This window comes from Lynx rufus, unplaced genomic scaffold (assembly GCF_022079265.1).
Source record: "Lynx rufus isolate CCGP_SWC_20201006 ecotype Redwood Valley unplaced genomic scaffold, mLynRuf1.p SCAF_16, whole genome shotgun sequence".
In the NCBI taxonomy this organism is placed as follows: domain Eukaryota; kingdom Metazoa; phylum Chordata; class Mammalia; order Carnivora; family Felidae; genus Lynx; species Lynx rufus.
In genome coordinates, this window is record NW_025814830.1 from 53,695,301 (window position 1) to 53,817,196 (window position 121,896).

At 51.8% G+C, this 121,896-nt stretch overlaps 2 protein-coding genes across 3 annotated transcripts; both read left to right on the forward strand.

Moving 5' to 3' along the window:
- The first annotated feature begins 11,347 nt into the window (after positions 1-11,347).
- Positions 11,348-23,525, forward strand: KLHL36 (kelch like family member 36). Of its 2 annotated transcripts, none has more exons than XM_047078848.1 (5): positions 11,348-11,413; positions 13,699-13,777; positions 18,152-19,225; positions 20,777-20,934; positions 22,774-23,525. In XM_047078848.1, exons 2-5 carry the CDS (start codon positions 13,715-13,717, stop codon positions 23,420-23,422), a joined length of 1,944 nt encoding a protein of 647 aa, XP_046934804.1. In that variant the 5' UTR covers positions 11,348-11,413; positions 13,699-13,714; the 3' UTR covers positions 23,423-23,525. The 2 variants fall into 2 exon arrangements, with proteins under 2 accessions (XP_046934804.1, XP_046934805.1); XM_047078849.1 differs by lacking the exon at positions 11,348-11,413 and adding an exon at positions 11,535-11,611.
- A 21,953-nt stretch (positions 23,526-45,478) lies between these two features.
- Positions 45,479-115,833, forward strand: USP10 (ubiquitin specific peptidase 10). The gene is made up of 14 exons (XM_047078852.1): positions 45,479-45,670; positions 75,276-75,344; positions 82,549-82,609; positions 87,200-88,240; positions 98,913-99,004; positions 99,534-99,643; positions 100,056-100,111; positions 100,374-100,477; positions 103,088-103,187; positions 103,965-104,142; positions 106,861-107,026; positions 109,975-110,119; positions 111,244-111,309; positions 114,803-115,833. Exons 1-14 carry the CDS (start codon positions 45,479-45,481, stop codon positions 114,988-114,990), a joined length of 2,568 nt encoding a protein of 855 aa, XP_046934808.1. The 3' UTR covers positions 114,991-115,833.
- Positions 115,834-121,896: the final 6,063 nt, after the last annotated feature.

Genomic DNA, 121,896 nt, shown 5'->3' on the forward strand with positions numbered 1-121,896 from the left:
GGGGAGACAGGAAGGAGTGTTCCCGCAGCCTGGGGGGCGGGAGCCTCGGATGGGGATTGCTAAAGCCCCTCCTTCCTTGACCGGATGTTAGTCAGGCTCCTCTGAGCCCTCTCCTTGATGAGGCCTTGACCTTGGCTCCCATCCTCTTGGACCTGCCAAGCCCAGATTGGGCAAAGAATCCCACAAAGTCAGTACAAGGAGAATCCCCTGACCCTTGGTATCTGATCAAATTCCTCATCTCCCACCTTGGGCCTGTCTTCAGCAAGAACTGTGCCCCCCACCATGACTCCTCCCTGTAAGGTTCCATCCAGGGCTCGCCACCCCCCCCCATCCAGCTGTAAACCCCCAGCTGTCTCTGCTGTATTCAGAGGTGAGCTCAGAGCCTCTCTCCTATTGCCATGGTCTTAAAACAAGTCTATTTGCATCTTTAACGACTGTCAGAATAATTTCTTTTTTAATAGGATGACCTGACAGGAGCCAGGGTCATGGAAGGGAGCAGCCACTGACAGAACATCAACCCAGAGCAGGGAGTGTGCAGGAAAAGAAATGTCCCAACCTCTCCCTTCCCGCCCTCCAATCTCCTCCTCGCGCCTTCCATTGACTGAAGCCAACAGGACGTCCACAGGGAGGGGGCCCAGGTGATGTCCGTCAATGTCAAACTTCTAGGATCTGGAGAACCTGGAGAACGGATTGGGGAGAGGGGTGGGGGGCGAGCCAATGGGGAACAATCAGCCCACCCTGCTTGCCAATGGGTGGCCTCATTGACGGGATCAGAATTCCTTTTTCCTTTACAATGTCCAGAAGTCGGTGAGATGAACACAAGAAGAAGGGGCAGGGCCAGGAGGAGAACGTGGCAGCCAGGGAAGGATTGGTGCCAGCCCATCAGCGGCGTCAGGGGAAGCAGGCAGGGGACAGGGGATCGACACACAGTCCAGGCCAGCCAAGTCTTTGGAGGCCCGGGAGGTGACCAGAAAAAGGGCTTTGCATGAGATTGGAGATCAATAAGGCAGAGAAGAGGTGTGGCAGACAGACATGACTCCACAGTTATCATCCTAACCCAAAAAATCCCAGCACGGGTGGACTCTGGCCCCCAATCTGCTGGATGAGAAACGGTCACTTGGAGAGGTACACACCCTTCCCACCCCCTCTCCCTACCCAACCCACGTCACTGCACGGGCCCGTCCAATGCACAGAGCTGCTTTGTCAAAAGCAAAGTGACGGGGAGATCCAGCCAAGGCCAGGTACATCTTGCCTTTGGCCCTCAGACTTCTCAGACACCATGGCATGCAATATTGCAGAGCCCTTTGGGGACTCACACATGCACAACCCAGAATTTGGCCATGGGGTTAACCCCCACGGCCTCCCCTTGAGCAGTGGGGCCCAGGAACTCACACACAAATGTGTCCCCGTTTTGTCTCCTGGAAGGACAGTTCTGAGCTGGATTACACAGGCTCCCCAGAGGTCCCATGAGATCCACCATGCAGTCGCCCCTGCATGGGGGCAGGGCATTGGACAACTCCATGGTATATCCCTCTGATTCCCTGTTCCGCACCCCCAACCCGCATTCCTACTTCCTGGAATCACATGTGTTATGCAACTTGGAAGAGAAAAATACCAAGCTTTCCAGTTGAGCTCAGCCTTCCGGGAACAAACCACATGGGAATGGCCTGGCCTTGAGTACACAGACTCATAATCCAAGATTCTCAGTCAACAAATAGGGCTTCGTCTCCAGAATGCTGCCACTCGTGAGTCTGAGGGAGTACGAGAAGGATAGACCCCATATGAGTTCGGACTCAGTTGTTGCAAGTGAGAGAAACAGAAACCGTACTGACATAAGCCAATAGTTTGGGGAGAAAAAAAAGAGGGGGGATGTAATTCACTTCTCTTGCAGCGTAATTCACTTCCTTCCGTGCAGAGAATTTCCAGCTTACATCCTCCCTCAGCAATAAAGAAAAGAGGACTTCTCGCTCTCTCCGGACAACTGTATAAAAATGCCAGGGAACGATTCTGATTGGCCCAGCCTGGAGGACGTGTCTACCCTTTGAGCCAATCACTTGTCGCCAAGGAAGTGGGCTGCTGCGATTGGCTAAATATGGGTTATACGCCCAGGCCCGTGGGTGGGCTTCTCAGATCGGCAACTTCAAGACAAGCTCCCGGAAGGGGCTTTGGGGAGGAATCGTTTCCTAAAGGACGATGCAGCCGATGCTGTTGGTGTTCCGTCCGTATTCCTCCGGCCTCCCTTCTCCAGCTGCCAGTACCTGCAGGCCTGGATCTGAGGCCTTCGATTCTGTCCCCTGGCCAGGCCGGCTGGAAACGCAGGCCGGTTAGCCCTGCGAGCAGCTGTCAGCCAATACGCGCCAGGAGTGTTGTGTAAGTACCCGGTCCGCCCCACCCCTGGGGTGGGAAAGCTCCAAAGGGTGTGTTCTCCACGATTTCCGAGAGTTCCCTGTGCGTAAAGCTCCGGCCGCCTTCGGAAGTGGGGCTGGCTTCATTCGTGCCGCGAGGACCCCTTCCCTTTTGCTCTCTTGCTCCTTCCTCCCAGTCAGCGTTTCTGCACTTTCCAAATCAGCTACTTGAACTTGGATCTTAGCCTTAAGGCCTGCGCCTGGGGAACCCCGGCGATCGGGTAGGGGGCAGGGCTGTCCCTGCGCGACAGCCCTGCTTTCTCATTTACCTGTCCATCTACAGAGCTTTAGGTCAGGCGTCTAAGAAGCAGATCTCGAGACCTGGATTCTCTGCCCTGGTTTGCGACGGGAGAGTCCTCAGGAGAAACCTGTAAGGAACAGAGGAAGTAGGACAGGGCAGGAGAAAGCCCAGCCAAGGGGGAGTTCAACTCATTCCCAGAAAGAGCTCTGGAGCTTGACTAGAAACACAAAATTATCCCCTCCACCTTGAGGCAAGGGGGCCACGGCTTTGTACTCTGATACTGGTCAACCAGAGGCTGCAGGCTGCCCTCAAGGGGAGGAGGTTGAAAGCCTCTAGGCGGAATATTCTGGGTATTCACAACTCGGACATTCACAACTATTCACAACGGATGGAATCTGGGGGAGGCCCGGCCGCATCTTCTACTTGTGGATTGCAGCTTGTAGGAAAAGCTGCTAAAACTCGACACAACAAATATATACTGAATGTGGCAAAAAAAAAAAAAAAAAAAAAATAGGATACAGGCGCTTTGCCTTCTCCAAGTTTATGGTGCACTTGTAGAACTTAAAATAAAGCTGCCTTGGGGCACCTGGGTGACTCAATGGGTTAAGCAGCTGACTTCGGCTCAGGTCACGATCTCACGGTTGGTGGGTTCGAGCCCCGCGTCGGGCTCTTTGCTGACCGCTCGGAGCCTGGAGCCCGCTTCGGATTCTGTGTCTCCCTCTCTCTCTCTGCCCCTCCCCTGCTCACACTCTGTCTCTGTCTCTCTCAAAAATAAACATCAGAAAAAAAGTTTTTAAATAAAGGTGTTCAATCACCCAGTGCCAGACGTGCAGCTCAGTGCTGACGGGTTTCTATGTTCCTGGAGTCCGCGTTTCCCGCTGTTCCCCGCCAGCTCCCCTGGTTGAAGCCAGGTTGGGCCCTCCCTGGACTCACCTGCTGCCTCTTACCCCGGCCTTCGTACCCACTGTTCCCTCTGCCTTTCGTGCCCTTTCCTCCTTCACCTGCCTACTGATCCCCCACGTACCCCTGTGAATAGCTCAGATGTCAGTCTCCGATCGCTCTATGTCAAAAGCGGGTAAGCTTTATCCCAGGGGTGCCAGAAAACTTCAGTATTTGAAAAAAAAAAAAAAAAAAGTAGTTCATGAAATTTACCACGCCAACAGAGTAAAAAAAGAAAACGCTGACCGCGGCAGTGAACCTGTGTTGTGGACTGAGTACAGCACCCCAGGCACCCTGCTAAGCCCTCTGCAATGACTCACTAAGTTCTCCCTGTGACCCAGACGCTCCCTGTAGCCTCGGTTGTTAACCCCGTTTCACAGAGGAGAAAAGCAAGGCACAGAGAGTCTCGTTAACTTGCCTGAGGTCACACAGCTGGTAAATGGTAGACAGGAGAGCTCAACTCCCGACAACGACACCGGGTGTCGTTACTACCTGCCGTGCCGAAGGAACGATTGGAGGGACCGGCATACACGAAGTGACGCAGGATCCGGAGAGAGGACAGCCCTCCGGGTGAGTCCCCGCAGTGGAGGACATGCATCTCGTCTCTGAAGCCGACTCCCAGGGACCCGGTGTCCCGGCCTCCCTTGGGTCCCCGGGGCACGGGGCCTCCTCCGCCCATCCCTGATCTTCTCCGTGGCGCAACTGTGTGTTCACGGGGGACGCGCGCTGGGTTTCACTCAGACCTTTTTGGCCAGGACTTACTTGCCCTGCGTGGAAACAATCCACTTTTCTGGAACAAAAAAGAGGGACAGGATTCGAGACCCCAGGAGCCCTGGTGGGAACAAAGCCAGAACCCACTCCGGGAGGCAGTGACTCAAGAAGCCAGTCCCTGGCAGGTCAGAGCAGACCAGCTGCTCAGCTGACCAGGTACTGACCAGACACTTCAGTATTTGAAAAAAAATACTTTCTCCCAAGTGGGGGCAGGGCTGGGCCTGGAGTCTGACCTTCCGGAGGACCACGGGGGTCCAGCATCCAGGATTTTGGGGGGGGGGGCAGGCAGTTTGTAGAAGAATGCAGAGGTGATGTCAAACAGGGTGATGGGAGTTCCGAGGGGATTTTTGTCTGAGAGTGCTGCCTGACGCTCTATTCCTAGAATCCTTCAGGCACCACTTCTGGGCTCAGTGGAGAGTGTGCTGTGATCGATTAGCAATGTCTGCCACGGGTATAGGATGAGAAGTATGGGCAGGACGGTTACGTGTTTACCATCCCAGTTAGCGGGACGTGGGAGAAGGGAGCTGATAACTAGTAACACTAGCGGCTACCATCTACTGAGCTCTTGGAACGTGCCAGAAACCACAAAATGTGCTTTTCCTGCCCTATTTCATTTCATTCCCAAACCAGCTCCAGGAAATAAGGGCGGCCCCTCCTTTGGAAGGTCCGTTCCACGAGGGCCATGATTTTACCTCCCTGTGTTGCTTACTGCTGTATCCCCAGCCCCTCGAAGAGTACCTGGCAGGGCCTCCGCGAAGCATCTGCTGTTGACTAGATTAACTCTCATTTTGCAGATGACGACACTGAGGCCCAGAGGGGTAAGCGACTTGCTCCCAGGCCTGCAGCTAGCAGGAAGCACCGCTGTGGGACAGCGTCTCTTGTACAACTTTGTGATGATGGCATCGTCCTGTAACCTCTGCCGTCCAGGGCAACAGTCCCTAGTGCGTGTGGCTGTGAATGCTCGACATGAGGCTCAAGCGACGAATTTTGAGTCTTAGGTGGTCTTAGCTAATTGACATTGAAATGGCCACCGGGGGCCGTTGGTGACCACTTTGCACAGCATCGCTCTAGAGCCTGGGGGGCTTGACTCCCCCCCAGACCGATACCAGACTCCAGATTCAGAATGTGGTTCTGATGCACACGGGTGCCCTGAGACGTACTCGGTTGCAGTTCCGTCAGGGAGGGCAGGGGTGTAACCAAGGAGTGGACTTACCACGAACAACTGGGTTTGTGTTCTGCCGGCTGCAACAGTTCTGGGAAGGCTTTTTTCCGCGTTGTCTAACTTTACACGAGACGTCGGAACACTCTAGAGGAGGATACGGCCCACTCGGGGTTACCTGCTGGCCTTGGACCCAGACCCTGAAGTCCCTCCCAAGTGTTTCATTTTAACAGTTGACGAAAAGAGAAACACGTGGTCCGCCTGGCGTGCCACGGAGGGGGGGGTCAGGCCGCGGGCGATGCGAGCTTAGTTAGGGGCCTCGGTGTAAGCGGCACAACCCAAGACAGAGTCAGTGGCAGGTGAAACCGTGATGGGCGGGGAGCCTCTTGTACATCTTACACGTGGCACCTGCTTCCCCGGTCACCTTGTCCCTACCTCTGGCCGGGGGCGGCCGTCTTTCCTTCCTTCCAGTCACGGCATCCTCCTGAGAAAGTGCCAGAAGCTGATGGAAACGCTAAGGTATAAACGACCGGGAGGCAGCGCGTCCACTGCCCGACAATTTCTCTTTTGACAGGAAGAAGGGGCTTCAGCTGGGAACCGCTCTCTGGCTGGCCGAGCGTCAGGCGTCATCAGCAAAAGCTCACACATATTCAGCTGTCCGTGGCAGGTGCCGCCGGGAGCGCTGGTCATAGGGTAAATCCGTGATTTCTTATTATTTTTTTAATGTTTATTTATTTTTGAGACAGAGAGAGACAGAACGTGAGCGGGGTAGGGGCAGAGAGAGAGGGAGACACAGGTTCCGAAGCCGGCTCCAGGCTCCGAGCTGTCAGCACAGAGCCCGACGCGGGGCTGGAACCCACGAACCGCAAGATCGTGACTTGAGCGGAAGTCAGAGGCTCAACCGACTGAGCCGCCCAGACAGACCCCCAGTGTGGCTCTGCCCATTGGCTGGCCTGATCCTCTAGAGGCATCTGGTGCTTCCTGTCCTCGGGTCTAAACAGTTACAAACTTACAAGAGTGAGCCTGCCAAGAACTGCGCTTGGGGCCATGATCCAGGTCGGCCCCTGGGCCTGCCCCTCGGTGCCCGGCTGCAATTTTTCTAGATTACTCAGCTTTTGGGAGGGAAGCTGGGCCAAGGACAAACACTTGGTGAGAAGAACAGACTGTTTAGAGAACAGGCCCACCTCCTTCTCCCTCCCTCCTCCTCCAGGAGACAGGGGAGCCTGCAAACTCCCCACAGGGGGGGCGGAGCCAGCTCCAAGTGCAAGTTCTCAGGGCCCGCCCCTGCCAAGCCCAGCTGCTCTCCGGAAGTCTGGCTGGCCTTTCACACTCACGCTCGCGGGGACACCTTTCTCTGCCTCCCCTTCCTACCGGCTGCAACCTCCTGGGCACAGGGAGGTCAGGGCCAACTCAGTAGCCTGAAAGAAAAGCAGCTTGCAGCCCTTTCAGAGAAGCTTCTAGCGCGCTGGTTAACTTTGGGCGCTGGCGCACTGTGGCGTGGGTTCCTCATCCTGGTTCCTGTGCTCACCCATCTGTGTGGTACGGGATGCATCCTCCACTCCCAGAGCCTCTGTTTCCTCATCTGTAAAGTGGGGTGACGGTAGCATGGGGCCCGAAGGCTACCGTGAGGGCCTGTGTATTACCTGCCATTAACTAGGCCTCACTTGCCTACACCTTCCTCCTCCCCGCCCCGTGCCTTTTTCTTTCTTTTTTTTTTCCTATTTTTATTTTTTGCCATTCTGTGTATCCAGATGACGTGTTCTTTACGAGGAAGAGTCAGCTGTGCGTGTTCCTGAAGTTATCGAGCATAGAAATAACAGCCTCGCGTGTCCCTCTCTGGTGACAGTTCCACCTGCCCCATCTAGGGCCGGCAGCCTCACAGAGCTCGACACTCAGGCTTGGGATTTAACGCTCTGAGATTGTTGTCTTGGAATTCTTAATAATTCCATTCGTTGGATTTGTATGAGTGGGTTGGTGGGCGAGGCTCACAGGTTTACGTCACTGTCGCTCCGTGGGGGCTTGGGCACAGACGGGTGCAGGGAGGCTTAGGGCCAAGCCTCTGGGCACTGCCCACCAAATTCCACGGCCTGGGGTGCCATGAGGGTCTGCATGTGTCCCACAAGTATCTCCATGCTCAAGGCACACGGCACAAGACGGCACCACGACAGATCGAGAGATTGCCGAAGAAAGGAAATCACGTTCTTCTTGCTGTAGGGGCCCCACATTTTCATTTTGCCCCGGACCCTGCAAATTACGTAGCTGGCCGTGGTTCCGTCTGGTGCCCGAATCTCAGAAGTGTCAGGGCACTGAGCCACTGCCAGGGGTTCCCACCGGAACAGCCTTTGGGGGGTTATTTAGAGCCTCACAAGTATGCACTCCTCTGGGCCAGCGTTATTAATAACAGGGAAAGCGGCCCAACAATGGGGGAGGGGGTCAAGCATACAATCAAGATGGGGGGGGAGGGATCAGATGCCCCTGGAGAAGCATGTCGTAGAGGAGAACTTAGGGCGTGAGAAAAACTCATGATATTTGCAAAAGAGGAAAAAAGGCAGTCAGCAGAGGGCTTGTACCACGTGACTTCATTTGCATAGATGTGTGGGCAACATATACTGGGCTGACTTACACTTAAGTACTGACAGCTGCTCTCCTTAGGTGGGCGATTTTTTTTTCCCCTTTTGTGGGTGCGTGTTTTCAACTTCCACACACAGGGCGCACATCACTTTTGCCACTGCACAGAGGAGCGACGGTGCAGGGGGCAAGCTTAGTGCTCTGGCCAAGCTCTGTGACCTTGGGCAAGTGATTGAACTTCTCTGGGCCTCAGTCTCCCCGCCTGTGAGCCGGGCGAGTAATACCACCTCCCTCAAAGAGGCACGGAGATGAAATGAGTTCAGAGGTGCAAGGGGCTTAGACCAATGGCTAGCTCATAGCAAGCTGCGTATAGCATTGATGTTATTCTTGTAAAGAAATTATATAAGAGAAAAACCCAAAGACGCAACAATATTAGCAATCGTTATTTCTGGATGGTGCAGAAGCGAATGGTTTAGTTTTCCTTTTGGACTTCTCTGCATTTCCCTTGAAGCATGCACTCCTTTTAGAATTGGAAAGAAAATAGTAATTAAAGGGGAAATAAAAGTGAAAGTGTCGGGGAAAACAGGATGAAGTCAGGTTCCACGGGAAAACGGCATGAAGTCTGCATGCTTTTCCGGTCAAGGTCACCAGTGGATTCTTGAGCTTGTCCCAGGCCCTTATTCTAGGCCTCCTCATCCGGTTGTGGTCCGAGTTCTCCTTCATAAAGGATCCAACATCTGGTGGACAGATGCCGGTGCTGAATTAGAGGCTCTCGCGATCAAGTATCTATAGCTAAATCTTTCCAATAGGTATATAGCCATATACACATAGACTCATACATATATCATTTACTATACTATATCCATCCATCTATCTACTATATATATAATATGTATATATACAGAGAAGGAATCGTCAACTACAACTATAAAAAAGAATACTCCCACCCACAGCGCCCAAAAAGAACCCTAACAGGAGACTGACCATGATATGGTAATTGCTCACTCACTTGCTTGCCTCCCTGCCTAAAATTCCTGAAAATGTCTTCTATCCCAGGCACGTACCACAGTGCCTGGAGCATTGTAGAAACTCCCGGGGCGCCTGGGTGGCTCAGTCGGTTGGGTGTCCGACTTCAGCTCAGGTCACGATCTCGCGGTCCGTGAGTTCGAGCCCCGCGTCGGGCTCTGGGCTGATGGCTCAGAGCCTGGAGCCTGTTTCCGATTCTGTGTCTCCCTCTCTCTCAGCCCCTCCCCCGTTCATGCTCTGTCTCTGTCTCGAAAATAAATAAACGTTAAAAAAAAAAAAAGAAACTCCCTACAAGTCTGTTGAATGAACTAATGAATGAAGGCGGGCGTGAGTTCAAGGAATAGCAGACATTCACATGGCAAGATACAGAGGTAGAACAAGATGTGGGATTAGCTTTTTTGGGGGGGTTAGACATAGATCGAGGGAGGGTCAAAGATGAGCAAGGAAGGCTTCCGAGTAAAAATGATGCCTGACTGAAGGCCTGAAGGTGGTTCCAACGTTAGTTTTACCGTAAGTCCCTTTATTTTGTTTTATGTTAATTTTTTTAACGTTCATTTAATTTTGAGAGAGAGAGAGAGTGCGAGAGCAGGGGAGGGGCAGAGAGAGAGAGGGAGACGCAGAATCGGAAGCAGGCTCCAGGCTCCGAGCTGTCAGCGCAGAGCCCGACGCGGGGCTCGAACTCACAAACCCTCAGATCACGACCTGAGCCGAAGTCAGTGGCTCAACTGACTGAGCCACCCAGGCACCCCCTACCCTAAGTCCCTTTAAATTAAAAAGATACTTTCTATACTTTTGTTTCTCCACCAATTAAAGATCTTTAATACAAATCCCAATCGTCCCAAGTCATCTTTGAAAAAGGCCCATGAGTGTTGTGTCTAGCACGGAAAGGGCAAAGACCAGCCTCGAGGATTTCCCCGGCCATGCTGACTCCCCAGCCCTATTTTCTCTTCTTTTCTGGCCCATCTTCAGGGCTGCAACCAGCCCCTGCTTTACGGGGCCCTGAAAGACGCGCTGAATCCTTCCCAGAGAAGACAGGGAGTAGAAAAACAAGGAGAGAGAGGCTTTTGTTTGATTTTCTTTTTGTAACAGCTTTACTGAGAGGTAATTCGCATACCATAAATTTGCCTTTTTAAATGGTACAATTCAGTGGCTTTTGGTATATTCAGAGTTGTGCAATCATCACTATTACCCAATTCCAGAACATTTTTATCACCCCCAAGGAGAAATCCCTTGTACGGCCGCCCCCGTTTCCTCCCAGCCCCCCCAGACCCAGGCAACCACCAAGCTACTTTGTCTCCATGGGTTCCCCTGTTCGGGACACTTCATGTAACTAAAATCATACCCTATGTGTCCTTCTGGTGTCTGACTTCCTTCACTCAGCGTAATGGTGTCCAGGTTCAACCAAGCTGTAGCAGGAGGTAAACTGGACAACTGATAGACGGGTGGGGGATAGTTAAATTCACTCATCCCACAGTGTTAACCAGATTACGGAGCGCCTACTGCGTGCCAGTCCTGAAGGCCCGGCCAGGAATAAAACCGACCTTAAACTCTGTCCGGGAGGGTTTCTAGTGGGGGGAGAGAGACCCTAAACCCAATGAGTAAGAAAGGGATTTGGCACATTCAACGGCGCCAAGAGCCAGGTGAAGCGCAAAGCTACAAGCGGCGACAGAGGGGGAAGGTGACCATACCTAGAGGGGCCAACGGACGCCTCACTTCAGGGTGAGCGCAGCGGGCTGAGGACCCCTTGCAGCGCTCAGGTCGGTCCCTAGGGGCCGCGCCAGGGACTCTGGCGGACCCTAGCGGGCGCTTCGCAGGGCCAACCTGGCGGGGGCGAGTCCGGTGGCGGGGGGTGGGGCTGCGGCCGAGGGTGGGCGCTCCGGCCCCGCCCCCTCCCGCGGCCGCGCTCACCGCTCCCCCTCCTCCGGCCGCGCGCACCGCCCCCTCTTCCCCCGGCCGCGCGCACCACCGCCTCCCTCCCCGGCCGCGCGCGCCTCCCTTCACCGCCCCCTGCCTGCCGCGCGCGCCTCCCCCCCGCCTCGCGCGCCTCCCTCCCTCCCCCGGCCGCGCGCGCCCTCCTCCCTCCCCGGCGCAGGCCCCGCCTCGGCGCCGCCTGAGCCCACCTCCTCGTGGCCGCCGCCATTGGCCGCGCGCGCCGCCTCCGCCCTCGGCCTCGCACTTCCTGGCGGAGCCATGGCTGCGCAGCCGGCCGGTCCCGGGGCTCCGGCGACCCGGCCCCGCCGCCGCGCCCGTCCGGTCCCGCCGCCGCCGGGGGTCCCCGCGCCGCTGCCGTAGCGCGCCCTCCAGGTGGGCCTCCGCGCGCGCCGTCGGGGGATCCGGGGAGTGGGGAGGGACCCCACCCCGCGAGCGGCGACCCCCGGCCGCGCCGCCCCCTCCCCCTCCCGGCGTCCCGCGGTGCCGGGGGGGGGGGCGCGGCGGGAAGGGGAACACGGAGGGGCAGCGGCCGCCGCCGCAGGTGAGACAGGTGCGGCCTGCGCGGCCCAGGTGAGTGTCCCCGCGTCCCGCCGCGGGCGCCGGCCCGGCCGCGTCCCGACTCCGCCTGCTCGCCGCCCGCTCGAGCTGGCCCGGCGGCCGTTGGGCCGCCAGTTCCGCCGGCGGGGGGTGTGTGTGTGTGGGGGGGGGGTGTGGGTGCGACCCAGCGACCGCGGCGGCCCCGAGACCCTGTCCTCGAGACCCGGGGCTGGTGAGTAGCGGCGGGTGTCCGAGGCCATGTCCCGATCGCCGAGGTCCGGCAGGTTCAGGGTAGAAACCCGGAGGCAGCTCGGAGAGCAGGCTCCCTGGAGACCCTCCGTCCGGACGTGGCCTCTGGTCCCATGTTTACTAAGAGATCTTGTAACGCGGAACTGGGGATCGCCGCTGCCCGTGCGGATGGCCTTGACCCCTTAAAGCACGCGAGGCGGCTGACACCCAGCGCTCCTGTACACATTGGCCCCAAACCGCTTGCCCCGAGACAAAAGGGAGCCTCCACCAAGGGGAACTCTCTTAAGAAATCTTGGCCTAGAAAAGAACGCTTTGAGCGCTGAGAGCAAACCTGAGCTCTGGCTGGTTGCGTGGGGGGGGGGGGGGTGCGGGGGAGGGTTGTGGAGAGAGAGGGACCTGCTGCTTTCTGGGGTGTGACCTTGGACGGCCCCCTCCACCACCTGAGCGTCAGAGTCTCAGAGGGTGAAGGGAAAACATCCAGCAGGCCGGCCGAATATTGATTTCCTTCCTTTCCCTCACGAACCCCCCCAGCAGCCCAGGGGCAGTCAAAAGGGACAGGGGGGTGGGCACAGCTGGCCTTTGTCACAAAGTTGCTAGTTTGTCAGGGGAAATCTAGCTGTCCTTTCCTTCCCCAGGGAGCTGGACGGGATGGATTGTGCCCGAATGTATGTCCCCCATTATCTTGACACTGTGCTTACGCTTTGTGACATTTTTCTTTATTAGCCTAGGCTGTTGGTTCGGTAGGTAGCAACTTAGCAAGGGGAAGAAATTCCTCGTGAAGCCCAGGGTGTGACTTGCTTAAGTCCTTTCTCGGTGCCCCCATGCCCTCCAGATCCCCTAAAGCCTACCTCCGTGCTACTGTTAGTGAGTTACTTGGCTGGAAGAAACTTTAAGGTGTCTGATTCACCCGCCCATCCCGGAGACGTGATTACGACGTCTGGAGGTGAACGTGAGCGTTTGGTTTTATACTGGGTGGTCCAGGCAGGGCCTAGGCCTCAGTGGAGGTTTTCTGCCTGTGGGCAATTTTTTTTTTTTTTTTTTTTTTTTTCTGTTTTGAATGGCCAGGCAGGGTAGCTTGGGGTTGAGAGCAAGGAGGCCCTCCTGGGTGGGAGGCCCAACTCCGCAGCTCCTTCCTGGCTGTGTGATGCTGGGCAGTAGCCTTGGACTCACGGGGTTTTTCTGGGGATTAAATCCGTGAAGACACAGGAAGGCACTTAAAGGAAAAGTACCTGTGTCGAGACCGTGAACGTGTTTTATACGTGGCAGTCATCACTGGGTCACAGCCCTGCCTTCGTCATGATCTTTCAAAAGTTAAGCTGTTCTCACAGACTGGGCCACGTTCAGCAGAGCTTCGCGGTGAAGGGCCCACGTCTGGCCACTTTTGGGGGCCGGACGGACCCGGGTTTGATTCCCAGCCGTTTACGAGCGTGGTGACTGGAGCTCAACGTCCTCATCTGTAAAATGGGATGTGACATTAGCCTGGCCGAGTAGTTGCGGGGCTTACACGAGACAGCACAGGTAAATCCCTTAGCCGGGGTCTGCCGTCATTGTATCTTGATCTAGCCGAAGGCCTAGTTGAGATCAAGCATCAGAAGGCAGGTATTTGTAGGAGGTGGGCTGTAAAAGACAGGATACTGTCAGATTTTAGTTAATAAAGGAACGACGTTAAGTGCACTGTCGGATTCTAATCACCTGAGTTTTTCAGCTCAGCGTAAAAGAGTTCTCATTTCTGTACTGTCTTCTCTCCGTCTTTCCTCCGTGTGACTGGTTTCACCCTCGTCGTCCTCGATATCTGCCAGCAGCCTGCGATTACTGAGTGACCTGGGGTTTTTTTTTTACCGCACACTCAAAAATCCCTGTTCTTGTCCTAGGGCTGGGATCTCTTCTATGATGGAGGGAAGCCGGCAGACGCGAGTGTCACGGCCGTACAAGATCAGCGAATCTTCAAAGGTCTGTGAATGGCCGCTCGCCACCCTGTGCAAGTTGCCTACGAAGTGTGGTATTTTTCTGATGAGATCAGTCCTAAAGGCCAGACGGATTTTCTGTTCCTGGTGGTGGTGTTAGCCTCCTTAACAAAGAGTAGACAGGTAGCTCGGGCACGGGGTAGAAAACATCCGAAACTCAAAGCAGGAGCGTGAGGGTCGTTAGAGATACACCTTGACTCGCTTGTTCTTTGCCGCAACTCAAAGACGTGGATGGAACAGAAGGAAAAAGCCATGGGATGTGTGTCCCCACTTGGGGGCCCCAAAACTCCAAGGACACGTCCATTGACAAGCCAGCACCTGACCTAGCGGTCGGGGTCACGTGTTGCGTACCTGGATATTAAGGGCCCGGAGTGTTTCCCCCAGTCTGCCTTTCTGGGACCCTAGGAGCGAGTGAGGGTGGGTTTCCTATGGTCAGCCTACCAACCTGTGTCATGCTGGCCACATCAGGATCACCCTGGCAGGGGGGAACGTATCCAATTTGGATTGCATATGCCGGGCCCCACCCCAGACCTACAAAATTACAATCTGAGAGCAGGACCTGGGGATCTATACCTTCAGCAGACTCGAGGCTACTGTAAATAAGGATTGGGGGACCAATTTTCAGGCCAGTCTCCGTTCACACCTGTTCCTCTATAAATATCAGTAACACCTCTTTTTTTCTTAAAAAAAAAAATTTTTTTTTTTTTTTAATTTTTTTATCACCACTTTTCTTTAAAAGTGGCCCTTTTGCAGATTTAAATGTTCTGGTTACCTCAGATCGTGCATTTTCACTGGGGCCAATATTGCCCCCAAAATTGGTTCTTGGGAGAGGGGAGGGTTTAAAAAGAATTCTCTTTTTTGCGATCAGAGAGCACAGCTATACGTACGGTTCACGTACAAATACACAGGATACGTGTGGCGTTAGAATCTCATGGGCGCCGTTAGAAAAAATATGTCAAAAAAAGACTGAAAACAGACGGAGGTAACCACTTTAGATAAAGGGACCTGTGAGCAGCATGTAGATTTGAGGGCAAAACAGAGGTCCTGCAGATGTGCATAGAAGGAAAACGGGGTAGAATTTTCAGGAGAGGTGGGTTCTCCGGAGAGACGGGCTCTTATTTCCATCTGAGTTACCGAGAAGGCTCTTGCCAAGCCCGGCTTTATCTGCCGCGAAAACCCAGAAAGGTCTCGCGGCTGTCTCAAAGAGGCTTTGTTTCAGAGCCTGGCTGCAGAGACAGTACGGCTTTCTGAGCGTGGTGATAGTGCTGGAAATCTTTGTCCCCGAAAGGCGCGTTCCGGGTTCGTTTCTGTCGGAATCTATCCCGTGGTTACATGGTATCCGTGTTTCTGACTTACTGTACTTAAAGAGGGCCCGGAGGGTAAGTGTAGCCTGGATTTTCTAGACGTCAGACACACCCAGGTAGCCAGCCCCCAGATTACAGCAGAGATTACCGGACCCTCCAGTCCCAGTCGCCAGCTTCCTCGACTGGAGTGTTGTCTGCCCTTGAACTCAATGCGAGTCAGGCTCCTTTCGCCGGTTACTACGCCTCTGAGGTCTGGCCTCGTTGCTGCCTGTAAGCGGTAGGCTGTTCACCTTCCGGGCGCGATGGAGTCTTCCATTGTGTGACGGCCGCTGCTGGTTCATCTGCTCTGAAATGTGTTGATCCGTTCTGATGATGAATCCCGTTTGCATGTAAAACACTCCGGACGTGCTGCATTCTGGCTAGGGTTGGCTGCTGAGGGCCTGTGTTTCTTCTCTCACGTCGCCTTGCCGCTGGTGGAGGCACTAAAATAGGGAATAAATGAACGAGTAAGAGTTAGCACCATCGAAGAGTGTGGGGGTCGAAGCTTCTAGGTTTTAGGAAACGCTGCGACTCTGTTGCTGAGGTCCCTTTGAAACCGGGAGGTCGTGTTTGGTGTTTTTTGGTTTTGGGTTTTTTTTTTTCTTTTGAAAGTCTTCATCTCTGCCGCTGCACTAAAATATCCAGAAACGGGTTGTCACTGAGACCCAGGTGAAGAATGAGCGTGCCTACTTAGCATGGAGACCCAGTTTTAGAAACAGTGGCTGCCCTTTTCCCCGCCCTGGCTCACTGGAGCAGATGGTCCTCTCCGCAGCTGTCATCTGGGGCTGTCCCCATCCCCCACCCCCTCCAGGGGCCTGGTTTTTCTTTTTACGCCGCAGCTGGGGGTCCTGTGTGCACCCATTGAAGTGTGCTGGCCCCACATCCCCACCAGCTTACAGACAACCGGGGGCCTGGGGCGGGGGCGCACAGCCCACCTGACGCCCCTCGCTTCCGGGGGCTTTGAGCCCTCGCGGTCACGAGAGGGCCTGCCGGTGTGGTGCTTTGACGCTTCCTTCCTCGAGTCCGCGCCCGAGAGGGGCCCTGAGCTGGGGTGTGTTGCAGCCCAGACCGGGCCAGCTGGGCTCTCTCTGCCGGTAACCAGAATAGGCGGAGAGATCCACGTACGGAACCTCCGAGAAACCGTCCTGTGATGTGAGAACAACACAGTCTGGCTCTCCGCACTTGGAAGGGAAGGCAGCTTCGGGCAGTACCTGTTAGGCGTCCACGTCACAAGTCCGAGAACGTTGCCCGCTCCTGTAACCTAGAGGGAGCGGTGGGTGTTGGGAGTGGCCGGATGAGGAGGGACCGCGGGGAAACAGTTACTACCCCCGTCACGGGTGTGTTGGGAGGAAGGGAAGAAGGCGATGACACACGGCAGGACACAGGTTGCAAAGTGGCCTGCGGGGACCTGGCAGTCCCCCCCACAGCTGCTCACACCTGCTGAGCCCTCAGCCCACCTCCCCTCACCCGCACCACTTCCCCTTTGAGGCTCGGTGCCCGGCCAGCCCTGTCTGCCGACACCTTCAAATAGACCAGCTACGTCACCGATGTGCCTGGACGGCCTGTGCCTCCCTGTACTGAATTTCGTGGTGTTGCTGACGTAAACAAACCGAGCGGTGTGTGGATCCCGAACCCCCCGGAGCCTGATTGGTCTTCCAAGGATGGAGACGCTGCTGCCTGGGTCTGACGTGGCCGCGTGCCCTCCAAAGCCCGTGGCAGGCAGACAGCACTCCGCAAACGTCTCCCGACCGGGGTTGCTTGAATTGACCCATTTTCGTTGTTCACGTGAACTGATTTGTTGATTCCGGTGCCGTGTGGTGATTAAAAGTTCGGGCTCCGGAATCAGACCTAGCCGCAAATCCCAGCCCTGCCTCTCAGCCACTGTGGGACTTTGGGCAAGTTTCCTAGTCTCTGAACCTCAGTTTCTCCTCATCTGGGAAATGGGCATGATTACAGACCTTCCCTTGGAGGAGGGTCATTGTGACCCGCGAATGAGAGAGCACATACCCAGCGCACAGTGCGAGATTCGTATAAGCCCTGCCCTGGGGAAGAGGCCACGCTCCTGCACTTTTCCTGATTTCTCGCTTTTCTGAAAGTAGGACCCCCAGAGCACTTTAGTCGGGATGCATCGCGGAGTCTCTGGGACCCGCCCCATCCCTGGACCCATCAGTAGAAGTGGGAGCCCCTCGCATGGCTGGGCGCTAAGCATTTTCTAAAACACGGAGCGAGCAGTCTTCCTTGGTGGGAGGCCTCGGTGGGAACTCTGGGTCTCCCGGAACGGGGCCCCGTCCTCTTAACGTCCCATCCCGAGTGGTAAACGCCCTCGTCCGCACTTGTGAGACCAGGAAAAGGGGGCTCAGAGGCTTCTCAGGGCTTTCTCAAGATCACTCAGCTAGTAAGTAGCAGACCTGGGATTCAAACCCAGCTTCTGTCCGCGTTTACAGGCCATACCTGAGCAACTGGGCTGCCCCTACGGGACGGCCATTTTTAAACCTATCTGCTCCGGACCCACAGTAAGAAAGAAAGGGGGCAGGGAGAGAAAAAATAAAACTTTGAGGAACTGTATTTAGAAAGAAAAAAAGCAGGAAAGACGAACGAGGAAGAGAGATTACGTTTTTAGGGATTGTATTTATAAAGAAAGACGGTAGGTAGGAAGGAAAGGAGAACGGTAAGTTTTTAGAAATTGCCTTTGCTAGGCCACATTGTTTGGTAAGTGATCTCTGCCCCACTGTAGGGCTCAAAGCCACACCCCGAGGTCAAGAGTGTCCTGCTCCGGCGACTGAGCCAGCCGGGCGCCCCTTTAGGAGCTGGCATTTGAAAAGAAAGAAGGACCGCTACAGGGTGTGCACCGAATCGCCCTCGTTTCCCGCGGGCTCTGCCCGCTCTCGTTTTGTTAAGTGCCGGTCGGTGCTGAGGCCGGTGCTGAGGCCGGACCCTGCTGCAGGGGGTGGGCGGGGCCGGGGGGCGGGGCTGCCGGCCGAGCCCGAGCCCTGACGCGCGCGCGCTCTCGGCCGCAGGTGTACCACTGGGCCGACCACTCGACCACGGTGCTGCAGCGGCTGAACGAGCAGCGCCTCCGCGGCCTCTTCTGCGACATCGTCCTGGTGGCGGACGAGCAGCGCGTGCCGGCCCACCGCAACCTGCTGGCCGTGTGCAGCGACTACTTCAACTCCATGTTCACCATCGGCATGCGCGAGGCCTTCCAGAAGGAGGTGGAGCTCGTGGGCGCCTCCTACATCGGGCTCAAGGCCGTGGTGGACTTCCTGTACGGCGGGGAGCTGGCGCTGGACGGCGGCAACATCGACTACATCCTGGAGACGGCGCACCTGCTGCAGATCTGGACGGTGGTGGACTTCTGCTGCGAGTACCTGGAGCAGGAGGTGAGCGAGGACAACTACCTGTACCTGCAGGAGCTGGCCTCCATCTACAGCCTCAAGCGGCTCGACGCCTTCATCGACGGCTTCATCCTGAGCCACTTCGGCACGCTGTCCTTCACGCCCGACTTCCTGCAGAACGTCTCCATGCAGAAGCTGTGCGTCTACCTGAGCAGCAGCCAGGTGCAGCGGGAGTGCGAGCACGACCTGCTGCAGGCCGCCCTGCAGTGGCTGACGCAGCAGCCGGAGCGCGAGGCCCACGCCTACCAGGTGCTGGAGAACATCCACTTCCCGCTCATCCCCAAGAACGACCTGCTGCACCGCGTCAAGCCGGCCGTGTGCTCGCTGCTGCCCCGCGAGGCCAACTGCGAGGGCTTCATCGAGGAGGCGGTGCGCTACCACAACAGCCTGGCGGCCCAGCCGGTCGTGCAGACCAAGCGCACGGCGCTCCGCACCAACGAGGAGCGCCTCCTGTTCGTGGGCGGCGAGGTCTCCGAGCGGTGTCTGGAGCTCAGCGATGACACCTGCTACCTGGACGCCAAGAGCGAGCAGTGGGTCAAGGAGACGCCCCTGCCGGCCCGGCGGAGCCACCACTGCGTCGCCGTGCTGGGGGGGTTCATCTTCATTGCCGGCGGCAGCTTCTCCCGGGACAACGGAGGGGATGCGGCGTCCAATCTTCTTTATAGGTATGACCCCCGCTGTAAACAGTGGATCAAGGTGAGATTAAAGCCAGATTATTTCTTTACTCTTGAGGACTTTTGCTCTCTTAACCTAGCCTTGGCTGCCCCCTTGCTCTCGGGCCTCGGCCCCCGTCCCGCCTCTGTTCTGACCGAGGCGGGCGTGAGGACACAGGGGCGCGCCCGGCCGCGAGCCCGCGCCCTGCCCGGGGCGGGGGAGGGGCGAGGGAGGGCCGAGCTGCCGCCACGCAGGCGCAGGCGCAGGCGCAGTCCCGCGGCGTGGTCTGCGGGCGACACAGACGTTCTGCGCCTGTGCTGTCAGATACCCCGGCCACCAGCCACGTGTGGTGACTGAACGCTCAGAATGCGGCCAGTGGGACCCAAGGACTGAATTTGGGGTTGTATTTCACTTGAAGTAACTGACGTCTGTCCGAGCGTAAATGGCCGCACGAGGCTGGTGGCTGCCATGCTGGATGGTGCCGGCCTACAGGTTGGACCCAGGGTTCGGACGGTGTTCCCCCAGAGTCGCCCCGGAGTCCCCTTCGGGAAGGGTTTGGAGCTCGTTTAAGGAGGCCACGGAGGCTCCCGCCTGGTGGCAGCCGTGGCCCAGCAGGGGTGGCGAATTGTGGCCAAGGCTGGGTCTCGGTGTCAGGCCCGAGTTCACACCCCAAGTCGCTGCTGGGGATTTCAGACTGCTTCCTCGCCCTCCAGATTTCCAGCTTCCGCCTCCGGAAACGGGGTCGGTAGGGGGGCGCGGACATTGCGAGGTCAGGGGCTGGGGCCGGTGGGGGTTGGCAAGCCCCCGGCACAGAGAAGGCAGTCCTCTCCTCCCACAAACCCCTCCCCAGACCACGACCCTCAGAAACCGGTCTGCCTTTCTGCCCGTGCCTCTGCGCTTTTACTTGGTGATTTTATCTGAGCGCGAAACTCGGAATGGGCTCCGGTGACCTTTCTGTTTTATTCTCGAAAGTCTGCAAACCACCCTCCAGCGTGTAGGTCCTGCCCCTCGAAAGAGGCCCCCTGTTTGGAGCCCGTCCCCGAGAGCTCCGTAGCAGGGGCGGCCTGCAGGCGCGGTCTCCTTTGGGACTGTGTTCGTTTCTGCGTTCTGCTTGGATTATTTAAAAAAAAGAAAAAAAAAGTTGAGTCTTCTGCGTTTTAATTTCCCGCTGATTGCCTCTTTCTGTCTGTCAACACGGTAGCAATCAGCATTAATTCTAAAAGTGTCTGGTGTGGGAGGAGCAAGAGGAGAGATGAGTTTTTGTTCCAGGAAACCACTAAACCGGTCATTCTGAACCGTATGTTCTGCGGAATCCGAGTCCACAAGGTCAGCCACTGCCCAGGCCGGTTGGGGGACTGTGTTCTCTGTCCCCTTCCCGGGGGACAAGGTCTCAAGGGTTCTGGGAGCTCTTGAGAAGTCCTGTCCGAAGAGCCCCTCTTTCGTCAAGGGTGACTCCCTTCCCCAGACGCGCTTGGCCACTGCCTGACCTTCCTGGGCTGTGCGTCCCACAGCACGCATTTGGGAGCCGAGTGCTCGATGCTGACGTTGTCCCGAGCGTGGGGAAGGGAAGGTACAGGTGTCCCGCCTCCGCAGGTGGCCTCCATGAACCAGCGTCGTGTGGACTTCTACCTGGCCTCCATCGAAGACATGCTGGTGGCCGTCGGTGGCCGGAACGAGAACGGAGCTCTTTCTTCAGTGGAGACTTACAGCCCCAAGACCGACTCCTGGTCCTACGTGGCCGGCTTGCCGAGGTGACTGGGGGCCGGTGGCGGGGGGGGGGGGCAGGCGCAGAGTCCTCAGGCGGGCTCTACTCTGGGGCTCCGGTTGTCCACCTCGTCTTCTAGATGTCTTGGCCTCTAATTTCAGGAAAAATCTCCTGTCCCTGAGCGTGGACCTGGGTTGGTCCTCGAGGTGACAGAATAGGGCTGTTGGGAGCGAGATGTTCCCAAGGAGCCTCCCCCCCCCCCCGCTCCATGGCATCCAGCGCCCAGGGGCTCCCCGGGGTGTCCCAGGGCTCGGAGCTCCTCCTCCTCGGTTGCCCCGCGTGCCGGTGTGCACTCAGGGAGCCCCTGTCACCCTGACGGGTTTAGCAGAAGGTGCCTGCCACTTAACGTTAGCAGTTCCCCGTGGCTGAGTGTGCAGGCACGCGTTCCGAACCAGTCTTGCTGTGGAACGCGTCCGGCGGTCTTGGGTGCGTCCCCAGGAGCTAGACAGGTGAGCGGTGTGAGCATTTGGTGGTGAATCCCATCGTCCTCCAGTCCCCAGTTACTACCACCTTCGTGTGGAGGTTCTAAGAAGCCGGTGGAGCAGTGCCTTTGGCACTTGGGAGGACCGTGTGTCACCTCTGGGCCAAGTGCTTGATATGACGAGTCCCTTGACACCCAGGGACCTGGTGGGGTGGGGGTAGGCGCCCATATAATCTGTCATCCAAACCAGGATGGCAGTGAACGTTAACTGTAAATACCGACCCCGTCACAGGCAGACCGAGACCTGTGATCTCCTTAGGTTTAGGCACTTTTTTTTTTTCTTTTTAATCATCCCATTGTACAGATGGAGGAGTGAGGCTCAACGATAGTGATAAGAGCCTCTGCGGCCATCGCTGTGGGCCAGCTGGAGTGATTCACGTACCTAAACGCTAAAACGAACCTGATTTTTTTCTTTCTAAATGGGCCTTAGGGGTCCGAGGTTGGAGTAAACATAGTCCGTGATGCCGTAATCGTTAGTGCGTGTGCTGAGCTGTCAGCACAGAGCCCGACGCGGGGCTCGAACCCACCAACTGAGATCACATTCCGAGCCAAGGTTGGACGCTTAACCGACGGGTCCACCAAGGCGCCCCCACACGGCACTTTTTAGAGCAGTTTTAGGTGTACGGAAAATCGAGCAGAAGGTACAGATCGTTCCCATAGACTCTCTCCCCTGAGCTCATTCCCTCTGCGCTACATTTGTCACAACTGACGCACCCAAGTGGCTACAAGACGCTCTCACCGAGGTCCGCGCTAAGCAAAGGCTCTCTGTGTCGCCTGTGCTGTATAGGTTTGGACAAATGTCAGGGGCGCGCCTCCAGCCACGCGTGTCACGCAGTGTTTTCACTGTCCTATGAGCCTCCTGTGCTCCACACATTCATCCCACCCGAGCTCCGGGCCCCGACGGCCCAAGGGTTTTTTTCCACTGCCCCTGTAGTGTTTTCTGGAATGTCGCAGAGTTGAGGCTGTGCTTTGTTTTGTTCCCGTTTGCTGTATAATTTGAAGGGAACCCACGAGTGCCTCAGTCACACGGTCCCATTGTTTTTAGCTTTTACGCGAGGGATCTGCCGTGTCATTATCCCCGTCCTGACACTGGGAAATGGGCTGCGGGCACAGGCCGGGCGGTCCGGCTGCCGAGCCACGTGCGCACTTGCCCGCCCGGCTCCGCCGCTTTCTGTCCGGTGACAGCTGCCATCTGCAAAGCGTGCGGGGGCCGCCCGCTCCCTCCGTGGTCCCCTCGGGGCCCCGCGGCCCCCTCCCTCCCCCCCTGGCGAAGAGGGAAAGCGCGGGGCCCCGGCGCGGCCCTGAGCCCCCTCTGTGTCTCCGTCCGTCCGTCCGTCTCCGCAGGTTCACCTACGGCCACGCGGGCGCCATCTACAAGGACTTCGTGTACATCTCGGGGGGGCACGACTACCAGATCGGCCCCTACCGCAAGAACCTGCTGTGCTACGACCACCGGACGGACGTGTGGGAGGAGCGGCGGCCCATGACCACGGCCCGCGGCTGGCATAGCATGTGCAGCCTGGGCGACAGCATCTACTCCATCGGCGGCAGCGACGACAGCATCGAGTCCATGGAGCGCTTCGACGTGCTGGGCGTGGAGGCCTACAGCCCGCAGTGCAACCAGTGGACCCGCGTGGCGCCCCTGCTGCATGCCAACAGCGAGTCGGGCGTGGCCGTGTGGCAGGGCCGCATCTACGTCCTGGGCGGCTACAGCTGGGAGAGCACGGCCTTCTCCAAGACCGTGCAGGTCTACGACCGTGACAAGGACGCGTGGAGCAGGGGCACCGACCTGCCCAAGGCCATCGCCGGCGTGTCCGCCTGCGTGTGCGCCCTGAAGCCGCGGCTGGAGGACAAGAAGAAGGGCAAGGGCAAGGGCAAGAGGCACCAGGACCGGGGCCAGCGACCCCGCCCCCCGCCCCCCCCGCTGGGCCTCGAGGGGCCCCGGGCCCCGCCGCCCCCCGCTGGAGGCCGTAGACCAGCCACGACCCCGTAGCGTCCGGACCCATCACGTACCTCCTAGCAGCCTTTTTTACTTTGATGATGCTTGGTGTTTCTATGATATCACAGTAACCGATTAAATATTCTATATCATTTTACGTATGCTCTGGCTCGAGTCATTGAACCTGGGCCCAGGCAGGAGACACAACCCTCCTCTCTGTGCAGGGCCCCTTCCTCCCTCGCGACGAATCCCTGAGGGTGCCCCCCCCCCAGTCCGCACCTCCCTCCACTTGGCTGAGCTTGTGCAAAATTCAGGTTCCGGGGCCCCACTTGAGAAGTATCCGTTGTAAAAGTACCAGAAGTGAGGGCGGAGGGGGTGCCTGGAGGCGGTGTGTTTCAACCGGTTCCCGGAGTGACTGAGCACTGGCCACGTCTGGCAAATCGCAGGCAAGGCCAAGTGCATTCGTGTCGTGAGTGGGGACACAGAGACCCCGACAGGGTGAGTGGGTGACTGAGTGACGCTCAGTAGACAGGCAGGACCTGGGACTTCTCACCAGGGAGGTGTTCCCACCGGGATTTCCTGATCAGGTGACTCTTGTTTCTGAGTAATCCCATTTTCCTGACGGGTAGCTCTTCCCGAATTCTGAAAGGGTCTAGGTAATCCAAAAACTAAAAAAAAAAAAAAAAAAAAAAAAAAAAAGGCATGAAGCTCTTTTATAAACGTTTTTCTGTAATTTGTGCTTTTTGCTTTATTTTTCCTGAACCCACTGTTAACTTACATTACTGATGTGCTGAGCCCCCAAAATCTGTGTTCCTTTCTCAGGAAAGAAAGAGTGGGCATCCTAGAACTTGCCATTGTTTTCTGTGGCTCGGCACCAAGAAGCCCTCGGGAGCCCCTCCGGGAGCCGGCCGAGTACACGTTGCTCCCAAAGGAGGCTGTCAGGTACCCCCCTCTCCCCCCCCCACCCCCCCAGCTTAGCAGTCCGCTGCTCAGCCGTTTTGTGCTGCTGGGCAAGTTTTAACAGGCCCTGGGTGATCCCTCATGCAAGCGGCAGGTCAGAATCCCAGGGCCCGGCTGCTTCGGTCTGCATAAGCTAGCAATGCGTGTTCAACCCCCCCTCTTGAGATGTGTGACCGTCCTGTGCAGATTTCCTGCAGGTGTCACCAACGGTTTGTGCCCTCGAAGGCGAGCTGGGGACTCTTGCCCAAGCTGCTGTGGACACAAGGACGTTGGGAAGATAAGAGCGTGCCAAGAGCCAAGGGAAGCGTTCGTGATCTATGCCTTGACAAAGATCAGATTGCAGAGACGAGAACACCTCAAGATTTATTGTTAACCTTGACATTAGAATATGACTCTCAGTTAACTTCCTTTAAAACGAAAAATTATCTCCTTTGTACTTCTTTTCCTTTCCCAGAAAGGATTACTGTGATTTTGAGCAGCTTGGGCATTGAAAGCTTCAGTACCCGAATCGTGGCCCTCTGTTGTTAGTGGGGTGAGGGGTCTGCTGACTTAGCTAGTTCTGTGCACGTGGAAGTCCCTAGAGGCTTGTTGAGAGGTTCTGCAAGGCATGCAAACAATCAAACCAAAAACTCTATACTCTTCTTGGAGCTCCACAATACTTTGCTGTGTTAAAGGCTCTGAGAAGTCCTGCATTAACTTAGCATTCCATCAACCCCACATTTCCGAACTTCACTGAGCCTGAAACCCTTTTTGTGTGTGTCTGTGTGTGTGTGTCTTCGTCTTCTATCTCGTACAGCCCTCCACAACATTTGTTTTGCAGAACTTCTGCCCAACTTTGGGATAGCCTACCCCCTTCCTATTCCAGGAAAGATTTCATTACGTGAAGAGACCCTTTAGAAGGCATGGAACCCATGGTCTTTTCTACCCAGCTCAGCCTAACTCGTGAACAGAGAGGTGGTTGGTGGTTCAACCAGACTCCAGGGGAATTAACATAGATTCCACGTGTGCTTTGGGCAGCAGGATGGCTTTGACCTTGGGAAGAGGCGAACCGTCAGTTTTTAGCTTAAGCCAGCTCTCTTATTTTTGACCACCAGGTCATGTCCCCGGATAAGGGCGCAGCGCTGGTCACTCTTCTGATTTTCTTGCGCCTTGTGGATTACGTCCAGTGTCCCACACCTCACGCTTCGTGACGTCCCTCTTGCCGCTCTGAAGGCACTTTGTTATTTACACGGCTTAGAATCTAACATCACTAGCGTTGGGAGGGTTCTCTTAAAGGTGAGGTTGAGAAGTTCCTTCTCGTAAACTAACGTCACCTAATTGGGGGTGGTCTCCCTGTGCCACGAAAGGTTTTGGAGCCTTTCTTAGGGGTCAGTGGAAAAGAGTCTCGGGACCGAGGAGCGGCGTCTGGGCACCAGCCCGCGCAGCGATGGGACCCATGGCAGCTGTCCGAGGTGTTAGACAGAAGTCGCGGGAGGAAACGCTTCCCCGCCCCCCCCCCCATGGGCAGAGCTTGGGGAGGTACTCCTGCGGGTGGCCGGTAGAACTGCAGAATCATGGGAGTGTGGTTTCCCACCGCAGCGACAGAGACTGGGTTCCGGCGGGCGGCCCCCTGAGACACAGCGGCACCGCTTTCGGTCTCGGAGGGCACCTGGGTCATTTCTGGCGACGGTTCGAAATGAGCGTGGTGGGCTTCCGTGCAGGTTTGGGGTTGGTATTTTTTTGGCTTTTTGGGTTTTTTTTCTCACTTTGAAAGAACTAGAGTTTTAGGTTCACAGTCGTACGTCTTGAGTTTGCCTCTTCCCCGGCGTCAGAACCCTGTTTGCCGAAGACCTCAATGTAACACCAGAATTGGAAGGAACGTGGAAAGCGCTGCGACTTACCGTGTTCTTCCTGCCGTCGGAACATACGGAGGTCGTCTCAGCAACTTGTTTTGTGCGTGCGGCTCTCAGTGTTTCTCACGTTAGATGTGAAGCGTTAACGTTTTCCCATTTTAAATTTTTTTTTTTTTCAACGTTTATTTATTTTTGGGACAGAGAGAGACAGAGCATGAACGGGGGAGGGGCAGAGAGAGAGGGAGACACAGAATCGGAAACAGGCTCCAGGCTCCGAGCCATCAGCCCAGAGCCTGACGCGGGGCTCGAACTCACGGACCGCGAGATCGTGACCTGGCTGAAGTCGGACGCTTAACCGGCTGCGCCACCCAGGCGCCCCACGTTTTCCCATTTTAGAAAGGCGCCCGGGTGGGGCTTTGTAGGTCTCCATCTGGGCAGAAAACCTCGGTGCGTGTGTATCTGTATCGTGAATGCCCCTCCCCTTGCTGCTTACTGATAAGGTGACCTGTTGGCGACTTAGTAGAAACCCCAGAAGCCAGCCCTAAGGGGTCTTCAGTTCGGGGTGCAAACCCAAATGCCAAAGGGAGTGGAGTCTGTCCTCTGAGGTCCGGGGTCCCCACTCTGCTCGAGCGAGTTAACCTGCGGTCCAAAGTCCCTGGCCCCTGAGCCAGGGCGACCTTTCAGGGGCTTGCAGCACCGTGGGAAGTGAGGGACGCCCGCCCCCACCCCCCTTGTAGAGTTGTCAACCTTCCACCATTACCCTGGTCCTCGTGGCGCGTGGCTTGGCCACCACCTGCCTGAGGAGCAACTCACGGGCCTTCTGTGTCTCTGAGCTTTCGGCTAGAATCTCAGACCGATGCCCGCCCCCCCCCCCCCCCCACCGAGGGGCCCCTTCATCCTTGGCCTCTCCACGGATTCTGAGTGTCTCCGGAGGGGAGGGGAGGGGAGGGGAGGGGGCGGTGTCTTGCCTCCAGCATAAACCCCTGGAGCGCAGGGCAGCTCCAAGGGTACTGGGAGGTCCGGCCCTGCACCGCCGCCCAGCCTGGCAGCTTTTCAAGTTGTTTGAAACGTTTTGATACTTTTTTTTTTTTAATTTTTTTTTAACGTTTTTATTTATTTTTTGAGACAGAGAGAGACAGAGCATGAACGGGGGAGGGGCAGAGAGAGAGGGAGACACAGAATCGGAAGCAGGCTCCAGGCTCTGAGCCATCAGCCCAGAGCCCGACGCGGGGCTCGAACTCACGGACCGCGTGACCTGAGCCGAAGTCGGACGCTCAACCGACTGAGCCACCCAGGCGCCCCTGTTTTGATACTTTTTGATACCTATGGCTGTGACTACCTTAGCTCCCCCTCCCCCCCCCCCCCCCCCCCCCGCTGAGCTAGAGGGCACTGATGGGCCAAGAAGACGTCCTCACTCCCTTAAGATACCGTTGTATTTCTTCCGAAGCTGCTCCTACCTCAGCAGCATGCACAGAGGTGAAACCATCCCCGAGGACCGGTGCAGTCCGTCTGTCACCTGTCTCACACGGGTCACTGCTTGCCGGGGCCCTCATCCACTCCCGTCCATCCCTTCTTTTAAAGACACTTCAACGCGAAGTCTGTAACAGTGAACTGTCCTGCACTTGACAGAATTACTGCCCTCAGCTCGGAGGTCCGTTCCTCTCTTTTTTAACACGAATAGAACCCGTGGCTTCTGAGGGTGCGTCGAGGTCTCAAGAAGTCTTGGTTGCCTTGGTTAAAAGAGGTGAATGAATGTACAGGTCCGGCGGTAGAGTGGGGCCGAGGGGATAAACCTCCCGTGTCCATTTTCTTGGAGAAAAGGAACCCAGTGACCCGACGTCATCGTCACAGGTTCGCTTGGCATTGATTGGAAGGGAGACCCAAATCCTTTGGGGTCGACTGAAGTGTGCCATCGCCACCAGCCCCCCCTTGGAAAAGCAGGAGGATATTTGACCGTTAAGTAATTCCCTGGTATATTCTGGCTACTGATGTTATCAAAATCTGTAACTGTATGTGTGTGTGTGAGTGTGTGTTTTGATTCGTTGCTTTTGTATTCGTGATTTTATGACACTCGGAGGTTTTCTGTGTCTTACCTCTTTTTAACTCATTTCCTGCGCGTTGATTTTCTTCCCCCCTCTGTTTCTGATTCCGTCCAGAATATTCACGTCCCAAAACGCATTAAAATGGTTTGCCTGCTAGGGTATGGTTTATTTTATAATTATAGTCCCAGTCTTGTGTGGTTATTGTAATGATCTTCAGGCCTGTTTTCTCTGCCCGGGTGAAAAAGAACCCCTTGCACGTTGAGCCCAAATATAATTTGGAAATTAACCAGACTGCCCTTTAGGACGGTGGGGGGCTGGGACATTTTGAGGCTGCTCTCATTGTGCTTCTAATTACTGTATTTTCCCAGGAATTTCATTCAGATCCTTGATTGCACCGCGAGGTCCTGTGACCTGAAATGAAGCTCTTTGCTTAAATTTGTGTCAGCGGGGGTAATTTGATTAGAGAAGAAAAACAGAAACCAGGGGAAAGAAGCATATAGCTTATGGCAAGCAATTTATTATCTTTTTTTTTTTTAAATGTTTATTTATTTTTGAGAGACAGAGAGAGGGAGAGGGAGACCCAGAACATGAAGCGGGCTCCAGGCTCCGAGCCGTCAGCACAGAGCCCGACGCGGGGCTCGAACACACAGACCGTGAGATCGTGACCTGAGCGAACTTGGACGCTCAACCGACGGAGCCCCCCAGGCGCCCCGCAGTTTGTTGTCTTTATCAGAAAAAGAGCAGAACGTTTCTGTGAGAACCGAGTTTGCTGTATGTCCCACGGGCCTGAGAAGAAGACTGTCGCCCCTCTGCCCCGTCGGGGTTTCACGAGGCCGCCAGCAGACAAGCCCAGTCACGCTTGGGAACACCTTTTCCCTGTACCTTTAGCAGTTTGGCATCGGGAGGACGGTGGGAGGTACCCACGTGCCCATCACACCTGGAACCTGGCCTAGAATTTGCCCCTGAGCCAATGAGCTGCCCCAGGCAGGCCCCAGGCCAGCAGATGCCAAGCTCACCAGGACCCCTTCCTTCAGCCTGAGAAGAATCTTGGGTTAGAAATGACGCTCTTCCCACCTCCCGGATGAGGAACCCAAGGCTTTGCCGCATCATCTTCCCGAAGGTGAATTACCTTACCCGCCCAGCTGCTCGGTGCTTGTCTTGCCCTGGGTTCTCTGCAACCCAGAACTTGACACGAGGCAGGTGATTTATCTGGGGAGGTGGTCCACAAGAACCGGGCGTGAGACCGGGGGGCGGGGAAGAAAGGCGGATGACAAGGAGTTTTATCTGCAGCGGAGTAAGAAACCACTCCCAGGTAGTGGCTTTAAATGATAACAAGCATCGGGGAGCCTGGGGGGCTCCATCGGTTGGGCGTCCGGCTTCGGCTCAGGTCACGATCTCGCGGTCCGTGAGTTTGAGCCGCACATCGCGCTCTGTGCTGACAGCTCAGGGTCTGGAGCCCGCTTGGGATTCTGTGCCTCCCTCTCTCTCTGTCCCTCCCCTGCTCACGTTCTGTCTCTCAAAAACAAATAAACATTAAAAAAAAGTTATAAATGGTAATAAGCATTTACTTTGGGGACAAACCCAAGAGTCGACTGGGCTCCACTAGGCAGCCCTCTCCCCCCCACCCCCAGGAGTCTCACTCAGGGTCAGGTGTCCATTCCCCGAGGCTCGCGGTGAGATGGGGCTCCTCCAGCACCCCGCTCTCGATCTCTGCTCCTCCTCTTGCCTCCCTACCCCTCCAGGCCCCTTGCTCTCTCTGGTTTCTCCGCATGGTGGCCGCATCCAGATTTCTCACATGGCCACCGAAGGCTCCCAGACCCCACGTCCCAAGTTAGCAGCTGCACAGCTTGTAACACAGACCCGGCTCTTTTCAGCTGCGGGTTCAAGCCCCGCGTCCGTCTCTGCGCTGACAGCTCGGAGCCTGGAACCTGCTTCCGATTCTGTGTCTCCCTCTGTCTCGGCCCCTCCCCCGCTCATGCTCTGTCTCTGTCTCTCTCTCCCCCCCCCCTCAAAAATAAACATTAAAAAAAATTGGTTTAAATGACCACCGCCACTCAAAGCCTGCATGTGAGGTATCGTGTCTCCCAAAGGTCCCCCTAGGATGCAGGTATGTGACCTAAGGGGGTAACCAGAGAGGCTCTGAGATGCGCCCTGACTCACAGGTGGCAGGAGGCACGACACAGGTAAGTCTGTAAGGGGCTGGGCGGGAGGCAGAGTGGGGGACGCACGCCTATCACTTCAGAGCCCCGCACAGGCCTGGTCCTCACCACATGTCAGCAGAGGCCGTGCCATCGTCTCAAGGACTTGCCCTCAATCCTGGAGGTCACCTGCTCCGTGGACCCAGACAACTCTGTGCTCACGAGGGTGACACGCGTTCACCAGGCTTCTGCACTGTGCCAGCCAGGCACCGCTGGGGGGGGAGGGGGGTGGCTGGGGACACGGTGCTGGTCACACTCCCGAGGTGCCAGCCCTAGTGGGGAGTCACAGACCAGTAAATGCAGATCACAGCTAGCGACACATGAACGGATGTACTGGAACCCATCGAACTGTACCCTTCAGAGGGGTCGATTTTTACGTGCGTGGATTATGTCCCCATGTCTCCTGCATGGCGGGCGAGGAAGAGCGAAAGCTCTGAGTGAGGTGGGACGAGGTGAGGGTCGGGAGCTGGGGCTCGGACTCAGGAGGGAAGCGACTTGATCCCCCCTCTTCAGAGCAAAGCCTTGGCCACGGTGGAATGGAGGGACGGGGGGGGGTTGGGGAAGGTAGGAGGAGGGAGACGGCCGTCTGCGGGTGGACAGGGCTGGCTGCTGGCCGAGGAGGCGTCCCTGACAGACCCCCCCTCCCCCAGGGAGGCGCCACGGCTGCCCCGGTACCTAAGGCCCTGAAACAAACTACACATATTCCTGGCGTTTCACAATAACCACTTGTATCTTACAGCTCCGAGGGGAGGGGCGGGGCACCTGGGAGGTTGTACCGTTCCCCGAAGCTCCCTGGGGGGGGGGGGTCCTCTTGGTGGCCCGGCCTCACTCCACAGCCGCTCCAGAGGGGAGGCTCGCCTCAGCTGGGCCGGCCCGGCCTTTCCCGTAAGGTGGTCTCTGAGCGGAGACGCCCGAACCGTTGGGCTCAGCCCAACCCCGTTCTGAGACAGGAAGTGGAAGCCGCCGGGGTCCCTTTTCCAAAAATCAGCGGACGGTAAGATGTACCCTGTGTGCACAGTTCCATGAATTTTTACAGATGAGCAATCATTTTCTGCAGAAACTAAAGCCCAACCACGGACGAACGGACAAACTAAACGGACTCTAACTGGTCGACGAAATATTACATGGCCTTGAACGGGAGTGAAGCTGTGATCCAGGCTGCATCATGGGTAAACCTGGTGAACACCGTGGCGAGTCGCAGAGGCGGGACCCAGGGGGCTTGTGCTGCAGGATCCCACTTAACATGCCAACAGCCAGGACGCGCAAATTTACGGAGCCAGCGAGTGGATGAAGCGTTGCTTAGGGCTGGGGTGGGGATGATGGGGAGAGGGGGGCAACGTTTCTTCTTGGTGGCGATGAAAATGCCCGCAAACCGGTCGTGGTTACGGTTGCACATCCCCGTGACCGCGAAAAGTCGTCGAATACACTTCAACGGGGTGAATTGCATGTGGTGTGAGTTACATCTCAATAGAGTTGGTTGAGGCATCAGAGCAATAATGCAGCCCGCTCTCCGAGTTCCGGGTTTGGTCCCCCAGATAGCCACAGGTTGAGAGCCAGGAGACAAAGCTCCCTACCTGGGTTTTAAAACAGGGGATGGGGGCGGCTGGGTGGCTCAGTCGGTTAAGTGACTTCAGCTCAGGTCACGATCTCACGGTGTCGTGAGTTCAAGCCACGCATCGGGCTCTGCGCGGACAGTGTGGAGCCTGCTTGGGATTCTCTCTCTCCCACTCTCTCTGCCCCTCCCCCACTCACACTGTCTGTCTCTCTCTCGCTCTGAAAGTAATTACATAAATGATGAGAATAGAGGCAGCATTCATTCTAGGCCTGTGGGGCAGCACCTCTGTGTGTGGGGGGGCCCCAGGGCACTGGTCCTCAAACCATAGTCCCCTGGACCAGCGACGTCACCATCACAGGGAACTCGCCGGGCACGCGGATTCTCAGGCCCCACCCCAGGCCTGCCGGATCAGGCCTAGCCACGTGTATTGTCACAAGCCCTCCCGGCGAGTGTAGCCCGTGCTCCGTCGGGGACCGCCGCCCTCTGGAGGTGTCTGTGTCCTCTCTCCAGCCACAGACCTTTCTGGGCCGCGAGTCTCCGACAAATCGGGTGACCGTGGCCCCAACCCGAACCGCAGGGCTCCTCTCTGGCGAAGCACAGCCCAGTCCAGGGGGGGGCTGCAGCTTAGGGTCTCGGAGCAAACTCGCACGGGGCCACGCACCTGCCTGTGCCCCAGAGAAAGTGAACGTCGCCTGTGGACTTCCTGCCGACGGGGCCTGGAAGCTCCGGAAGCTCCGGCGTGGCCCAAGCCTCTGAGCCACGTCCAGCCTCCTCGGCCCAAGGGAATCATTTGAGCAGGCACGCCACGTCAGTGACTCCTCTTTCCCGGGGGCCACGGTACCACCGCCTCTGTCGTCTGAAGGCGCTAAGAATACGTAACCCCCCGCACGCGGCTCCCAACTTCCAAGTGTGCCAATGCCCTGGGCCTTTTTTGGTGCCAGGCTGAGGTTCGAAAGATCTGGATTCCCACGCAGCGTTCGTAACGAGTGAGCCTCCAGCAAGGGGGTGGCTTCGCTCAGCGGCTCCTGTTGGTAGAACGGGGGCCTAGACCACGTCTCCGTGATGTCCCCGGGCGGGAACGTGGATTCTCGCGTTGGCTGTGTCACGTGCCTCTGGGGCGAGGCACCCCATCTCGTAAGTCTCCGTTTCTTGGGCTGTGACACGAGACGGATGGAGACGATTCGGGTCGGGCGGGGCGCCCCGCAGAGAGCCCTCGTCCCCTAGGCAGCCACCTAAGGGAGTTCTGGTCAGGAGGGGCCTGGGAAATGCCCGAGGCAGGATCCGCCTCTTGGGGAGTCACAGCAGGGTACACGCGTGCGTATTACAGCCTCCAAAAGTCCCACCAAGGACACCCATCTGCCTTCGCTTAAACCAGGATCCCCCAAGCTCGTTTGCTCCTGACCCCCCTTCGCTACTCTGTTGGTAGTGACAACGACTCCAGAGGCCGTGTGCCAGCACGTCCCCCTCTGGGAAATGGGAAGTTGGACGATTTCTGTGTCCCATCCCCTCTGACAGTCTAAGATCAGGCGACCGTTTCATCAGCCACCTAGAGAGGTGCCACAGAGACATCAGGGGAGACGGTCAACTGCCTTTGTAAGATATATTCCCCACGGAGGCTAGTGGCTTGATGTGGTTACTGGGGGTTTTAAAAAATTTGTTAATGTTTATTTATTTTTGAGAGAGAGAGATTGAGCAGGGGAGGGGCAGAGAGAGAGAGGGAGACACAGAACCCGAAGCGGGCTCCAGGCTCTGAGCTGTCAGCACAGAGCGGACGCGGGGCTCGAACCCATGAACCCGTGAAATCACGACCCGAGCCAAAGTCAGAGCCACCCAGGCGCCCCGGGTGTGATTAACATTTAAATTGGTGGACAGTGAGGAAAGCAGATCGCTCTCCACTGTGTGGGTGGGCTTCATCCAATCAGGTGAAGGCCTTAAGGGAACAAAGACTAACCTTCCTAGAGCAAGAGGGAATTCTCCAGTAGACTGTCCTCAGGCTTGAAATGCAACATCAGCCCCTCCCCCAGGTCTCCAGCCCACCAGCCTGTCCTACGGATTCTGGACTGGCCAGCCTCCGTAATCACACGAACCAATTCCTTCCAATCGAGAGAGGCATGGTATTGGATGTTTTTTTTTTTTTAATTTTTTTTTTTAACGTTTATTTATTTTTGAGACAGGGAGAGACAGCATGAACGGGGGAGGGTCAGAGAGAGGGAGACACAGAATCCGAAACAGGCTCCGGGCTCTGAGCTGTCAGCACGGAGCCCGACGCGGGGCTCGAAATCGCGGACCGCGAGATCGTGACCTGAGCCGAAGTCGGACGCCCAACCGACTGAGCCACCCAGGCGCCCCGAGAAACTGGATTTTTAAAAGTAGGATTGGAGCCTCAGTCTCCTACCTCTGATTCTCCTTCCCATTTTTCTGAGGTCACAGCACTCGTGGGGCCAGCGATGGAGGGTGGTGGGGCGTCCCTCTCCCCCTCCTGGAAGACTACCATCCCCAGAATCTACCCATGAAGTTAAAGTCAGTATTATCATATAGCTGATATATCAGTAGTGCTAACAGGAGCAATATTATCTTACATGCAAATCCCTTTATTTAATCCTAGAGCAAGCACCGCATAGAAATTACCTATGAAATGGAAATTATGCCTTATTTTCTTTCAACGTCCATTAAAAAAAAAAAAAAAAAGCATCTCAAATTGGAAGGAAGTAATCCATGTCACAAGCCAGTTAGTCAAAAAATGTCTGTTTGGCGTCCCCAGAAGGATGATCAAAACCCCCACCTCTGAGGAGGCCCTTAGCACATACCAGGCACCGTGCAAAGCACTTTGCATTCGATGTCTCAGACATATTCCTCACCGCCGTGAGTAAAATTCTTGTTGGGGGGCAGGGCTAGCGTGGTTTAAGCCTGGGAGCATTTAACTCAGAAGCGAGGAGAGCTCAGCCGCCGTGCCGTTGCCAGTAGAAGTGTGTTCTTAACTTCGGCTGTGGTGTTCGCGAAAGCGTGTTGATGGAAGTGAAGAGAAAGACGAGACGTGTATACTGTGTTTGAAGAGCACTGTCGTTCCCTTGGCCGATGTTTCTCTCTCCCAGCATATTGGAAGCAATCAGAGAGGTTCTACGTGCAGATAAACACCTCCTCCTGGGCTGCCCCATATAACCAGTCCAACAAATCAAAAATATGGCGACATTGGCTACAGGAGAACATTGGCTGCCTGTCACCTGGTGCATCAGTTGCTGGATTCCATCAGCTCAATATCTTCCAATTCTGTCCCGTTACCTACCTTCTCTCCAGTATCCTTTTCGGGATGGCTTCATTGGGAAGTCTGTGAATTCTTTCCAGCTTCAGGTATGGCTGCATCCAGGAGTTCACAAAGTGGCTCCAGCTTGGGATTCAGTTACAGGCTCTAAACTAGCTACAAGTCCTCCCATCTTTTTGTGTTTCTCTAACCTCACCGCCTTCCCACCCCTACCCCTGATGGTTTACCTGTCGATGCCTGAGGTATCTTTCTAGAATGAAAATCTGGTCACCCATGTGGGCCACGGTGGTTTGCTGCTCTAGGGAAAGGTCGTCGTGTTTGACTTACTGTTTACTCTTAGGGCTTGTTGAGTATCAGTAAGTTACCGATGGCTTTTTCTTTCTTTCATGAACCTCATCGACGTCAGTCTCTCTTGTCCTTCCCGGAACCCAATTCCCATCCTGCCGCTTCCCTCACTTGTGAGCTGAGTAAACCTCTGACATGGCTCGCGGTGTATTCACATGAAGTCGTGGCTTTAACCTCCTGAAATGATAGGTGCACAACAATAGCAACAGTGTATTCATGGCGCTCCTTTGTGGCACGTGACACAGTCCCAGTCCAAAGTAGCCCAAGTCTAGGGGCGCCCGGGTGGCTCACTCAGTTGAGCGTCTGACTCTTGATTTCGGCTCAGGTCTCGATCCCGGGGTAGTGGGATCGAGCCCCGTGTTGGGCCCTGCGCTGGGTACGGTGCGTGCTTAGGATTCTCTCCCTCTCTCTCAAAAAACGAAAACGAAACAGACCTCACAAAGTAGCGAACGTTTAAAGATGGGGGGGGTCTCAGTTCACGTGGAAACGTGAGTTGTCTCTAGTGATCAGGCCTCTCTCTTCCTCTGTCTCTGTCTCCCTCGCTTCCAAAACGAGTAAATCGCTTGTTGTGGCGTCAGACCCACATCTACCTGAATCCCAAGCTTGTGTGGTTTCCAATAATGCTGGTACTGGCATGCCCACAGTGAGTCAATAGGACTTTGCTAGCCTGGAGGGACAGGGAAGGGTGTTTTAGACAGAGGGAAGGGCACTGCTAAGCTATGGAGCTGTGAGAGATCGTGTGGCCTCTAGCGGCTGGCCAGCCAGTGAGGCCATGGCCAAGGCCGGAGAGCCCACGCAGCGGGTTTCATCCCAGGCTGTGCCTGCTAGAACAGCGTGGGACGGGGGGAGTTTCATGAAACACCTGTGCCCAAGCCCATGCCTGGGGACTTTGATCGACTCGGTCTAGGATGGGATCTGGCGTCATTGTTTTAAAATTTTTTTTTTCAACGTTTATTTATTTTTTGGGGGACAGAGAGAGACAGAGCATGAACGGGGGAGGGGCAGAGAGAGAGGGAGACACAGAATCGGAAACAGGCTCCAGGCTCTGAGCCATCAGCCCACAGCCCCGACGCGGGGCTCGAACTCACGGACCGCGAGATCGTGACCTGGCTGAAGTCGGATGCTTAACCGACTGCGCCACCCAGGCACCCCTGGCATCATTGTTTTAAACACACAGGTAGGGGCGCCTGGGTGGCTCAGTCAGGTAGGGTCAGGGCGCCTGACTGATTGTGGATTTCGGCTCAGGTCATGATCTCACGGTTCGTGAGTTCAAGCTCCATGTCGGGCTCCGTGCTGACAGCTCAGGGACTGGGGCCTGCTTCTGATTTAAAAAAAAAAAAAAAAAAAAAAATGGGGCGCCTGGGTGGCGCAGTCGGTTAAGCGTCCGACTTCAGCCAGGTCACGATCTCGCGGTCCGTGAGTTCGAGCCCCGCGTCGGGCTCTGGGCTGATGGCTCAGAGCCTGGAGCCTGTTTCTGATTCTGTGTCTCCCTCTCTCTCTGCCCCTCCCCCGTTCATGCTCTGTCTCTCTCTGTCCCAAAAATAAATAAACGTTGAAAAAAAAAATTAAAAAAAAAAAAAACTAAAAATTTTAAAGTTTAAAAATTAAAAAAAAAATGTGTAATACTTAAAAAATAAAAATATAAGTAAATACAAGAGGCAAAAACACCTCAGGAGGTTTTATTTATTTATTATTATTTTTTCCCTCGGAAGTTTTTTTTTTTCCAATTTTTTTACTATTTATTTGTTTAATGTTTATTTATTTATTTTGTGTGTGTGTGAGAGAGAGAGAGAGAGAGAGAGAGAACGAGAAGGGGGGCAGAGGGAGAGGCAGACACAGACTCCGAAGCAGGTTCCAGGCTCCAAGCTGTCAGCACAGAGCCCGACATGGGGCTCGAACCCACGCACCGTGAGATCATGACCCGAGCTGAAATGAAGAGTTGGACCCTTAACCGACTGAGCTCCCCAGGCGGCCCTGGATCCGCGAGTGTCTTCATCTCGGACGTCTCAGACTCCAGAACTGCGGGAAATGCATTTCCACTGTTTACAAGCCGTCCAGTTGACGGTATTCTGTCATCGCAGCCCCAACAGACCGGGGGCATTTGATTATTTATGACTGCGTAACAGATCGCCTGAAATATAGTGGCTTAAGACAATCATCTGTCATGATATCGTGGGCTCACGGTTTCCGTGAGGAAACACTCCAAGTACTTGAGAGAAAGGCTCAGCCTTGGAATTTACAAAGCGGGGCTGGTGCCGCGCTCTGTTGGTCAAGCAAGTCACGGGGCCAGCAACTTAAGGGCAGGGACGCTGGCTCCGTGTCTCAGGGCACAGTGTCAAAGAGCTGGCAGCCGTCTGTAACCTTCCACACAGATGGCTCTGGGGGGAGTTAACGCAGGAAGAAATCCCCAGGGTGACTTGGAGTGTGGTGGCAGTAAAGGCCAGCCTGCTTTAGAGCACATTTCAAATGGGGGAAAAAAAACAACCCAACAAAACCATGTTTTGGAACCATCGGATGCGTAGTCAAAATCTTGATGTTTGGAGGTAACAGTCGTCGGAGGTAAGAGATTCTTAGAGATTTGGGGACATCCTCCCTATGTCTCCAGAGAAGTCCCCAAAGAAAGTGACTTGTCCTGGCCCTCAGGAGACCCCCATTTGCATTCATTAGCCAAGCGCCTCATTAAATCAGCACATTGATCATAAACTTGGTGTCTGAACACTTATGGGACGGGCGCTGTTCTAGGCTGTAAGGATATTAGAATGAACATACCCTAACCGTCTCTGCTCTCATGGAGCTTCCGTTTTGGGGAGAAAGACATGCGTTAAGGAAAATAAGTATATGGCATGTCAGGGATATGTTCTAAGGAGACAAAAGAAACAAAAAAGAGGATAGACGGTGTTGGGGGTAGGGTCCACTTTATCAAGGGCAACCAGGGAGGTCCTCGTGAGAGAGAACAGACAGGTGGAGAGGACATTCCAGGCGGATGGCCGAGCAAGTGCTAATGTCCTGGGGCAGGAGGAACAGCAGGGAGGCTGGTGTGCTAGAGAAGAGAGGGTGTCGGGGAAGGAGGACAGGATTTGGGGGTCAGGACCAGATCGTGGAGGGCCTCGTAGGTCACTGTGTGGACTTCTACTCAGAGCGGTGGGGGCCCGTGGCAAGTCCCGGGCAGAGGAGGGACAGGATCAAGTGTGAGTTTTGCCAGGCTCTCTGGCCGCTGCCTCGGGGTTAGACGGAAGCGGCAGGTTGGAGTGGTGGGATATTGCATTATAGGGTACTGCTATCACCCAGCCAAGGTGCGAGGGGCTAATTTTTCCGTTGCTAACTAGCTGGGTCACCTCGTCACGTCTGGGAGATCTAATCGGTCGTGGCTCGGAAGAAAGAGAATCTCTGCTCAGGAGAAAGCGTGAGCCTCGCAAGGCTCAAAGCTGTTGCCTCCCTGTCTGGAGACTCTAGCTTATGGTTCTAATATTCTTGGGGCTCCAACTGATCATTAATTCATTAGGTATTAGTGGGACACTCACCACGGGTCAGGGATCATGCTAGAGTTGAGGCTCTCATAGAAAGCAAGGCATGTGTGGACCTCACCTCCCCAGGGCAGCCTCAGAATTGTGGGGGCAGAATGGGGGAACCTCGCGGCTTTGGCCGAGCAGCATGTGACGGGACAAAAGATGATCAGTCTCCTGCTCTGTGTCCTCAGTGCCACGTGGCCTCCTCTATGGGAAGTCACAGCTGTCAGGAAACCCCTGGGTGATCCCCCAGCTGAACTGTGCTCGCCGGCCACCCAGTTGTTGCTTATTCAATTAATAATCAAAAGTAAAGTCAGATGGAGACGCGTTAAGAAACACTCCTTTCATGGCAGTGTCCTCAGCGTCGGTGACATTCTGGAAACAAACTACACCGACAGCATGAGCTAAGAACCTGCGTGTATCTGTGCGTGCAGTCGGTACATGGATACATTTCGCGTCACTTTCCCTCCCGTCGGTCTCCAGCTTCTAAATTAATACTTGTGAATGGTAGCAGCCCCATGAACTTTTGCCAAATGAATAAATAGTGGGCTGATGCAAATACACAATGTAATCCGAGTGCCCAGCACACAGCCCTCAGTACACGGTAGACGTCATTATACGACCTGCCTCCAGTCCCCTGGCTGTCTCTCCAGCATCCTCTCTGCCAAGCCTCACGGCCGGTCCAGCCCGGCTTTCCAGGTACTACGTGGATTCCTCCAGCATTTCCTGGACCGAGCTGCTCTCCACCTGCTTAGGCCCCACCGCAACCCTCGCGGGGTCGGTGGGTATGGGCTGCTTGGGACGCCTTGGCTGACGCCTCTTTGCGATCCTCAGCTCACCCCACTCTAGCAGACAGATAGGATTTTTGTTTAACCCTGCCGACCCTGTGAGAAGAGAAACGGAGACTTCCAGCAGGGGGCTTGCCCACGGATCCCCAGCGGCTGAGCGGACGGAGAGCTAGGAGCTGAGCTCAGATCCATCGGACCCCAAAGTCCACTCTGGAGATTCCTGTCCCGTCCATGTTTTTTTTTTTAATTGATTTTTATTTTTATTATTTATTTATTTCATTAAAATTTCTTTTAATGTTTACTTATTTTTGAGAGAGAGACAGAGTGTGAGCAGGGGAGGGGCAGAGAGAAAGAGGGAGACAGAATCCGAAGCAGGCTCCAGGCTCTGAGCTGTCAGCCCAGAGCCCGACGTGGGGCTCGAACCCATGAACCGTGAGATCATGACCTGAGCCGAAGTCGGACACTTAACCAACTGAGCCGCCCAGGCCCCCCATAATTTATTTTTATTTTCATTAATTTTTTTTCATGTTCACTTATTTATTTTTGAGAGAGAGAGAGACAGATCGTGAGCAGGGGAGGGGCAGACAGAGAGGGAGAGAGACAGAATCCCAAGCAGGCTCTGCACTGTCAGAGTAGAGCCCAGTGTGGGGCTCGAACCCACGAACTGTGAGATCGTGGCCTGAGTCAAAACCAAGAGTCAGATGCTTAACCGACTCAGCCAACCAGGTGCCCCCAGTCCCATCCATGTTAACAGCCTTCGGGAGAAAAAAAAAAAAATTGAGAAGTCATAGTATTTGTGCTGGAGTGCTGGGGTCACGGATTGTTTTTTTTCAAAATCTCTTGGTTTTGTCATAATAATTAATCTTGCCTTTAGAGTAGAAAAGATACTTATTTTTGTAGGCTGCAGGAGATTGAAGATTATTTCTTTCCCCCTCCGAGCTGCCTGTCTGGCGGAAGAGAAAAACCTAAGTTGGACGAAAGCCCATGAAAAACGAAGCTGTGCTTGGCCGAGTGGGGAAGGAAGGGCTCGCAGGGGCGACGGGACGGAGACAAATGAAGGGCATTAAATGGCAACGTTGCCGCCTGAACTCCTCGCTAATGCGAAGGTGCCGTGGTTAATGGCTCGTTTCATGAGACCGAAGTCGCCGGCACGTCCGTCTCTGGGCCGATCCCGGGCCCGGTCCTCTGAGGCCGGCAGGACACGCTGGACGTTCCGGAAAATCAGTGGAAAATCAGAATGGCAGTGAGCCTTCTGTGAGTGAGCGTTCGGTGCCTTCTCAGCAGGCTTGTCTCCGCTTTCCTTACCGGTGTCTCCCCTGGCGACGGGGACATCCCCGCCTGGGGTGGTGCCAGGTGTGGGGGACAGAGGGACAGTGGGTGGGTGTGCTGCTGCTTTGCACGGATACGTCCACTCGATCACGACTGCCAACCCAAAATGAGAGCGACGGCAGGACAACGAGAGGAGATATGGGCACCACTGCAAGGGCACGGGCTGGGAGGTGGCAGTCTGGGTCCCCGAGTGCTCCCAGGGCAGCCGGCCGGGCCGGAGTGCGGCCTTGATGGGTAGCATTAAGCAGGTTTCACGTAACGCGTCCTGCGCCGTGAGCCGCAGCTGGGGGCTCAAGTGGGCAACCTCGGGTTCCAATCGGCTCTGGATGAAAAGTCCTCTGTGTTGGTTTTATTAAGGGGCCCAGAGGAGCCCCACAGCAGAAGGGCCACGTGACGACAGAGGCAGAGAGGGGAGCCACGCGGCCACAAGCCGAGGCTTGCCAACGCCAGAAGCTGGGGAGAGGCCTGGAGCAGACGGTCCCCGGAGCGTCCAGAAGGAGCCCAGCCTGTCCACACCTTCATCCCAGACTCCCGGCCCCCAGAACCGTAAGAGGACACATTCCCGGGGTCTTAAGTCTCTGGTTTGTGCTTTGTTATAGCAGCCCTTCCAGACTGTCAGCGAGTGGGAAGTTCCGTAGAGAAAAACAAAGCAGGCTAACAGGAGGGAAGGACGGAAGGTGGCCGTGAGGGCCAGAGTGGCCGTGACCTCTTCTCAGAGAGCTGAGTGGGTGAGGGGAAAGAAAGTTCCGGGCAGCCTGGTACCTTGGGGCTGTCATTCTCACACTGCTTTACTTCGGGACTCCAGAAAGCCTTTGTTTTTATAAGTTATGTCTGTTGTTATTTATTTAGGGATGAAAACTGAGGTGTCCCTGGGGGGCTCAGTCAGTTCAGCGTCCAATTCTTGACTTCAGCTCAGGTCACGATCGCATGGTTTGGGGGCTCTCGCTCCGTGTCAGCCTGCTTGGGATCCTCTCTCTCTCTCTGTCTCTCAGAAAAAAAAAGGGGGGGGAATGAAAACTGAGACATTTAAAAATAAGTATAATAATGTAATAATCATAAACTCATTGTATATCAACATAAAAATAACGTATTTTTTTTAAAGTGGAAAATAACTCTTTTCCAAGGCAAATAATTTGGGCGAGGAGAGTGGCAGTATGGTGGATTTCTGTAAAGCTCTTTAACGTCTGGCTTAATAAGAAAATAGCTGGGTTCTCGTATCTGCTGCCGAATTCGGTCTGTTGCGATATGTTGCTTTGACCGAAGCGTATGGAGAAAATCCAGCCTCGCACAGGGAATGTGGTGGGGGAAGGGAGGGAGGGGTATTGTCCTAAAAAGTATATTCCTCAAAAGGAGTGATGTTTTCATTTTTTAACTTCATTCATTAAAAAAAATTTTTTTAAGTGTTTATTTATTTCTGAGACAGAGAGAGAGCATGAGCGGGGGAGGGGCAGAGAGAGAGAGAGGGAGACGCAGAATCCGAAGCGGGCTCCGGGCTCCGAGCCGTCAGCACAGAGCCCGACTCGGGGCTCGAACTCACAGACCGCGAGACTGTGACCTGAGTTGAGGGTGGATGCTGAACCGACTGAGCCACCCAGGCGCCCCCATTCATTTTTTTAACAAGTGAGGTCTGCAGATAATTGTGGCTATCTTTCTTCGTTGCTCTGCCCAAAGCTGACAGATTTCTTAAGGGAAAATTCAAATTGGCATGTGAAATCATATCAATGAACTTTATTGTACTCAGATTGAAATCCATCAGTCTATCTTGTGCTCTACATGGATCTTTTTTACTCGTGCATGATTTTATAACATCCCACATGTGTCATATGGAAAATATCGATTCACTGAGTTATGCACATCTTCCAAATGTTAACGATCGTTAACAAGTGCCAGGCACGATATTCCATGTGCTGGACCATTATTTCATGTCCTCGTGGCAACATACTTGCAAAGTGGTGGTTTTATCCCCCGTGTTAACTAACGTCCTGTTGTTGCCGTAAAAAAGGACCACAAATCTACTGGTTTACATATGACTATTTTACAATTCTGCAGGTCAGAAGATTTACGAAAATCGAGGTGTGGTCAAGGCTCTGTTCCTTCTGGGAGAAGTAGGAGAAAATCTGTTTCTTTCCATTTTCTAGCTTCTAGCGACTGCGTGCATTCCTGGGCTCATGGCCCTTTCCTCCATCTTCAAAGCCAGCAGCGTAACATCTTCAAAGCAATCTCCCTCTCCCTCCCCACTCTCCCTCTGGTGCCGCCTCCCTTTTTTCCTTGTAAGGACCCTTGTGCTTACAAGGGGCCCACCCAGATAATCCAGAAAGCTGTCTTCCTCTCAAGGTCCTTAATTCTCCAGGTCCTCAACTTAATCCCATCCTTTTTGTCACATGAGGTCATGTAGTCACAGATTCCAGGAATTAGGACGTGGGTACTTTGGGGATGGGAGGGGGGCTGGCGTTATTTTGCCCATGGTACCCCTTTTTACAAAAGATTCACGGAAAGGTGAAGTAAACTGCTGAAGTTCACACAACCAGTGAGTTGGGGGAGTCAGGATTGTAATCCAGGCCTATCTTGACTCTGGGTTCCTCCAATGTCCCTAAACGCATCGCAAGGACCAGGGCCTGCTCAGCACTATAGGGCCCATGATGATTGTTGATATTTTCTCTTTACTATTTACTCCTTTGTATCGAGAAACCGTGTGTTATTATCTCTATGAGTGATTTGAAGATTAGAATTAGGTCTTATTTATTATAATTTTTATTTTTTGTTCAAGCACCGTTACGATAAAAATCAGACATCAACCACCCCAAGACACCAGTGGGTTTTCACGCACCTTTGTCTTTATCCATGCGCATGTATTATTTTTCTGCAGAGCATGGATACAATATTATATTGCTTCCCCAGCTTTCTGTTATATAATTTTTCAAACGCACAGAAAAGTTGATGGTACCCCTTTGATCCGATTGTGAACATACGCCTCATTTGCCTTCCACGTACAGTTGTGCGTCTTTATACGCTGTTTTTTGTTGAACCATTAAAAAATAACTCACAGGCATTGTGACATTGACCCCTAAATTCTTCAGAGGCATATTCTAACAATAAGAACATTCTCTCACGTGAGCATAATATCATCAGTATGCCACGACAATTACCAATAATTCACTGAACGCCTCTGTATCTCCGGGCCATACTCCAATTTCTCTGTCAAAAGATATTCACCGGCTTAAAAAACACATCAGGATCCCATCAAGATTCACCCACTGTATTTGGTTATATTTTTAGCTCTTTCATTTTAGAACAGTTTCCTCCCTCTCCCTGATTTATTTTTCATGGCATCCCATTTTTGAGAAGGCGAGGCCCTCGGTCTTGAAATGGAACCATGGATCATACCGTTGACCTCTGCTGCTTGGCACGGGGTCCGGCAATAGCAAGTTCTCTCCGTGCACGTTCGTGGAACAAGCGAGACCAGGGATAAGGGTTGTGAATAAGAATCACAGAAGCTACTTTTTTTTTTTTTTTTTTTTTTTGCTTTTGAGAGTTGGCCAAGTTGTTCACACTCATCTAATAGGGCCTTCCCAGAAATCCTGTGAGTTCAGAAATTGTATGAGTCTCCTTTACAGGGGAGGAAAACAGAAGGGTTTAGAAAGGGAAGTAACAGGTCTGAAATCACTCACCTAGAAAGGGAGGCCCAACCAGATGGTTAAGTGCGTGGCCTGGTAGGGGGCTCACTGTGTCTGGAATCCGTGCCCCCAAAGTCGATTTGTCTGCGTACGTGCCTGCACGTGTGTAACGGGCAACACGGACTGAGCGCTCACCGGGTGCCAGGCCCCGATGCTAAGCGCTTTACGTGTGCGTTTGAGTCTTCGCCACTGCCTGGCAATAGGCGTGGCCCAGAGTGGGCGCTCAGGCAACGTTTGTGGGATGAACAGTGAATAAATGAATGAATGCACGGAACTGTTATCACCACGAGCAGGGGAGGCTCCTCCCGGGCCCTCGGCGCTCATTTGGGAGACCCCGGCCCAGGGAGACCTTGGGGTTCGGCGCCCGGGGCCGGCCTCAGGTCGCGGCTCCGGGCTCCGGACGTCCCGAGTCACGCCCAGCACCCCGGAGGCCCGCCAGCAGGTGAGAGGCCCGGGCCGGCCGGGCGCTTTGGCATCATTACCCCCGTCCCCCGCCCTTTCTCCTTCCGGGACCGCGGCCGGGGCCCCCAGCGCGCGGCCCCGCGGCCAGCACCGCGAAGGGGCGCGGGCTCGGAGTCCACCAGGCCCACTCCCGCCGCGCACGCCCACCTGTCGGCCGCGCATGCGCACCAGGCGCCCGGCGCGCCCGGCCGCCCCGCGCCCCGCGGCGCGCGGCCAGTGCGCAGGCGCGGCGGCCGATGCGAGTGTGTATGTGCGGGCGAGAAGATGGCGGCGGCGGGGGAAGCAGCGTGAGGAGTCGGACGAGCGCCGAGGCTCATTGAAACGGGCCGCCATGGCCCTCCGCAACCCGCAGGTAGCTGCCGGCCCGCGCCCTGGGCGGGAGCGGCCCCGAGCCGCGGCGGGCGGCCCCGGGGCGGGCGGGCGCGCCCTGCCCGGAGCGAGCGTGTGGGAGTGGGGGAGGGCGCCGGGACACGCTGCCCCGGACTAGGCCCCGGCCTCCCGCCGCCGCCGCGCCCCGGCCGCCCGCCGCCGCCCCGCGCGGAGCCAGCAGGGGCCCGCCTTCGGGGAGCAGCGGGGAGGGGCGCCGGGCCGCCTGCGGGGGTCTCGAAGGGGTTAACCTCCGGGCGGACTGCGGGGGAGCCGGGGGTGCGGAGGTGGGGGGGGGCGCCCTGGGCGCCCCGGGAGAGGCAGCCGGGGGGCTTCGAGAGGCCCCGCCGCGGCGGGGCTCTCCAGGCACTCGGGTCACCTCTGGGCGCGGAGCGGGACCCCAAGGCGTGGGGGTGCCCCGCTGCCCCCGTGCCCCCAAAGGTCGCTTCCTCAGCTTGATTGACCGCGGGGGGCTTGCTGGTTCTCTGGTTTGGGGACGCGAGTCACTGGGGAACAGCCTTCGGTTACTGTTGCAAAGGAAAGTGGAAATCAAGTCCCCAGGACCGTACTTTGAGTTGCATCTGAGTGACATCTTTTGCATGAACCCATCTCAGCCTGGCTGACGCTAACGCGCCGTGTCACAGCACCAGCCGAAGTTTAGGGACCATTTACAATGATTCCATAGTGGAGGGAAAGAGTGAGACGCACCTTTTTCTCTTCTGGGGAGGTGTACGTGTAGAGTTGGCCCCCCCCCCCCCCCAATTTTCAATGACTCTGGGTATTACAGTTGCTCCTATGGTATTATCTTTCAGGTTTGCTTTCGACCGCTGGTTTTTTGACATCTAATCCCTAGAAATTTCTGCACTTTATACCGTCCCAGTGTGCTTTGGTATTGAAATGTGGGAAAGTGAAACAAAGTAGCTACTGGGAGAACTGGTGGCCGGTAGATCGCCTCTGCGAACTGTTGGGTGTTTCTCGCCCTTTGGAAATGAAGTCGATTTTAATAGCTGTTGAGATTAATGCCTATCCTGAAATTTAAAACGCGAAAACTTTTTTTTTTTTTTCTTAAATGAGATCTTACAGGAGGCTGGAATGTTGTCAAATTTTTGATACTTTAGTTTGCAGAAGTTTCTCCCTTTAACTTCTTGTTCACTTGTTCATCTACTTTGTGAGTATTTCCTATGGTTCTTTGCAAAAAAAAGGGGGCTTAGCATTTGAGTAATTTTTTACAAATGTGTAATTGAAAGATTTTTGTTTTCTTAAGAGGTTTGATATTTGCCTTTTTCTCAAATATAAACGTGTATAGCTCATTGTTAAAATTGGTATGAACACGTACGCGATTCATTGTGAACGAACGTGTAATGTATTCGTAGTGATTTTGAAGTGAAGGCATGTTTAGCCATAATTCATTCTATTATTATTTTTTTTCAAGATTTTATTTTTTTAAGTAATTTCTATGCTTAACTGTGGGGCTCAAACTCACAACCTTGAGATCAAGAGTTGCGTGCGCTACAGGCACCCCTAATTCAGTCCATCATCATAAGCACCAGTTACAATGCAAACCTGATTTAAATGATAACTAGCCGTGACGATATATAAACTTAATTGTAATTTCATTTACATTCATTGTCCTAGTATTCACGTTTCAAACAATATTGCCTATACCCATTTTTAGAAAACCGCAGTGGCGAAAGTCAGTTGAACATAAATGTTAGCAACTCTTTGAGGTTATTCTTTTAATACGTTTATTTTTAAGTATAATTTGAGTGCTTTTAAGTTCTAGCATGGAGAAGGTAGCAAAAGAATAGTTTGATTTCTCATAGTCTTTTTCAAAGAATAGTAATGAAAACAAGTAATGAAATAATGTGACAAGATTTGGTAATTGTATCCTGCTTGCATCAGGCTGAACATTTTTTTTTTTTTTAATTTTATTTATTTTGGAAGAGACAGAGCGAAAGCAGGAGTGAGAGCACGTGCACAAGCAGGGGAGGGCCAGACAAGAGAGGGAGAGAGAATCCCAGTCAGGCTGGTGCTGTCTGCACAGAGCCCGCCTTGGAGCTCAGTCCCACGAAACCGTGAGATCATGAGCTGAGCCAAAATCAAGAGTCGGACGTTTAACCCACTGAGCCTCCCAGGCACCCCAGGCTGAGCAAGAGCCCTGCAGAGACACTGGTCATTCACTCATTAATTCAACAGTTACCGATCACTTACCATGTGTTAAGCATCATGAGATGCGTGTTACTTGTGTACAATTGGGAATGACAACCACAAATCAACAGTAAGGGTTTTATATTAAAATTGGGTTGTTGGGGCACCTGGGTGGCTCAGTCGGTTAAGTGTCGGACTTCGGCTCAGGTCATGATCTCGCAGTTTGTGGGCTCGAGTCCCACATTGTCCTCTCTGATGTCAGCACAGAGCCCGCTTCTCGGATCCTCTGTCCCCCCCTCTCTGCCCCTCTCCTGCTCATTCTGTCTCTCTCAAAATAAATAAATAAACTTTAAAAAATAAAACAAAATTGGATTGTTATGCTTACAATTTTGAAAATTTATATAGATTATATTCTATTTCCATATGATTGTTGAACCCTGTTCCCTGGATTGAAGTGAACCAGTGGAAAACTTGGAAACATTTCTTTTTTTTTTTTTTTTAAATTTTTTTTTTCAATATTTATTTTTGGGACAGAGAGAGACAGAGCATGAACGGGGGAGGGGCAGAGAGAGAGGGAGACACAGAATCGGAAACATGCTCCAGGCTCTGAGCCATCAGCCCAGAGCCCGACACGGGGCTCGAACTCACGGACCGCGAGATCGTGACCTGGCTGAAGTCGGACGCTTAACCGACTGCGCCACCCAGGCGCCCCTTGGAAACATTTCTAATGCCAATAGTTTTCAACATTTTAACAGGTATAAAGGATGAACTTTGACAATGGAAGTGTAAGTACATCTCTTAATTTGTGAGTATTTGTTGTCTGATGAAATGATTTGGGGTAATTAGTGTGAACTGACCAGTCCTTCCTTAAACCAGGAATCGTTTGTGGGTTTGTGGTCGTTGTAGTGAAATCCCCCCTGGTAATGCCTTCTACACTTTATTTGGATATCACGTGGCTTCCTGTCCTGGTGCCCTGAAGCAGGCTCACTCCGGTCTTTGCATTACCTGGCAGTGATGGGGCCCCACATTTTACATTATGGAATCTCTTGGATCCGCTTTACAGCATATGGTGGAGTGTCCCCGTGTGGTGGAATGTCTATCTGTTTATAACTGACCGCTGTGTTAGTATTTCTCAAAAGATACATTTTTACTGGAACCTCGTAGTGAGGCAGCTGAAGCAAACACAATTATTTGAAATACAGGATATTTGGAGATGCTGATTTTCCTTTGCACAGCGACAGCAGAAACTCAAACCTGTTCTGCGACTGGATGGGTTTCAAGTTGGTGAAATGACGGTCGCCTCAGTGACGTACCGAGCGGCAGTGCAGACGAGGTGCGTCGTGCACTCGGGTCCGTCTTGGTGGGACCACAGTTTACCGAAATTGCAGTGAGCGCTAAGCCAACCTGCCTCGTTTTCAATTCCTCTCTAGAGCAAAAGTTAGGACCTGCATTCCAGTGCACTTTTATGTGGAGCTGGCGTGATCTAATAGTGCTCGACATGGGAAAACTTACAGGAGGAAAGGGTTACAAAGTGTAGCGATCGTCTCATGCCAAACCTGTTGCACGTTTTCTCTGCCCGTGTATGATATTCAGGAACTTGGGAAAAGTTGTGTCATCTGTGTTTGAATTATCAGCCACATCAAGGCTAATTTTTTGTTCGTTTTTGCGTTTGTACTGATTTGTCATGTGAGTTTTTGCTGTTAATAGATCTGGTTTTTCAAGAGGATCATTAAAGGTGGTTGTCGAGGACACTTGTTACTTTGCTGCTCGCACACTGAAGTATGAGAAATTGTAGGAAGAACTCGAGAAATTGTAGGAAGAGCTTGCTTTTGGATTTGTAATTAGGCGGCTGCATTTCTATTTACTGCTTCCCGTGCGAGAACCACTGGGCACAAAACAGAGAAATCTGTTTGAATGGAATTAATTGGCCTGGGGCCATTGGATTACTGTCGTTTGTCACTTTCGTGCCACTTCAGCAGTGTCGATGTTCGTTTCCAAAGACTTACATGTGCTTGGATTGCAGTTTGCCCGTTTGTTGAAGTGATCTCCCCAAAGGTCTTTTTGTGACCGTCTCTGTCACTGCAGGCTGGATTAAGGACTAGTGTGGGCAACATAAAGGTGGCCCGTGGGTTATGCTCATAGTATTTGTTTCAAGGATTAGACATTGTAGAATCTGTCATAACCCTAGATGTGGCGTCTTCGAAATGTATGCCTTTTGCGAGCTGGCTGTTTCTGTCTGTTTGAAAGCTCCTCAGCCGTGACCCCGTTCCAGCAGAAGACCTGAGAAGCCAGAAGCTCTGGGCCAGTAACTCCATTCTGCCCTCTGTCTTGACACGTGCGGTTCTCCTGTTGCCCTCTCCCGGGAATCCAGTAGGTGAGGTGTAGAGGTGGAGGAGTGGTTTAGGGCTGGGAGAGTAAGGTGATGCAAAGGGGATTAGTGCCTATTACATTTTCCTACAGTTTCCTTTTCTGGCCTCCTGGAGATTTGTTAGACGACAGCATGCGCGTAGCCTTCGCCCAGCGCCTGCCGCCAAGTGTCCACGCGCCGATGCCGTCTGCTCTTGTGATCCTCAGGCCCCTCTCTTGTGGGCTTTGTCTGCGGCTTTAGTGGTTGCCAATCTTCAGATCAATTCTCAGTTTATGTTTTTGGTGTCGGCTGGTGGGACATCTAACTCTCCTTCTCACCACTGGTGCGCTACAAGTGGAGGCGCCTCCTGGTGGAAAGTCTGGGCTCCCCACTCTTGCACCTTGGGCATTTGATTTTTACATCTAGTTGCCTCTTTCTTTCACCCTTACTTATCATATATGACAGTGGCAGATTTTGTTTTCCTTGTCCTTATTTTATGAGGAAGAAATTTTTTTCATCTCTGTGTACTGTATGCAAATTGCTGGCAGGGTGGGGAGTGCAGAGTGCCATGAGCAGTGCACCCCCTGGAGCTGTCATTCTAAGAGGGGACCTGCTGGTTGTGCTGGAAGTGGTGGGGGTGGCTTTTCAGACCAGTGTCTCAATTGAGTTCTGCTCACTGTCCACAAAAATAGTCGTTTACCATTACTGCGAGTACGTGTCATAAATACTCATGTTGTAAAATGCATTAAGTAAAGCTAGACGTCTGTATACGTTATATTTGCAAGCCATGGCCCTTGTGACATAGGAACTGTTCAGGAACATTGCAGATGACTCCGTAGAACATTTTGAGTTGCCATTTGGCCGGATGGGTTGCAGTCTGCATGTAAACACGGTGATGCCCTTCCTTTGCTCTGGTTACAAGGGGTGCCTTTTAAATTTCATTGCATTCATTTAAATTTAGTTAGGACCAATTAACTTGTGAATGTATTTGGTATTCTAATAATTGTCGAGAGGATTTCTAGTGGTTTTTGGGGGGGCTTTCTTCCACTGTAGACGTTTTATAACTAGCGGAGTGAAGCAGTGCCTCTGTCGAGAGACTTTCGTCTTGCGTCGTTAAAATGTGTGCACTCCCTGTTCTTTCTGAACGTCATAATCTTTTTCCTTTTGACAGGACCTGTTGAAGCTTTCAGGGAAATGGAAGAGGATTTGACAGTGAAATTTAATTCCAGAGTTTTTTGAGATTCTTGCCCAGTGTTGTCAAATATGTCCCTTGAAATTTTAGGTAGTAATTCCACTTAGATGGCTGTCAATATGTGTATATTTATTTGAGGCCGGAAGTGGACCTTCTGGGTAGATCTGATAATTGGACGCGGAGGAACTTATTAATTACAACACATTAAAATTGCAGTGAGCAGCACTTGAGTGTTGTGCAGTGTGTAAGTGTCATGGTTTGCAAAGTGCATGGCTTGTTTGAGCCTTACAGCCATTCTGCGGTGTCTTGTCATCACCGTCTCACAGATGAAAAAGGGAGACCCACGCAGCGTGGGACTTGGAGTCACGTGGCTGCTACGTGCATCACTGGGGGCTTGCCAGCAGGTCGTTGGACTTCTGAATCCTTTGTTTTTTCTGCTTTGCCAAACTGCTTTCCTGCAAGAGACTGATCAAGGTGTAATGCTTCACATAGTGACCCCGCCGGAGCAGCTCCTAAGTGAAAGTTGATAGAATGGATGAACGAGTGAAATAAAAATGGAAATGATTCAGGACTGTGATCTCACTAAGAGTTGCTAGTATATTACCAGTTGCTAAATTTTGTGTGGGGTGTGTCCTTATTGATTTTATTTTGAAACACATGGTACAGATGTGCTCTTTCTAAAACATGCCAACGGCCCAGAAGTATTTAACGTGAAAAGTTGAAGTCATGCTCTTTCTCTCTGTCCTTTAATGCTCAGTTTGATATACGTCTTCCGCCCCCTTTCCCGCGTGGCGTTTCTGCGATTCTTTTGTTCACTGTACGTAATACAGTCTGCTCGAACCACACAGCCACTGAGCTGAACTTTTTGGAGCAAACCTTGTTTTTAAAATTTTTGAAGGCATCTATTCAAGCATAGTAAGTTTTCTTCGTTTTACCTGTTTTAGCCAGGGAACGGAGCAGATACTCTAGAGGTTAAAGTATACTGAGAACTGTGGAAATGCTCTAGAGATTTCTGAGTAATAAAATGTCCAAAGACTTTTTTTTTTTAAAGAAATGGCTTTTTGAAGAATTCAACCCCTTAGTTATAGCAGCCGTGCCATCCAGTTTTTATACGGTGAAAAGAGGTCTGACTCAAACTCAGATTCTTGTCTCTTGGTCCCCTCTTCACTAGAGAAGGTTATTGAGAGGATGAAGCTTTCCTTATTTGGAGACAGTGGTCATCAGCCTGAGTGAATAGTGGGGGCGCCGGTAATTAACTTGGATTTTCCTGCCTTCTCCTCCCCCCTTGTTTTACAATCAACGTGCTACAGTGGCAGAAGATGAAGCACTCTCCCCCTGCCCACCTCGGGTCCCTCTCCCCGGAGACGACGGCATTCCACCACTTCTGACTCTAATAAAACGCAAGATCAGGTCTTCCAAGGGTAGCGTTCTGCTTCAGCTGGAATTAATTTGTAGGCTATCAGACACTTTTATTCAGAACCACGTATAAAGGACTTTGTATCTTTTGTGATTGTTCAAAGCAAAATTTTTGGCGCCTGGGCATTAGGAACGCAGAGCCGAAGAGCCAGTTGCTGTGCTTTAGAAGTTCACGGAGTGGGAGGGGGGAGAGAAACAGGCTCGTTGGCGAACCCTGATTTGCGGTGGTAATTCCTGCAACAGAAGTGTGGAGATCATTGCCAAGAACTTTCGTTCGTTCACTCAGCAAGTAGTTATTGAGTGGCTACTGTGTACCAGGCACTGAGGATGGGGTGATGGGCAAAAGCGGGCATTGTCCCTCCTACCAGGGAGCTTACTGTCTGGTGAGGGAGACGGTCGCTGGTCAGATAATCACAGCAATGGCCGTGTCGTTCCAGACTGAGAAGTGTGTCCCAGAGGAAGGGAACGCAGCGTGTTGGTGTGGCCCGGGAGGGTCGGGGAAGAGTTTTCCCTGGAAGGGGTGCCTTAGCTGAGATGCACAGCTGGGGACCGTGCAAGCCGCGGGTGTACCGGCCCCGTGGCTGGAGCGAGTTGAGGGCAGTTAAGAGGACTCGGAGAAAGCCCACGTAGGTGTAGAGCTCCGTGCCGGAGAGGAGAGGCCTCCAGGGGTCTGCCCAACCTTGTAGGGTTTCCTGAATGTTACCGTCTTTACGCCGAGAAAAATGTGGAAGGAGGGGGCCGTCCGGCGTTTGACCGTGGAAGCACGTGATCGAGTTGCCTCGTGGGCTCACGCTGTGACCGCCCTGTGCAGAGTAGACACGTTGTAACGAGATCACGGGGGCCACGAGATGAGGCCGGAGGGCTTTTGGATTCTTGTTCAGGGAGAGTGCAGGGTAGAGCAGTGGCATGATTTAGAAGGTATTTAGGTGTAAGACAGATTGAACAGGAGGAGAGCGAGGCTGAGCGTCAGGGGAGGCTGGGAGGATGTCTCTTCTGAAAAGGTGACATTTGGGCAGAGGAGCACGAGGACAAGGGCATCTGGGAGACGGCGGGCGGAGGAGCAGAGTCCCAAAACCTGAGGCATGTGTGGGGACCCGGAAGAGGTTTGTGGCTGAAGTGCTGTGTGGGGGGAACGGGTGGGACCGGAGTCAGAGGCGAGGTGAGGGACCCTGAGAGAGGCCAAGCCGCAGACACCGTGGGTCTTGTGAGCAGGTGCGGGTCTGTGAGAACCCACAGGATTTCGGAACAAGACCACGGGTTTTAGTAAGTGGTGGCACCGCTCTGTGCCAGCCTTGCCCGTGGCGACGGCCTCGGGAGGCCAGGTGTGGTACTTCCCGGCTGTCAGAGGTGTCCCTCTTCCGGCTGTCGCCCAGATCCGGGAGCGTACTCTGTGCTCACGTCAGCACCCCGCGCATCTTGAACCCCAGAACTTGGAGGGGGAAAAGCAGGGCATTCTTTTGGGGACATCTGAGGCGGATTAATGCAAGGCGAATGGCTTTTGGGTGTCCTCAGTGCTGATTGGATAGAGTGTTAGGAAGGCCATGTGGGGACATTATTCCCTTTAGTTTTGGGGGGGGCACCTTTAAAAACAAACATTTGTTTCTTCATTATGGTCTTAGGAAATAAAATATAAGAAGAACATGTCCCTCATAATATCCCATGACCCAGAGGTGACTTCTGAGGTTAATACTTTGAAATGCTTTTCTTCAGTCCTTTTTTTTTTTTTTTTTTTAATGTTTTTATTCTTGAGAAGGAGTGTGCGCGTGCGAGTGGGGAGGGGCAGAGAAAGGACAGAGGGTCCCAAGGTGGCTCCGTGCTGACAGCAGCGAGTCTGACACTCACCGACTGTGAGCTCGTGACCGGAGCTGAAGTTGGACACTCAACCGACTGAGCTGCCCAGGTGCCCCTCCTCAGTCTTTTTTATAGGAGATTTTAGAAATTCGGAATCATTTTATGTGATAGTATTTTTTTCTTTCGTGTTAACATTTACTTATATTTGAGAGAGAGAGAGACAGAGTGTGGGCAAAGGAGGGGCAGAGAGAGGGAGTCACAGAATCCGAAGTAGGCTCCAGGCTCCAGGCTCCGAGCTGTCAGCACAGAGCCCGACGCAGGGCTCAAACTCACGAACCCCGAGATAATGACCCGAGCAGAAGTCAGATGCCTAACTGAGCCACCCAGGCGCCCCCATATGATAGCATTTCTTAGGTTGGGACCCTTGGTCCTAGTCTTCTGTCAAATCACCTGATGGCCATCCAGACCTACTTGCTGGGGCTCCTTGTGGGCAGGCCTCTAAATCTGGGTTTAGGACAGCTCCCCCCAGGGTATCGCAGCTCGGCTCAGGTTTCAGAGCCGCCACATGGCTTTGTTTCCAGTTTGTTTCACGTAAGCCATTGAACACGTTGCCACGAATAGGATTAGCTAAATCATATTTTGGATAAAATAATTTATCCAGTCTAGGTTGAGTGTGAACAACAACCAAAATACATGTGTATGTACCACTGTGAGAGGTGATAAGATCTAATTTTAGCACCGAGTAGAACGGATTGTGGGGACAGAACCAGCACGAGACGCCTGAAAATTTTGCCACTTTGAAGATCTGTCCCATTGGGTCTTCAGAAGGAGATTCCTGATTCATTCCTTTTCAGCGTTTATCCAGCTCTTGCTGTGTGCCAGGACCTGGATGGGGTGTGTTAGTTGCAAAGCACAGTTACAGAGAAGTAATCTGAGTACAAATACACTCTCCAAAGCCAGAGAGGCGCACCGCTGCTGACCCCTGTGCTCTGCATTGTGGATGGGATGTAGGGGACGGGGTGGAAGCGGCCCAGACTGCACCACGGCTCATTTCAGCCGTGACCATCTGATGTCCCAGTGAATTGGGATGAGCTTTCTAATTTGTTCTCAGGTCTGGTCGTAGTCAAAATTTGTCTGAGGTTGTGTGTACGGCATTAAGCCAGTCTGCCATCAGAAATTCTTGCCATCTTTTTTTGCTGCCGGTCACGGATTTGTCCGTTGAGGAAATTCTTGCCTCCACTTTTCCACAGACGTGCGAGCATAATTACTGCTCCTTCCCTCTCCTTATCGAACCCCTGCCTTTTACGTGCCACGGCTATATGGTATGAGTTGAGGGTCAGGAACGAACATTTACTTTTCTGGGACTAGAGGTAAATGAGAAGGAGATAAGAGGTAGGAGATAGATTTTATATTTATATATATACACACACACATATACATATATACGTATATGTATGTGTATATATATGTATACGTGTATGTGTATACATATATGTATATACGTATATATGTATGTACATATATATAATTCGCAGTAGTCTCTGCAGTAGTTTTGGCTGGAAACTTAGCTGACTACACACGGTGACACTGTAGCAATATCCTAGCATTGACTAGTTTTGGAAACAATTACCACAGCTGAGTTTGGAGTTTGCCTCTTATCCTATGGCACAAGTTGAACAGATGGACTTCTTTTCTTGTTAAGGTGGACAGAAAGTAAAGTACATTATCATTTTGTTTCTTGGACATTGATTTCTTTTCGGGTGGGAACATAGGTTTGAGTTAGCTTTGTCAGTCCTTCACTTTCCTATGAAAAAGGAAAGGACTGCCTTACATGCAATGTGCATGGTGAGCTTTGAGGCCCCCGTGGACTTTGGTTCTGTAGATGCCCTATCTTTCCTCCGAGGGTCAGCTGTTCGTGGAGGCCTGTAGCCTTCCGGGCCCTGTGTGGGCCCTGTGCCCAGACGGGGCCCTGCCTGGCAGAGGAGAACAGCACGGGTCGGTTGTCTAACTCGAGCTGTCTCAGGTGCTCTGAAGTAAGAGTAAGGATCCCGGGAGTGACCTGGTGGCACAGGAAGGCTTTCTTGAGGTCTGGTTCTCCTCCAGCACCTCCACTGCCAGTACAGGGTCTCGCCTCTGTGGTGTGTGCAGTGGGTAAGTTACTTGACAGAGGGGCCACTTGGAGGAAATGTCCAGTACATTCAGTACATTCAGGACTGCATATGGGTTTGTTGTGGGGTTTCTCGTTCTGGGCATGAAGATTAGCACCGCAGCGTGCAGAACGGTGAGGGACAAATTCGTCCTTGGTGGAAATACCTTTTAGTGCCAGTCCTGAATAAGAAGGATGAGCTGCTCATGAAGTGTTCTGATTGGTTGTAATTTTTGCATTAAGAACGAGTGGGCGGGTGCCTGGCTGGCTCCATCAGTGAACACGTGACTCTTGGTCTTGGGGTGTGAGTTCAAGCCCCTCGTTGGGTGTAGACTTTGCTAAAAAAAAAAAAAAAAAAAAAAAAAAAATGCACAGGCGACCTGAGCTTCTTTTAAGGGTCTTCATGGCTTTCTTTATCTCTGTTGTGTAGTTCCTTGAATCCAGGCGACTGATCTGTATATCAGATCATAAAGTATTTTGTTTAATTCTCTGGGTTGTTTCTCAGTAAACGTAGTCCTGAGATAGATCAAAAGGCAGTTACTGATGCAAATACAGTGCTTTTAGCACAGCTTTCCCATGCCCTGTTAGTAGGCCGTGGCAGTGATCCTCTGATCCCGTCAGAGCCAGTGCCGTTAACTCTCCCAATTCGAGAGCCACAGAGCCAACAGCTTCCCAGGTGGAGAGCCTAATTGTATGTCAGAGCTGAGCATAAGTTTCATGAGGGCAGAGATTTGTTTGTTTTGTTCATCGATACATCTCCAGGGCTTAGAACATGATCAGTGCTCAGTGAGTATATATTGATGTACAAATTAATGAGAGATGTAGCCCAGTCCATATATTGAGGAAGTTCACAGTTGCATGTAAGATAGAGGCTAATCAGCTGTTACAATCAAGAGTGTGTAACTCAGCAGGTTTTTTGGGAAAATAGTTGGTAAAGCTGAGACTCTGGAACTGTGTTCTATGATGTCAGAGGTCATCCAGGCCAGAGAAGGCCCCGGATGCGAGAGGCCCAGCATGCGCATGCACAGCAGCGTGCACGGAGAGAACTGCTGTGCTGGGGTGTGGGGAGCCTTGGCCCCTGAGTCTGGGAAGGTAGATGAGTGCCAGGCGCTGAGCTCTTATGTGCTCTGCTGGGGCTTTTTGTCCTGAACGGTTGTGATAGGCTGCTCCTAGGGACCAGAATCGGATTCCCATTTTGGAGAAAGTGCCGTGGTGGCCACATGTGGTTTGGAGGGTGGAGGCTGAGCCTGGAGGCAGGAAGGGGCAGTGGGGTGCTCCCATGACCAGCTGAGCAGCACAAAAGGCCATGGGGGCCGAATAAGGCTTTGGGTGACCAGTTGAAATGGGATGCAGAGGGAACCAGGCAGCTTTGTTGTAACATATGTAATAATAATAATGCACTTTCTTCTTTAATGAAATAGGATTATACTGTATGTTGTTGAGTGAAGGTTTTTTTTTTTTTTTCTCCCCCACTTGTGAGTATTCTCCATTATTAAACTTTTTCCTCAGTGTTATTTTTAAGTACTGTGGTGTATTCACAAATTATATTTTACACATACTAAAAACAGTGATGGACATTTTTTGGATACATTTTTTAGCTGTTTCTGTGTTGTGAATTACCTTATTTCCCAGAACTAATTAAAGCATTAAAGTAAACTGAAAGATACATTTATTTATTTATTTATTTATTTATTTTTTAATATATGAAAGATACATTTAATTCATTGGTTATTTGGGGGGTAGAGGAGAAGATATATTTTGCTAAGTAATATTAAGTAATTAGTGGTAATTTAAAACATGAAGGGCTTTTTTTCCAAAATTTTATTTTTAAGTGATCTCTACACCCAACATTGGGGCTCAAACTCACAACCCTGAGATCAAGAATCTCATGCTCTACTGACTGCGCCAGCCAGGTGCCCCGAAAATAAGTTTTTTATTATATTTTTATTTTTATTCGAGAGAGAGAGAGAGCACACGTGTGTGCGAGCAGGGGGAGAGGGGCAGAGGGAGAGAGAGAGAGAAAATCCCAAGCAGCCTTCACACTCTGTGTGGAGCCCAGTGTGGGGCTCTATTCCATGATCATGAAATCCAGAGTTGGACACTCAGTTGACTGAACCACCTAGGTGCCCCAAACATGACGTTCTTTCATGTTTGGATTTTAAAACTTTGTACCAGTTTGATCAGAAGCCAGTTCTATGTGTGAACTACTTGGAAAAGATTGAGAAAGATCTTTTCATAAAGTGTTTGTCAATAAGCTGATTAATGTTTGGTGAAGGCCAGCTATTTTAGCTGTTGCTACAGATGTTCAGGAAGATAACTGGTGCTCTTACCCTGGGTAGGTAGTGGGTGACCAAGCCTGTAACTGAGGTGTAGGAAGCTGCCGGGCGCGTCCTGAGCCGTGCAGTTACGTGCTCAGTGCTTGCGAGGTGCACGTGCGAGGCTCTGCAGCAGTAATTCAGAGGGTGAAGGAAGGGAGGGATGAACAGCCTTGACAGTGAAATGGGATTTTGGCAAATGGGGAGGCAGACAGTAGGGCCTGCGTTTCTGATCAACCTGATTTTGGCTTTTGGAGTGACCTTACTTTCTCTGAGTCCCTTGGTTGCTGCCACTGAACCTGGAACAAGCCTTTTTATGTCCTTTATAGTGCGCTTCGTTCCTGTCTTAGGTAGGATGCTTTTGAGAACAAGTGAAAGAAAGGCCAGCTCTAATTGGCTTACAGCATAAACTAGAGATTTATTGGCTCATGGAACCAGAAATCCCAGAGGTAGGTCACGCTTCAAGGTTGGTTTGATTAATCAATTCAGTGATATCTTTGAGGACCTGGTTTCTTTTCACTTCTGTTGTGTCAGCATTTTCCTAAGACTAGTTTTCCTCCGAATGAGAAAATAGTCACAGCGGTTGTAGGCTTCCTATGTATGTCCAGCCTATTCCACATCAACCAGAACAAGAGAGTGGACGTGTGATCCAGAATTCTTGGCTGTGTCTTGGGGTTTGTGCCTTCTGGGTCACCCTTGAACCGGGTGCTGTGGGCAGGGAGGGTGGGTGGCATGCCAGGTCGGGCTCCCATCTAGAGCTGCTCCCATCTAGAGCTGGGAGTGGGTGTGTATCAGCCTTCTGGACTGGGTGACCGCTAAGCAGCAGGGGAGGAGGACAATGGACATTTGGAGGATGGCTGCAAAGTCCGTTACAGTCCCATCCGGGAGCACCCTCCTCCCCCCTCTCCTTTTCCAGGTCTGTCACTTCCTCCGTGTGTGCATTCTTCAGGTAGTGGACTGTGTTCTCAGGGAGGTCTACTCCCCCCCAAATAACGGTTAGAAATCCCTGTCTTTAAGAAATAATGTAATGATAAAATGACATCTGTGTATCAATCATTTTTAATGTTCACTTTCGAGAGAGAGACAGAGTACAAGCGGGGGAGGGGCAGAGAGAGAGGGAGACACAGAATTGGAAGCAGGCTCCAGGCTCTGAGCTGTCAGTACAGAGCCCGACGCAGGGCTCGAACCCACGAACCGTGAGATCATGACCTGAGCCGAAGTCGTCCACTTAACTGACTGAGCCCCCCAGGTGCCCCATAATCTTATTATTGAGGTGCGGTGTATGTTCAGAAAGGTGCTACTCCTGCCTTTCATTCATGGAGATACTGTTCTCTGGGTCTCAGTCGTGGGATGTCGATAGGGGTCAGTTAATCAGAAAACTTCTTTCTCTTCATGTAGTTGCCCTTGTTCTTGCCAGATAAAGCTTTCTGAACATTTTGGTACTTTGTTGAGATTGTCCCAGAAATTTGGGATGGAAAGGTACATGATTTAAGATAATCTTCAAGGTTTCTCTTCTGGGAGGTTGGCAGAACCATGAAGTCTGCCGTTGGCGTTCGTGTAGGAGCTGGTTTTGAGAAAATAACGGGCCTTTGGAATTGAAGGCGAAACCAGAGCTTGGAAGTAGGAGTGCCGTGGGGCTGGCAGCCTGAGAAGTGGGCCTGGAACTTGACCGAGCGGCCGGGAGAGGATGGGAGTCTGGGCTTCACCCGCACGGTTTGAGGCGGGGAACAGAGCTGCCTGCGGGACGGGGACAGGCGTGGACAGGCCGGGGGTGGGGAGGAGGGGTGGCTGGAGCAGAGTCCGGACCTGCAGGGGGCGGGAGCCACCCACGGAAAGAGCGTGTGTGTGAGAGAGAGCTCCCAGTGTGGACAAATCGGGTGCGTGATGGAGAGACAGACTAGCTGGAGGGTGTGAAAGGATGCTAGGATGGGAGGTTGTTTCTGAAAAAGCAGAGTGTTGGAGGTGAGCGTTAGATTTCAGTTAGTTAAGAGCAAATGGGAAATGAGCTCCCTTATAAAAGAATGGTCTTTGTGGAAAAGACGGGTCGAAACGTTACCTGGGAATGGAATTGTTGTATCAAATTGTTGCCAGTTTGCTTGCGTGATAGTTTCTCTTCTGGCTGACATTTAGCTTTGTGGTTTGCCGGTAAGTTGTTAGTGATGAGTAAACCCTTGAAAGCACTGAAAGAGTTCCCGTTTTAAAAACAGATGCTCTGCGCGTTGTTCATCAAGCAGAGGGTCCTTTCACAAAGTGATCGCTTCAACTGGTTTCCGGGTTGCTTCTGTCTGGTTTGGGGCCATAACTGCGTGGCGAGGTGGCTGTGCCCGCCTGGCCTTCCCTCGTGCTGTCTTGGTTTCCCCAACTCCTCAGCTGCCTGGAGTGGCCGTGGGAGCGCCCTCCACGGCGGGCCAGAACCCTAACTGCACGTCACGAGGACACAAAGTGTTTAGCATGTCGAGTGAAGCCTGGGCTCCCTGCTTGCCCCCACTGAACCCTGGAGTTCTGCAGGGAAGGCCCGAGGATCCTCAGACGATCCTAGGGGTAGCTTGGGGCTGAGAACCACTGCCACAGGCCTTCGTCCTGCACAGCTGACCCCGCTCCCCTGCCAGGTGAGCCCCACCGGTGGTTGGTGTTCTATGCGGAAAACAGCATTGTGAGCCAGGTGGGTGAAATACTTTTCCGGGAGATTCGAGTTTCGAGCTCCACATCTTTGCTATAGGGCAGACTTCCCGAAGTCTCAGGTTTTGTTTTTTTCTAATAAAAGATTTTTAATCATAACAGCCAACTTACAAACGTAATTCAGGAATGGAGCGCAATCTGTTCTTTTGGCTGGTAAAGGAAGCTGTTTCTGCCTAGTTGCGGTCTTTGTTTTCGGCAGATCATTAGGTGAAAGTGAAGCCGAAAAAGCGAGCGGCGGACTGCTTCCTCCGTGGGCTCGGCCCGGCCTTAGCTGTCAGCGCCCGGTTTTGCTTTCTCTTACTTTCAGCAGATCGTAATTTTGCAGCTTTTACTGCTTGGACCGACTCTTCCAAGTAACTTTGGTTTTCATTGACAAGCAGAGCGGCTCCGGAAGGGGAACGTTCTAAACGTGCTCCCTCCGGGTGTGTGGGCTGCGGGGTGTAAGGCAGGCAGCTGTGGAACTTGAAGGTGTTTAGGAACCCATTGGCAGTGGGCAGCAGATCAGAAGGAAATTGTTTATGCAGTCACACTGCTTTTTTCCGAATGTGTTTTAACTTAAAGTTCTGGTTTAGTGATGCACGCTCCTTTTTGGCAGGTGGCCTTCGGTAGCTGAGCTTCTGTTGGTTTGGTTCCAGCATGTTCCATTAAGTGAAAAACCCTGTAGAGCAGATGCATGTGCAAGTTTCTGCCCGCGTAGCACTCTGTTTAATGAAACACCCGAGGTCTGATTCAGTGTTACTGGCAGCAAGTGTCTGTGTGTGGTGTGGGGTTTGAGTAGGCGGTTGGGGGATCTAGGCAGTTAGAGAGGCCGTGCCGCGCTGGAACAGTCTCTGGTCTAGTGCTTGGGCAACTACGGGAGTGGGCACCCTGATGGCGATACCAGGCAGCAGGTTACAGGTGTCATGCCCAGTATCGTAGGTGGTGCTGGGTACTACTAGTAAGAGTCTTGGGACCCAGGAACACGAAATCTTAAAACGCATCTCAGCGTGTGGATGTTAGCAGAGTATTTAAGAATCTGCTTAATGTAAGTGAAGGATTAATACTGTGGTCCTTGGTCTTCAAGAGCTGCTTTTACTTACTTAATTCTGGTTTAATGTTTTAAAAGTTTATTTTGAGAGAGAGAGGGAAGGAGAGAGCACGCACGAGCAAGAGGTGGGGGCAGAGAGAGAATCCCAAGCAGGGTAGAGCCCAACGCAGGGCTTGAACTCACAAACTATGAGACCATGACCTGAGCCGAAATCAGGAGTCAGACGCTCAAGCGACCGAGCCCCCCCCCCCCCCCCCCCCCCGGCGCTCCCAGCGTTGCTTCTGTAGTTCAGCTGCCTCATCCACCTTATTTGTAGACGTGCATTGGTTAATTCTGCACCAGTTTTAGAACATTAGCCATTTTGAGGTATGATTTAATAGAATAAATGTACCGATTTTAAATTTTCAGATTGAGGTTTGACACGTCTGTGCCAGGGTAACTGTTCCCACAATCAATCTGTTGCCCAGAAAGTTCCCTCATGCCCCTTTGCCATGAGTCTCTGCCCCACAGTGGGTGACTGCTGATCTGCTTTCTGTCACTGGGCATATCCCCTTTTGTAGGATTTTGTTTCTGTGGAATTATACGGAGTGTACTCCTCTCTCTGGCTTCTTTCGTTCTACACAGCACTTTCAGATTCATCCGTACTGTGGGTAAGAGTCCTCTCCTTTTCAGTGCTGAGTAGCATTTCATTATGGAAGTAACACAGTTCCTCTCTTTACCTCTTTTTATTTTTTTAATGTAATTATTTATTTATTTTGAGAGAGAGAGTGAGCGAGCAGGGGAAGGGCAGAGAGAGGGAGAGAGAAAGAACCCCCAGCAGGCTCGCCGCTCAGCTCAGGGTGGAGCCCGATGTGGGGCTCCATCCCACGACCCTGGCATCATGACCTGAGCTGAGATCAAGAGTCGGACGCTTAACCGACCGAGCCCCCCAGGCGCCCCTGTCTCTTCACCTCTTGGTGCACGGTTTTGTTCCAGTGTTTGTTAGGAACGAAGCTAAACGAAGATTTGCGTTTATCTGCAAGTCTTTGGTGGACGTAGATTTTCACTTTTGTGAGTAAAATACCTAGAAGTGGGATTGTTGGGTCATGTGGTCAGCGGTGTGTTTTGTTTTATAGAAAAGTGCCAGCTTCTCCAAAGTAGCTGTGTCATTTTCTATCTCCACCAGCAACCGTGAGGGTCCCCCTTCTTCCGGAGCCTCACCAGCACTTGGTATTCTCGGTTATGTTAACTTTCTTGTGCATCAGTTTAAAAGGAAAGAATTTTTTATCCACAAGAACATGAGTCATATTTATGACCGAGAAGTGGATCTGACTGCAAATAGGTGGTTCTTAGTAAAATATGTTTTAAAAAAAAAAAAGTTTAAGCCAAAAATAGAGGGGGACAGTAAAGACTAGGAGAGTGCCCTCTCCACACTGGACACAGGTGACTTTCTTGGTAGGCGAGGATAGTAGGGGGGTGGTAGGGAATGAAAACGGATTTTTGAAAGGTTGACCTGCCCCGATACTTTGTAATCACACGCATGGTTTTTTCTACCCCCTTTTTCCCTTCTAGATTTAAAATGTGAAAGTCGATTTTTCTTTAGTCTGGGCGACCATGTGGTAATTGTGAATGATTTTCCTCTAGGCCAAAACAAGTATGCTCTCAATAAGTTTTCTGTAAAGCTTAATTCAGATTGTCTTGATTATGTTTAAATATATATTTAAAAATGAAAGGTTATATCTTGGTTATATTTAAAGATTATGTTTATTTAGTTTTTAAAGTTTATTTATTTTGAAAGAGAGAGGGCGAGTGAGCTGGCGAGGGGCAGAGATAGAGGGGGAGAGAGAATCCAAGCAGGCTCCTTGCTGACAGTGCAGGGCCCAACGTGGGACTTGATCCCGTGAACTGTGAGATCATGACCTGAGCTGAAACCAAGAGTCTGCTCAACTGACTAAACCACCTAGGTATCCCTAAAGATTACATTTAAAGTGTGTGTGTGTGTGTGTATATTTCTTTTGTATGTGTGTGGGGGGATCCCAAGCAGGCTCTGTGCTGTCAGTGCAGAGCCTGACATGGGGCTTGAACCCAGAAACCGTGAGATCATGACCTGAGCTGAAATCAAAAGTTGGATGCTCAACCGCCTGAGTCACCCAGACGCCGCCCCCCTAAAGATTATATTTAAACGTGAAAATTGTGCTTCTGCCTGGAACATCTCTTGTGATCTTAAAAACCGAAGAATAAAAACCAGTCAGAGCAAACGGGGTGATTTGGTGGCACTGACATGTGGGAAGTTTCCTGTTGTTGTGGAGGTTGGAGAGGCTGTCATTCCTTATCCCAAGAACTTATAATTGGGGTGGGAGAGTGGGGATCTCTTCTTCCTCTTCTTGAAATGATTTGTTCAGCAAAGCTTTTTTGAGCACCTACTGTATGCCAAGTACTGCATTGACTGCCAGCAATACGCAGATGAATTTAACTTGGCTCCTGTTCATTAAAAAAAAAAACCTTTATGGGGGCATAATTTATGTGCAGGGAATGTCACCCATTTAAAGTATACATGATGAGTCTCAACAAATGCGCCCACTTATGTAATCACGTCAACAGTTAAGGTACTTTTCTACCCTTGCAGTGGCTCCCCAGACCTCCCCTCCCTGCAGCCTGTCTGCACTCACCCTTGGCCCCAGCAGAGGGAGCACTGCTGTTATGGTGTCGTGTTTGTTGGTGTTTTGCTTGTTTTCCGTTTTCTTCTCTGTTCTCTCCTTTTTGTTCTCTGTTCTCTCTTCCTCCCTGCCTTGTGTCTCCCCACCAACCCTGTTCCTTCCTCCCTAGATTAGCAGCTAGGTGATGGTAATGAAAATGAAAATGGTGGAATCTTGAACTTTTCTACTGGGGCTAAATTCACTCCCTAATAATTTACCAGCTTTTTTTCCATGTGATAAAAATTCTAGGTAGAAGTTATTGTGTAACGAGGGCTCTTTTATCTTGCTGTTTAGTATTAGTTTAGAGCAAAGTAAGTTAAAATTTAACTGCCATTGTGTAAAGTACCTAATGCAGATGTAGGACTGGGAAGTTGGTACGAAATGGATTTCTGTTAGATGAATCATATTTTCTAATTTTGGAAATAGATTTGGTGGGAACAAGTTTTAGCTCAGAATCTCCATGAAAGCTCTGAAGGAATACGCAGCCAGCCCGTCACAGATCGTGCTTTGGAAGGTGCGCGGTGATCTTCTCATGGACTTTAGTAGTCACGTGAAACACACAAACCCTGTGAAACTGACAGGATATTGCAGCATTTGGATGCTAGAATCCTAAGAAGAGGGCACCGCCCATGGGAGTGGCTTTGTAACAGTTTGTCCTTTTGTCCCCTTCTCGGGATCCCTCGGCCCCAAGAAGGTAAAGCAGGGTTCTGCTCCAGCCCAGTGCTTTGGGCAGCAGGCCCTTCTCTGCCTCCCTCTTTGTCTGCTTTTGCCCTCTGTAGCTCCCAGTGCAGCTTGCAGTTCACTTGTGCTGGGACAGAACTGTAAATGTGGTGCTGTCCTGAACCCTGTGTCTGTCTTACTCAGTGTATTCTGATCCGACACAGCTCTGTGTAGATAGTTGGTGCTCAGCGCATATGGTTAAGTCAGCGAAATTCCCGTGTGCCTCGACTGCCTGAACAGTGTCCTCTCTGCACACCACTTTGTAGAGTTGAAAGTGCGCTGTGACTGTTCGGTAGCTGTCACTGAGCATCCGTCACCTAGCAGGCCTGATCAGTATAGTTTAGTGAAGAAATTAGACTTTTTTAGGCAGGCACTGACGTTCTTTTTTACTTTGTTCAGATCTAATTCACATCCCATAGAATTCACCCATTTCAATACGAGTACATTTCCGTGGTTTTTGGTGTGTTCCTGGAGTTGCGCAACCATCAGCACAATCCATGTCGGAGCATTTCACCACTCCAGAAGGAAACCCCGGATCCATTAGCAGCGACTTCTCATTTCCCGTTCCCCTGAACCCTTGGCGATCACAGTCTGCTTTCTGTCTCTAGAGATTTGCCTCTTCTAGACGTTTCACAGGAGTGGAATCATACAGCACGTGGCCCTTCGTGCCTGACTTTTCCTCAGCATGGTTTTCAGGGTTCATCCATGTGGTCGCATGGGTTAGCCTGGGGACATTTCCACACCCCTGCTGCTTTGTCCCTGTGAGATCCAGGAGATGCCTTCGGAGCTGGCAGAACGCTCCCAGTTGCCCAGTCCAGCACCCCCTCACGTCCACTAGAGAGGACATTCAGACTTCGTCACTCTCGAAACGAACGAGTTTGTTAGTCCTTCGTCTTTCCTCCTCTCTCCCAAATTCAGCCTTGCTGGGTTGGATGCTGAGGGAGGAGAAGACGTCGTGTCTCTCGGCCTCTTGGTAGCTGTGCCTGGTTCTGTCCTCTCACCGGCGAGGCTTGGCTTGATGCCCGTCGGCTGGCAGTGGTTCTGGGAGCTGGCTCGCCGGTGTCTCACTGCCTTGGGAAACCGAGTACCGTGCACACGCGGCAGGGTGCTCATCGATCGCTGCCTCGTAGCTTTATTTTTTCTCTCAGAGGCTGATCTTCTATTTTCGCGCGTCCTTCTGAAGGCGGAACGTTGCTTTGGTGGCACCCTCTGTTTGTATTCGTGCTTTTAGAGATGAGATTTTGAAAGTGGGACTGAAGGCGCAGCACGCGGTGCTCCAGCGCCCCCTAGCGCCGCGCTGGGGTGGGAGTCCCCGTGCCTCCGGTGTGTGGCTTCCCGCGGTCTGTGCAGGACGCGGACGCGGTGCAGGCGACGGCCAGCATCTTTCCTTCTCACCTTCCTGCGGTGACATCGCGTCTTTGTTTTTTCCTTTAGTGTGAACGTGGTGTTTCCAGGTTTGCCTAGCCCCTTCTTCAGCGTTCACAGAGCCAGGCCCTCCCTGCAGGGGCCAGATCGGGTCTCCAGAAGGTGAAACCCAGAGCAGCCGTGCCCAGGGGCTGTGCTTCGGCCTGGGGGCGGGTTTCCGTCCTGTGTTGTGGGTTTGCCCTGTTTTCCGGAAGCACTTTCGATGTCTTTGTTGTTGTTGTTGTTGTTGTTGTTGTTGTTATGTCCTTTCTAGAAAGGATCAGAAAACAATCAAACATGTGAACAGTGGGAGTTCTGAAAGCCTGAGCTGGAATTAGTTGGAAATGAGGAGAAGTCAGCTGCGTCCCCGGTCGTGGGCGAGAGCCTCTGCACCTTACAGGCTTGCTTCCTGGAGAAGGGGCTTGGGGAGCCCAGAAGCCCGTGGGGCATGCCCCTGACCGCGGGCCTTTCCCGTGGGCATCATGGCAGCTGTGAAGGGAGCCTTCGATGGTTGCTTTCCTGTTCCTTCTCATGACTCCATTATTCATCCACCTCAGGTGGGGGTTGCTGAAAACCTAGAGGGAGTTTCCAGCTTTGCTTTACAGAGTCTGCTACAGCTGTTGAGAGAGTAAAATTATTAATGGCAATGTAAACATTTCTGTAGTGCAGGTGGGCCAACAGAGGGCCTTCAGGCACCTTCTTTTGTTCTGTCCTCACTGAACCCATTGACTGAGCATCTGTCTGTGCTGGGCCCCGTGCCTGGCTTTGGAAATGCAAGAAAGAATGCCCTTACTCCTACTGTTTCTTCTTCATGCAGACTCAATTGTCCTGTTGTATCTTTTTCTGCTCTTTCTTACAGGACAGAACTAATTCATGCGGTCAGTGGCTTTTTCTTCCCCAATAAATTATAAATCCTATGAAATCAGGCAGAGTCATGTTTCTTTTTTATTATTTTTTTTAATCTTTATTTTTGAGAGAGAGAGAGAGAAAGAGACAGAGAGAGACAGAGTGTGAACCGGGGAGGAATAGAGGGAGAGGGAGACACAGAATCCGAAGCAGGCTCCAGGCTCTGAGCTGTCAGCACAGAGCCCGATGTGGGGCACGAACTCATGAACCGCAAGTTCATGACCTCAGCCAATGTCGGATGCTCAACTGCCTGAACCACCCAGGAGCTCCGTATTTACCTTTTTTTTTTTAACCCAGACTCCTACAATATTTTTTCCCTAAAAAGACTTTAGAATGTATTTATTAATACTTCTCCAGAGGAAAGAGAATGTTTCATACTCACGTAAAGAGAGGGGTTAAAGGTTAGTCTCACAAATGAGTGTTTTCAGCTTTGACTTTTATTTTATTTTATTTTTTTTAATTTTTTTTTTTCAACATTTATTTATTTTTGGGACAGAGAGAGACAGAGCATGAACGGGGGAGGGGCAGAGAGAGAGGGAGACACAGCATCGGAAACAGGCTCCAGGCTCTGAGCCATCAGCCCAGAGCCCGACGCGGGGCTTGAACTCACGGACCGCGAGATCGTGACCTGACTGAAGTCGGACGCTTAACCGACTGCGCCACCCAGGCGCCCCTCAGCTTTGACTTTTAAATTAAATCTCTTTATTTGGGAATAATTTCAAATTTACAGAAGTTGCGAAAATAATAACGGTACAAAGAACCCCCATTTTACTCCTTTACCCAGATCGACCCTTTGGGGGCGCCTGGGTGGCTCATCACTTGAGCATTAACCCTTGCTTTCGACTCAGGTCATGATCCCAGGGTCATAGGATTGAGCCCTATGCGGAGCCTGCTTAAGATTCTGTCTCCCTCTGCCCTCCCCTCCCCCCCCCCCCCCCCCGCCGTCTCTGTCTTTCTCTCTCTCTGACTTAAAAAAAAAGCTTTAACCCCCTTTGCATAGTCATTTATGTGTGTGCCTGAGTTCTCTCTCCACAGACATATTCCCAAACTCACTCACTTAACACGTGCGTGTGCAGATACACATTTTGTCATCCACCCTCTGAGATTTGAGAAATTACACACGCCATGATCTTTTACCTCGCGTGTACTTGAAGGTATTTTCTAAGAATGGGGATGTTCTCTTACATAACCACAGCTGGACAGTTCCCGCGTTCGCAAATTTACATTGAGACGATACTTTTTATAACCTGCCGTCCGTATTCTAATTTTGTCAGTTGACCTAAGAATCTCCTTTAGAGCGTCTCCCGGCCGGGACAGGATCCAGTCTGGGGCCGGGTGTTGCCTTTAGTTGGCGGGTGTCTGTAGCTTCTGTAATCTGGGGCTTTTCTACAGCCTTCATAACACTGAATTTTTGAAGAACACAGTCCCGCCCTTCTATTTTGGTCACGTTCTTCATTTTGCCAAACACCTGAAATATTTTGTGATGGAAAATTAAGAAGGCTTTTGGAGAAGGAGATGGTAGAACCTGAACACTTAATGGCAGTTTGGTTCCCCTCCTCAGTGTCCCAACACTGTTGCCTGAGCCCTTAGGTATAATTTTAGTTCAATAATTTTGTCAGTAAAATGCAGGGCCGTGTAATTTATGTCCACTCACCGGGGTTTGAATAAATACTTGGCCTTTGCTTTTGTAGTTTTTTATCAGGACATTAAAAAATTACCTTTTTTGCTCCTAATAAATTTTTTTAAGCTAAATTTTATTTTATAAGCAACACTCTTATTTGCCTTTTTGGAACAATGTGGATAATAAAATGCTTATTCGTGGTAATGCTTCCTGTAGTCAGTTTTGGGTGATACAGTTGATTTTGTTAAACCCTGAAATGATGTCACAGCCTCAGAGTTTATGTGGGGTATTTTCTTACATCATTCCAAATGATGGTTTGCGTGGTTCCCAAAGAGGGTTCCCAAAGAGGCGGTAGTTAGTTATTTTGCCTAGAAAGGACTTGTCCTTTTTCTTGCATGCACCGTGAAGGTGGGAAATTGCCTTTATTAAGCCTTCTCTTGCCTGACACCTCAGGGGCTTGACCTTGGCCGCCCTGTGAGAATGAATCCCCCAACTCTCAGGCCTTCCTACATCTGCGGTTACTTCCTTATATTTGGATTTCTGGTTAAATATAAGCCGTGTGTGTACAGACACATAGGAAGAAGACTCAGGCGGTTTATCTGCCATGAACATATGGGGAATACTCATTCTGTAGGAAGTAGAAATCCTAACCAGACTCCTCGGGGTGGTGAGCACCTTGTAGAAACGCTCACTCTTCTTGGTGCCAGCCTCTTAGCAATCCCTCCGTCATCTCAGTCGCAGAATTGAATCGACTGTTTCTTGTATTAGTGGGGTGTAACTGCTCGTGTTCGGAAACTCATGCGTTTGAAAGATTGAAGATCTGTCTGGCCTGATTGTGGCAAGAGCAGCGAGTAGACTGAGTTGTTTTCGGATACACGTGTGCCAGTGTTGAGGGAATCACGTTGGAGTTGACCACAGCTCCCGCTAGCCGTCTGTTGAGCGGTAAGTGATACTTTGGCGTTGTGTAGTTGATAGTTAGCAGTTGCTTAGGATGGCTTTTTTGGATTAAGCGTTTCATCAAGTCCTAATCTGTTGTCATTGAGACCTTGAGAGGAGCACAGGGCGTGTAACTGTTGTGCAGAGTGGGTGTCTTTGAATAGTTGGGCAGTGATTTCGGTTGTTTACATTGACTTTTTGCAAGTAACTTTTTAAGTAAATTAGGTATTTCTATGGTTCAGAACTAAGAATTCTGGCAAGAGACCTGCTAGGAATCTGGTGCCACTGTACTCCCTCCAGCTTTTCTTCCTTTTTGTGCCCAAAGAGCGTTTTCTTCATTTAACAGTATCCTGGAGACTCCTCCCCACCTGCACATCAAGCTTTTCCTCATTTTTCCCATTAGTCTTGTGATGAGATTGAAGGCACATATCCTTGGAGGAACTATGGGCATGAAATGGTAATAAAAACGCCTTTAAAATCTGTAGGAAAGTTTTTCAGATCATACTTTAAAAATAAAGAAAGCAGTAAAAATGGTAAAATTGAAAATGACACAAGAGAAAAGTTTTCCTTGGCATCTTTCTGAGCATCGCCTAGGTTGATGGTGAGGCTTCTTCCAGCCACCGGCTGTGGGGATGTGGTACCTGCAGGTGCCACCAGGAATTACGTACCCCCCCCACCCCTTTCATTGACACGATATTATGAAATCATCTGGAGATTTAGTTCTCCTGTGCACTACCCGTATCTCTCTTGTGAACACTTCACATTGTATGTGAACGACAATAAGAATGGGTGCTTAGAAAGTGTGACTCAGAGGTTTTTCTTTTCTAAGTTTATTTATGGTGAGAGAGAGGGCCTGAGAGGAAGGGTGGGCAGAGAGAGGAATCCCAAGCAAGCTCTGCACTGTCAGCGCAAGGCCCGATGCAGGGCTTGATCCCACACACCATGAGATCGTGACTGAGCCAGGCAGGTGCCCCTATACCGACCGACTCATTTTTAAAAGTAATTCTCTTCATTTTTGTCCTCTCATGTCCTGTGAATATTTGTTGTCCATTCCTTGTATGGGGACTGAAGTCATTAGTGTTGTTTTTTTAAATCTTTTTAAATGTTTTTGAGAGAGAGAGCGAGAGAGCGCATGCGAGCACAAGCTGGGGAGGGGCAGAGAGAGAGGGAGACACAGAATCCGAAGCGGGGCTTGAACTCATGAATCGCAAGATCATGACCCGAGCTGAAGTCAGACGCTCGACCCACTGAGCCACCCAGGTGCCCCTGAAGTCATTAGTGTTTTAGTGGGTTGTGTGTTTCCTTGGCAATTAGGAGGGTTACTGTTTTTCCAACAGGCTTCCGCTGCGAATATTTCATCACTCCCAAAAGTTCCCTTGTGCTTCTTTGTAATCAGTCCTTCCCCAGCCCTTGACACAGCCACTGAGCTGTTTTCTCTCCTTACAGTCTTGCCCTAGAATGTTACACAAGTGTAATCATACCACATGTAGCTTTTTAAGTCAGACTTCTTTCACTTAGCATGATGCTTTTGAGGGCCATTGAGTAGTGTTTCATTTTATAGACGTACCACGTTCGCCTCTTGATGGACGTTTGGGTTGTTTCCAGTTTTTAAAAAAAATTTTTTTTTAATGTTTGTTTATTATTGAGAGACAGAGAGACACAGAGCGTGAACAGGGGAGGGGTAGAGAGAGGGGGAGACACAGGATCTGAAGCAGGCTCCAGGCTCCGAGCTGTCAGCACAGAACCCGATGCGGGGCTCGAACTCACAAACTGCGAGATCATGACCTGCGTCGGTCACTCAACCAACTGAGCCACCCAGGCGCCCCTGGGTTGTTTCCAGTTTTGAATAGGGCTGCTATAAACATCAGCCTACAGGGGTGGTTTTTGTTTTTTGTTTTTGTGGACATAGGTTTCCATTTCTCTTGGGTGAGTGAGGAGGCATGGGATTGCTGGGTCTGATGGTAAGTAATTTTATAAGAAACTGCCTGGCTCTTTTCCAGAGTGGCTGTGCCATTCTTCATTTGTGTCGGCCATGTAGAAAGTCCCAGTCGTTCCAAATCCTTGTCAGCATTTGGTATTGTTGGAAATATTTTCTCTTAGTTTGGCTTGTCTTTTCATTCCCTCCTGAGCACATTTTGAGGTTTATTTATATCTAGACTTTACGATCTCTGTCTGTAGTGGGAATACCAGCCAGCGCTGTCATTTCATTGCACCCTGCTTCCCCTCCCCACCATTTCTCCCGCTTCCTTTTCACTGAAAGATACCTTTTCCTTCCATTGCGTGGTATTACACCAGACCGAAATTAATACAGGCTTTTCCTCAGTGCGGGAAATGATGATAAGGTCTAAGTTCAGAATGAAAGTATCGCAGGTAATTATTTTTAAATTGTTTCGAGACTGCTTATTTTCACCATTAGCATCAACACACAATTTCTTTGTGGATTTTTGCAAGTATATGGAAGTATTGTGTGAAGCTGTTCTTGTTTTTTTTATATATATTTACAGTTTTGGTAGCTATTGCCAGAGAGCCCTCCAGAAATATTTTCCTGAAAAGTATTGGTGCATTCTTACTGACAGGCTGTGAGAGTTAATTGGCATTTATCTACATTTACAATAAGACTGGGCATTATCCACATCTATAATATGTAGTTACTGGTTACTTTTGATTATATGCTTGTAAATTTCCCTGTAGCTTATTGAGCTCCATTAGAGCAGAGGAGCCCTAACTCTGCTTACCATTTTGTTTTTTTTTCCTTTATTTTAGAGAGTGTGAGAGCACAAGCAGTGGGGAGGGGCGGGGGGGGGAGAGAGAGAGAGAGGGAGGGAGGGAGGGAGGGAGAATCTCAGGCAGGGCTCCGTACTCAGTGTGGAGCCCAGGTAGGGCTCAATCCCACCACCCTGGGATCGTGATCCAAGGCGAAGTCAAGAGTTGGACGCTCAACTGACTGAGCCACCCGGGTGCCCCTCTGCTTACCATTTTTATCCCCAGCAACCGATCATCGTGCTTGGCAGTTAGTAGGCTCTAAATAATTGTTGATTATATGAATGAATAATTCAGTGAGTGTTCTCTGTTGTAGAAATCTGGTCATACTGATTCTTTTCAGTGACTTATTTTTAGAAGCTTCGGGGAGAATATGAACTGCTAGGTACTTGCCAAACTTGCTTCCATGCAGGTAAACCAGTTGTTTTTTCAGAAAGTCACATTCCGAATTCTGTGAAGCAGGAGTTCACAAATAGGCTTGTATCTGTTCAATAATATGTTTATCTGGGGGCACCTGGGTGGCTTAGTTGGTGAAGTGTCTCCCTCTTGCTTTTGGCTCAGGTCATGATCTCGTGGTTTTGTGAGTTTAGACCCTGGTCGCACTCTGCGCTGGTAGCTTGGAGCCTGCTTGGGATTCTCTCCCCCTCTGTCTCTGCCCCTCCCCCACTCTCACCGTCTCTGTTTCTCAGGATAGATGAATAATTTTACAATAATAAAAATAATATAAAAAATTAAAAAATACTTTGGGGCACCTGGGTGGCTCATTCAGTTAAGCATCCAACTTCGGCTCAGGTCATGATCTCACAGTTTGTAAGGAGTTCGAGGCCCGTGTTGGGCTCTATGCTGACAGCCCAGGGCCTGGAGCCTGCTTTGGACTCTGTGTCTCCCTCTGTCTTTGCCCCTCCCCCACTTGTGAGCACGCATGCTCAGTCGCGCGCGCTCTCTCTCACAGAAACAATAAATGAATAAACTTTAAAAAATACGTTTGTCTGTGCATCGTTTTTAAATGAAACTTCAGGATAAAAAAATCACATATATATCTTAAATATCATTTATCAGGATCATTAGCATTTTTCTTGTTTTGGATTTCCCTGTCTTGCCTTTTGAACCACGTTTTCTGCTTTTCATTAGTATGTGCGGCGGAGAGGGCTGAAAATGGAGATAGTGACATGTCGACAGACAGGTAAACGGAACACCTGGAAGGGCTTGTGATCCCGAAGGTTTTCCTTAAGGATAAGTGTGGTGCACACAGTTGACCTGTTTCAGAATAGGCTTTATCAATTTCAGAGTGTTCTTTGACAGTTTGCGGAAACGGCTAAGCCTTTTCTTGTTTGTGATCGGAAAATCACACCTCAGAATCTTTTCTGCCGACCCTTGATCTGTTTAATTGAGAAAGGGTCTTGGGTGTTCTGGCCTACGTATTTCATAGGATTGGTATAGTCTGTAGCATCTTGCCTGAAAATATAAATTGTATATTTTATGTGATCGGTGGCTTTTTTTTTTTCCAGTATATTTTTGGAGACTTTAGCCCTGATGAATTCAATCAGTTCTTTGTGACTCCTCGCTCTTCAGTTGAGGTAAGACAAAACAGTGTTTTGTTTGAATATGTGTATAGATATAACTAATGGTTACGTTTTAGTTTTGAGTTTTTAATTTTGCTTGTTGATAAGGAAATCCAACGTACAGAAAAGCGCAGAGACTAATACAAGAAATGCCCAAACCCACCGAGCGGATTTGACTACTGTTAACATTTTGCTGTATTTATTAAACAGCAAAACGTCACAGATATCGTCGTGGCCTCCCTTGTACCCGTTCCCACCTCCTGCCTTCCCTCCCCAGAAGTAACAACTCTGCCGGATTGGTATTGTTTTCGGACTGTCGTCTTCACCTTTCACTACATACGTGGTTGTCAACAGATTGTAGCACCATATTGTTTCCTGTGGTTTAAATGGTAAAACGAGTCATACTGCGGTTGGCTCTTGAACGGCATGGGGATTGGGAGTGCCGACCCCAGCGCGCAAATCCGCAATAACTTTTGATTCCTCGCAACTTAACTATCTGTAGCCTGTTGTTGACCGGAGGCCTTACCGATGACAATGGTAACAGTTGATTACCATATTTTGGGTTTTATAAGTATTATATACTGTATTCTCAGAACCAAGTAAGCTAGAGAAAAGGAAAGGTTAAAATAATAAGGAAGAGAAAATACATTTACAGCACTGTTCTGTGTTTTTGGAAAAAAATCCGCCTGACGTGGGCCTGCACGGTTCACACCCGTGTTGTCCAAGGGTCAGCTGTAGATTCATCCTTTTGAGGTTTGTTTCTTTTAAGGTAACATTCTTTACATTCATGCTGTGATGAATATACATTCATGTTCTACATTCATGTTCTTTGATTTCAATTTCTCGATACTGTCAGTAGAACGTACCACAGCTCGTTTGCCTTGTTTCCTGTTGAGGACCGTTTAGATCTTTGGTTCCTACGCTACTACAGAAACGTTGCGGTAAACATATTTTACTGTGTGTCCTCATGCTCTGTGGGTTTCTCCAAGATCTGTTCCTAGGGGTGGGATTGCTGGGGCCACCAGGAGTAAGTGTTTAGTTTTACTGGCTACTCTGCTCATCCGCTTTCTGAGGGTTTCACCGTCTGCGTGGCCACCAGCTGTGCGTGAGCGCTGTCACCATCTCAGTTAAAGAAAAGCTTCTCGCTTCTTCTCACTACAGGTGTGCTCAAAATTTTTGTGAGTCTGCCGGGCTGGTTATGAATGGGTTCTCACTGTTTTAATTTACAATATTCCCAGGGTGCAAAGTTGAGAACCGCTTCGTTACTTTCGTATGCCCAGCCCTTCTGTGAATTACCTGTCTCCCTTGTCCGCATTTTTTATTAAGTGGCTTGTCTTTTTCTTATTGCTTACAGGACTCATAGTCTTTGGTTTTGCATATTACAAGTATCTTTTCCTGGCACGAGGGCTTTAAAAAATTTGTGTGTGTGTGTGTGTGTGTGTGTGTGTGTGTGTGTGTGTGTGTGTCTTTATTTTATTTTGAGAGACAGAGTGTGAGTGGGGGGAAGGGCAGAGAGAGGGGGCAACCCAGAATCTGCAGCAGGCTCTAAGCTGTCAGCACAGAGCCAGACGCGGGGCTCGAACTCACAGACTGAAATCATGACCTGAGCTGAAGCCGGACATGTAAGTGAGTGAGCCATCCAGGTGCCCCTAGCACGGGGGCTTTTTAAAAACTTCATGTGAGATGCACATTTCTTTTCTTTCTTTCTTGCTTGCTTGCTTGCTGGGTATGGGAAGTAAGTTTTTAACTTTCATGCCAAACGTCTTGTTTTTTTTACTTCCGGTTTATAAATGTCTTTAAGAAATTCTTCCCTGCCCTGACGTAGCAAAGACACCGTTTTTTTTCTGAAAGTTTTAAGGTTTTTGTGTTCACTGTAGTATGCAATGCAGCTGAATGGACTTCGCTGTGCGTGTGCGGTGGGGCTTGACCTCGTCCTCTGCCTTGGCCGCAGGGAACTGTCCCAGCACTGGGCCCTCAGGTGCAGTGCCCCTTTGCTCTGGCCCTTGTGCTTGATCTCTGCAACAGTGCCACTCGTTTTAATTGTAGTCTGTCTTCTGGGAGGGCCCTCACCCTCTTGTGCTTACCCCAAGTGTTTTGGTTCTCCTTCTTCCTTAACTGTTCCTTAAGAATCTGTGATCAGCATGCCAAGTTCCATGAAAAATCCCGTTGAGATTTCAGTTAGAATTGTGTTAATTATGGGCTCATTTGTAGGAGAATTCACAATTTTATGAGACTTTTCCTAAACACGATTTTGGTACATTTCACCATTCAGGTCTTTTACATGTAATTAATGATTTCTGTTTTAGTTTAATAAAACTGATCTGGAATATTTTTTCATATTCGTATTTTAAGTATGAAAACTGTTGAAATTGTATCGAAAAGAACAAAGGGAGGTACGAGTAAGGATAAGGATAAGGACGTTGATGAGACTTAACCAGCCACTTGAGTGTTTTTGTGTGGAGTTCTTTTTACTTGGCAAGGTGGAGCAGAAGGTACTGACTCCTTAGGATTGGAGCCACACGGCCCGCGTTGCATGTGGCCTTGGCCAGTCCTGCCCGTTTCACCTTGGCTTCTTGAACTCGAGACTCTGGGGCTGGAGAGGAAGGATTAAATGACAGCGTGTTGAAAGTGTTACTTCAGCTGCACAGACTAGAGAGCGATTTATTGGTTTCTCCTCTTTGACTTCAGGAAAAAGGAAGAAATCACCGAAAGCAAAGCTTGGTCAGGTTACAGTTGAGAAGGTGAATAAATCCCTTCAGTGCCCATCTCCATCTGTTTTGTGTTCATTGATGGTAAGGGCGTTTTAAGGAATCTAAGGATAGGAGCCAGGAAACCGTGAACGCTGCGTTACAGATTGTATTTCCTAAGGCAATAAAATGCATCTGTGCATGTTAGATTTTGTAGAATGAGGCTTGGAGTTGAGTGTGTCCTGACAGAAAAAATAACAATTAGGAAAAACATGATTGTCCCGTATTCCCCAAGTGTTAGTGTAATTGAGGTTCTACTCTGTGTACTAATGGTTCGAGTTTTAAGGCATTTCTGTCTTTGAATCACAGTAGAGTACAGAGGCACCTGCCAGGGACAGGACAGCCTGTGCGCTTGGCAATTAAGGTTTCAAAAGATGAGAAAGCCCCACTCGTGTATTTTACAAAAGCCTTTCGCAAGTGCGTGCATTTGTGTGGGTTTGTGAGAGCCTGTTTGCAGGTAAGTGTCAGTAAAAACGTGGGTTTTCCTGTGATGTGAAGGTAGAGAATGTACCATATTTCAGAGTCTGGAGAGCTGCGCTCCTTGGTCACTCTGCTACTCAAGTAGGCCTGGTGGCTCTGGCAGTTTCCTCCCACTCATCGTGCTTCCTTACAGGGAAACGGGGGTGTTTGTTTACCTCTCAGAATGTTGGGCAGTCATTAGTTACTGTGGAAGACCTTCGCACATAAGGATTTGATGGTAAAGTCGTGTCAGGCTTTTTACTGTAGAAGTAATGGCTGTGTCTTAACAGAATGAGTTTATAGCCAGAAATCTTCGTAAGTCTGGCTCATTTCTGGGTCTTCTGTGTTTTCGCTTTTGAATATGCGTTGCGTTTGGGGGCAGGTATGACAGATGTCGTCTGCCAGAATCACATATGGTCCAGTGACCCGCAAAGGGGAAACACAGGCTAATTAATGCGATTGGGCCAAGCTCTCTCTCTCAGTGTCGTAATTGTTGTAAGTCAGGAGTCTGGAGCGTACTAGTAGCATCATCACGTGGGGCACAGACTGTTTCGTGGCGTGCCGTGTGGTTGCGTGGGTGGGTGTGTGGGTGCTGTTGTCTCCTGGCGCTGTGGCCTCGTGGCTCGGGCCTTTTGCCTCGCGCTGAGAACGGCGGTGGCTCCTGCCCGCGCCGTGCCTGCCGTGTGGCCGTCGTGGGAACTCGCACCAGCCCTGTTCATCATGTACTTCTTTGGCTGTTAGGAATTTGAGAAGCATTTTTTTCCTCTCCCTGGGGCCAAGAACTGAAAAAACAAAGTTTGAGAAACATAAAGTGTTAAACTGTAGGAACATTCTGCTTTTCTCCCGTTCTCTCAGCTGAGTGTTGGACTCCGTTTTACTTTCCCTGTTTGAAAGCTTGCCCCTGGCCAGACAGGACGGTCAGTAGTTGAACAGAGTCCGAAGAAACCCTCTCAGCTGGTTTCTGTATGTGATCTTAAATATTAGTAGAAATTTAAAGGTAACATACCGCAGATCTTTTTTTATAAAGCTGTGCTCTAGTTTGTACGCCAGCGTGATTTAAAAATGAATTTCTCCAGCTGGAAGAAATACAGTCAATTTACTGAATAAGCATGCTTTGAACCCCAGTCGTCATCATGTCAGTAGTGTTCACAAATAAGGGGTGAATGAATGCTCCTTGTTCTTGGGACTTCCGGAACTTCAGTATTGGGGGCAACACGCACACATGCTTAATGCAGTTACGGGAAAAACAAGACCAAAGCGGGATGGGCCACGCTGCAGACGCTGAGGGTGTGTGTGTCTGTGCGTGCGTGGGTGTGGGTCTGGCTATGGAGAGTTAAGACTGTTCCTCTCGGGGGTTTGGTGTCCTTGTGGGGCTTCAGAGGAGAGACTTGAGGTTCACGAGGGGCTTTTAGACGGCGGAACAAATGGGGGCAGTGCCAAAAGGTTTTGAAACGTTAGTTCGTGAGATGTAATCGACACAAAATTGTGTAAGCTTAATAAGGTGCGTGCCACATCTGATACATTTATATTGCAAGATTGCTGTCGTAGAGTTAGCTGTGTCTCGTCACAGAGTTGCCGTTTCCTTTAGTTGTGACAACGGTTAAACTCTGGTCTCTCAGGCTTGAAGTTCATAGCCAGGTTTGCTGCCTGTAATCCGTGTAGTGTGTCACCTGTCCAGGGCTTACCTGCGAGTTGCAGGTACTTACCCCTCAGCAGCGTCTCTCCCGTTCCCCCAGTCCACAGCCTTGGGAACGACCCACCATTCCACTCTTTGGGTTTTGGATTTGAGGTGTTTTCGTTTTTGAGATTCCAGAGGTAAGGGATGTCATACAGTATTTGTTGAAAACATTACCTTCTTCATCAAAGGGCCCAAGCAGTGACTTCTCCAGACGGTGGCGCTATCCTCAGCCTAAGTTGATCTCACTTTGTACCTGATGTCACAAGATGTCAGCGTCTTGCGTTGCTCACTGTGCATTCGTGTGTGAGAGCTTTATGGTTTTGCTTCAGTTTGAAAGTCTGTATGCTCGTAAATAGCTGCACGGTTAAAGAGGGAACTTTGAACAACTCTTACAGTTTCATTCCGCTGTCTATAATAAATCCACATTTACCAGAGACTAAGGGGCATCTTATGAATGGTGGAGGTTTGTTGAATTAAAGGTGCCACATGCTTACAGAGTAAAAAAATACACACACACACACACACACACACACACACACACACTTTTGTGCCAGAACTCATTCCAGCGTCACTAATTCCCACATTTGCACTCTTACCAGATTAGTAACTCAGAGTGTTTTAAACACCAACAGGTTGTCAGTGTTGCCCTGGAGTCTGCTGGGGTGGGAGGTCTGTTTTCGGGACCTGCCTCTACCCCTTACCACAGTGTGTGTAAATACAGCGTGATTAAAAAACTAAGCACTTTCGGTGCCTTACAGTTGTATAGATTTCTGTCACCAGGGGGCACCCTGCTATCACTGATAGAGAAAGAGAAGGCCCTCTGCATCCGGGAGCTTGATAAACTTCCCTTGTGGCTGCAGAGGAACGGGAAGCGACTGGTCCTCACGTGCGCCCTTTTTGCTCCGTGTGTCTGTGCCAGAGGTCAACGCTGCAGCACCCCGTGCGAGGTGCGAGTCCCAGGGTAGCCCCTGGCCGCACCCGGAATGGGTTCTCCTGGTGTGTCAGCGGATGGGAACCGTGCGCCCCCTAGTGGGAATACGTGGTGGAAACATGCATAGCTCTCCGGTCCTGAAAGTGTTCACTTCCTTTTGTTTTTTTTTGTTTTGTTTTTTAAAAATTTTTTTAACCTTTATTGATTTTTGAGAGAGAGAGAGAGAGCATGAACGGGCGAGGTTCGGAGAGAGAGGGAGACACAGAATCCAAAACAGGCTCCAGGCTCTGAGCTGTCAGCACAGAGCCTGACGTAGGGCTCGAACTCACGACCGTGAGATCATGACCTGAGCCGAAGTCAGACGCTCCACCGACGGAGCCACCCAGGCGCCCCTGTTCAGTTCCTTTTGAACTGCTCTTTGTTTCCTTAGGTTCTCTAGGGGGAGAGAACTTGGTTACTTGGAGTGATAAGTGTTTGTCTCCGTGATTATTGAGTCGACTTGCTGAGAGTTAATTGGAGAAATCAGCCGAGGAAGCCACTCACGCAGCAGTTCTCGGACAGTGGCGGGTGTGACAGTCCCCGGGGCCCGTCCAGGAAGCCCGGGTGCTGCGGGGGGACACGCTTGGAGAAGGGCTGTGTTAGGGTGTCGTTGCTTTGCTCTTCTGTTCTTTCTTCAGGTCCACTTGCCTTAGCCCTTCCGTCCTAAGCATTCTTACCCCGAATGTGTCCGTTTGAAACATTTCCAAGTCTTAAATGCTATGGAGTAGCTAGGAAGAAGAAAAATTTGGGATATTCATAACACTGCCTTCCTGCTTTTTACAAAGAGGTCAGATACTTGCTGTTTTGCATTCTCTCTCCTAAACAAGGAATGTTTTTTCCAGCCTTTAATTCAGTTATTTAAGGCACTGTGTCAAAAAGGAGCCGTGATTCTCAGACTTCTCTGTGGGCTCTCGGCACTCTGCCCGTGGGCCTGGTCCTGGCCTCCGCTGGCCGTGCTGACGCGTGTGAGGTGAACCTGAAACGCCGACGGGCAGTACGGGTCATCTTTGTCGGGGGCCCGGGACAAGTGGCCGCGGTACCTGTGGGCCGCCTGACGTCCTGTGAGATGGGGGTGTTTGTCGTAGCATTGTATCGTAGTTGATTCACGTGTCCGTTGGAGTCCGTTTTTATTATTTTGCCTCATTTTTGGATCTTAATGGCAATATTTAAAAGCATTCCTCTGGTATTTTTTTCTTAAATGAAGGTGATTTAATTTTACTGTCAGTGTATGTTATTGTGGTAAACAAATGTCACGAGAAGTTGAACGGATAAAGAGTTTTAACGAAGTGTTGCTTTAACGAAGAAGCATGTGTTGGGTGTTAACATGTTGTTGAATTAAAATTTGTTTTCCACTTCCCTGTGCAGCTTCCTCCCTACAATGGAACAGTTCTGTGTGGCACACAAGCTCCCGATGAACTACCCGATGGTAAGCTGGTCTCTCCTCTACCCCCCGGACATGCGTGCTGGCCCTGTGTGCTGGGGAAGGGGTGGGGGGGACGGGCAGGAGGCCTGGAAGCCACGTTTCCTGCTCGTTCCTACTTTTCCAGTAAACATTGCCTTACTGCTCAGTGTTTTTGCTGTAAGCTATAGCATATTTGATCACTGCACCGTTTTGACTGAGGAGTTAAGTGTCTTCTGGGCTTCAGAGTATCAGATGTTCCAGGTTTAGCGAAGGAGTTGCTTGTTCGAGTCTGTTTTTCTCTTCACCGTTCTCAGCGGCACAGGTAGGTTTTTCGCGGCCAGTGCTTTCTGAGAAACTTCTCCGCGGGCTTCCTCCTGGTTGGGGAGGCTGCCGGGCCGCAGCTGCCGCCTCCCCGAGAGCGGGCGCAGAGTCGATTCCCGGAGACGGTGCCCGCTGAGATGCAGTGACTTTGTGTTGTCGAAGGCTGCGGGGTTTAAGGAGTGGCGGGTGGTTCGGTTACCACGGGCGGCCGTCACCGCGCGGGTCGGGTCCGTGTGGACCGTGTTCAGTCTGGATCATTAAGGTGCCTCGCTGGCCTCGGAGAAGCGAACGCCGACCCTTTCCTTGGAGAGCCAGGGATCCGGTTCCGTGCTTCGTTAGCATGGGCTCTTAAGTATAATCTAGACATGCGCTTTGAAGAGACTGTCTGGACTTTGTGCACGGTAAAATCAGAGAGAGCCTGTGTCTCACATCAGCAGCTGAGAAGCCGGCGTCTCGGAGATGGCGAGGGGAAGGGCAGTTCTGGTGGCGGCTCAGGACGGGACGGAGTGAAGTGAGCTGGAGGGAGCCGGCCCCCCTGCCTGCCGCCCAGCCTCCAGGGCGGCCGTTGCCCGAGTCCGCTGGATTTCAGTCTGTCTCCGTGTATTCTGCACGTCGTAAGCATGCTGCAGGTGTCTCCTCAGTGCTTTAAAATGTCTCGTTCTTTTCCCTTTCATGTTACTCCTTTTATTCTTGTCCGGTTAACGGCCTCACCACCCGCCCAAGGGGCGCAGGCTGGAGACGGGAGGCCCTGCCAGCTCTTCCCAGCGTCCAGCTCTCTCCTTCCCTTTCTCGCGCCGTACCTGCCTTCCAGGCTGTTCTCTGTTCAGTTACTGCTTCTTGTCCCCTGTTCTCCCTTGTCTCAAGTCCACCTTTTAATCTGCTGAAAACACAGCTGGGACCTTGCCACCTGCTCATGCTGTTAGAGACCGGCCAGCTTAAAGGCCCCTTTTTCTCTGAGGCCTTTTCTGTTCTCTCGCGTTTCCATGACGTCTGTTTTCTTACAGTGCTTGTCCCACTGTCCAGTGACGAGTCCGCCCCCCTTTCCAGGCTGAGTGCGGCCGTGGCGGCAGGGATCGTAGTCGTCCACGTCTGTGTGCTCAGCAGCCGCACGGTGTCGTATCTGGAATGTTGTCGGCCCCCAGTATGGTTTTGGATGAATGATTTAGGATGACGTCCTCTGCCTCCCACCGTAGGCAGCTGCAGCGGGCTCTTTGCGGGGGCTCATCACGGCGTGCCTTTCCTGCCTCTCCTCTCCTTCAGTCACTTCCCACAGCTGGAAATAGTGTGCGCCCCCCCCCCCCCCCACCCCGCTCCCAGCCAGCTGTCCTGCGTCTTCCGCGGACGCCTCTGTAGCTTCTCGTGGAAATTGGCGCTCTCTCCTGTATCTGGAAGCATTCTCTCTGTAAACCGTTGAGGCCTTGTCTTGCCCTCCCTCCGTACTGTCAGCTTCAGTCCGAGGCGTTTGTCTGCAGGTAAATGTAACTCCCTGGGGCAGGGCCTCTGCCTTACTCTTCGCTCAACCCTCTGTGATAATAGTGAGCACTTTGCACGTGGCTGGCTGCTCTGTTAATTGGAGAAACGAGCTGAGCGAGCCACTTAAGCAGCAGTTCTTAGTGGCGGGCACGACAACCTGTAGGGGCCCCTGAGCACTGCAGACCGCGGGGTGCGTTCAGGAACCCAGGGCGCTGCAGGGAGCACGCTTGGCAAAACGCTGCTAGGATGTCATTGTTTTGCTTGAGCTGCTTTCCTCCCCCAACCACCCACTGCCTGTATAGCCTGAGCGCTGAGCGGTCCCCAGTCACCCACTGCTTCGACTGTGTTGTGTAAAGCCTGGCTTCGCGGGCTTCCACCGGTCCGTCAGCCCGCACCGACTGGGCTTCTCCTGACTCCTCTGCCGTGTGGGGCAGTGCGCACGCGTGTCCGTGGTGTGTGTTCTGGCGAAGGGGAGGAGCTGTTTCGGGTAGGACTCTGCCTTCCAGTGATGCAGTCAGACCCTAGACAGGATCATGTTTTCACAATGGCCGTAGCGTAGTGAAATGATTCCATTAATGTCATATCATGTTCTAGAATGTTCTCTGATACGATAAGATTAAGGAAATGTCATATCATGTTCTAGAATATTCTGTGATATGATAAGATTAAGGAAATACCATATCGTGTTCTAGAATATTCTGGGACACGGTAAGATCAAGGATTGAGATGTGGAAGGCACTGTGTCTGTTGGAGTTAAAATCTTGCACAGACTGCCTGACACAGTGCATACTAATTTATAATCAGATTTCACAATACGCACCAGTGTCCCCAGGGTAGCCTCCCTGTGTGGCGTGCTCTTCATTTCCTCAAATACATCCGTGTCAGTCCATGCAGCGGCGTTGCACCCTCGCAGCACCGCGGAGTAGGGGATGCCTGGAAGCAGAGTGGACGGTCTACTTCTAGGCATGATGGTGGAGAAGTTCACTTGTCTTTAGTGATTCTTTTCAAAATAAGGAAACAAAAACTCAGTGTTCAAGGACCAAAGGATTCAAGTGGTCATGGTGGTGGCTTTATGTGGAAATGTGCTGTTAGGTGTAACCATCACTAGTATTCCTTTTTCAGGAACTTTCTGGTGTTGGGCAGGTGTTCGCCCCTCCCGCCCCCCAGGTGTGATCACTAAACGGATGAAGAATTAGACTGTTGACACCCCTGCCCTCCAGTAACTTGCCCGTAATTGCCGCCTCCTGGGGGCTGCTTTTTAAAAGACTTCCGAGGTGAAACCTAGGTTATCTCTAATAGAGCACAGTTCTTCTGGTAGGGTGGGTTTTTTTGAAATACAAGTTTTGAGAAGTTGACTTCTTAGGCTAGACTCGGAGAAATCCTCAGTTAGGCGTTAAAGATGAGTTAGAAGGCATGTGGCCTTTCCTTAACTTCAAAATTTAGAACTGTTGCGTCAGATAGAAGATGACACTGATGCTTGATGTCTGTTGAAAGCTGCAGTTGATTCTAAAACTTAACGTAATTTCAGAAATGTAAACTATGAAAAAAATGTACCTTTCGGAATGGTGGCACGTGTAGATTGTTGTCCGTTGGCAGGAAGTAGTGAAAGGTCCCAAAGAGGTTTCTAAAAGTGTGCAGTCCTAACTGTCTTTGGGTATTTTTGGAAGTATCTTCTTCACCCGTGGAGTTCATCCATTATGAATTCATTTAGCGCACATTTACGTGCATTCATGCAAAGCCATTTTCAGACTTCAGTTAAGGTTGTCAGTGGAGGAGATCAGGAGATGGGTGATTGTTTGGTTATTTTTTTAATGTTTATTCATTTTTTGAGAGAGAGAGACAGAGCATGAGCAGGGCAGGGGCAGAGAGAGAGGGAGACACAGAATCCGAAGCAGGCTCCAGGCTCTGAGCTGTCAGCACGGAGCCCAGTGTGGGGCTTGAACTCACAAACTGCGAGATCCTCATGACCTGAGCCGAAGTCACATGCTTAACCGACTGAGCCACCCAGGCGCCCCGAGGAGACGGGTAATTGTAAGGAGCACCTCTGAAGTGCGCTTTTATGTAGAGGATTAATTCTGGTGTAGTTTATATTTTCTGAATTATTAAATTACACCAGTTAGAGAAGTCATAAATACAGCAATGACTTCAAGTCCCTAAGTTAGTTGTCATGATTTTTTTTTTTTAATTAAGTTGTCCAAAATGGATATACCCCAGAAAGCAAGCCAATGAAGTCATATTTCACTGAGGGGTGTTTTTAGACAGGCAAAATATTACTTGCTTTCTCTTAAAATCTCATTTAAATTTCTGCCTTCTGGGGGCGCCTGGGTGGCGCAGTCGGTTAAGCGTCCGACTTCAGCCAGGTCACGATCTCGCGGTCCGTGAGTTCGAGCCCCGCGTCAGGCTGATGGCTCAGAGCCTGGAACCTGTTTCCGATTCTGTGTCTCCCTCTCTCTCTGCCCCTCCCCCGTTCATGCTCTGTCTCTCTCTGTCCCAAAAATAAATAAACGTTGAAAAAAAAAAAAATTTAAAAAAAAAAAATAAAAAAAAAAAAATAAATTTCTGCCTTCTGGAAGTCTCCCGTGGCCACCCTGAAAGTGGAAAATAAATACAGGCTTCTGTTTTTCATATCTCTAAATTAAATAAAATTTCATAGTTATTTATTTTCAGCAGATTTTTTGGCACAGAAATAAAATGTCATAGCTTTGTTAATTAGAAGAAGACTTTAAGGGTTCAGTTTCAAAAAGAAAATAATTTTTGAGACGTCTGTAAGCCGTGTTCTCAACTAATGGGATATTCGCTGATCCTTGTCTTTCCAAACAGGACAAGAATATCAGAGAATTGAGTTTGGTGTTAATGAAGTAATTGAACCTAACGACACTTTGCCGAGAACTCCCAACTACAGTATTTCAAGCACATTGAATCCTCAGGCCCCTGAATTTATCCTCAGTTGCACAGCTTCCAAAAAGATCCCTGATGACGTAGATAAAGAAGCGGCCTACGGCTCCGTGGACTGCCAGTACCCAGGCTCTGCCCTTGCTCTGGACGGCAGCTCTAGCGTGGAGGTGGAAGTTCTAGAAAACGACGGTGTCGCGGGTGGTCTCGGACAGAGGGAGCGTAAAAAGAAGAAAAAACGTCCACCAGGATATTACAGTTACTTGAAAGATGGCGGTGAGGGGAGTATTCCCACAGACGCCCTGGTCAATGGCCACGCCAACCCAGCGGTCCCGAACAGCGTAGGCTCAGAGGACGTGGAGTTAGCGGGCGCGGCGCCCCCATCGGGGACACCCAGGACTTGCGGCAGCCCTCAGGGTTCCACGGACTTCGTCAGCGACGCTGTGTCCGGCGGGCCTTTCCCTGGAGCCCTCGACGGCGATGCGAGGACTGCAGGGCAGCCCGGGAGCTGCCACGGGGCTGACTTGGAACAGTCCTGCCTCCCCGCAGAGGCCGGCAGGGACAGCCTGTTGAGGACAGCGGTGGCTCAGCCTTACACGGGGACTCACACTACTGAAAACCTTGCCGTTGCTAATGGACAAATACTTGAATCCTCTGGCGAGGGCTCAGCTGCCAATGGGGTCGAGTTGCACACTGTGGAAAGCCCGGACTCGGACGCTGCTAAAGCCGAGAGCGCTGCCCCTGCTGCCGATGCCCCGGCCTCTGTGGCGGGCACCGCTCCCGCCAGCCAGCCTAAGTCGTGGGCCAGTCTTTTTCATGATTCTAAGCCCTCTTCCTCCTCGCCCGTGGCTTCCGTGGAAACTAAGTATTCCCCTCCCGCCACGTCCCCCCTGGTCTCTGAAAAGCAGGTCGAAGTCAAAGAAGGGCTTGTTCCAGTTTCAGAGGATCCCGTAGCCATAAAGATTGCAGGTATAGTTCAAAACACAGGTGGAGAGTGGAGATGGGAGCAGGGCTCCTTCGCTCCGGGTGAGGAACTTTGAGGCCGTCTGGGCTGACGCAGCGGCAGGCCCTGACCTGTGTGTTACTGGGAATTTCTCGAGAATGGCCATGCCTTAATTGTTACCTGTCTAGACGTAAAAGGATATCTAAGCACAATGCCAGGGGCGGGGGGGGGGGGGGGGGGAGGGTGTGCTCATACCTTTGTGTTAAGTGAACAGTCCGTGTCTGTTACCAGTCCTTTTCTGCTGACGGGTTACATTTCCACTTTCTTGCCTTTTGATCCAGTACTTCTCCGTCATGTGAGTGAATGGACGTGTACGTGTGTCACAGCTCTTGCGCACCTTTGCTGTGGAATCCTGGATGTGGACTAAACTTTGCACTGTTTCTGTTCTGTTCTTTCTTAGGATATTAGAAAGCATTTGGGGTTTTTTCTTTCTTTAAATTTTTTTAATGTTTATTATTTTTGAGAGAGGGAGAGAGACAGAGCGCGAGGGGGGTGGGGGGCAGAGAGAGAGAGAGAGAGACAGACAGACAGACAGACATAGAATCCAAAGCAGGCTCCAGGCTCTGAGCTGTCAGCACAGAGCCTGACATGGGGGTTGAACCCACGAACGAACTGTGAGATCACGACCTGAGCCAAAGTCGGCTGCTCAACTGCCTGAGCCGCCCAGGCACCCTGGCGGGGGTGGTTTTCTTTTGTCGTCTGTTTTGGATGGAGGACGTGGATTTTAGTTCGTTGTAGCATATGAGGGTCAGCTCTTGACAGGAAAAGAAAAACTGCAGTAATTTGGGACAAAGTTGATGATTTTTTTTTTGAGGGTTCAGGCTCAAAGGGCGAATTTACTAAGAATCAGAAATGCAGGGGCTGTCTATGTTTATACATAGCTAAGAAGCCAATGTATTTCTTCAGGTTTCTCTGTCCTGAGAAGTTCAGTCGCCAGCTCTTCAGGTTCTCGTCCCGCTAGCGGAGTTAAAAAAGGCTGTCTCGGGGCGCCTGGGTGGCTCAGTCAGTTGAGCATCGGACTTCGGCTCAGGTCATGATCTCGCGGTTTGTGAGTTCGAGCCCCGCGTCAGGCTCTGCTCACAGCTTGGAGCCTGGAGCCTGCTTCGGATTCTGTGTCTCCCTCTGTTTCTGCTTCTCTCCCACTTGCGCTCTGTCTCTCTCTGTCTCTCAAAAATGAATAAACTTAAAAAAATAAAGATACGTTATTATTTTGAGACTTTTTATTGAGTCTTAGAAATAGAGACTTAGCAATTGCTGCTTAGAAACATAGAAAGTAGTTTTGAGTATTGCTTCCTGTAAAACAGAGCAGCGGTAGCAGCGACACTAAACTCCTGGGACCACACACAGCTTAGGCAAAGTGGTATTGTTTGCAATTTCTTCCTCTTTGTTATAGGCTCCTGTGTAGACATTTACTTTGTAAGACGGTGAAATAAATTCAGTTTGTTACGAGTGAGATCACTGCCACAGACTTTGCTCGAATGGGCAGGTTTTTAAGCGTAGGCCCGCTTATTTTAAGCAGCATTTAACTGAGAGAGACTCTAGTTCCATTAAAAGATCTGTTGATGATGGTTATCCCAGAATTAGAATTAGCATTAGCATTAGCATCTAACTGGTTCTACTAAGAGAGTAATTTTTATGTTGATTATTGTATTTATTAACTTTTGGTCAACAGGGAGAGGGAAATAGTTCAGATATGAAGTTTTTTCTGTTTTGAATTCTTAGAATAATATCAGTATCCACATTTGATTTTTTTTTTTTTTTTTTTAAATCCCAAGTTCATTTAGTTTGGATGTCCACATTTCTGGATCCTCTGCCCTGTCATTAAGTCTGTGGTTAATAAATACCAACTAATTTTTGTGTAACCACCAATGAGATACAAATTAGGAAGATAAACCAGCTGTAAACAATAAGAACACCACATAAGGCATTTTGACCCGAAATACAGCCAGCTCTCGACTACTTGTACGTGTTGATCCGTTATGTTAGTGGGTTCTGCTCTCACCTTCTTGGTGTAGGTTGTCCACGTTTTGTTGCGTTGGCGGGAACTCAAGTGGAAACTCTTACTCCAGGAGCTGGAAGGGAAGAGCACTTGGGCTGACCCCCAGACTGCTTTCCTCCAGCCTGCAGGGAGCAGGGGCCTGCGTGGGCCTGGGGGGGGGGGGGTTCTGTGGCAGTGCCTGCTTGTTGCAATCTGAGAGGGGATATTTGTCACTTTTCAGTAGTAACAGCTGAACCGGGAGGTGAGGAAAAGAAACTTGAAAATCTTAGCTTGTATTTGAAAGTGGTTACCAAGCCGTAGACCTGTCCACGTTTAAGAGTAAGTGTGGGGGACACACAGGTAGTACAGGGATTCCCTGTGTGTTGTGACGAATGTTTAAGTTTTCTGGGCTTTTGCTAAGAAACATTTATCCTATCCGATGCTTTCGAGTCACAAATAGAGCTGTTCTGTATTTTATGTTCGGCTTTTAAAATCGTGCGTCGGTGTATCTTGTCTCAAAGGAGTGTAAATAATGGTGGGCAAGGAGAGGGACTAGGCTGAAACCCAAATAAAATGAATTAAAATTCCAGGGGGAAAGAGCGAACTAAACTGAGGTCCTTGACAGCTCTAAAAATACACCTGTCTGGTGAAGAAATTGAAGTCCCTAATGCTACCGTTTATTATGAGTTTTAGTCAAAACCTATTAATGTATGGAATCGCACAGTGGTCTTATACCTAAAATTTGTTCCTGGAGACAGCAGCAGAATCATTACAAGTTGGATCTGCTCAGAAAAATGAATTCCTGTGTCCGTATTTGTTTCAAATATGTAAACAAGTACATACCTTGTGATCGATCATTTTGGTGGCTTATAAGCCAGATTTATTTATACTTCCCTTTTCCTAGGGGAATGATTTCTTAAATATTTTGTATTTCCTCTTCGGCTTTTCCAGAGCAGCGGTGGTAGTGATAACGTAGCATAATGTAGCTGAAAAGGTACCAGCACCGGTTTGTATGAGTCATGCTTGTGGATGGAGCGTTCGGTCCCTGTCTGATTCACTGTGTTTATGGTCCTGCTGGTATTTGGGCCGCGTCTCTCTCTTACAGAACTAAATCGAGACCCCCCCCCTCCACTTACTTACAGAGCGTGTGTTGGTCTGTGCAGCCACCGGATAGTGGTACGTTTTGGTCACTTTGCTGTCCTGCTCCTGATTTGGTAACCCAAGAGAGCTTGTGTCCTTCCAAAGTGATGCGATGAGGGAGAGGGAAACACTTACAGGATGCTCTGGACAGTTTAGGAAGGTGACGGAAAAAGCCGGTCAGCATCAGAATGTTGAGTACAGGCCGGTTACTGGGCCTTAAGAATCCAGGAAAGTTCTCTGCCCTGCATTTTCACACATTTTAAAAGGTACCGTGACCGCTAAATCCTAATTTTAGGAAAACAAAATTTGATGCCTAAAACACATACAAAAATAATCCTGCTTTATACTGACTTAAAAGTTTACAGTGCAAGTGTTGCCTCCGGGTTTGTAAATCATTTCATTGGAATGATTTGTGGCAGTTTACGTGAGCCACTGTGTATGTCTTCAAATACAAGAAAGGCTGTTAACCACTCAGTTTTTCCGTGTGTCAGCAGATTTCATAAGGAAGTTAATTTTAATTCAGCCATTTAATGTTTAAGCCGGTACAGAAGCGAAGGCACTTCGGACCTTGTATGTGGTATGGATCATTCTGGCATTCTGTGCCATTCTGGTCAACGTTGCGTAGGGCAGTCCCCCAGCCCAGTGCGAAGGGTGGATTGAGGAGGCCAGCTTACTACAGCAGCTGTCTGGGTGGATCTGAGTAGTAAATTACACTGACAATAATGAACTGGAAGGAGGGCCTCCAGGGGAGGTTTGTTGTTCCAGTTAACTTGTGATTATTTGCCTTAAAAGGTGAAATAGAGAACCAACAGTGATGACTTTGGGTTCACTGGTCCCACTTCAAGTTTCAGCCTCAGGAAGTACCCTGCCTTTTGTCCTTTGGCTCCGCCCTTCCTGGTTTTAATTCTTTTGACCTCAGAAATTGTTAGAGTGCTTATTGGACTTCAGGATAGGAATACAATAGCGAATGGAATTGGTGATGTTATAAAAGAAACTGAACTAAATGCAGCCGAGAGTTAGGCCAAAGTCAGATTCCTACTGGCTTGTCTGCAAGTCAAGAAGAATTGACTTGAGTTACAAGTGGCAGGCAGGATTCAGCAATAGTGACAGATGACCCTTGTAGGAATTAGGATCTTTGCACGTGTGTCTCGCCGGGAGGGAGAGGAGGAGCACATCACAGGTGTCTGTCTGTGTTCCGCCCGGTTGTGGTCTTTGCGGCTGTTGAGGGGGGCGGGCCCAGTGGCAGGTGCTGCAGAACCAAACCTTTACATTGTTTGGATGTGTGTTTCTTTTTTTTTTTTTTAACTTTTTTTTTTTTAACGTTTATCTATTTTTGAGACAGAGAGAGACAGAGCATGAATGGGGGAGGGTCAGAGAGAGGGAGACACAAATCTGAAACAGGCTCCAGGCTCTGAGCTGTCAGCACAGAGCCTGATGCGGGACTTGAACTCATGGACTGCGAGATCATGACCTGAGCTGAAGTCGGCGGCTTAACCGACTGAGCCACCCAGGCGCCCTGGATGTGTGTTTCTTAAGAGAAGTTCCAGATGAGAAGAAATCTCATCTTTTTTTTTTTTTTTTAAGTGTATTCATTTTGAGAGAGAAAGAGAGTGAGCGGGGGAGGGGCAGAGAGAGGAGGAGAGAAAGAGAACCCCAAGCAGGCCCCGCACTGTCGTCTCAGAGCCTGATGCGGGGCTCGAACCCACAAAACGTGAAACCACAACCTGAGCCGAGACCAAGAGTTGGACATTTAGCCCACCTAGCCGCCCAGGCGCCCCGAGGAGATATTTAATTTTAATTTTTTTTACAAACTTTCATTTCTTTTTTTTTTTTTTTTTTAAATTTTTTTTTTTTCAACGTTTATTTATTTTTGGGACAGCGAGAGACAGAGCATGAACGGGGGAGGGGCAGAGAGAGAGGGAGACACAGAATCGGAAACAGGCTCCAGGCTCTGAGCCATCAGCCCAGAGCCTGACGCGGGGCTCGAACTCACGGACCGCGAGATCGTGACCTGGCTGAAGTCGGACGCTTAACCGACTGCGCCACCCAGGCGCCCCAAACTTTCATTTCTTTTTAAATGGAACTTGATGTATATTCACAGAATGTCCAAAACTTAATTTTGAGTAATTTAACTTCTTGGAGTACTGAAACTTGTTGGTTTGCTCAAAGTTTTCCATAAATTAATTTCCTTTTTCCATGTCTTCCTGCCTACATCAGTTTCTTTTCTTTTTTAAAAAAACATGTTTTTTAATGTTTGTTAATTTTTGAGAGAGAGAGACCGAGCACGAGCAGGGGAGGGGCAGAGAGAGAGGGAGACCCAGAATCGGGAGCAGGCTCCAGGCTCCAAGCTCCAAACTGTCAGCACAGAGCCCGACGTGGGGCTCGAACCCACGAACAGTGAGAACATGACCCGAGCCGAAGTCGGACGCTTAACCCACTAGCCACCCAGGAGCCCCACCGTTCTTTCTATTCTAATAAGGATTATCAGCGCCTGCCATCCTGCTAGGTGTCTCTGTAGACCCGTTGTGCTCTTGTGTCTGCACCTCTCATGGCCTTGCACGGTGCAGCCTGTCGACTCTGCCACAAGGGAGGCTGGAGTCTTCTGTTCCAGGCTGCGAAGTGAATGGAGCGGCAGAGTCAGGGTTTGAACTCTGGTTGTCTGCTGGTTGTCTTCCTGGACTCGTGCCTTGAGTCTCCTTTGCAGGGGCGCCTGGAGGCTTTCTGAACGGTGTGATAGGATGACCCTCAAACTCCACCAGGTTGTTTCTAACAAACTTGAGTGGAACCAACAACTTTAGTCTCCAGATGTTTAATTCACCCCCACATTACCCTTAATAGTTACTTTCTGTATGCCACCTACTCTCTAGGTCAGTGAGTGACGATTGGCCTTGTCTTGAGCGTTGTCTGAAGAATAAGATACGAAAGGAACAGATGTCCGCTCTTATTAGCAGAAAGACAGCAATCATCTGCAGAGAGGTGTGGGGCCTGAGGCCAGTAGGAGATGTGCTGGAATCAGTGGGGATGGCAAGATCAGGCCGGGACCGAGGAGGCCAGGAAGCTCTGGTACCCACACGGGAAGGACTCAGCAGAGCAGTTAGCGGCGTGACAGGGTTGTCTGATACCAGGGGGGGGTGATGGCGCCTCCTGCCATGGAGATACGCAGTGTGCCTTCAGGGAAGACTGCTTCCGGTCAGCCCGCCTTCGAGAGTGGTGTTTAGGCTCACTGGAAGATGCTGACGACAGAATGGTAACTTTGTTTTAGCTTGGGTACGACTTGCCACTGTAGAGAACGTTCTAGAATAGCAGTGTCATGATTAAGGAAAATCTGGAATGTTTGGAATGGTTCCTTCTCTGTATGTTCTACCATGAAGACCTTAATCTACAAATGTTTGAATATTGTACCAGAGGCTCTTGTAAAGAATGTTGAAGACTTGAAGCTAGTTCAGTACATCCTCTAGTAAATGTACTGAGTGTCTTTTTGTTCCAGATTACGTGCTTTGAGTTTTTGCCCTGTTCATTTTGTGGCTACATGGCTGTTTGGAATGTTCGGTTACTTGCAGTCATTGAGCAAACCACTAGGTGATGCTGAGAGACTTGAATTTGAGATTGTAGATGCCGAACAGTGAAACTGCTTTTTTTTTTTTTTTTCCCTCCCTTAAAAAATAAGTGAACTGAGAGCAATGGCCCGAAGCTGGCGTTGGTTCCAATGGGAAGGGTCGATGTAGAAACTAAAGGTTTCTGTCCAGCCAGTACCTGCTGCTTCCCAGATCAGTGTTGGAAAGAAGTCAGCTGATAGTCAACTTTAAATTGGGTATATTGTCTGACTGCACAGGGCTGGAGTGTTTCATCCTGCAGGTATGCAGATAATTTGGGGCACGTGGCTCGGTTGCAAACATAAGCAGGGGAGGAGCAGAGAGTGAGGGAGGCACAGAATCCGAGCCGTCAGCACAGAGCCCGACGTGGGGCTTGAACTCATGAACCTTGAGATCATGACCTGAGCCGAAGTGACCTGACGCTTCACTGACTGAGCCACCCAGGCGCCCCACACCTGTTTCCTTTTGAGCGTGGAGTTGATTTTTTTTTTTTTATATTTAAGAAGATATTAACTCAGGGGCGCCTGGGTGGCGCAGTCGGTTAAGCATCCGACTTCAGCCAGGTCACGATCTCGCGGTCTGTGAGTTCGAGCCCCACGTCAGGCTCTGGGCTGATGGCTCAGAGCCTGGAGCCTGCTTCGGATTCTGTGTCTCCCTCTCTCTCTGCCCCTCCCCCGTTCATGCTCTGTCTCTCTCTGTCCCAAAAATAAATAAACGTTGAAAAAAAAAATTAAAAAAAAAAAAAAAAGAAGATATTAACTCAAAGTACTTTTGACCGTCTGCAAACATGTTTTTGAGTCTGTTAAGGCAGTTAACATGGGAGGGAGATTTCAGATCTTCTGGTCCTTTTCTTTCCATTTTCCTTCCGTGTCTTGCTAAACAAGAATTACTGTCAGTAAGCCACCTCCCTCTTCTGTCTTTGCCCCTCCCCCACCCTAGAAGCCGCTCCTTCCTTGGAATCCTCAAAAGGAATTGAGGTTGCTGTTTCCTTTCTTTCCCCAGTGGTGAGTCGGTCCTTCCCTGGCTCCCTCCCTCCACAGTCCTGTGAGCCCCTCGGCACCCCAGTCCTGTCTCCCTCCTCAGGCAGGCTTCAGGCCGCTCCGCTCTGGCTCTCCTTCCTGGGGGCCTAGAGCCTGCTTCCGCCTCCACTGTTAATTCAAACCCCCGCGTCCTTCTAGGTTCTTCTTGGGCTGCCTCTTACATGTGGGTGGTGCTTAGGGCTCCGCTCCTGACACATCAGTCCTGCTGAGGATGTCTGGTGCCAGCTGCAAGCTGTGGGCCTGTGTGTGTGTGTGTGTGTGTGTGTGTGTGTGTGTGTGTAGATGTGGTACTTGCTGCTCTGTGGGTGTGAGTGCACTGCCGACTGGTGTAATCCGGGTACCTCGTTTCCACACCTCTGAAACTGAGCTTGTGACCTCGTCACTGTATGCAACAACAAGAAGCCTGCTCTGGGTGGGAGGCCCTATCGCCCCCGCCGGAGACCTTGCCGTGCCAGCTGCCATTTGCCGTCCTCGGCCCCCTGCCGCCTGACGGGTCGTCCAGTCTGGGGATGTGGCCGAGCATCCCGTCCGCCGACCCGCCTTCGGTTCAGCCTGCCCCGTTGTCCCCTTTTCGCTGGTCTACAAGCTCTCCTGCAGCAGGGCCACCTCTCAGCCACCTCTGTGCTTCCAGGACCCGGTGCCCGGGCGGGGCTCAGCGAGCGGCAGCGTGTCAGTTAGCAGAGGTCCTGGTGGTGAGAAGGCGGTTGATTCCGAGTCTTCTGGTTTGGCAGAAACGGCATTATTGTTCGTAGACGTAAAGCTGCTGTGGCAGACACTCACAGGGGTCGTGCCTCTGCTGGAGTGTTCATCTGGGACGGATGCCCATTTGGAAGTGCACAGATTTTTAATGGAATGATTATGTTAAATAATTGCTGTTCTGGGGCACACGTTGACAGGTATGGACCGTCGTGATAATATGCCACAAACACAACGCACAGCTCTGTTTTAAGGAGGAGATCTTAAGCCTGTGGGGAAAGTGAGCCCTGAAACCTTTGTGAGAAAGGGTCGTGGCCTGGAGCCCGGTACTTGGTGAGGGGCAGTGCGGACGCGGGTGACGCGTCAGCTCAGGCCACAGCCGTGCCGGCTCCCTAACCTTCTGGGCCTCTGTTCTCTCGCCTGTGACGTGAGCAGGATAGCGGTGGCCCCCTGACAGGGGTGTGAGCACAGTAACGAACGGTACAGCTGAGCCCCGCAGCACAGTGTCTTGTCACACGCCCTGTCCCGTCTCTGCCGGGAGGCGTCACCTGTTCGCGTGGCCCAGCTCTGTACCTGGCGCGGTCCTCACGGACGCCCGGCGCTGCGCCCGCGGTAGGGGAGAGAGCGGAGGGCTGTGCCAGCCCAGACTAGTTGAACAGGTCCCGGCGGGTCTTCTGGAGCCTGTGATGCTTTACTTTTTGTAAATGGGAAAATCATTCACTGTGCTTCGTCAGTTAGAGGGAAGAGGACATTTACTGTCCCAGGAGGGAGGGGATAGGTGTGTGCGGACGTTAGAGCTGTGCAAATTAATTTCCTCATTTAAAGCTCAAGTCGGAGACCTGCCAGTCCAGCTGCGGTGTAGAATTAAAAGGCTTGCTTTTGTTGGATGCCTCGGATGGGTGCTGACATCACACGTACGCTCACTCCCTTTTTCTTTTCTGGGACACGATTTAAAAGGAAGCGGTGTGGCTGCAGATCGTGGCTTTTAGGCACCGGCTGTGCCGCGTAGCTCCCGAGTGACACAGGCCGGCCGGCGGGGGTTTAGAGACTCCGTCTCCTTCCTGGTGAAAGGGGGGTGGTGCCGCTGCTCTGGATTGCTGAGGATTCAGTGCAGCCCCTTAGCGCTTGTACGTCATCGAGCGCTTGCCCGGGTAAAAGGTGTCCTTGACTTGTGGCTTCACTGGTACAAGATTCGTAACGGGACATGGGGAGGCTTTGTCTTGTTTTAAAACTTTACTGAAAAAAAATTACTTAAGGCGTTTAATTGCACCGCTCGAGCGTTCTGTGAAGATGGCAATCCCGTCTGTCTGCCGACCGTAGAGAAGAGTGACGTCAGGGTGAATCTGCCGAGAGGTGTGTTTCTGCCTGGAGCCAGGGCGTTCAAGCACACGCCTTGTGTGAGGAGTAGAAGTGCGCTACGTGAGACCGCTGTCTCAGAGAGGAGTGTCACCCCTCCCTGGACGGTGATGGGTCGCCCACCGTTGGGGTGCGTGGGGTGCCGTGGCAGTTGCTGGGGCTTCCCCCGGACGAGGCTCCCGTCTGCACTCGAACTCCTCCGTAGCTGGCGTTTGAGGGACTGTGCTGTTGGCGGGGCCTGCCTCGCTGTCAGCATGCGGGGAGGGGCCTGTGTGTCTCAGGTCTGTTCGCTCTAACCCATGTAGTTCAGCCGTTTCTGTTTCTTGTTAAAATAGTTCTCTGCTCCCTGGTTGGATCCCCACGGAAAGATAAACAAACCTAGTGTTTGGGGGGAGAGTATTTTTAAAAATTTTAAATCGTTGGTTACTGCACACGATATTGGGCCCCGTGAAGCTTCAACACAGTGTGCCTTTTCCTTGGATATGTACTTTCTTGAGGGGGGATTTTTTTTTTTTTTAAATTTTTTTTTTTTTTCAACGTTTATTTATTTTTGGGACAGAGAGAGACAGAGCATGAACGGGGGAGGGGCAGAGAGAGAGGGAGACACAGAATCGGAAACAGGCTCCAGGCTCTGAGCCATCAGCCCAGAGCCCGACGCGGGGCTCGAACTCACGGACCGCGAGTTCGTGACCTGGCTGAAGTCGGACGCTTAACCGACTGCGCCACCCAGGCGCCTGAGGGGGGATTTTAACGCTCCTCCAGAGTGTAGGAATTTCGTTCACTGTTATTTACTGGATGTCGTTAACTTCTTAAATATGCTTCTTCACTCTTTCAGAGTTACTGGAGAATGTGACCCTGATACATAAACCAGTGTCATTGCAACCCCGGGGGCTGATCAATAAAGGAAACTGGTGCTACATTAATGCTGTATCCTTCTCACATGCTGTCTCCAAGGCCCACGGACCACGGCGTTCTCTTCCTCCGGTGCATTTGACTTAGTTCAGCTGCCATGGGGCTTCTGCCTTAAACTTTGAATCCAAAAACTTGGTTCCTTACTTAGTGTGCCTACCTTGCTTAAAAGATAGAGTTCTTCCTGCCCCCCAAAAAGGTGATTTGTTGACCGGTGAGTGACAGAATGAGGCCAATTTTATTTTCATTAGCATGGCCTCGAGTAATAGGGTAGCGTGTCCACTGACAGCTGGAAACATTGTTGTAATTGCTACATCTTGGTCGAATCAAGTTTTTGTATGTAAACTGCTGACTGCAGAGTAAGGCCTTACATGGAAATCGCAAGGCAGTTGTCCTTACGGTTATTTGGTCGATTCCTTGGAAGTTTACATACGTAAGTCTTTCAGTGTCCTTGGCTTAGTTTTACATGCTTTGCGTTTAATGTGCCTTTCAGGAGTTTGGAGTGTCTGTTTCATTTCCTTTACGCTTCCTTACTGCCACTCCTTAGACGCTGCAGGCACTGGTCGCCTGCCCTCCAATGTATCACCTGATGAAGTTCATCCCTCTGTATTCGAAAGTGCAAAGGCCTTGTACGTCGACACCCATGATAGATAGCTTGTAAGTAAGGTGCCTCCAGATGTGTCCAGGGGCTGGGTCGTTTCGCCTCTGATAATTCAAATTCGAATAGTTTAGCAACGTTCTTACTTTCTTGCAGACGAGTCCTTTAATTTTTTAATTTTTTAAAATTCACTGTTTGTGTTTTTATGTGGAAGCTAACCAGAAATGCAATTGGAGCACTGCCTGTGTTCCTCAGATTTGTTCATGTCAGTTTAGTGCTTGCCAGTGTGTGTCCCTGAAGATCTTCCGGAAGTTACGTAGAAAAGGTGGAAGAACCACTCACCGCTCTGGCATCGGTTGCCAAAAACTTGCCACCTTCATACTGACTGATATTCTGAGTAGCCATCGAGAGTCTCTAGTGAAAGGATGTCTTTTACAAAAATGTACTAAACTTTTTCTCCCCCGTGTTTAGTGTTCGGCTAATGAATGAGTTTACTAATATGCCAGTACCTCCAAAACCCAGACAAGGTGAGTAGTGGTGAGGCCTCCTGATGCCATTGTGTACGGACGGCTGGGGAGGCAGGTGGCTAAATTTCATACGTTCGGTCTTGTCGCAAAGAAAAGGTTTTTAAAATAACCGGCGCTACACCTGTGCTGTTCTCAGCGTCGCGGGGGGCGGGGAGGGGGTGGGGTGGGGCTGTGGGGGGGGCGGGGTGACCCGGTGATGTTGCCTTTCATCGTGTTAAGACTCTGTTTCAGTGACGAGAATCTGTGTCCTGTTCCGTTGCAGCTCTTGGGGATAAAATCGTGAGGGATATCCGCCCTGGAGCTGCTTTTGAACCTACGTACATTTACAGACTCCTGACGGTGATCAAGTCGAGCCTGTCTGAAAAGGTTTGGCCCTGCTCGCGCGTAGCTCCGGTCCCTGCTTGTTCAGTGCTCGCCCTGCACTTGCATTGCTGCCATTTGGTGGGTGTTCGGTAGATCTAGGCTTGTTGTGGAGTCAGTTGCTTGAATGAAATTTAAAAATACGACGATCGTCCTCGTAACCAGAGGCAGGGCGTGCATCACTTACTGGGCACCGAGCACCCTTGTAAGTTTTTTCCGTACCTTAGCCGACCTCGCCCCCTGCCGTCCTCTCGTTGTTACATTTGAGAAAAGGGTGATCCTTTTCCAAGGCCACATAGCTCGTAAATGCAGCGCCTGCCTGGCATCACGGCCAGCTCCTTGACTGCCGCATGGCCTTTCACGTGGAGCGTGGTCCTGGGGCCCGGAACTGTGGCGGCTTTCGGGAGAGCTGCGTCTCCGTCACACTCACACGGCTCCTTGACTCTCTTAGCTGCATCTTTTGTCACACACTTTGCTACTAAAGGCGTGGGACCAGGGGCCAAGGGGGTCTCGTGTAGGGCGCCGACAGCTGTCGAGAGTGAATTGCATACCCTTTCTGCAAAGTTAACTGGAGCCTTTCTTTCCTCCCTGACAGTCTGTGATGAGTCCATACGAGCAATTGAAATGATACTTATGGGAATTATTTAGAGAGAAAAACCATCCCCCCCAAAATTCCATTAAAGCTAAGTAAAGTGTGTTGAAGCGCCATTGTTTTGCGGAGGGTGAGTGGCCGGGGTGGCGTAGGCGCGAACCGTGCCTCTCCGCGTTCAGTTGGAGATTGACGTTTCCGGGGTGGCGGGAATGTACGGAATGTTGGGAATGCAGAAGCAGATTACGCTGTACCCTCTGCCCGCAGACAGCTCACCGTCCGGTAGGGGAATTAGATATTTAATCTAAGGAAACAGCAAAGAAGTCCTAAGATAGATGCAAATGCAGATGCTTGAGAAGCCGAGGCGGGCCACCCGGTTCAGGTAGCGGTTCAGGTGGCGGCCCAGGAAAAGCAGTGAAGTTCAGGGGGCGTCCCGTGGCCAAGCCCCACTGACATCCGGCTCCGAGGTTATGTTCGTGGATGGAAGTGTCTTTTGAAGTTAGGTGCATCCTGGCTGTGTTGGGTCCCCCATGCCACCCTCAGGCTTGGTGGTCCGACGGAAGGGCTGTGAGTCACAGCCGTTATCGAAAGGACTCAGAAGCCGTTATCCTCACAATCGGGTTAAGACAGCACGAGGACACAAGGCAAGACGAGACGTCCGGTATGTGGGAAACCTGGAGACTCGTGTCCTGGTGCGTCACAGAGAACGCGCTTCGTTCCTCGGCGTCAGAGTGCGACAGCACGTGGAAAGATGCCGTCTGCTAGGGAAGCACAATGGAGACTCCGTGCCCGGGGTCCCCAGGCGTCCTCTGCCTGGCGCAGACCAGAATTGCACACCTGCACAAGGAAAGCGGGTGTTCAGCGTAAACCATGTTGTACGATTCAGGCACATTCCCTTGTCAGTTCTTGGAGCGGGGGGACCCTCCCCAAATCCCACTTCCCAGATGCCAACCAGGGAGCGACCTGACCCGGCAAGTGGCCCTTCCCGAGAACGTCAGGCCTGCCGCGTTGACCCTTGTGCCTCTGAGCCACGCTGGTTTCCGCCCTTTGCCGCACATACAGAGCGTGCTACACGCCCAACGGCTGCCGTCCGTTTGGAGTCCTGTTTGGAGTGGGTACGCCAGAGGCTGAAAGAAGGGTTCGGAAATCCTCGGTCCCTGCGGTCCTTCTCCAAAGAAGGAAATACGAACTCATCCTGAGATCATAAAACAGATATCTGGCTGTCGCGTGACTCGTCTGGAGATGAATTTGCTGATGTGTGTGCGTAAAAAAAACCGTCAGCGGAGCCTTTGAATCAGGAGAGATTTTCACGTGTGATTTGGGTCCTTTCCCCTGTAGTTGCCCATCGTTGCGAATGGGAGGACCACCCGGGCTCCCCTTCACAGCCACAGTGTGACCTTTGGCCCCTGGGGTTGTGAGACGAGGGGGCCCTCGTGTCTAGTGCTTGTTCGTCCCTTTCGTGTGCATAGAAGAGCAACTTTTCAATAAGTGTTTTGTTCTGAAGGTAACGTGTATTGTAGAAAATTTCAAAAAGCCGGAAAAAACATAACAGATGGAAGTTCCTCCTCATCCTACACTTAGACATAAAGGTTTACTTTGCACCCCCACCCCCACCCCGTGCCTCCCTCACTCCACCTGTTTCAGCCTACAAAGAAGTCACGCGAAGGGCACCTGGGGGGGATCCGTCCGTTAAGCGTCCGGCTTCGGCTCAGGTCATGATCTCACGGTTCGTGGGTTCGAGCCCTGCATCGGGCTCTGTGCCAACAGCTTGGAGCCTGGGGCCTGCTTCCGATTCTGTGTCTGTCTGTCTCTCTCTCTCTGCCCCTCCCCTACTCGCGCTGTCTCAAAATAAAAACGTAAAAAGAAATTAAAAAAAAAAAAAGTCACATGATTTCTGGAAACACTTTACATTAAGTCTTGTTAAAAATTGAAGAGGAGACCTGGTCTGAATATGCAGGCTCAGTATTCCCTGCAGGCCTTGCGTGGTGATCAGTTAAAATTAACGTGTTCCTATCTGGCCTTTTCAGGGTCGACAAGAAGACGCGGAGGAATATTTAGGCTTCATTCTAAACGGACTTCATGAGGAAATGCTGAACCTGAAGAAACTTCTGTCACCCAATAACCAAAGTAGGTCGTGGTCTGTTGGCCCCAAAATTGCGCGAGAACATTTCCCCAAGAATTAATTCTGAACAGATGTCGCGTGTTCGTACACGGAGCCGCTTCCTCCCCAGATCGTTGGCCCTTTGAGTCACTTTCTCACCAGGGCGACTCTGGTTATCTCTACACTGCTTATTTTTTATACCACCGAGAATGCTCCCTCTGGGTAAATTAGAGTACATCCAGCACCTCTGCTTTTGTTCGTTCAGTTTTTAATGAGGAAAACGATCAAACATACGGAAAAGCCGGGAGAATGGTTTGGTGAATACCTGTGCAGCCGCTGGATTCTGCACCCGTTGACGTCCTGCCGTGCTTTCTCTCTCTGTGTCCCCACGCACGGTGTGTGCACGCATTTCCTGAGTGACACAAATTAAGTGGGAAGTAACAGTTTAGTTCGCCCCTAAAATGGCCAAAGCACGCATGTCCGGAGACTGAGCGTGCTCTCCTGTGTGACCAAAGCCCCTTAGCACGTGAGGAAGACGGGCCGCGCTCCCGCTGTGCTGCCTGGCTTCCGGTCTGTCTTCACGGCTCTCCGGCTGTCCCAGGAGCGCCGTCCTTGGTGGTTTATGCCAGCAGCATTCAGGTGGGCGTCCGTCCCTGTCGCCTTTGTTCTTTGTGCAGAGCGCGCCTTGGTTTCGCCTTTAAGGCTCACTCCATGCAGGCGGCTTATGGAGAACCTTTTTTTAAGGAAGCTGTTTCGCTGTCATTGTTGCCGTGAGTGGCCTAAGCGGACTGTCTCCTTTTCAGAACTCACTGTTTCCAACGGACCCAGGAGCCCGTCGGTGCACGAAGACGAGCAGGACGAGCCGGGCGAAGGCAGTGAGGACGAGTGGGAGCAAGTGGGCCCCAGGAGCAAGACTTCAGTCACGCGCCAGGCAGAGTTTGTTCAGACCCCGATCACTGGCATTTTTGGCGGACACATCAGGTTTATGCTCTTCTGGAATATACTGTAGTGTTGGCCTCTCTCAGGGTTTTGCCATCTGGCCGAAGGGGGAGGGTGTAAGACGTGTCTGAGGAGTTCTGGGCTCGACGCTTTGCCTCGACGCCCCTGTGCCTGCTCTGTCCCCCGCTGTCCCTGCGCCTCTCCCGCCTGGTGCTTTCACTGCTCTCGCCCGGCACCAAAGCCCTTCGGCCCCGGGCACTGCCGCCGTCCCCCAGGCCCTGCTGCCCTCCTGACTCCTCCCTCCGTCAGCACTCCAGCCGCTCACAGCTAGGTAGAAAAGAGAAAGACTTGTTAAGTTGGCAGGCAGGTTCTGTTAAGAGAAGAAATTCTGTGTCTGGCTGGAGGAATTTTAGGCTCTGGAACCGAGTGAGCCAGAAAGGTGAGGGAGTGTGGAGGGAGATACTTTCACATAAAGGGGGACGCGGGGCCTCCTGGAGGGCTGGGTTCCCTCCTCTGGCCCAGTTCCCATAAACCAGATGCTCGTTGCTCTTTAATGACCTCCTTCTAGAAGAGTTCTGTCTGAGTGCATTAGAGACAGACATTCGTTGCCGCTTCGATGTGGAACTCAGGAGCGCTGGGGCCGGCTCCAGGGAGGCCCAAGCGTCCAGAGCCCCGAAGGGCCCCCGGAGCAGGGTTTCCTCGCGGACGGCCTGGCGTTGGAACCTACGAGGGGGGTTTCGTAGTGAGACGCAGCCTTTGCTTGTCCCGAATGCCGTGCATCCAGAAGAAGTGACACCCCTTCCGAGGCAGAGGCAGGCAGAGTCAGTTCGGGCTCGCCCTGCCCCACAGCTTAGGTCGAGCCCCCTTCATCGAGGCTGATACAACCCCCGCACGTCCACGGGCTCCTTCAACGGCCCCGGGCGGTGCTGCTGTGCCACGCCCGATCCAGAAGCCAGTCGTGCCGCCTTGTCCCCTTGAACGAGTCCTTTCTGGGCTCCCCACTGTGCGCTAGAGCCGCCGGGCCCCCTTCCGTTGTGACGTCTCCACGTCAGCCTTGTGGTCAGGTGTGCCCTGGGGACTGCCGCCCCCGTGACTTGGTGTTGCGGATACGATTCCTTGGGCTGGGCTGTTTGGGGAAGGGAAGCCGGGATCCAGGTCAGGCACGGCACTGAGAGAAGGCCGTCTTGTGCCTTTGGCTCTGCGTGAGACCGGCAGCCTGATGTCCGTGCTCTTGGGCCAGCCCAGTGGGTGTGACAGCACCGTGTGTGCGCGCGTAGGTGGAACGTGCAAGGCTTCTGAGGCCGGCGCACCCCAAGATCTCACGTTTGTTTGAGAATAACCAGCATCCGATTTGGAGGAAATTCGTGCCGTGCAGGACCTCTGGCCCTGGCCTTGGCGGGCTTTTTAAATGTTGAAACGGCTTGTTGATACTTTGGAGAACTAACAAAGCAAAGGTTGGAATGATCTCTTCAAATTTAGGAACTTCTGTGTGTGTGGTAGCCATCATGAAGTGTGGTTTTCTTTGCAAATCCACCTTCCTTGGGTGGGTTTTCACTCCCCCTGGAGAAACCATCACCTTTCTTCACCCTTTTCTCCCCGCCCGTTCGGAGCCTTGAATAAAATCGAGGCCGTTGGAGTCCGGAGGACCGCTTCTTGATTCCGCCATCAGTTTTAATGACCGCCCCGCCCGCCCCCCCCCCCCCCCCCCCCCCCCCGTTGCTCTTGGAACCAGGGGAACGGCCATGGCTCTCGAGTCTGTGCCCTCGGAGGGAGCACGAAGATGCTTCCTGGTCCATGTGGCGGGGGAGCGCGTGTGGACGTGAAGCCCGAGGGAGAGGAGCGTTTAGTTCGCTCTTGGGGGCACCTGCTCTGCGAAGTCTGAACCCCCAGGCACCATCTGATTCCTTCGTCAACTGGGTCACTCAGGCTGCAGAAGCAGAGTTCTCGTTGCGTGCCTGGAATGTTTCCCTGCCGGGGCTGAATGGGAGATGGGCTGAGCACACAAGTTTTACTCAGAGAAACTCAGAGGAAAATGAAATGAAAAACCAGCTAAGAAAACAAGGTTGAACTGGCACCCTTCTTCTTGAGGGTGGTAGGTGGCCTTGTTTCCTGGAATGTTAGCTTAGTTTTTGTTAGACACACCCTGCTTCTCTTTTGTAAGTCATTTTTATAGGGGAAAAATGCCATTAAAAATTTCGTTTACCTTGGGGTTTCCTCTATTTTATTAGAATGGCTCTGATACTTTACGAAGATGAGAAGTGTCAGCGTTTTGAGGCCATGGCAGGATAAGGGCAGTTACTAACTGGTGCATTAAATAAAGTGTGGAGTGGAAGGGAAGGAATTTGGAAGATGAAGTAGGTTTTCTTCCAGTGTGCTTGTGCTGGGAACGCGATCTGCTGAACTGGTGGGCTTTTGCTTAGAAATACTCAGGAGGTGGTATTCAGCCTGATTATTATTATTTTTCTTTTCCCGCCAATAGTTGGTGTCATTATTTTATTTTATTTTATTTATTTTTCCCGCCTGATTATTTTTTCCCACCAATAGTTGGTGTCATTATTTTATTTTATTTATTTATTTTTCCTGCCTGATTATTTTTAACTTCGGTACATCGGTGGCTCTTTTCCCTCTCTGGCCTCCTGAGAGTGGTCCTGAGAAACCTCGTTCCCCGTGTTAATCCCTCTTCTGCTGCTGGGTGATCTTGAGGGAAGGCGGGAAGGAGCGTTGTGTCACAGTTGTCTGGTCGTGTCTTCCAACCCGCAGGTCTGTGGTCTACCAGCAGAGTTCCAGAGAATCCGCCACTTTGCAGCCCTTCTTCACGCTGCAGCTGGACATCCAGTCTGACAAGATACGTACGGTCCAGGACGCATTGGAGAGCCTGGTGGCGAGAGAATCTGTCCAGGGTTATACCACAAAGACCAAACAAGAGGTACAGCCATAGTTGGTCTTGAACGTGTGTGCCGAGGCGCCCCGGTCTGGTGGAAAGAGCGCGCGGCGCAAGCGGGTCCGCGCTCTGCCTCTCAGGCCCCTTCACTGTTTCGCACTGAAAGTTTCCCCGTGTTTACAATGGGACGGCTGAAACGGCTGGTCCTGACACCACTCCACGTAGCCCAGGGTGACGGTCATCGGGAGCGTCTGTCCTGAGCTGTGTAACTTTGCTAGTGCGATCGCGGTACGATAAAGTCAGCACCACGTCGAACAGAGGCCGAGCAGCTTCTGACGTCACAAAGCATGATTTCATGAGCTTAGGTAGGCCAGAGAAGAGGTTCCAAACACGTCTATTTAGCATTTGGTTGTAGGTCTTCCAGGAGATCAAAAACAATTAGAAAGCTGTTTTCCTGCGTGTTAGTCTTTAATCAGATGTGGACAGGAGGAAAGTCTTTGAGTCTTCAGTGTTCGGGAGTCAGAGAGGCAGATGGCTTCGTGTGGGGTACCTGTCAGCCGAGTCAGGAGAGAGCTGGAGTGTTTGCTCCCGGAGCGCTTCCTGGTGCCTGGGGTCCAGATGTGCCAGCGGCAGCTGTTTCCACTCCGGGGTTGAGGAGGGTGTCGTCTCCGCTGCCGAGATCGTGCTGGTGATCTCGGGGTTGGTGAATTCAGAGAAACGTGACAGAGGAACGCAGGCTAGTTACGGGCGGCACCCGTCTGGACAGCTCGTAGTATCCCTGGGGAGCGTGACTCAACAAGGCTGTGGTGGCTGAAGGCGCACGGGGAGCAGAGCAGCGGAGCACCTGGGCGCCTGCGGTTCCCCTGGGGCCTCCCGCCTGGACCGGTCAAGCCTCCTCTTGGGAGATGGGCACGTAGTTTGGCCTGATCCTCCACCGTGTTTTCTGACTTGCTTCCCACGGGCGATTTTGTTTAGAAAAGAAAAGCGGTAGGAGCGAGAGACAGAATCTCGGCGCTTGGCTTAAGTGAATCAGCCGAGTCTGGCGGTGGAACTTAATGAGAGAGAAAGTGGGTATTTGTTTTCAGGAGGTCGGTTGGTGTGGCTGAGCCGTGTACTTGGCTCGTTGGGTGGCAGCCGCGGCTCCAGAGGTGGAGTCGCCGTCCTGCCCACCCCCACCCCCACCCCCCGGCGCCTCTCTCGCTCGCTCTCCCGCGGCCACCTGCAGGCCACTCATCCTGCAGACCTCGCCCCCGCCCCCTCACGCGTCTTTTCCTCTCTTGTTCCTGCTGCGGTGACGCGTGCACGTCAGGAGGGTGCAGATGAGATCGAGGTAGAGGGTGTGAGGAGAAAGAAGGTGGTTTATTCCAGATGGCTGGGGGGAGCGGGGAGAAGGACGCAGGAAAAAAGAGGCCCTTTGGCAGAGCCTCGAAGAGGAAGAAGCAACGCACTGCATGTCCCGGCTCGGTGATGGCGGTGGCATGTTACCGAGAAGAGCGAAAACTCTCCGAAAAGCAGACGTTTGAGAAGGGGAGATCTTGGACGGTTCGTATGGGGCGGGGATATCCGGAAAGAGCAAGTATCCCATTTTCTGGAGTGTGTTTTCTTTGAACGGACTTTTTAAAATACCGAGTTTGACGTTACTGTGTTTTAAGGTCACGAGATTTATTTTGCTGTGGGACCACTTGACGAAGGCCCACGGGAAAACAGGGCTATAGAAAATACTTGCTGTACGGAACTGGTGTGGTTTTGTCGCGTGAAGAAAAGTGTGTCAAGTTTGTGTGGAAACCCACGACACACGGAAGAATTTCCGATTAGCCACTTAGTGGACTGCCCGAAAGTCTGAGGTCAGAGTCCTAGGTCCCTGGCTCGGAGAGCATCCCAGAGATGCGTTTGCCCAGCCCTCGATTCTCGTGCGGGGACGCTGGAGTCCCCTTGCCACAATCTCGGTCTCTTGCCGTCGGGCCGTAGCCACGCTTTCCGATCGCTTGCACTTCCTCCTCGGGTCCGGAGACACCGCGCTCCAGACCCGGGACGAGCATCCAAGAGGCGGGTCGGGTGGTCCCCGCCTGGGATCTGAGCCTGAGCGGGAAGCCGGGCGCCCCTTAGGACCCCTCCACCCAGACGCGCATACGGTCTTCTGAACGTTGCCATACGCTTCGCTTCTGCTGTTTTTCCGACAGTCACCCGAACGGGCGTTTCTACCAAAAGGATTCTTCATCTAAATGCAGGGAGCATCTAAGAGTTTATAATCCTAAAGAACAGCAAATAAAGGTAATAGGCATTGTTGGCAAGGATGCATTTTTAATGAAACGCAGCATTCATTGGACCTGTGGAAGCAGATGAGAGACGTGTAAATTGATAAAACAAACCTGCGAAGCTAATGGTTATGAGAGATAGCTTTTGGGTTACGTAGAACACCTGATTCGAGAAACACGTTGGCTTCGGTTTGAGTTACTAAAAAGCACGCTAATACATACATAATGCGAGGTGCCACCGCCGAGTTAGCTGTTAATTTTTGTGCCAATTTGCCATTAATGTCACAGAACAGGTTTTTGTTTTGTTTTTTTTGAGAGCGAGAGGACGAGCGAGCGAGGGGCAGAGAGAATCTCATGAGGGACAGAGGTGGAGAGAGAGAGGAGCGGGGCTCACCCGACGCGGGCTCGATCTCACAGACCGTGAGAGCGTGACCCGACCGGAGGTCTGATGCTTGACCGACCCCAGAGCAGGGCTTCCTGCCGCGGAGCCGTGGCGTCCCGTGCCGCCGTGTCTGCAGGCGCGTGTGCGCTTTCCCGCGGGGAGTGTGGGTGCGGGTGGCTCCCGCGAGACCTCTTGGCGGGATGTTAGATCCTCAGACGCTCCCCTGACCCGGCCGAGCGGGGAACGGGGCCGCGGAGCCGCAGGCCGTCGGCTCCCGGAGGGGGTTCTTGGGGGGCGGACGTGGCGTCTGCCACGTGGAGTGAGGGACGCGCGTCCTGCTCTGCTCTGTGCCCTAGGTGGAGATCAGTCGAAGAGTGACTCTGGAGAAGCTGCCCCCCGTGCTCGTGCTGCACCTGAAGCGGTTTGTCTACGAGAAGACCGGCGGGTGTCAGAAGCTCGTCAAGAGCGTCGAGTACCCTGTGGACCTGGAGATCAGCAGAGGTACCGGCCGCGGGCGGAGACCGCGTGCGCGGTGCCGGCTCCCCTGGAGGCCGGGCGCTCGGCGCCCAGCGCTTCTGCGAGATGCCGGAGTCAGGAGGTTCTCTCTCGTGACGGTTTGGTTTTAGATTTCTCGATTCGTAACGGATTTTGATGCTCAAATTGGCACCAGGGTAGCTCTTGAAAGATAAAGGCAAAAAGTGAATAAACCGTACGATCTTACTAGATTGTAAAACCGGAGGAGATTTTGTCCATTAAGATGAGCATCGTCTTTCTGGAGATATCTTGTGGATCAGTGGTCCAAAACGGTTTTCTTCATAAACGTTAAGAATCGCACGTACCGGCCTGTTAAATGGACTTTTTTTAGTGAAGTGAAGGGACGTTTCCCATAGGCCCCTGGGCGTTCCTCCGACCTCCGGTTGCAATGACACGTGTCAGGTTTGTGGCACCCTGTCCGCCCCGAGTCTCCGTCAGGTAACCGGGCCCCCTCAGCTTCGACGCGTTTTGATGAAAGCAAGCTCGTGTTGTCTTGCTTGTTACGCGTGTCTTCGTGTCAGCTGCCACCTGAAGTGCTTTCCAGAAAGAGAAACGAGATAAGCGGGGACCAGAGGCCCTGGCGTGGGTCAAGGGTGGGGGTAGGGGAGAAGCCGGTGGCGAGCGGCTCCCGGAAGGGTCCATCTGCGGGGAGCCGTTCCCGCAGGGGGACAGTGCCTCTTTGGAGGGACCGTCTTACTCTTACCTAATGGGACTTTTGCGGCCTCCCTCGCCTGTAAAACGTTTCAACTCTTCGTTTCCCCGGGCCATTTTGTTTCTAAGTGGGTGGCTCTCTTTTCCGTTTTTTAGCATGTCTGCTTTTAAGGGGTTTCTGGCATGAGCTTAACAGGCTCAGTGTATTTCCCCTGTTTCTTAACGGACTGGCTGCCGGGTCCGGGCGCTCCCTCGTCGCACAGCCGGTTTCCCTCCTGGGCAGCGCTTGCGCCCAGGGAGGCCTGGAGTTTGTTTTGTTTTCCTGGGCTGCCAGGGGGCGCATGTGAGCGGGGCTGTCGGCACCTCTTCGTCTCTGTCACCCTGAGCCTCTCTATAAGTGCTTTTTTACAGATTGCAGCTGTCGATGTTTTGTTTTTCAGAACTGCTTTCTCCAGGGGTTAAAAATAAGAATTTTAAATGCCACAGAACCTATAGGCTATTTGCAGGTAAGTAAATCTGTACGTTATTTACTTATTAAAGCACTGATAAAGACGTTTAATACCCAGGCCCAATTTTGCCACAATACCACTTCGCATAGAGAAGAGTGTCTCTGCTGGTAACCCCTGGACCTTATAAGGGGACTCTGTTTTCTTTTGAAAATGTGCGTTTGACCTGACGTTGGTGCTTGGATTTGACAGAATATCCTTTTGGCTCTAAGCTGAATCCGTCTTAAGACCTTGTTTGAGGGGCGCCTGGGTGGCGCAGTCGGTTAAGCGTCCGACTTCAGCCAGGTCACGATCTCGCGGTCCGTGAGTTCGAGCCCCGCATCGGGCTCTGGGCTGATGGCTCAGAGCCTGGAGCCTGTTTCCGATCCTGTGTCTCCCTCTCTCTCTGCCCCTCCCCCGTTCATGCTCTGTCTCTCTCTGTCCCAAAAATAAACGTTGGAAAAAAAAAAAAAAAAAAAAAGACCTTGTTTGACATCAGTTCTGTCCGTGAGTCAGAGGATCGGGTCGGAGGCCGCCTGCCGGGCTAGCGGTTTGCAGACGGGACCTTTCCTGCTGCCGTTGTGGCCCCTGCGCGGGGACGGTGGCGCCTGGGGGGCCGGGTCCCCGAGACCCCTGTTCTCTCGGCCCAGAGCTTCCTGCGGCCCCAGTTTGTCTAATACTGTCTGTCCGTCCTTCCGCTCCTCCTTCCTCTTTTGTAGCCAGAGTCTTCTGGGCCTTTGAGGCTCTGTGCTTGTGCTGGTTGCTGTTTGCATCAGCTGCGTGTGCTTTCTGGCCGTTTTTACCAGAATTTCCTAGCTTCTTCGTTATCCTTCCTTTTGTGTTGGCCTCGCTCAGTCTGCGTGTAATTTAAACTAAGTTCCCATTTACTGACACGTGTTTAGTGAACCTTTCTACTCAGTGCCTTTTTCGTGGTATCTCATTTATTCCTCACAGCTGTCCTGCGAGGCAGGTGGTGGTGTCCCCATTTTATTTAAAAAAAAATTTTTTTTTTTCAACGTTTATTTATTTTTGGGACAGAGAGAGACAGAGCATGAACGGGGGAGGGGCAGAGAGAGAGGGAGACACAGAATCGGAAACAGGCTCCAGGCTCTGAGCCATCAGCCCAGAGCCTGACGCGGGGCTCGAACTCCCGGACCGCGAGATCATGACCTGGCTGAAGTCGGACGCTTAACCGACTGCGCCACCCAGGCGCCCCGGTGTCTCCATTTTATAAAACAAGAAACCCAAATTCTTGTTTGGGACACACGCCCCGCTCTGGCCCGCAGTGGCGTGGCCGGTCTTCACCCTCCTACCCTCCGTCCTGCCTGTTTAGAAAGTTGGTTGGCCCCCGATGAGCGGGTCAGGTCCCCGTGCGACACCAGGAGGGCTTGGGCCCGGTCACCTTGCTCTTCCTGCCAGGCTGTGCCTTTGACTTTCTCTTCTCCCCCATGTCAGCCGATCACAGCCCCTCCCCAGGCAGGGGGGCCCTGCGCTCCTGCGGTGTCCCCAGCCCTTTCCAGCCCTGCCTTGTCATGGAAACTCTGCCACCTGCCTCTGGGACCAGAGAGGCCGTAGCGGCCGGCCTGAGTCCGAAGCTGGGCCCTGAGGCCCCAGGGGGAGATGAAGGTCAGCCCTGCCGTCTCCCTGCTGCCCTCCCCGCCTGGGGCCGCTGCAGGGGGAGGCCGCCGACCTGGGGCAAGGACGGGAATCCCTGTCTCTCCTGCTCGGGGAGCCCCGGTGTGGTCCCGCTCTGCCTGCCGGCTGTGGCCCAGCGTCTGCCCGGGGCTCCCCTGCGTTCCCAAATCCTCTCATGGCTTCTCACTTCAGAAATAAGGGCACTAGATTGGATCAGTTGGACTTTTCCCGGTCTGCCAGGAATGTAAGAAAGCACTTCGCACAAATGGTTCTGACTGCGGGACCCGGAGAGCACGTTTGAGAAGTGCTGGCCGGTCCCATTCAGTCAGGGGGACTCGCCTGGGGTCCTGACGTGCCGTGTCAGCCCCCGGGTGCTGCTGAGGGAACCACAACGCGTGTGGAGTGCTTTCTCTTGAAGTGTTAGAACGGGAGGGGCCTGCAGGAAACACAAACCCACAGCTCCTTAAATCCCACTGACTTGGTCACTCGATCAAAACTCTTGCCCCAGACGTGTCTTGGAGGTGAAAATCCAGGACGAAAGCCCAAAGTGGGTTTGGGGTCTGGGGGACGGGCCATGTCAAGCCTCTTCCACGTCCTCGATGGCCTTTTGATGGGTGCGACCTGCCGTGTGTGCCGATCCCACCGCTGGTGTCCTGCCGGGGCCTCCTGCAGTCTTCTGTCCCCAGGGCACCAGCCGTGTTTGTCACGTGGCTGGCAAGGGCGTCCCCTGCGCCTCCAGCACGGAGGCTCCTTTGCCGGGGGGACTGTCATCCCACCAGCCACGACCTGGGCCACGGGTCCGGACGGGGTCGTCCCTCCGCTGGAGTGACCGCTGCCGCCAGGGCCCAGCCACCTTGCCACCAGCCGAGTCTTGTTCCTCTGCACTGATGGTGGCATGAGCTCGCCCGGCCACCTTGCCAGCCCCCTGTCCTCGGGAGGCGTCTCCCTCCCCCGGGTTCCTGCCTGAGGCCCGGCCCTCCCCCCCCCCCCATGGGGGAAGACGGGGGCCCTTGGTGTCTTCAGGGGACTTCACTGCGTCTTCCACTGGTTGGTTGTCTTTGTTTTAGGCCTTTGACCAAAGGCTTCTTGATTGGACTACAGAATTTTTTTAAGTGAAAAGCTTCGTTTAAGCATAAAAGAAGAAAGCGTAATGACTAGGTGCCATTTCGGTGGGACGCCACCCGTTCCGCCCACATGACAGTCCTGCTGTCTGTCCCTCTTGGGGCCGGTGCGGTCACTCGTTGTGATGTCACAGAAAACCTAGAACTGCCCATTTTCCACGTAACGCCGGCATATTCCTACATCGCCGTGCACTCAGCCTGTTCCTCTTACTGTGCACGGCTCTTGACGTTTCCTTGCTTTTTCACTCTTACCAAATCTTTGTCGGAGGTTCACATGATCTCTTTAGAAGGGGATGGGCTGGATCGAGAGCATGGGCGTTTGGGGGTCTGGGTGGCATTTCTGGAGGTCCGTCAGTGCTAGCGGTTCCGTGGGGGGCTGGGAGGGGGCGGGGTCTTTGGCGCTAAGTCCCCGCGTGCTCGCTTCAGCGGTGGGCCGTCCTCGCCCGGAGGGCTGGCTTGTGGGACAGCCCCGCCGGGCCGGCGACTCCTCCGCGAGGCCTTGAACGTCCCGAGTGTGTCGTTAAGGTGTCCGTGTGTGACTTTCTCGCGCGTCGCTGAGGGTTTTGGATTACATGACGTTGCTTTGTGTGGTGGCATCTCTGCCCCACGCGCCTCGGAAAGGTGTGTCCCGCGAGGCGGCTCCCTGGGGGCTCAGGCGGGCGTGGGGGGCGTGGCGCGCGTGGGGGGCGTGGCGCGCTGCCGTGCCCCGCCCCGCCCCGCCCCGCCCGTCTCACCGGGGCGCCCGGCCTCTCTTGCAGTGGTCTACCATCACGGCAGCAGCGCGACGGGCGGCCACTACACCACGGACGTCTTCCAGATCGGTCTGAACGGCTGGCTGCGCATCGATGACCAGACGGTCAAGGTGGTGAACCAGTACCAGGTGGTGAAGCCCACTGCCGAACGCACAGCCTACCTCCTGTATTACCGCCGCGTGGACCTGCTGTAGCCGCCTGCGCGCCGTGTGCCCGCCGCCCGCTTGCAGACGCCGACTCCCTCTGACTTCCTTCCCGTCTTTAGTGGCTCTCTAGGGGGAGCCTCTTCGTCCTTGGCAGAACGGGCTAGAACGGAGAGCAGACGCCTCGGGGCTTGTGCGCAACAGTTCACGTTGCCGCCTGCCTTCCAGATCCGAATCATTTGGTTGAGACAGACCGTCACTCGATTTGAGAAAATACACAGAACCCGTGTTTCTGAAATAATGCCGATTCCTGAGTGAGAAGGGGGAACTTGCATTCGATTCGCAGTCTAATTGCTTAGTAGAATAAATCCTGCACCAGCGACACTTGTAAATTTGTGAAAATGAATTTTATCTTTCCTTAAGGAGTAAATTTTTTAATCCGTCACACTTTCCTTCCCCACCCTCTAGTTTTTGATAAACGATAAAAACGAGCCAGTTATCAGAGGAGACATAGTTGTTACTTCTAAAAGAAACATAAATACGAAAAATAAGTTGCTGGTTCCTCACCGGAAAGATACGTGTTAGTAATCGTGTGATGAAAAGCTGCTTACGTATGCATTGCAGATCAGATACCCGGAGTTAAGACGTTAGCCCACGTAGGTGGGTGGTTGTAAACTTTATTGCCATTAAAAGATTTCACGTTGCATTCATGCTTCTGTGTACACATAATGAAAAATGGGCAAAATCATGACGACGGATCTTTCCTGCAGTCGCTCTGTTCAATTCTGCCGTCTGCTCTTCTGTGATGCTGCGTCTCTAATTGTACACAGTTTAGTGATCTCTAGGACTACAGAAGTTGTCCCCCACCAATAAAAATCACAAAGTTGGTTTAAAGCTGTGCACGGTGTTTCTTTGCTCTCGCCACTTCCGGTCACCGGCGCTCCCGTGGGCCCGCGGGCTCCCCCAGAATCACGGCGGGCCCTCCAGCCAGCCGAACCAAGGCTCGGGTCGTGCCCGCTTGGTGTCGCCAACGCCACTAACTAGCGATTTGGGGGGATGGAGTTTTTGAATCTTCGGATAGCAGAAGAGGGAGGTGACTCCTCCGTTCCTTGTTCCTGTCCCCAGCGCAGTCAGCGTCCCCAGAGCGGTGGGCTTACGTCACGCACGGCTGAACACCGTGCTGCTGGGGCATCTTGGCAGCCCTTCGGACACCGCCCTTGGGTTGGGGACAGGAAGCCTTTCCCGGGCAGAAGAGGCGGAGGAGAGTTCACGTGGGGGTCAGGCCACCCGCAGTGGCTCTCGTGCCTGTGGTGTCCCGCTTCCAGCCCGTGCAGACCATTCATGGTAATGAACTGGGATCCCCGGACAAGCCAGCCAGCTTACGTGGTCACGGCCTCGCCCCCGAGCGCTTCCTTGTGGCAGCCAGTGGTCCTGAGCCTAGCCGTGTGCCGCTCGGGCTCCGAGCTTAGTTTTCACGGAGCCCACTCACCTGTTGTCACCCTATCCTGATTTGCTTGGCCGACCTACAAGTTACGGTTCGGTTTTCATTGAAACAGACCCTTCTCAGGAGCATATGGTGTTTGGAGTCCACATTCCCTCTGGGGAGGCGACCCACCAACACTGCCCCCCAACACTGCCCCAGCCGGGGACCAACTGGAGCTGTGTTGTAGAGCTTGTCATCAAGCTCTGTGCTGTGATACCGTGACCCGGGTCATGTCCTCGCTCGCGAATGGCTTCTCCGTCCTGATGCACACCAGCTTCCAACCAGTGCTGCCCGTTCCCCCCAGCAGGGTGAGGGTCTCTGTCGCCGGACTGTCCCCGTCCCGTGTGAGTCAGACCGAGTGCCCTCTCAAGGACAAGGCCCTCTGGTCTGAGAATGCCTTTTCATAGTCCTCTGGAGGCGAAACAGTGCCTTGCTGGGACCTGTTTTTCTGTGTGTTTAGATGAGACCATGTCCCCCCAAATAGCGTTCGGGGGTTTCTGTATGATCTTTACGCTGCTAAGGTACAGATTTTGTCAAGCCCAACATCTTTGGGAGGTGACCGCGAGGTATCACTGAACTTTGTTTGGAAGGTCTCCAGTCTCTCTCTCAAGCGCGGTGGAAGTGAGTTGGTCCCGCGGGGCCTTGGGTGTCTTAGTCAGTGTAGGATGGGTTCTTGACTTTGCTGTTTCCCGGGGGACACCGGACTTCCCGGTACAGCCGTCCGACGGCCAGCAAAGGGCTCCTCCTGGCCTTTGGGTCCGTATGTCATTTGTTTGGAAGATGGACTCCAGCTCTGTAGGAAAGAGAGAACACCTGCCTTCCCTGATTGTGTGTGTGTGTGTGTGTGTGTGTGTGTGTGTGTGTGTGTGTGTGTGTGTGAGAGAGAGAGAGAGAGAGAGAGAGAGAGAGAGAGACAGAGCTTCCCAGTTTCCTTCGCTTAAAAGCGGACCCGCACACCCAGCGAAAGAGGGGTAAACTCACCAAGGGAGAGTATGCAGAGTAAGAAGTCAGCCCGGAATCAGTTCTCATGTTGTCCCTGGTTAGAGAACAAGGTCGTTCTAGCAAATCCAACGTTTTCCAGGGTCCCAAGTGGATTGTTAGCCGTGTGTTCTGTGTTCTTCAGATTTTGAACTCTGGGTTCAGTATTTAGTGCTGCCACGTTAGTGTTTTCGTAAGTTTTGTAGACCGTTTCCCTGGTTTTAGGTCATTTACACTTCGAACTTGGCCCGTTAACCTTGGTGTGAGGGTCGTCGATTCTGTGATTTTCCTTTGTCAGCATGTGACACGTCTTTCTAGGGGGCCTCTTAAGCCTCTTTGCATACTGGGGGGGGGGTCGCGGGAAGCGTATCACAGGGAGATGTGTCTTTGATGTGTGAATGGTCACTAACAAGACATGGACGTTCTCCTACAGGGAACGATGTCACGAAACTCACCTGCTTGGAATGTGTGCCCAGCAGCCAAGAAAGCGGGTTCCGTTCAGAACGGAAGGTGGTGGTCCTCTCGTTGTCCCGCGTGGTACACGGGCCAGCGGCCCGAGTGACTCATGGCAACGTCCCGCTCTCATTTCTCAGCATCACCAGTTGCATCCTCATGGTCTGACTCGTGGGCACCACGAGCAGAAACTTTGTGATCAACACACGCGCCCTCTTACGCCTTTCTCTGAGCGGAAATTCCTGTTTATCGCTCTCTCGGGCTGTTTGCACTTGGCCAGGATGCCTGGTTACGAGGCCGAGATTGCAGTCAAAGTCAGACGCTTTGGATGAACGCAGTCAGCCCACGGGTTTCGCACCGCACAGCCTCCAGACCAGCTTGCACCGTTAGTAAGTTGTGCCGCTGCGGACACGTCCATCTAATGGTCTGTTTGGTCCATCAGGACAGATGGAAGAGATGGGACTTTTCTGTCACTGTGCTGGCTCGGTGACTGTCCCCAGGGAGACCATGCCCCTAAAACAGTGTCCAGGAGAACCACCTGTTCACAGCCAGCTGTACACGTGAGGTGATTTTCATTTATTACTTATTAATGTATTTTTTTAATGTTTTTTTTTTTTTTTAATTTATTTTTGACAGAGACAGAACGTGAGTGAGGGAGGGGCAGAGAGAGAGGGAGACACAGAATCCGAAGCAGCTCCAGGCTCCGAGCCGTCAGCACAGAGCCCGACGCGGGGCTCGAACTCCCGAACCGGGAGATTGTGACCTCAACCGGCTGAGCCCCCCAGGCGCCCCGAGGTGATTTTCATTGAAAACCAGTCAAGTACATCGCCAAGCAGGCCTGCCTTTTCTTCAGCAGGCTTCCAAGGACTCGTTTATTGTTTGTGTAAGTGTTGCTATTCCTCTTCTGAACTAACCATTCCCGTCTTACTTATATCTTTCGGAGAAAAATGTATTTCCTTGGAAAAAGGACATTCGCTTCACAGCCCGTCACCCACAGGGTGACGTTTGTTCTTTTGCGGAGCAAACGATGACCAGCCAACACGCATTGGGCCCCGTCAGGCAGTCGCTCGGTCTCTGGTCTGGCGCCCCTGCTCCCACGGGAAGGGCGCGTCGCTGTGCGTTGAGCAGGGGCTTCCCCCGGACGGCGTGTACTGCCCATGTCTCCCCGTTACACACGTTTTGTTCCTCAGACCTGGTTGTGTCTCCTGCACCCTGATTGTGGCTGAGATCACTTGCTAACAAGCCCTGATTGGCTGAACACAAGAGGGTTTTATCAGGTGACCTTGCCTTGGAGACAGCCAGCAAGTAATGAGCTTAAGCTTTTTATGTATTTTTTATTTTTTATTTTTTGAGTTTATACCTTTATTTTGATAGAGGGGGAGAGTGCACGCGCACCTGCACAAGCGGGCGGAGGGGCGGGGTGGGGGGAGAGAACCGCATTCAAGGTCCTGACGCTTTTGACCTTAGGACTCCACGCCAAGTGATCGTGTTGATGTTCTGTTTACGAGCCCCGCTTTCTCATGGTTGACTCTTGAAGCGCTTGCCGTTTATTTGTTGGCAAAGTTTCTTGTGTTTTTTCTAACAAGTAAAATATTAGGGTGGCTTTGTTTATTCTGCCTGAAACCAACGAAACGCAAGCCTGTGTGTGTGCATTTGCAGAGTTCCCGGACGGACCTTGGGGAGCGTTCACGTTGTTCTCGGCACAACCGAGATATCCTTGGGAACCGGATAAACCTCAGCGCTGTGTTTTTGTTTTGCCTTTTTGTTTTTTTTTTAATACAGGCTTTTTTTTTTTTTTTTCTCTTTAAGTATTTCAGCGCCTCCAGAGTGAGTTTTGGTCTATGTTGTGCAGCCGTCTGCGTGGTTTTCTGGGTTCGGCATCACCCAGGGATTCCGAGCTTGGGTCTGGTGAACTGCCCTTGGGTTTCCCACCTGTCCTTCAAAGAAAGCAAACCTCTTCATGTATTTTTAGAGAATTTGGGGATTCTTTATGTGACGTAAGAAAAAGTTACTCTTCCCGCTTTTAAAAAAAGAGTGATGGGCGCCTGCGTGGCTCAGTTGGTTAAGCGTCCGACTCTCGATTTCGGCTCCGGGCGTGATCTCACAACCGTGAGATCGATCCCTGTGTCGGGTTCCATGCTCGGCATGGAGCCTGCTTGGGATTCTCTCCCTCTCCCTCTGCCCCTCCCCTGCTCACACTTGCACACGCACACTGCCTCAAAAGAAAAAAAAAAAGATTGAAAACCTCTTGTGTACGATGTGGATTTACTTGCTGACGCGCGAATTGACTCTGTCCTCCCTCAGTGCCTGTTGACGTCGGTGGGGCCCCGCGCTGCGCCTCCACACTGTCGATCTGCAGGTCATTCTTTGCCCGGTGACCACGTACCGATGGCTTCTGACAGCCGCAGGACTGGATTCGCTGTGCTGCTTGTTCTTGTCACATGCAGCTTCGGGCCCGGGACGAGTAAGTTGGTGGCTCAGCTGGGAACAGCACACACCCGCCCTCACGTCCGAGGCCAGCGAGTGGGTCCCCCTGGCGGGTGACGCAGGGACAGAGCGTCTGTTGCACTTTCAGAAAAGTGCGAATTAACTTGGCAGTGGGTGACACGTGCTTTCTAGGGTGACACCCCATTTCCCATGGCTTCAGACGCACGCCGCCACCTGGGGTCACACCTCCCAGTGCGGGCAGCGGACTCAGACGGAGCCGCCACCTGCACTGCTGACGGTGACCCCTGGGGGCCGGGACCAGCAGGGCACCGCGGCATCCTCTGCGGTCACCCTTGGGTGCTCCCGCTTGCCGCCCCTAGGCTCCCTTCTCCAGCTGCCCTGCCTGCCTCTGCCGTCTTTGGGACATTGACTCTCCTTTGGCTTATGGCTTGGATCCTTTCCTTTTGAAGATGTTGCTGGTGGCTAAGACAGGGCTTCGTGGGGACCAGGCCTGCTTCTGTAAAGGCGTTTGGTCCTCTGGCGACCCCTTGAGTACTTTTTTTTTTTTTAATATTTATTCGTTTAAAGAACATCTTTTTTTTTTTTTAACATTTATTTGTTTTTGAGACAGAGAGAGATAGAGCATGAGCAGGGGAGGGTCAGAGAGAGGGAGACACAGAATCCGAAACAGGCTCCAGGCTCCGAGCTGTCAGCCCAGAGCCCGACGCGGGGCTCGAACTCACGGACCGCGAGATCGTGACCTGAGCCGAAATCGGACGCCCAACCGACTGAGCCACCCAGGCGCCCCAGTACTTTCGTATCTACACCAGCTGGGTCAGCTCAGGAGCCTGTCCTGTGTGCAGGTGTCCCCCCGCCAGCCTCGTCCCTGCCCTGCTGTACTGAGCTCAGCCCTCGGGAGTAAATTGGAACGGCAGAGGCCGGTAGGTGTTGAGCTCCCGGATGCTTGTAGCAGTGAAATAAAAGCAACAAAGTAACAAAAGGATTTAAAAAACGGGCTTATGGACGCGAGGCAGCCTGCAGTGCAAACTCGCCCCGTGTGACCTTGGGGAGGTGGCCCCGTGTCTGGTCCATCAAATGGCCAGGGTAGCTGCCATATCGCGTCAGGGGCAGGACCAGGCAAGTTAGTAGATGTGACCTCCCGGCACGGCCCTGGGGTCAGTGAGCCCTGGGCGCTGGTGGCCCTTCTGGTATCATCGCAGGGCGCGAGGCCAGGGCCTCACTGCTCACGCCTCACCTTTGGACTTCCGTCTTTGGCCCGCCTCTAGCTTTGACTCTGCTTCCGGTTCCCTCATTCGAATTCTGCCGTCTTGTCCATTCCGGATGCGTCCGTTCTACCCTGACAGCTGGGTGGGGTCTCCTGCCTGGTCTGGGCCCACCGCGGCAGGGACACATTTGCTGCAGCCACATTTCCACTAAAATATAGCGTGAGTGGGGAGTGGGCAACCCCACACAGACTGCCCCAGGGGAGTCCTCCTGAACAGCTCCGTAGAAAGTTTACTGCACCCCTGCCTCCCTTTGGTTCAGATGCACAGTCGGGGCCTGGCTGCACACACGCCTTGTGTTGTTGTTTTGTGTTGTTTTTTCTTAAATGTTCA

Bases quoted from the DNA above. Each gene is read 5' to 3' on its own strand.
- KLHL36 (XM_047078848.1), top strand. From the start codon at position 13,715: ATGATGGAGGGAAGCCGGCAGACGCGAGTGTCACGGCCGTACAAGATC. The intron at 19,226-20,776 runs GTGAGATTAAAG...CCGCCTCCGCAG, and splicing joins GCTGTAAACAGTGGATCAAG to GTGGCCTCCATGAACCAGCG. The intron at 20,935-22,773 runs GTGACTGGGGGC...CCGTCTCCGCAG, and splicing joins TACGTGGCCGGCTTGCCGAG to GTTCACCTACGGCCACGCGG.
- USP10 (XM_047078852.1), top strand. From the start codon at position 45,479: ATGCGCACCAGGCGCCCGGCGCGCCCGGCCGCCCCGCGCCCCGCGGCG. The intron at 99,005-99,533 runs GTATCCTTCTCA...GCCACTCCTTAG, and splicing joins ACTGGTGCTACATTAATGCT to ACGCTGCAGGCACTGGTCGC. The intron at 111,310-114,802 runs GTAAGTAAATCT...CCTCTCTTGCAG, and splicing joins AACCTATAGGCTATTTGCAG to TGGTCTACCATCACGGCAGC.